Source organism: Salvelinus namaycush, chromosome 20 (assembly GCF_016432855.1).
Source record: "Salvelinus namaycush isolate Seneca chromosome 20, SaNama_1.0, whole genome shotgun sequence".
Classification (NCBI taxonomy): Eukaryota; Metazoa; Chordata; class Actinopteri; order Salmoniformes; family Salmonidae; genus Salvelinus; species Salvelinus namaycush.
In genome coordinates this window covers 45666055-45786946 of record NC_052326.1, presented here as the reverse complement: position 1 = coordinate 45786946, position 120892 = coordinate 45666055, and the positions used below count along the sequence as shown (strand labels likewise).

Below are 120892 nucleotides of genomic sequence, written 5' to 3'. Positions count from 1 at the left end.
TGTACTGTTAGTCCTTCAATTTCCTTTGTTAATATGGACTCTTTTGATCGAAATTGCTTTTGTTTTATAGATGAGTACTGAATTGCATGGCCTCTAAAGGCACACTTAAAAGTGTCCCATACAATATGGGGATCTGCTGTACCTATGTTATGTCTAAAAAAGTCAGTTATAAATTCTTCTGTCCTAGTTCTAAACAATTTATCATCTAGTAGGCTTTGATTAAATTTCCAATATCCTCGCCCACGTGGAAATTCTGTAAGAGTAATATATATGCCAATTATGTGATGGTCCGACCGCATTCTGTCCCCTATCAAACACTTTTTAACTTTTGGTGCCAGAGAGAATGATATAAGAAAGTAGTCAAGGCGACTAGCTTGATTAAGCCTCCGCCATGTATATCTCACTAGGTCAGGGTATTTAAGTCTCCATATATCCACTAATTCCAATATATCCATGACATTCCTGATTTCCTTAAGTGCCTGAGGGTGATAGTTTGTAGTGTGATTTCCTTTCCGGTCCATAGAGGTATTTAAGACAGTATTAAAATCTCCCACTATAATAATAGAGTCTAGTGTTGCTTGTAGAGTTGATACATTCTTATATATATTGTCAAAGAAGCTTGGATCATCATTATTCGGACCGTATAGGTTAATAAGCCATATATGTTTATTGTCCAATAACATATTTAAAATAATCCATCTACCTTGAGGATCTGTTTGGACAAGTTGCACATTTGGATCAAAGTTATTATTAATTAAAACCATCACCCCTTTTGAATTTCTTTGCCCATGGGAGAAATATATTTCGCCCCCCCAGTTCTTTTTCCACAAAACTTCATCTAAAACTGTCGAATGGGTTTCCTGTAAACAGTAGATATTATAATCCTTCTCTTTTAGCCAGGTAAATACTGATCGTCTTTTCTTATTATCTGCTAAGCCATTACAATTGTAACTGGCTATACTTATTTCACCACTTACCATAATGAGACACACCTTTCAATTATTTTTATCAAAATATATGTTTGTAAACGTCCTATTAAAAAGTAACATAATGATTGAGTTTCTATATAGTTGTACCATGACATTTGCATCTCCACTAAGCAAACCTCCAATTGGTCCCCACTATTCCACCCGCCAAAAGCCCCCATCTCGAGTTGGGTTGTCATCCCAATGCCCGGCAGACCACCCCCGACCCCCCGCATCGCACAGCCCCGGACCGACTGGGATCCATCCTTCGAAAAGTGCACACAGCGCCATCCACCGAACCGAAGCAGATCCATTGCCAAATGCATTTCCATCGCCCTCACCTCGATTTTTATTACATATTGCTGTGAATCATCCTCTATAGTCCCTAACATCTTTTACTTCTTCCTTCGCAACAGTTGTGGGATACACACATACACCCACACACATTCAGCCCTTACCCCCACACAACCATAAGCTCACCCTCTCAACAATTGCACCATCCCAGAGCCCAACTCAAGATGGGTCATGATTTACAAATGTACTTGCAGTTGCAGCTGCATGAGAAGGCCTGCAAGACCGCGCAAAAAATGAGCATAAATGTAGAGATTTATTTACCATTGTCACATCCTAGATGATGGAGGTCAAATGTACACCTTCTTCCTGAAACACCCACAATACGGTCATCCATTTTGACCATGTTCCCAAGCATCTCCATGCAGTCCGATTGGTTTCGTGCCACCAGGGCCACAATAATATACCCCCTCTCTGAATGTCCGAGTGTGACCCCCTCCCCATGGGTTACTGCAGCTAGTGTTGCCAGCACTGCCACTGCCTGGGTGGGGGCACCCCACCGGAATCCCCACCGGCTAGGTACAAGGTCGTCAAGGTTCTCATTAGCAGCTTTGAGAATTTCCTTGTTTATTATGCTCTCCCTTTAGGGGGCTTTGGCTTTGCAGGACCAACCCTGCCAAGCAGGCTCAGAATCTTGAGGGGGCAGTGCTGCTCTTGGTCCCTGACCTCATTTTGGCTGCATACAGACCGCTTACAGCATGCACATAAAACAGTTAGGGACTTCTCCTTAGTATCTGGGCCATTCATGTGGGTGTCTAGGGTATAGGGCCATGGACCGTACCATTAAAATAGGATAATAAATAATTAGATATAATTTATTTTAAAAATGTAGTTCCCCATGATAGGACAATAAATAAATAAGACGTATAATTCATTATAAAAGTATATCCATCATCTGAACAACATTGAAAGCCCTCTCATACCCGGCCCACAGCAATACACTGGCTCTGGGATATGCAACTATTTCATTACTCACTCACTCAACTTTCCAAACATAACAAATAAAAATAAACACACACCACACCATCCACACATACTGTGCCTTCTGTTTACTTAGTTTTTATCTTCACTATGTAGAAATAGTGCTTGTGTTCAATTAGTTATATGTGAAGATTTATAGAAAAGCTATATTTTGTATTGTATTGTTACAATCAGTAACCGGGCTTGAATTGTGTTTATTTTCCTCATCTATGAGAACTTTGTAATTTTTAAAATAACCATGGAGTAATCTTTGTGTCTCTGAACAACTGGTTATCAATATATAGTTTATCAACGACGAGAGCTACTCGTTTCGCTTTTAATCTATTTTCTTTGAAAATTGGATACAGAACTTTGCGCCGTTCTGCAATTTCTTTCGGAAACTGATCATTCATGCCAATTTTGGTCCCAGCAAGTCTTTTACCCAGGCTTTTAACCATTATTTTATCTTTAAATGAAGCAAATTTGGCAACGATTGGGCGTTCGTACCTCTGCCCTCTCTGTCCGAGGCGGTGTACACGTTCAAGTTGGATCTTATCATAACTTCGCGTGGAATCTGAAGCGCTGCAAAAAGGAACTCTCTAACTACAGATTCAGGAACCTCTCCTTCTTTCTCTTGGATACCTGTAAGTACCAAATTCTCTCTCATGGATCTAGTTTGTATGTCCAGTAAGCATTCCTTCAGAACGTTGTTCTTTTTAAATTCATTCATTTCGGTTTCAATCTTATTGACTGTCCCTTTTAGCGCGTGTGTTTCCTTCTCCAAAGCCGCAGCTTTTTCATCACTCATCTCTAGGCTTGCCTTCAACTCTTTTATATCTTTACTAACTAATTCAAGTATACCCAGTTTGTCATTTATTGATTTTAACAGATCGGTTTCGACCTTTACCATTGCCGGTGGTGAGAATATTAGATCATCAGTGTCGGTTGAGGAGTCACGTTTTCGTTTTTGAATCGGTTCCCCTGTCTTACTCTCCGTCATGTTTGGGTGTTGCTTGTTTTCGTAATATTTGTCGATAAATGTCTCTAGTCTTAGGATTTGTTTTGTGTTATTATCCAGATTGAAGGTTATCACCCACCAGATTATTTAGTGCTAATATTTTAGTCTAATTTAGCAGATATTTCGAATATTATGTTTTATCTTGAGGTGCTCTACATAACTTCGTTCAGTCCGCCATTACCTTTACGTTACCTTTACGTCCGCCGTCTACGTCCTCTGTCGTTGTTGCTTCTTTTGCTTTCGGTCTTTTTTTTTATTTTTTATTTTTTATTTTTTGCAGGCAGAGGGAATTTTATTTATGGTACAAACAAGGCAGCTCTTCTGAAAATGGAGATTAAATGTACATGATAATAATGAAGACAAATTACATATGACAAAAAAGGCATTCAAGAAATACTTTAGGTCAAACTTCATGCCAAAAGCTTCTTTATCAATAAAAATGTGTGGATTATTCATCAGCCCCTTGTTTTCACAGTGGTTTGATTACCTGACATTACATTCCCATAAACAGACTGAAGACGATGCAAAGACTGATAATGAACAATTCAAGGCAATGTTAGAAAGAAAATCTGATAATAAAAAGTATTCATAATAGAAAAATCTAACTGCATGAGCATGTTGGAAAGCCACAAATTCTTATTTCAATGGAAAATGCAAAGAAACATGGAATGTCATGTTAGAGGAAAACTATGGGAAGATCTCCCTTTAAAAAACATTTTTTACAATGATGCTACATTTTACTTAACTTTGGAAGGTACCATTGTTTACTGACATCCATCAGAGATTTTAATCATACAATTGGAGAAACAATTTTGGTTACTGTGGGTACCAAGGGAGAGATATACCTTTAAGTATTCAATCATAATGTAAGAAATCAGACTATTACAAAAGTGAAACGTCTCCAGAAGGAATGACAGAAATAGGTTTTTTTTCTTTATTGATGTGCAAAAAAAAATGGGTAACTCATTAACTGTAATGACAGAACCATGAACATATAATCCTTTAGGCTATGCTGGGCAGAGAGAGTATACCAATTCCCTCTCAAACAGCTATGTATTTTCTATTAGGTTATCATATATACTTTACACGTAGACACAGTCTTCTATGGATGAAGATCATTAGAGAGAGAGATTGTGATTTGTGGATTAAATCATTCAAGAAAATAATTTATTGAGGGAGGGACAAAGACAAGTGAAACAAATGTCGCTGGGAGGTTGGGCAGATTATGAGGCATAGCTGGAATTGATATATAGAGGTGGACTCAACTACAGTGCCAAATGCAATGTTTTTTTAGGGGGAAAATTCAGTCAGATACAGATAAAAAAAAAAAAAATCTAATTTCTGTTTATATGTAAATCTGCAACAATGTACTAACTTCCCTGTAACACACCCCATTTAGTGCGCTTGGCTACACACACATTATAGGGCTGCGGAGGGCCGTGAACCGGTGTTGCTGGGGTATCTAGAAGAATATACATGTATATACAGTACAAGGCATTAGAGAGACAGAGGCAGCTGTCAGAGGTGGTTGCGGCTGCGATGGGGATAGGGCTCTGTATGCTTTATCGGGACGAGGTGATAAATCAGACGGGTTCTGGCCGGTGCTATGCACATCTCGCCTCTGGATCACTGGATCTGGATCCCAAACAATTGTGCCACATATGATCAGATATCGTCTTTCCATTAGTGAAAGAGATGTTCCACACATTGTGTAAAGTCAGGTCAGATTTAAAAATAAACTAATTAGGCAGCACAGATATAATAGCTGTGTGAACTGTCACTAACATCACAAGATTGTGGCCATGCTATCATCTGACTTCCAAAAGATTTTAGTGTTTAAAATGTAAATAAACAGTCAAACTTACTTCATACCTTTCCGGGAATGTAGTTACGGTCAAGGCTCTCGTCCTGCAAAAACATGTGAAGACAGCGCTCGTCCTCACTAGGTTTCTTCCTAGGTTCCTGCCTTTCTAGGGAGTTTTTCCAAGCCATCGTGCTTCTACATCTGCATTGCTTGCTGTTTGGGGTTTTAGGCTGGGTTTATGTATAGCACTTTGTGACATCGGCTGATGTAAAAAGGGCTTTATAAATACATTTGATTGATTGATTGATTGATTGATTGGTAGCAACAAAACATGACAACAACATGGTAGCAACACAACATGGTAGCAGCACAAAACATGGTACAAACATTATTGGGCACAGACAACAGCACAAAGGGAAAGAAGCTAGAGACAACAATACATCACGCAAAGCAGCCACAACTGTCAGTAAGAGTGTCCATGATTGAGTCTTTGAATGAAGAGATTGAGATAAAACTGTTTAGTTTGAGTGTTTGTTGCAGCTTGTTCCAGTTGCTAGCTAAAGCGAACTGAAAAGACGACCGACCCAGGGATGTGTGTGCTTTGGGGGCCTTTAACAGAATGTGACTGGCAGAACGGGTGTTGTATGTGGAAGATGAGGGCTGCAGTAGATATCTCAGATAGGGGGGAGTGAGGCCTAAGAGAGTTTTATAAATAAGCATCAACCAGGGGGTCTTGTGATGTCTATACAGAGATGACCAGTTTACAGAGGAGTATAGAGTGCAGTGATGTGTCCTATATGGAACATTGGTGGCAAATCTGATGTCCGAATGGTAAAGAACATCTAGCCGCTCGAGAGCACCCTTACCTGCCGATCTATAAATTACGTCTCCGTAATCTAGCATGGGTAGGATGGTCATCTGAATCAGGGTTAGTTTGGCAGCTGGGGTGAAAGAGGAGCGATTACGATAGAGAAAACCAAGTCTAGATTTAAGTTTAGCCTGAAGCTTTGATATGTGCTGAGAGAAGGACAGTGTACTGTCTAGCCATACTCCCAAGTAATTGTATGAGGTGACTACCTCAAGCTCTAAACCCTCAGAAGTAGTAATCATACCTGTGGGGAGAGGGGCATTCTTCTTACAAACCACATGACCTTTGTTTTGGAGGTGTTTAGAACAAGGTTAAGGGCAGAGAAAGCTTGTTGTACACGAAGAAAGCTTTGTTGTAGAGCGTTTAACACAAAATCCGGGGAGGGGCCAGCTGAGTATAAGACTGTATTATGTGCAAATAAATAGATGAGAGAGCTTCCTACTGCCTGAGCTATGTTGTTGAAGTAAATTGAAGAGAAGAGAGTGGGGCTTGGGATCGAGCCTTGGGGCAGATGTTCTGACTTTATACACTGCACTCTGGGGCGGCAGGTAGCCTAGTGGTTAGAGCGTTGGACTAGTAACCGAAACGTTACAAGATCGAATCCCCGACCTGACAAGGTCAAAATCTGTCGTTCTGCCCCTGAACAAGGCAGTTAACTTCTTATGGCTGGGGGCAGTTGAGTAGCTTGGATGAATAAGGTGCCCACTACCTGCTACTCAGGCCCAGTTGCAAATATATGCATATTATTAGTAGATTTGGATAGAAAACACTCTGAAGTTTCTAAAATTGTTTGAATGATGTCTGTGATTATAACAGAACTCATATGGCAGGCAAAAACCTGAGAAAAAATCCAACCAGGAAGTGGGAAATCTGAGGTTTGTAGTTTTTCAACTCATAGCCGATCGAATATACAGTGGGATATTGGTCATATTGCACTTCCTAAGGCTTCCACTAGATGTCAACAGTCTTTAGAACCTTGTTTGAGGGGGGAGGCAACCCTGTTCCTGGAGTGACGCAGGTACTACAGGATTTTCTTCCAACCAGGCACCACGCCTGACCAACTGCGCTAATTGATCAGTTCAGTGATTGTCTAAATTCAACACACCTGGTCTTCCAGGTGGGTTAAGTCAAAAACATGAAGTGCCTGTGGCACTCCAAGACCAGGGTTGCCTACCCCTGCCATAGACTTTGTAGGTCCGTACATACATCTATAAACAAATACAGCCCCATCACCTGACGTATGGTATGCAAAAGCAGATCAACATTCAACACTCAGGCTGTACATTATTGTCTAGCCTATCAAACATTTTCGTGCAAAATATCTTGAGAAATCTGTAAGCAAAATGTTGATGAAAACATTTGTAATGCTAAATGAAAGTCTCATATTCAATGCCTGCCCTTCTTGGACCGATGGCCTCTCTTCTTGGTAGAGACATGCGAGGTCATCTGTACATCATTCAGCAAACTAATACAGCCCATCACCTGATGTATTGTATGCAAAATCAGAGGAAAGCAGCCTCCATGACCGTTGTCATTAGTCCATTAGGAGCTTTTTAAGTTCTGTACACTAAAAAAAAAGGGTTCCAAAAGGGTTCTTTGGCTGTCCCATAGGAGAACCTGTTCCAGGTAGAACCCTCTGTGAAAAGAGTGTGTAATGGTAATGTACATGAAGATGTCTTAGTCTCTAGACTCAAACAAAAGTAAACAAACTTCAATTAAACTTGCCTCCATCTTGATCTATGCAATAATCCCCTCACTTACAGGTATCTAAATAGGAGATTTACTTTTACTGCAGAATGTTAACAAGAAAACACGTTGGGAACTGTTGTATTTTTCTTCTCCCCCAAACATCTCCAGGCAAGTCATGTCAGGATCTGTGAATACCTAGACAGTGACTTCAGCTAACAGAACAGATGTTGAAACTTGGTGTCACACGCTTGCATGTTGTTCTTTTAATAGCCCCTAATCCTGTGGTTTCCTGTGTGTTTGTGTGTGTGTGTATGTGTGTGTGTGTGTGTGTGTGTGTGTGTGTGTGTGTGTGTGTGTGTGTGTGTGTGTGTGTCTGTGTGTGTCTGTGTGTGTCTGTGTGTGTGTGTGTGTGTGTGTGTGTGTGGGGGCAAGTGGGTGGGGGGGCATGCCATCTTTCACTACTCACAAGGCAAGAGACAGCCATGTGTCTGTGTCATGCCTCCTATCACTTTGTTCTGATAAAACACAGACATGAGCCTGTCATGCTGGTGTGAGTATAACGGGGGATGCAGGAGAGCACGGATTAAGACATAACAAAGTTGGGTCATACAGCCATTTGACTGCTCAAATATCTATTTTTATTGCTGACAATGTAGACAACTTTTCAAATCCTTCTATTTGTGTGTAATCTCTGTAACAATGATTTATAAGGCATGTACTGCAGAGGAAACAAGGGGATGGTCCGAGGTGGTGTGTGTGTTAGCACTTTTGACTGTAAAAACAGGAACCAATAATATCCTCTAGGTATTTTGAGGTTCACAAAACTAGCCAGAGTAAAATAAGATCCCATATACTTAATAGGTTACATTACAAAATAATAAGTAATTGCAGTGAAAGCTCAGTTTAGATTGAATCACTGTAACCTGGGCCTATAAGTCAAAAACTGAAAATATAATGTATACCAATACAAAATTAGGCTAGCCTTTTTTTCTCCATTTTTGATAGGCCTAAATCTCAGTAGCACACACACACACACACACACACATACACTAAATCTGGTTTGGAGTGCGCCCACCTCCCCAGTTTTTTATATCCAAGCTCCACCCCAAAATAAGTTTGCCATGAACTCCCTCTATTAGTCTTACACTGCTAGTATGAGAGGGAGATGCAGAGTGAAACGGGATCCTATTCCATTCACAATTAATTCATTTATATGTTGGAATATGCATTACCAAAATATCAGGCAGGCGTTTCACACCTCATAGCAGGTTAATTATTGTCTTGCGATTCGACGCACAAAAGAGATGGGCACTGGACGGCGACTTTCAGCAATTTCAGTCAACTCAATCCTGCGTAATCCAGTTTATTGCGCCCGGTTCGTTGTAATTGCAGTTGTTTTTATCCAGCTGTGCGCAACGTTTAATTTAGAAACAGAAAACCGGATCGTCTACTCTGGACCTAAGGGATCTTTTTTCGGTTATTCCGTGGATTTTTTCTACAATAATGCATCTAGGTGAGTGCAAATTAATCTTACCACTCAGTAGTGTTTTAGGAAAATGTCACCACAATATACACTATTCCTTTCACTTCAAAAGTGATTTAAATGATTCCGTACTTTTTGATATTCTTGTCATTCAATATAGTCTAATTTCACCCATGGTCTACACGGCATTGTATCATGTTATTGGCCTATATGCTACCACTGCAGCCTAGCCTACTAATTCGATTTGAATAACGGTTAATAGGGAACCCGCAATGGACAAGCGCATGTTGATGCTTATTGTCATGAATCTTGCCCTGGTGCAGAACTGAGCGATTCATGCTAGATAGGCCAGCTGCAAAGTAGAAATGTTCTATGTCGTAAAAATGTATGAAAGCAAAAATTAGATTTTTGGTCTTAATTTAAGGTTAGGCATCAGGGTTAGCAGTGTGGTTAAGTTTACGGTTAAGGTTAGGTTTAAAATCAGATTTTATGACTTTGTGGCTGTGTCAGCTAGTGACTACTCTGCAGAGCTTCCTCCAGAGCAAGATTCATGACAATAAATGCCAACCGCTTACTCTCATGGGGTGATATCTTCTTCAATGGAAGCTCCACTCGAAAAAAGGCTCGTTTTTATTAGTCCACTCCAAAATGTTTTGCATGTCAGCAGTCAAGTTTTCAGGATATCGGACTTTCAAGAAGCAAATTGTCATCGACCACATCATCATGCTAAGTGGGCTATTTTCCATTTGATTATTTTGTGGTATATTCCAGACAGACATATTCAGCATTTTTGCAGATTTGGATCAAATAAAGTGAAAATGTAAATCATTGGATGAATAGGGATTCCATGGACTTTGAATAGCCCCCCGCCCCTTTCTAGAATTGTATTATATACAAAAATAGAAATGCAACAATTTCAAAGCTTTTACTGAGTTACAGTTCATATAGGAAATCAGTCAATTGAAATAAATAAATTAGGCCCTAATCTATGGATTTCACATGACTGGGAATACAGATATGCACCTGTTTGTCACAGATACCTTAAAAAAAGGTAGGGGCGTGGATCAGAAAACCAGTCAATATCTGGTGTGACCAGTATTTGCCTCATGCACCACAACACATCTCCTTGGCATAGAGTTGATCAGGCTGTTGATTGTGACATGTGGAATGTTGTCCCACTCCTCTTCAATGGCTGTGTGAAGTTGCTGGATATGGGCGGGAACTGGAACACGCTGTTGTTCACATTGATCCAGAGCATTCCAAACATGCTCAATGGGTGACATGTCTGGTGAGTATACAGGCCATGGAAAGAACTGGGCCATTTTCAGTTTCGAGGAATTGTGTACAGATCCTTGCGACATGGAGCCGTGCGTTATCACGCTGAAATATGAGTTGATGGCAGCGGATGTATGGCAAGACAATGGGCCTCAGGATCCCGTCACAGTATCTCTATGCATTCAAATTGCCCTAGATAAAATGCAATTGTGTTCGTTGTCCGTAGCTTATGCCTGCCCATACCATAACCCCACCGCCACCATGGGGCACTCTGTTTACAACCTTGACAACAGCAAACCACTCGCCATACACGTGGTCTGCGGTTGTGAGGATGGTTGGATGTACTGCCAAATTCTCTAAAATGACATTATGGTAGAGAAATGAACATTCAATTCTCTGGCAACAGCTCAGGTGGACATTCCTGCAGTCAGCATGCCAATTGAACGATCCTTCAAAAATCTGTGGCATTGTGGTGTATGACAAAACTGCACATTTTAGAGTGGCCTTTTCTTGACCCCAGCACAAGGTGCACCTGTGTAATGATCATGCTGTTGAATCAGCTTCTTGATATGCCACACCTGTTGCCCAAATTTTGAGAGAAATAACCTTTTTGTGCGTATGGAAAATGTTTGGGATCCTTTTCTGAGCTCATGGCATATGGGACCAACACTTTACACTATTAACTTTTATCAAATGTACAGATTCATGGGTGCTATTAGCCTACAGTAGAAGGGCAATTCTCATGCAGGCCTAGTTTACAATGGGATAATTCTAGAGATGTAACTTTGACATAATCGTTAGGCCTATAATGTCAGGGGTTAGGTCACAATGCTCATTTGGCTAATTAATAGATAATAAGGATGACCCATTTACTCAAATCTGAGGGTCACCATTGACATCGGGGCTGAGCTGATCGATGTTTAAACACATTTTTAGAGGCTAGGCCTATATCAACTCCCGTCACAGCTTCCCTTCTACTGTCCTCAGAGGCAGAGTCGGTTTGATGCCATTGACTTAATAAATGTCCCCGTTTTCTGACACCAGCAGCGAGGAAATTGTTTTGTCTTACTCCGTTGGGGGGAGGGACAGATGTGTGTTGTGGAGTCATTACCAAGATGTTGATTTAGTCCAATTGTATGAGTCAGCTCTTTTTCCCTTGTGCTTTATTTATCTTGTCAGGACAGGACAACGGTAGCCTTTGTGCTGAAATAAACTAAATCATTGAATAGCTATCTATTTTTATTGTTTTGATTTCACTAACTTGATCATATGACTGTTGATTGCTCCTGCCTTGTTCTGGGTCATATTAGTCAAGTTGGAGTAGCTGGAAAACAGTTGATGTCACAGGGAGACAAATGAAGTGACATGCCTTTTTTTCTCACTTGCCTGAAAAGGCTCTCCTCAATTTCATGCATGCCGCAAGTTAGATTGTGTTGTCCCATACAGGCGGTTGCCAGAGTTTGCTGTTTTTCAGCATGCCAAAGTTGTTTATGTGTCTCAGCGACATCCACAGTGTGAGTCAATGACCCTAGTTAACACAGAACCCCAGTGTTTTGGTAGAGGGTGTCTGGCAATAATATGTGATCAGCAGCAGCTTTAGAATGGTTCTGTTGAATTAGCTGCGACGTTAATGCAGTGTTTCCCCTATGTTAAAGTGTGGTGTTCGTTCTCGTCATTTATTCCATTTCCACAGATTGTTGCCATTTGACCCTTAAATAGCCCAATACTCCACTGAAATGTGTTCCGTGTTTAGCCTCCTTGGTGGAATAATATCGGATTCATTAAATGTAGGACATGTATCCTGCACTGCGTCTTTTGGATTGGGGAGAGATGTTTGAGCCCACTGGAGGTAGACCAGACCAGAATGTACCATTATATATATATATATCTCCCCTACCCATAAACCCCTTCCACCCTCTCCAGTAGAGCTGATGAAGCTAAGAACTAGCCTTAGCTATGATCTGTTTACTGAGACAGGACAGAGCTATTGGGGAACGTTATGTCAGACTGGTGATGATGATGAGGATGATAAGGTACCTGTAAAATGAAGGATCCTGAAGATCCTTTCAGGGCCTGTATTCATAAAGCATCTCATAGTAAGTGTACTGATCTAGGATCAGTTTAGCCTTAAATCATAGATAGATCATAGTTAATGAAGTAATTCCATACATCAGCCGATGTCACAAAGTGCTGTACAGAAACCTAGCCTAAAACCTCGAACAGCAAGCAATGCAGATGTAGAAGCACAGTGGCTAGGGAAAACTCCCTAGAAAGGCCAGAACGTAGGAAGAAACATAGAGAGGGAACCAGGCTCTGAGGGGTGGCCAGTCCTCTTCTGGGTGTGCCGGGTGGAGATTATAACAGTACATGGCCAAGATGTTCAACCGTTCATAGATGACCAGCAGGGTCAGATAATAATAATCACAGTGGTTGTAGAGCAGCACCTCAGGAGTAAATGTCAGTTGCCTTTTCATAGCCGATCCCTCAGAGTTAGAGACTGGAGGTGCGGTAGAGAGAGAGTCCAAAACACCAGGTCCGGGACAAGGTAGCACATCCGGTGAACAGGTCAGGGTTCCATTGCCGCAGGCAGAACAGTTGAAACTGGGGACAGCAAGGAATCATCAGGCCAGGTAGTCCTGGGGCATGGTCCTAGGGCTTAGGTCCTCTGAGAGAAAGAGAGAGAGAGAAGGAGAAAGAGAAAGACAGAAAAAGAGAGAGAGAATTGGAGGGAGCATACTTAAATTCACGCAGGAAACCGGATAAGACTGACTCTAGCCCCCGACACAGACTATTGCAGCATAAATACTCGAGGTTGAGACAGGAGGGGTCGGAGACACTGTGGCCCCGTCCGACGATACCCCCGGACAGGGCCAAACAGGCAGGATATAACCCCACCCACTTTGCCAAAGCACAGCTCCCACACCACTAGAGGGATATCTTCAACCACCAACTTACTCCCGTGAGACAAGGCCGAGTATAGCCCACGAAGATCTCCCCCACGGCACGAACCCGAGGGGGGCGCCAACCCAGACAGGAAGATCACGTCAGTGAGTCAACCCACTCAAGTGACTCACCCCTCCTAGGGATGGCACGGAAGAGCACCAATAAGCCAGTGACTCAGCCCCCGTGATAGGGTTAGAGGCAGAGAATCCCAGTGGAGAGAGGGGAACCGGTCAGGCAGAGACAGCAAGGGCGGTTCGTCATTCCAGTGCCTTTCCATTCACCTTCACACCCCTGGGCCAGACTACACTCAATCATAGGACCTACTGAAGAGATGAGTCTTCAATAAAGACTTAAAGGTTGAGACCGAGTCTGCATCTCTCACACGGATAGGCAGACCATTCCAAGCCTGCGTCTTGTGACCGTAGCGTACGTGTAGGTATGTACGGCAGGACCAAATCGGAAAGATAGGTAGGAGCAAGTCCATGTAATGCTTTGTGGGTTAGCAGTAAAACCTTGAAATCAGCCCTAGCCTTAACAGGAAGCCAGTGTAGAGAGGCTAGCACTGGAGAAATATGATCACATGTTTTGGTTCTAGTCAAGATTCTAGCAGCCGTGTTTAGCACTAACTGAAGTTTATTTAGTGCTTTATCCGGGTAGCTGGAAAGTAGAGCATTGCAGTAGTCTAATCTAGAAGTGACAAAAGCATGGATTAACTTTTCTGCATCATTTTTGGACAGAAAGTGTCAGATTTTTGCAATGTTACGAAAATTGAAAAAAGCTGTCCTTGAAGTATTCTTGATATGTTCGTCAAAAGAGAGATCAGGGTCCAGAGTAACGCTGAGATCCTTCACAGTTTTATTTAAGATGACTGTACAACCAACAGAAGATCTCTTTGTTTCTTGGGGCCTAGAACTAGCATCCCTGTTTTGTCCGTGTTTAAAATATAAAAAATTGACGCGATCCACTTCCTTATGTCTGAAACACAGGCTTCCAGGGAGGGCTATTTTGGGGCTTCACCATGTTTCATCGAAATGTACAGCTGTGTATTGCCCACATAGCAGTGAAAGTTAACATTATGTTTCCGAATGACATCACCAAGAGGTAAAATATATAGTGAAAACAATAGTGGTCCTAAAATGGAACCTTGAGGAACACCGAAATTTACAGTTGATTTGTCAGAGGACAAACCATCCACAGAAACAAACTGATATATTTTAGACAGATAAGATCTAAACCAGGCCAGATCTTGTCCGTGTAGACCAATTTGGGTTTCAAATCTCTCCAAAAGAATGTGGTGATCGATGGTATCAAAAGCAGCACTAAGGTCTAGGAGCACGAGGACAGATGCAGAGCCTTGGTCTGACGCCATTAAAAGGTCATTTACCACTTTCACGAGTGCAGTCTCAATGCTATGATGTGGTCTAAAACCAGACTGAAGCGTTTCGTATACATTGTTTGTCTTCAGGAAGGCAGTGAGTTGCTGCGCAACAGCTTTTTCAAAATGTTTTGAGAGGAATGGGAGATTCGATATAGGCCGATTCGTTTTTTATATTTTTTTATCGGGGACATGATCCTAGATTAGCTGTCCTAAAAATAAATACTTTGTGAATGCAGCCCTGAACTGCCTTTTGAGTTAGACAAGATCACTGACCTATATGGTAAAGGATCCATGAAGGGAGTATATGTGTGGAACGCCCTGACCGTAGAGAGCTTTTCATGTCTCTATTTTGGTTTGGTCAGGGTGTGATTTGGGTGGGCATTCTATGTTCATTTTCTATGTTTTGTATTTCTTTGTGTTTGGCCGGGTGTGGTTCTCAATCAGAGGTAGGAATCCAGGGATATGGAGAATAAGAAGTCCTATACGCTCTGGGTTGAATCGCGTTGTGTAGACTGGCAGGAGTTGTCTGGGCTGAAGGTTAGCTGTCTATGTTTGCCTGTCTATCGTTGTCTCTGATTGAGAATCATACTTAGGCAGCTTTTTCCCACCTGTGTTTTGTGGGTAGTTGTTTTCTGTTTTGTGTCTGCACCAGACAGAACTGTTTCGTGTTGTTCCATTTTGTTATTTTGTCTCAGTGTTCAGTTTAAATAAATAATCATGAACACTAACCACGCTGCGCTTTGGTCCGATCCTTCTCATTCCGACGACGAACGTTACAATGTGGCCAAATCATTGCTCAAATCAGTTAAAAACAACCGAAGATGAATTGATCAAAAGTACTCATTGCTTCGTGTACTCCCACTATTTTTTGCTGACCGTGTACTAATACTGTGTTTTGTCTTCTGTTTTTATTCTACAGTTTCAGTATTCTGATTGGTGCTCCCAAAGCTAACACCAGCCAAACGAACATCATCGAAGGTGGATCTGTGTACTTGTGTCCTTGGAGCCAGGACCAATCGGATTGCAGTGTTGTCATTTTTGACAATGAAGGTAAGGTACCTGGCTGAATAACCTGGTGGAATGAATTGGTGTGAATGTATGGAAAAGCAGATCATCAATGTTTCTTCCTGTTGTAAAGTATGATGAGTTTCCCCATTCCCCTTTTTGAAATCCAAGATGGCGTAGCAGTCAGGCGTCTTTTGTCTTCGTCTTGTCGTGTCCCGTGTATCTATCTTTTAAAATATTTTTCTTCGCATATATTACATTTTATTTAAAACCTTTTTTTTTTCTTAACCCCAACTTCAACATACTCTCCTGCAACCCAACTCACCCAATGTAGTATGGTTCTGCTATTTTCTTTACTTCAGAACAGGAACCCCCAACAGAAAGCTAGCCAGCTAACTAGCTACTTTCTAGTTGTCAGCTAGCCACTGCTAGCGGTCATCAGCTAACCTTCAGCCCAGACAACTCCTGCCAGTCTACACAACGCGATTCAACCCAGAACGTATAGGACTTCTTATTCTCCATATCCCTGGATTCCTACCGCAAGCTCTGAACCTCTTCACCTGGATCATCGCAGCTAGCTAGCTGCTATCCGATTGGCTTCTGCTGGCTAACGTCTCTGTCCCGAAGCAAGCACCAATTAGGCTGGAGCTAGCCTATGCTAGGCCCATCTCCTGGCTAGCTGAAGAGGTCCATCAGCCACTCCTTGGGCTACTATACCTATTTTGCCAATTGGCCTGGACCCTTTTACTACACGGAGCCCTGCTGATCCATCACGACTGATCTGCCGACGTAACCGCACGAAGGGGCTACAACTGACTTCTTCCACCGCGACGTCCCTCTAAAGCCCTCCTGCTAGCTTGCTAGCCCCGGCCTGCTTGCTGTCTGAATCGCCGTGTCTCCAGCTCACCCAGCTACTCACTGGACCCAATGATCACTCGGCTACGCATGCCTCTCCCTAATGTCAATATGCCTTGTCCATTTCTGTTTTGGTTAGTAATTATTGCCTTATTTCACTGTAGAGCCTCTAACCCTGCTCAATACGCCTTAGCTAACCCTTTAGTTCCACCTCCCACACATGCGGTGACCTCATCTGGTTTAAATTATGTTTCTAGAGGCAATATCTCTTTTATCGTCACTCAATGCATAGGTTTACCTCCACAGTATTCACATCCTACCATATCTTTGTCTGTACATTATACTTGAATCTATTATACCGTGCCCAGAAACCTGTTCCTTTTACTCGCTGTTCTGAACGTACTAGACGACCAGTTTTTATAGCCTTTAGCCGTACCCTTATCCTCCTCTTGTCCTCTGGTGATGTAGAGGTTAATCCAGGCCCTGCAGTGCCTAGCTCCACTCCCATTCCCCAGGCGCTCTCATTTGTTGACTTCTGTAACCGTAAAGCCTTGGTTTCATGCATGTTAACATAAGAAGCCTCCTCCCTAAGTTTGTTTTATTCACTGCTTTAGCACACCCTGCCAACCCGGATGTCCTAGCCTTGTCTGAATCCTGGCTTAGGAAGACCACCAAAAACCCTGAAATTTCCATCCCTAACTATAACACTTTCCGACAAGATAGAACTGCCAAAGGGGGCGGAGTTAGCCTGCAGAGTTCTGTCTTACTATCCAGGTCTGTGCCCAAACAATTTGAGCTTCTACTTTTAAAAATCTACCTTTCCAGAAACAAGTCTCTCACCGTTGCCGCTTGCTATAGACCACCTTCTGCCCCCAGCTGTGCCCTGGACACCATATGTGAATTGATTGCCCCCCATCTATCTTCAGAGCTCGTGCTGTTAGGTGACCTAAACTGGGACATGCTTAACACCCCGGCCAACCTACAATCTAAGCTTGATGCCCTCAATCTCACACAAATTATCAATGACCCTACCAGGTACAACCCCAAATCTGTAAACACTGGCACCCTCATAGATATCATTCTAACCAACCTGCCCTCCAAATACACCTCTGCTGTCTTCAACCTGCCTCATTGCCTGCGTCCGTAATGGGTCTGTGGTCAAACAACCACCCCTCATCACTGTCAAACGCTCCCTAAAACACTTCAGTGAGCATGCCTTTCTAATGCACCTGGTCCGGGTATCCTGGAAGGATATTGACCTCATTCCGACAGTAGAGGATGCCTGGTTATTCTTTAAAAGTGCTTTCCTCACCATCTTAAATAAGCATGCCCCATTCAAAAAATGTAGAACCAGGAACAGATATAGCCCTTGGTTCACTCCAGACCTGACTGCTCTTGACCAGCACAAAAACATCCTGTGGCATACTTCATTAGCATCGAATAGCCCCCGTGATTTGCAACTTTTCAGGGAAGTTAGGAACCAATATACACAGGCAGTTAGGAAAGCAAAGGCTAGCTTTTTCAAACAGAAATTTGCATCCTGTAGCACAAACCCCAAAAGGTTCTGGGACACTATAAAGTCCATGGAGAATAAGAGCACCTCCTCCCAGCTGCCCACTGCACTGAGGCTAGGAAACACTGTCACCACCGATAAATCCATGATAATCGAGAATTTCAATAAGCATTTTTCTACAGCTGGCCATGCTTTCCACCTGGCTACCCCTACCCCGATGAACAGCCCTGCACCCCCCACAGCAACTTGCCCAAGCCTCCCCCATTTCTCTTTCACCCAAATCCAGATAGCTGATGTTCTGAAAGAGCTGCAAAATCTGGATCCCTATAAATCAGCCGGGCTAGACAATCTGGACCCTCTCTTTCTAAAATTATCCGCCGAAATTGTTGCAACCCCTATTACTAGCCTGTTCAAACTCTCTTTTGTATCGTCTGAGATCCCCAAAGATTGGAAAGCTGCTGTGGTCATCCCCCACTTCAAAGGGGGAAGCATTCTAGACCCAAACTGCTACATACATATATCTATCCTACCCTGTCTTTCTAAGGTCTTCGAAAGCCAAGTTAACAAACAGATCAAATCCCACCGTACCTTCTCCGCTATGCAATCTGGTTTCCGAGCTGGTCATGGGTGCACCTCAGCCACGCTCAAGGTCCTAAATGATATCATCACCGCCATCGATAAGAGACAATACTGTGCAGCTGTATTCCTCGACCTGGCCAAGGCTATTAACTCTGTCAATCACCACATTATTATCGGCAGACTCAACACCCTAGGTTTCTCAAATGACTGCCTCGCCTGGTTCACCAACTACTTCTCAGACAGAGTTCAGTGTGTCAAATCGGAGGGCCTGTTGTCCGGACCTCTGGCAGTCTCTATGGGGGTGCCACAGGGTTCAATTCTCAATTCTGTATACATCAATGATGTCGCTCTTGCTGCTGGTGATTCTCTGATCCACCTCTACACAGATGACACCATTTTGTATACTTCTGGCCCTTCTTTGGACACTGTGTTAACTAACCTCCAGACGAGCTTCAATGCCATACAACTCTCCTTCCGTGGCCAATGCTCTTCAACCGATCACTGCCCACACCTGCCCGCCTGTCCAGCATCACTACTCTGGACGGTTCTGACTTAGAATATGTGGACAACTACAAATACCTAGGTGTCTAAGCTAGACCTTCCAGACTCACATTAAGCATCTCCAATCCAAAATTAAATCTAGAATCGGCTTCATCACCACTCGACCTGTATGCTCTTGTTGGCTGGCCCTCGCTTCATATTCGTCGCCAAACCCACTGGCTCCAGGTCATAAATAAGTATTTGCTAGGTAAAGCCCCGCCTTATATCAGCTCACTGGTCACCATAGCAGCACCCACCCGTAGCACGCGCTCCAGCAGGTATATCTCACTGGTCATCCCCAAAGCCAATTCTTCATTTGGCTGCCTTTCCTTCCAGTTCTCTGCTGCCAATGACTGGAACGAACTGCAAAAATCACTGAAGCTGGAGACTCATATCTCCCTCACTAACTTTAAGCACCAGCTGTCAGAGCAGCTCACAGATCACTGCACCTGTACATAGCCCATCTGTAAATAGCCCATCAAACTACCTCATCCCCCATACTGTTATTGATTTTGCTCCGTTGCACCCCAATATCTCTACTATCTCTATCTCCACTCATCTTCTGCACATCTACCACTCCAGTGTTTAATTGCTATAATGTAATTATTTAGCCACTATGGCCTATTTATTGCCTTACCTCCCTTATCCTACCTGCTTTGCACACACTGTATATAGACTTTTTCTATTGTATTATTGACTGCATGTTTAATTATTCCATGTGTAACTCTGTGTTGTTGTTTGTGTCACACTGCTTTGCTTTATCTTGGCCAGGTCGCAGTTGTAAATGAGAACTTGTTCTCAACTAGCCTACCTGGTTAAACAAAGGTGAAATAAAATTAAAATAAAAACAAAAAATAGCTATGTTAACATCATGTTTCATACGTAGATTTTACAAAGACAGTGTATAGCGTATTTCAAAGTATACCCCCCAGTTAAAGTTGTATTGTTTAACTATAAAAATGCCTCTTCAGCCATAAAACTATAAGGCTTCTATTAGCGAGCTCACTGACTAGGATGACTTTAAAGTTATGGGGATAAACCTCTCTGTCAAGGCTTAGGGATTCTTCACCAACAGTGCTCCATTTTTATTTAAACCATTCTTTGAAGTTTGCACTGTGTTTTGTAGTGGCCAAGTCCTCTCTCGTATTCCCCCTTTCTAAAGCCTATAGCCTTGGTTGATTTCCTGGCTGGCTGGCTTGAAGCCCAGTGTTGTAACTGTAATTAGGCCAAAGTCATTATGTGGACAAGGACCCCTGAGAACCCCTGGCTCTGCCTGCCAGTGAAGCGGTCACAAACTCCATCAGATAAAGCAGGAAGTGGCCCACCGTTTGAGGATCAGAGGGTGTGTGTTATCACATAGGTCACAAACATATTGTACGTTACATAGACACATACTGTGACGGCCCTGAATTAGTCCGAACCGTCTGCGCTCATCCTTCCAACACAGCGCTTCCCGTTTAATTCCCAACTAAATAGCCAGCATCAGCTGCACAAAAGGGGGTTGTGATGGTGGTGCCAATGAGGATGTGTTCAACCCTCAGTTCCGAAGCTTCTTTACTCCGTTTGTTTTGTTGTATTTAAAAGTGTGCTTTGTAGCCTTGTCTCAAGTTTAACCAGGATCAGATTTACTCATTTCATCCTTTGGACTACACATCTGTTGGTCTGTTTCTTCATGGCCTTTCTCAGATTGGATTGTCTGACTGACCGACTAACTACAACTTTTTTGCTTAAGTATTTCCTTTGTTTGAGTGTGATTTATACCGTGTTGATTTGTGGTCAGTTGTAGTTGAAGACTACTGAGATTTGATACTCTTTATGGTTGTGTTGTAAAAGAGTTAGATATTTTGATTGTATGATTGAGACTGGGTTTATGCTACACTTTTATGAACGGACAAACATTGTGTGACTAAGGTCACTGGAGTTCACTGAACTCCTTTACTGGGCTGGACTCTTTTAGGCCCAAGGTACGGGACCTTTCTCGAGGAACCAGAGCTCATTATTTGTTATATTATTATGTGTGTGATAATTTATGTTGGTAATACAACCCACGCAAAAGAACAGTTTTGAAATGATTTCCAATGTTTTAAGGGTTAATGAAAAGTGTATGTCCATCCTGACTTTTACTTGAGTCCTTTGTATTGGTGTAGACTTGACAGACCAGACAGGACTCATTCCCTCACAAACAAAAAGGAGAAATCAATATTTTCTTTGGTAGGCACGACCTACCTGGCACCCCTACAAACAATAACCCCAAGTCAAAACCGTTACAATACACATACTCAGATACACACACACACGCTCACATACATACTGTACACCTGTGGAAGCTGGTGGGAGGAGCTATAGGAGGACGGGCTCATTGTAATGTCTGGAATGGAATTAACGGAACAGTGTCAAACATATAGAAAATAGATGTTTGACTCCGTTCCATACTGTACTCAGGTACAGACACAAATGCACATAAACAGGATATACACACATACAATGCTTTCAGAAAGTATTCACACCCCTTGACTTTTTCCACATTCCACAGCCTGAATAAAATTGATTAAATTTAGATTTTTATTGTCACTGGCCTACACACAATACCCCATAATGTCAAAGTGGAATTATGTTTTTTGAAATTGTTACAAATTAGTAAAAACTGAAAGCTGAAATGTCTTGAGTCAATAAGTATTCAACCCCTTTGTTATGACAAGCCTAAATAAGCTCATGAGTAAACATTTGCTTAACAAGTCACATAATAAGTTGCATGGACTCAGCCTGTGTGTAATAATGGTGTTTATCATTATTTATGAATGACTACCTCATCTCTGTACCCCACACATACAATTATCTGTAAGGTCCCTCAGTCGAGCAGTGAATTTCAAACACAGATTGAACCACATAGACCAGAGAGGTTTTCCAATGCCTCACAAAGAAGAGCGTCTATTGGTAGATGGGTAAAAATACAAAAAGCTGACATTGAATATCCCTTTGAGCATGATGAAGTTATTCATTATACTTTGGATGGTGTATCAATACACCCTGTCACTACAAAGAAACTGGTGTCCTTCCTAACTCAGTTGCCTGAGAGGAAGGAAACCACTGAGGGATTTAACCATGAGGCCAATGGTGACTTTAAAACTGTTACAGAGTTTAATGGCTGTGATAGGAAAAACTGAGGATGAATCAACAACATTGTAGTTACTCCACAATACTAACCTAATTGACAGAGTGAAAAGAAGGAAGCCTGTACAGAATAAAATATATTCCAAAACATGCATTCTGTTTGCAACAAGGCACAAAAGTAATACTGCAAAAAAATTGGAAAATAAATAAACATTTTGTCCTGAATACAAAGTGTTATGTTTGGGGCAAATCCAATACAACACATTACTGAGTATCACTCTCCATATTTTCTAGCGTATTGGTGGCTGCATCATGTTATGGGTATGCTTGTAATCATTAAGGACTAGATAAAAACATTTACGGAATGGATCTAAGCAAAGGCAAAATCCTAGAGGAAAACCTGGTTCAGTTTGCTTTCCACCAGACAGAGGGAGATGAATTCACATTTCTACAGGACAAAAACTGAAAGCACATGGCCAAATCTACACTCACTGGAGTTGCTTACCAAGAAGACAGTGAATGTTCCTGAGTGGCCGAGTTACAGTTTTGAAACCGGCTTGAAAATCTATGGCAAGAGCTGAAAACAGTCATCTAGCAATGATCAAGAACTAATTTGACAGAGCTTGAAGAATTTTGAAAAGAGTAATGGGCAAATGTTGCACAATCCAGGTGTGTAAAGCTCTTAGAGACTTACCCAGAAAGACTCACAGCTGTAATCACTGCCGAAGGTGATTCTAACATGTATTGACTCAGGGGGTTGAATACTTCTCTAATCAACAAATTAGTGTTTTATTGTTCATGATTTCTCTTACAAATGTTAGACATTTTCTTCCACTTTGACATAACAGGGTAGATCGTTGACAAAAAAATTGCAATTCTATCCATTTTAATTCCATTTTGTAACACAACAAAATGTGTAAAAAGTCCAGGCGTGTGAATACTTTCTGAAGTTAATGTATGCTGTACTCAGACATGAATGCACATAAACTGGATACACACCTACTCTTGCACGTAAACTGTTTATACATACACATGTACTGCTTACAAACCTATCTGTGATCGCAAACACATACTGTAAACAAAAATGTGTGCTGTATACATCCACCGGCTTATATGCACACAAATATACACCCTTATAAGTACATTCTCGAAATTGAAGGAACAGCTGATGTGATAAATTAATTCAGGAATTAAGATGATAGCCGTTTTACACAGACATGCAGGAAGACACACACACACACACATACACTGCCCTGGGCCCTTCTTTTCACGTGCTTGTGCATCGCAACGTTTCCCATGCAGGTCTCTGGGTTCAAAGAGTATAGTGCGTACTACAGACACAGTCCAGACCCCAGCAGCCAGACAGACACAGTCCAGACCCCAGCAGCCAGACAGACACAGTCCAGACCCCAGCAGCCAGACAGACCGACAGACAGACAGAGACCGACAGTGCAGTGGTACGGGAAGGTTAATGTCACCACTCAAGTCTATGCGTCAGACAAATGCATCAAACCCATACTGCCAAGTCTACTGCGTCAAATATTTTAACTTATTAATCTTAAACTTTTTCTTACCTGGGAAGTAGTCTATTGGCCAGGAGTGACTGTCAGAAATCAAATTGTATTTTTCACATGCGCCGAATACAACACCTTACAGTGAAATGTTTACTTACCAGCCCTTAACCAACAATGCAATTTGAAGAAAAATACCAAGAAAATTAGTAAAAGTAACAAGTAATTAAAGAGCAGCAGTAAAATAACAATAGCGAGGCTATACAAGGAGTACCGGTACAGAGTCAATGTGCAGTGGCACCAGTTAGTCGAGGTAATTGAGGTAATATGTACATGTAGGTAGAGTTATTAAAGTGACTATGCATAGATAATAACAGAGAGTATCAGCAGCGTAAAAGAGGGGGGGGGACAATGCAAATAGTCTGGGTAGCCATTTGATGTTCAGGAGTCTTATGGCTTGGGGGTAAAAGCTATTTAGAAGCCTCTTGGACCTAGACTTGGTGCTCCGATACCGCTTGCCGTGCAGTAGCAGAGAGAACAGTCTATGACTAGGGTGGCTGGAGTCTCTGACAATTTTAATGGACTTGCTCTGACACCGCCTGGTATAGAGGTCCTGGATGGCAGGAAGCTTGGCCCCAGTGATGTACTGGGCCATACACACTACCCTCTGTAGTGCTGTGTGGTCGGAAGCCGAGCAGTTGCCATACCAGAGCATCCTGACGGGTTGCATCACTGCCTATCTCTCAACATGACTAAAGTTTGACCTAATCTCATAGCCTAGAACAAAGTCTCTCATGTGCTCTCCTAGCCAGCTGCTGGATGTTTTGCCTGTCACAAGAAACTGTTTTACCAGAGCCCCGCCACCCCCTTCATAAAATAGGAATCAGACTATGAAGGACAAATGTTTCTACAGTAACAATGCATTCCAAGTCCAGCGGAATGGTTTGATGCTTGCCAATAGCAAGGTGGATGGATTAAGAGATGAGACTTAGACAGAGTTATAAAAACATGTGGAACCGTGTGACATCAAACAGGGATGACATGAGGGATCATGTTGAGACAAAGTTAACTTACAATAGAAATCACCGTTTCTTCTCTTGAGTACCACCAGCCATTCCTTTTTTTTGCAGTAGTGCCCCTTTTGTATTTGTTGTGTTTATTGGACAGGATAGAGAGAAACAAGTATAGAAGGAGACAGAGTGCTAGAGCGCAGTGGGATGGATTGGAGCTCATGCTGGCAGCGGTAATACACAGTACATGTCACCAACAGGCAGCGGCTGGAATCGATGGGCCACCCCAGCCATTGCATTTATTTGATGTATTTCAGTGCAAGGACACCTGATTCAAATTATCAACTAAATGTCATTTGTCACATGCTTAGTAAACAATAACAGTGAAATGCTTACTTACGGTTCCTTTTCCAACAATGCAGAGTTAAAAATTTAACATAAATAAAAATAACATGGCTATATACAGGAAGTAGAAAATAACATGGCTATATACAGGGAGTAGAAAATAACATGGCTATATACAGGAAGTAGAAAATAACGTAGCTATATACAGGGAGTACCAGCGCCAAGTCGATGTGCAGGGATACGATATTATAACATAGCTATATACAGGGAGTACCAGTAACAAGTTGATCACGCCCCTCATTTGTCGAATCAGGTGTGATAGTCCTGAAATACAGTAAGTGGAACAGTAGGGTTACTTGAGGAAACACTGGTGCAAGCTTCAGGCGAGCTATTACAGTGTCATACAAGTACTGCATTACGAATGTAAAGGTGCGTTTCTTTGGCATCTTCCAGGGGATCGCAGTTTCCACGTCAACGACGTCGACGTCCAGGTCGAGTTCAAGTCCCATCAGTGGTTTGGGGCTACGGTGCGTTCCCATGGCAACACTGTCCTGGTAAGAGGCTACTACATTCTGTGGGATAGAAGGGAATAGGTCATCATATATCTGTCCTGTTAGAATTGCTCACAGAAATATATTTCGATTTGATATCGTTCACAAATTCTACACACAAGTTCTACCACAGGAGGTTGGTGGCAACTTAATTGGGGAGGACTGACTCGTGGTAATGGCTGGAGCGGAATGGTATCAAATACAGCAAACACATGGTTCCATTCCTTTTGCTCCGTTCCAGCCATTATTATGAGCCGTCCTCCCCTCAGCAGCCTCCAATGAAGTCGACCATAGCCCCAGTCATAAAAAGCTTTTCACGATGTGTCAGTGATGTGTATCAACATCTGACAGTTGACAGTTGTGAAGTTTGTGTGTTGTTTTGAACTCCTTTCTTGAATGTCTCCAAGGCTTGTGCCCCAAGGTATTACTGGAGAACGGAACACGATGCCCCCTTCTCGGATGCCACAGGAACCTGCTACCTCTCCGTCGACAGCCTCAAGACATTTGTGGAGTACGCCCCCTGTCGCACAGGTACAGTACTGCAACAACATCCTTATCCAAAATACTGTACCTGAAGTCAATTGAATGAAGTAGTGACGAAACATGCAGCCACAGGTTTGTCTTGTGAGGATGATGGCCAAATCCTCATTTTAGATCCAACATTCTTGTAAATTGACCACTGATGTCAATGGGAGATTTGTGTGCTCACAATGTTATGATTGTTACACGGACAAGGTGAACCCAAGAGCAGACTCAGACAAGGAGACTGGGATAAGGTAACCAAGGTATTTATTGAACTACAGGGGAAGATGGAGTGCAGGCCAGGAAAAGCTTGGGCGGGTTACAGGGAGCCAGGTGCTGAGGCTGAGGCTGGAGCGAGGGGAGTTGGGGCTGGGTAAGAAGGTCCGGAGGAATCTAAGGAAACAGTAGAGTGCTCAAAACACCATGCAGAGAGAACGTTCGATAAGGCCGTCATTGGAGCATGTGACGATACTGATAAGATCGAAATAAAGGGAGCGTTGCTCTCGGATCAGCTTCCTCCAATCAAATCTTACCTAAACATTATAATTATTTAACAATACTGACGACGGATCAGCTCCTAGAGAGATATTACCACCTACGGCTGCAAATATATTCTAATGCTTACCCAATAGAAATGCACTGAATCACAGAATTGGCACATCATTGCGCACATGTTGGGCTACACATCATGAAATATATTAAGACAAATTACAGACCGTAGCAAAATAGAATTCAATTGATTGAAAATTAAATGTATTTCGATATGATTGAAATAGGCCTTTAGCATACTGTTTATATTTGTAACGGTGTTCCTCCTCCTCTTCTTACGAAGAGGAGGAGTAGTGATTCGACCAAGGCGCAGCGTTGTGATATGACATGATATTTATTTAAACAAGACGAAAACAAACTATACTTGACTAACTAACAAAACAATAAACGATGTAGACTGACCTGAACCTAAGAACTTACATGTAACACGAAGAACGCACAAACCGGGAAAACAGATTACACAAAAACCGAACGAACAAACATACCGAAAACAGTCCCGTGTGGCGCAACATACACAGACACGGAAGACAATCACCCACAAACTAACAGTGTAAAACAGCCTACCTATATATGATTCTCAGAGGAAATGAATAACACCTGTCCCTGATTGAGAACCATATAAGGCTAATTAACCAACACACTCCCACATAGAACAAACACAGACTGCCCATACCAACTCACGCCCTGACCAACTAAACACATACAAAACAAGAGAAAACAGGTCAGGAACGTGACATAACCCCCCCCTTAAGGTGCGAACTCCGGGCGCACCAGCACAAAGTCTAGGGGAGGGTCTGGGTGGGCATCTGACCACGGTGGTGGCTCAGGCTCTGGGCGAGGTCCCCACCCCACCATAGTCAATCCCAGCTTCCGTATTCCCCTCTGAATGACCACCCTCCTATTCCACCCACTTAATTTAAAGGGTACCGTTGAGATAAGGGGCAGCACCGGGATAAGGTAGCTCAGGACAGAGAGATAGGTCAGGATAGAGAGATAGCTCAGGATAGAGGGGCAACTCCGGACTGAAGGGCAGCTCCGGACAGAGAGACAGCTCTGGACTGAGGGGCAGTTCAGGATTAATGGCAGCTCTGGGCTGAGGGTTAGCTCATGGCTGGCTGACGGCTCTGGACGCTCATGGCTGGCTGACGGCTCTGGACGCTCATGGCTGGCTGACGGCTCTGGCAGATCCTGGCTGGCTGACGGCTCTGGCAGATCCTGTCTGGTTGGCGGCTCTGGCAGATCCTGTCTGGTTGGCGGCTCTGGCAGATCCTGTCTGGTTGGCGGCTCTGGCAGATCCTGTCTGGTTGGCGGCTCTGGCAGATCCTGTCTGGTTGGCGGCTCTGGCAGATCCTGTCTGGTTGGCGGCTCTGGCAGATCCTGACTGACGAATGGCTCTAGCGGCTCCTGACTGACTAACGGCTCTGACGGCTCGGGACAGACGGGCGGCTCAGACGGCGCTGGGGAGACGGATGGCTCAGACGGCGCTGGGGAGACGGATGGCTCAGACGGCGCTGGGGAGACGGATGGCTCAGACGGCGCTGGGGAGACGGATGGCTCAGACGGCGCTGGGGAGACGGATGGCTCAGACGGCGCTGGGGAGACGGATGGCTCAGATGGCGCTGCGGAGACGGATGGCTCTGGCTGATCCTGTCTGGCGGAAGGCTTTGGCTGCTCCTGTCTGGCGGAAGGCTCTAGCGGCTCCTGTCTGGCGGAAGGCTCTGTAGGCTCATGGCAGACGGGCGGCTTTGCAGGCTCATGGCAGACGGGCGGCTTTGAAGGCTCAATACAGACGGGCAGTTCATGCGGCGCTTGGCAGACGGACAGTTCATGCGGCGCTTGGGCAGACGGACAGTTCATGCGGCGCTTGGGCAGACGGACAGTTCATGCGGCGCTTGGGCAGACGGCAGACTCTGGCCGGCTGAGACGCACTGTAGGCCTGGTACGTGGTGCCGGAACTGGAGGCACCGGACTAAGGACACGCACCTTCAGGCTAGTGCGGGGAGCAGGGACAGGGCACACTGGATTCTCAAAACGCACTATGGACATGGTGCGTGGTACCGGCACTGGTGGTACCGGGCTAAGGGCACGCACCTCAGGGCGAGTGCGGGGAGAAGGAACAGTGCGTACAGGGCTCTGGAGACGCACAGGTGGCTTAGTGCGTGGTGCCGGAACTGGAGGCACTGGGCTGGAGACACGCACCATAGGGAGAGTGCGTGGAGTAGGCACTGGTGGTACTGGGCTGGGGCGGGGAGGTGGCGCCGGAAATACCGGACCGTGCAGGGTACTGGCTCCCTTGAGCATTGAGCCTGCCCAACCTTACCTGGTTGAATGCTCCCCGTTGCCCGACCAGTGCGGGGAGGTGGAATAACCCGCACCGGGCTATGTAGGCGAACCGGGGACACCATGCGTAAGGCTGGTGCCATGTAAGCCGGCCCGAGGAGACGTACTGGTGGCCAGATATGTAGGGCCGGCTTCATGACATCCGGCTCAATACTCACTCTAGCCCTACCAGTGCGGGGAGGTGGAATAACCCGCACCGGGCTATGAACCCGTACAGGAGACACCGTGCGCTCTACTGCGTAACACGGTGTCTGCCCGTACTCCCGCTCTCCACGGTTAGCCTGGGAAGTGGGCGCAGGTCTCCTACCTGCCCTCGGCCCACTACCTCTTAGCCCCCCCCCCCCCCAAGAAATTTTTGGGTAGTACTCACGGGCTTTTCGGGCTTCCGTGCTAGACGCGTCCCCTCATAACGCCGGTTCCTCTCTCCGGTTTCCTCCGCTCTCCGACTCTCCGAGCTGCCTCCAGCTGTTCCCATGGGAGGCGATCCTTACCAGCCAGAATATCCTCCCATGTCCATTCCTCCTTCTTGCGCTGTCCCTTACTCCCGTTACACCGCTGCTTGATCTTTTGTTGGTGGGTGATTCTGTAACGGTGTTCCTCCTCCTCTAGGAGTAGTGATTCGACCAAGGCGCAGCGTTGTGATATGACATGATATTTATTTAAACAAGACGAAAACAAACTATACTTGACTAACTAACAAAACAATAAACGATGTAGACTGACCTGAACGTAAGAACTTACATGTAACACGAAGAACGCACGAACCGGGAAAACAGACTACACAAAAACCGAACGAACAAACATACCGAAAACAGTCCCGTGTGGCGCAACATACACAGACACGGAAGACAATCACCCACAAACTAACAGTGTAAAACAGCCTACCTATATATGATTCTCAATCAGAGGAAATGAATAACACCTGTCCCTGATTGAGAACCATATAAGGCTAATTAACCAACACACTCCCACATAGAACAAACAACACAGACTGCCCATCCCAACTCACGCCCTGACCAACTAAACACATACAAAACAAGAGAAAACAGGTCAGGAACGTGACAATATTTGAATGCAGTCATCTCAGTTTTCATTTGTTTGTGTCAATGCAAAGACATTGGCAACTTTGTATTTGTAGTCAACTTCTTGTGAAGTTATCGGTGGTCACAGAGAGACGGATAAATCATGTGATTCTATGTTTAGCGGAGATCTTCTGTGAGTAAAATGACTTGGGAGGGTCAAAAAAGCATCTAACGGCGCACTTAGCTGTTCTACTAGTGGTCTGAGGCAGGCGTTAGATTACGGGTTTTTTCAAGTGCAACGTAAATAATAATGGGAAACAGCTCAGAGATTTAATGATTCTCCTACGAAAGGTTCTAACGATGAACTTAATCTTAAAATGCTTTTGGGAAACTAGGCCCTGGATGGGCCATTTTGGTGGTGGCCTTATCAATGTTTTCTCTTCCTTTTACCTTAGAGAGACATGGTCCTGCAGGACAGGGCTACTGTCAGGGTGGGTTCAGTGCTGACTTCACCAAGGTACGTTGTACAGGACAAGGAACAATTCCTTAACAAACAATTCAAAAGAGATTCTCTTTTAGTTTTTAATGGGGCAAACTCCTTATGTTCTGGGGGGCTGTTCCAGAAAGCAGGATCAGTAAGTTAGAGATGTTTATATGGGGCGGCAGGTAGCCCCTCTGCACCTCTCTAAAAACCTGTGTGTGTACTGTGTGTCTTTTGGAGTGGTTGGGTTAAAAGTGGAAGTACAATTTTGGTTGGCCTTGTCTGCAATTGACCAATAATGTGATTTTCATCTTAGCCAGGTAACTGTCCCAGACATTCTGAATTAACTTCCAATTAACTTTCCAGAAATATAGACGTGAAATTGGCATTATATAATTCACTCAACAACAAACAACCTATATACTTGCAAGTTTTGCTTGCTGAATGATTCAGGAAATCAAGACATATTTGACTGCTTATCAAAGTAAGCTGGCTAACTGAATGATCCTGCTTTCTGGAACAGCCCACTGAATGAATACTGTATGTTTAGTCACATAACATAAGACTTACAATGGAGTTTGAAAACTTGCTTGATACCTAAGGTTCTCATCAGAGTGGTGGTTTTCTGCGTGTTTCAGGATGGGAAGGTTGTTCTCGGAGGACCAGGAAGCTTTTACTGGCAAGGTGAGTGCATTATTAGATTTATGATAAGATCCTATTGGGACCATATGTGGATTACTATGAATTGGCTCAAGTACAGGATGCAGAGATAGCATACAGTACAGCTTAGAAAACTATACTGGGAATTCCCACTCTCACATTTTTATTAGACAGGTACAGTGGAAAGAGACAGGAGAGAGAGCTTTGTATGTGTCAGTATAGGGAAAGGGCAGGTTTGGAACCTGCGCAGACAATGGCCTATTTTTCCCCAAGCGGTGAAGTTATCCCCCACACCATCCACAGGGCCAAACCTCAACAATCATTTTAGTGCAGCTAAAAAAACATAGTTCAAAAGTCTTAACCTCTAACCTCTGACTCTTTTCCCCATCCGTTCCGGCCTACAGGTCAACTAGTCTCAGCCACCACAGAGGAAATCGTCAAGGCCTACTTCCCATCCTACTTCCTGCTCTCTGTTACTGGGCAGATCCAGACTCGGCAGGTGCAGGGGAGCTATGACGACAGCTACCTCGGTTAGTATGGTCCACTTCTTCATAGGAGCTACAGTAGCTAGAGGCTGCATCTGACACCCTATTCCCCTCACAGTGCACTGCTTTTGACCAGAGCACTAAGTGGTGGCCTTTCTTGATTTCTCATTGCTCTCTCTCTCTCTCTCTCTCTCTCACTCTTCTCTCCCTCTCTCTTTCTCTCTCTCTCTCTCTCTCTTTCTCTCTCTCTTTTCTCTCTCTCTCTTTCTTTCTTTCTCTCGTTCTCTCTCCACCTTTCTTTCTCTCTCATTATTTTTCTTTCTATCTTTCTTTCTCTCTCTCCCCCTATCTCTCTCTTTCTCACTCTTGCTTGCTCTCCCTCTCGCTCTCTCGTTCTCTCACTCTCTTTCCAGGTTACTCTGTTGCTGTCGGGGAGTTCAGTGGAGATGATATTGAAGGTGAGGGTCATATTTACAGTGCCAACTTACTTGCTCGAGCATGATTGGGCTTTGGGTTTGCTTACCCCATAGCCCTGTCTAATAGTTAACCATCTAAAGACCTCCTGTGCTCTAATATACTAATGTGCTCTATTCATTAGAGCGCTAGTCATTAGAGCGCTAGTCATTAGAGCGCTAGTCATTAGAGCGCTAGTCATTAGGGCGCTAGTCATTAGAGCGTTTGTCATTAGAGCGCTAGTCATTAGAGAGCTAGTCATTAGAGAGCTAGTCATTAGAGCGCTAGTCATTAGAGCGCTAGTCATTAGAGCGCTAGTCATTAGAGCGCTAGTCATTAGAGCGCTAGTCATTAGAGCGCTAGTCATTAGAGAGCTAGTCATTAGAGCGCTAGTCATTAGAGCGCTAGTCATTAGAGCGCTAGTCATTAGAGCATGTGAATGTATCAGAGCATAAGATAATAATGTACTTATCACATGTCTTTATAGTCTATTGCAGTAAGTACTTGACAGATAGTATTCTTGAACAGAAGACACGTTTTAAAGGAAGCGACTTGACTCTCACTAATATATTTCCCTGAAGCTTGTCCAGTTCAGTAACTCACTCAAAGCCACAACATGAATATTTCCAACACTGACTTATTTTAAAAGAAAAGAAAAACTTACGGGCTGGGCTTGCCTGTATCACTTAAGTTATTAAGCTTTTACAGTATCGTAGAATTCTTATGCACCTGCAACAAACAAGCCCCAGCTTTTCCTATTTTAAACACTGGGTTATTACCAGCAAAGTTTTGACCCTTGTGTATTTGGAAGTGCTTGGACTCAACTGCTCTCTCCAATCTCTGAAACTTATTTTCTTTAATTCTCATTTTCTGTCTTTGCAGACTTCATCACCGGAGTCCCCAAAGGACTCATGCTGCATGGTTTAGTAAGGAGTCCTCACATATTTATACATATTTCATCATTCATTCTTGATGAAAGTTAACGAGGGTTAACATAATAAGGACATAGAACAGGAGCCGGCAATAGGCGGCTCACGGACCAAAACCGGCCTGCGAGTGATTTATTTTGGGCCGCCCAAAGATTGCATCCAAATATATTTTTATTTTTGGTCAAATAAGACTATCAAATCACCAGGAATTCAGCTAAAAAATGTAATTCAGGAAATCTGTTCCCAAGTATTCCTACAAATAAAAAGAGAGACACGCAGTATGTGATCATGTCTCAATGGTAATTTCAAGGTATGAAATGATTGTATTTGAAAATAACAATCTCATTTTGAGTTTACTTGTGGTCAATGTGCAGTGTACAAATTATTATGATTATGTTCCTGCCCCCCAACCATCTGCTCGGACAAAAATCGTCCCGTGGCTGAATCTAGTTGCCTACCCCTGACATAGATGTAAGGTATGTTACTGTAAAGAGAAAAAAGGCAGTGAGAGGATGCCAAAATATAAACAGGGGGGATATCCATAGAAAGATACAGTAAAACCTTTTAATTTGGTTACATTCACATCCACTGCAGGAAGTTAATTAATAAGGAGATTTAAAGAGAAACATATATTGAATGTAGATAAACAAGCATGAAATGCATACATAGTCATAAACGGACAGTCATTTTGTTGATGGTTCTATTACAATCATGGTTGATAACTGAAGGTCTTTTACTAACTCTCTCAATGCAGGTGTCATTACTCAATGGGACAGACCTGAAATCCATGCTGAACCTAACTGGAGAACAGGTTGGTGCACATCTGCTTAACAGCAAGGGGGCTAGACTATACTGTACTTTTGGCACCTCTGTTTTGATATGTGGGTATATATAGGGGGGCTGAAGGAATTTGCCCCCAGGAGCTGGAGCCTGATCCCTGGGTTAGAGGTGAGCCCACGTACACCTATGTGTTCCATATGTTCTGATTGAATCAGAAACAGAGGCAGAAACAGCAGAAACTCACAATCACGCGTGCACACACACACACACATACACACACTTGTTTCAGTGTCAAGTAAATTGGTAGCCTGGTCAAATGCATTTTCCGAGTAGCTTCCACAACACTGGCGGACCCGCAGACACACACACACACACACACACACACACACACACACACACACACACACACACACACACACACACACACACACACACACACACACACACACACACACACACACACACACACACACACACACACACACACACACACACACACACACAAAGTATAACGGCTACATACTGACTCAGGATTTTGTGTTGCTAACTGAGGGGGTGGGGAGCTTGTTTATACCAACACGCCATTGTGCCAAAGGGTCTGGATTCCTCATTCGCTAAGTTGGTTTTTGGATTAAGTGACATGGTTGTTATTATACTCTCGTAGTCTTCTAAATTCTCCATGGTTGATAAACGAGACCCCTACTACTGTACACCTGTATGTGTGCTTAGTGTTTGTGTGTGTGTTTTTGTTGTTCTTGATTGTGTGTGTGTGTGTGTGTGTGTGTGTGTGTGTGTGTGTGTGTGTGTGTGTGTCTGTGGGTCCGCCAGTGTTGTGGAAGCTACTCGGAAAATGCATTTGACCAGGCTACCAATTTACTTGACACTGAAACAAGTTTAAGCTACACTAAAGCTACCCTTAAGAAAAATATAATTTACTTACTTATAAAGTTCATTTGAAAAAGTAGTTCACTACATCCAAACTACTTGGTGAAGAATTATCATATCTACAATTGATGTCATAGACTACAAATTACAAGAACAGATCTGGAGTCAGATGTTAACAGAATGTGTAATTTAGCCTATTAAACACAAAAACTAAGTTTCAAGTGAGAATTAGGCAGGCCTGATGCTGAAACAGAAAGGAAATTACTACATGTAGTTCACTGCTCCCCAACACTGGGGTCTGCACGTGCGCATGTTGGCGCATAGGCTGTTACTTTCAATGGAAAGCTTTGGGTTGAGGGTTCTGGGCATAAGAAACACCACATGCTGTGTAAACTGCTAACTGACTGCTAACTGCTTATTGCAAAGGGAGAATGATCTGAAAACTCCTGGCTGGATTTGACTTGACGGTCTCTTTAGGTTGACTGCTCTCAACATGAGTGCTTGGACTGCACCGTCAGACTCAGCTGCGGAAACAAAGAAATAAAAATAAACAGTTGTATCTGCTTACCTAAGAGCCCCAGGACATTTGAGTCTGTAGTTCAATGTCTTGACGGTTGTGTTAGATTTGGGTCTGAAGCTCAATGTCTTGACGGTTGTGTTAGATTTGAGTCTGAAGCTCAATGTCTTGACGGTTGTGTTAGATTTGAGTCTGAAGCTCAATGTCTTGACGGTTGTGTTAGATTTGGGTCTCAAGCTCAATGTCTTGACGGTTGTGTTAGATTTGAGTCTGAAGCTCAATGTCTTGACGGTTGTGTTAGATTTGGGTCTGAAGCTCAATGTCTTGACGGTTGTGTTAGATTTGGGTCTGAAGCTCAATGTCTTGACGGTTGTGTTAGATTTGAGTCTGAAGCTCAATGTCTTGACGGTTGTGTTAGATTTGGGTCTCAAGCTCAATGTCTTGACGGTTGTGTTAGATTTGGGTCTGAAGCTCAATGTCTTGACGGTTGTGTTAGATTTTGATGAGGTTTAGTGTTTTAGTTTGCGGACCCACTCCAAACAAAAGAAAAGACTGCCTGTATGGGCACTAGACTGTTTTCTGCATTACATCGTTTCCCAGCCAAGCCAATGACACGTAGGCTAGAGTGGAAACAAGAAAACAGCAATTAGCTGTTTAAAGAATGGCGGTATCCAAGAGTCAAGACACATACTTCAGTGCTTTTGGCTGTTCGGTATATTATGGCGCCTCAATCACTTTGTTATTGAGATGTACAGTATACAGTATGTCTCCATACCATACATTTACATGACTCCATACAAGTAGCCATATCATTAACGTAATCTTGCTGCCTCATGTTGGTTAGAGTATACTGCAGGGATGTTGGTTAGAGTATACTGCAGGGATGTTGGTTAGAGTATACTGTCTCGTGTTGGTTAGAGTATACTGCAGGGATGTTGGTTAGAGTATACTGCAGGGATGTTGGTTAGAGTATACTGCAGGGATGTTGGTTAGAGTATACTGCAGGGATGTTGGTTAGAGTATACTGTCTCGTGTTGGTTAGAGTATACTGCAGGGATGTTGGTTAGAGTATACTGCAGGGATGTTGGTTAGAGTATACTGCAGGGATGTTGGTTAGAGTATACTGCAGGGATGTTGGTTAGAGTATACTGCAGGGTTGTTGGTTAGAGTATACTGCAGGGATGTTGGTTAGAGTATACTGTCTCGTGTTGGTTAGAGTATACTGCAGGCATGTTGGTTAGAGTATACTGCAGGGATGTTGGTTAGAGTATACTGCAGGGATGTTGGTTAGAGTGTACTGCAGGGTTGTTGGTTAGAGTATACTGCAGGGATGTTGGTTAGAGTATACTGTCTCGTGTTGGTTAGAGTGTACTGCAGGGATGTTGGTTAGAGTATACTGCAGGGATGTTGGTTAGAGTATACTGTCTCGTGTTGGTTAGAGTATACTGCAGGCATGTTGGTTAGAGTATACTGCAGGGATGTTGGTTAGAGTATACTGTCTCGTGTTGGTTAGAGTATACTGCAGGCATGTTGGTTAGAGTATACTGCAGGGATGTTGGTTAGAGTATACTGCAGGGATGTTGGTTAGAGTGTACTGCAGGGTTGTTGGTTAGAGTATACTGCAGGGATGTTGGTTAGAGTATACTGTCTCGTGTTGGTTAGAGTGTACTGCAGGGATGTTGGTTAGAGTATACTGTCTCGTGTTGGTTAGAGTGTACTGCAGGGATGTTGGTTAGAGTATACTGCAGCGATGTTGGTTAGAGTATACTGCAGGGATGTTGGTTAGAGTATACTGTCTCGTGTTGGTTAGAGTGTACTGCAGGGATGTTGGTTAGAGTATACTGTCTCGTGTTGGTTAGAGTGTACTGCAGGGATGTTGGTTAGAGTATACTGCAGGGATGTTGGTTAGAGTATACTGCAGGGATGTTGGTTAGAGTATACTGCAGGGATGTTGGTTAGAGTATACTGCAGGGATGTTGGTTAGAGTGTACTGCAGGGTTGTTGGTTAGAGTATACTGCAGGGATGTTGGTTAGAGTATACTGTCTCGTGTTGGTTAGAGTATACTGCAGGCATGTTGGTTAGAGTATACTGCAGGGATGTTGGTTAGAGTGTACTGCAGGGATGTTGGTTAGAGTATACTGCAGCAATGTTGGTTAGAGTATACTGCAGCGATGTTGGTTAGAGTATACTGCAGCGATGTTGGTTAGAGTATACTGCAGGGTTGTTGGTTAGAGTATACTGCAGGGATGTTGGTTAGAGTATACTGTCTCGTGTTGGTTAGAGTATACTGCAGGGATGTTGGTTAGAGTATACTGTCTCGTGTTGGTTAGAGTATACTGCAGGGATGTTGGTTAGAGTATACTGCAGGGATGTTGGTTAGAGTATACTGCAGCGATGTTGGTTAGAGTATACTGCAGGGATGTTGGTTAGAGTATACTGCAGGGATGTTGGTTAGAGTATACTGCAGGGATGTTGGTTAGAGTATACTGTCTCGTGTTGGTTAGAGCAGTGGTGGGCCGTCAGGGCCTGCAAGGCCTTCTCTGCTGGCCTAAACATCATCAGAATATATATTTTTTTTAAATATATTTTCCCACAAATATGTATTAAATTATTCCCCAGAGTAAGAGTTATACTCTTCATTTCATAGCTTTCCTCTTGGTTGCACTGCTTCCAGCCCCAGGTTGAGATTTTGAGGGCTGGTCTTTATGTTAGATCTTTTATCCAATCATATTCAGCCATCATGTGTTGCCAGGGGTCTAAAATCTGCCCTCAGGCCTTCAGAATCAACAGTGCGGGCGCTTGTAGCTTATAGTGAATGGAAATGAAAATTTAGTGTCAACCAATCAGCTTTAGAGTTGGCTATTGTACGCCTTCTGGCTGGCTCCAGTGTTACACAGGAGCCAGCTAGCAGGCGTAGTGCGTGCACGTCTTTTGATTGGATTACCAATATTGAGAGGCAGGTCCTATGGAGATCTAGGAAACTGAATTTGATAAACGAATTAATTTGCGTACTACTAAGCTGTTTTTTCAACCCACAATGGCGGAAGGAGGAGAAGATATCGATTTGGTCGAGGATATAATTATAACGCCATTCTCAAGACGAACTTTTCAAGAAAAGTTAGACATTGTAAGGAGAGGTCGCCCGACGCCACAAAGCCTGTCACAGGCGGGAAAGTGCTTCGTTCGCTCGCCACTTTCAAAGTTTCAACTACGAGCGCTGTCAATGGCTCACAGGCTCCTTGGCTCCGAGAAGCACTGCAAACTGTACTGCTGGGAATGCCTATTATTTGCAAGTGATCGATTTGGTGTTTGGAGCCACACTGGCTTTGCAAACTTGAGTTGTCTAACCAAGGCAGCAACAAGACACCAAAGTACGGCTGGGCACTAACAAGCAATGGTGCTTTTGAAAACTTTTGGGGACACCGGAGTGGATCTACAGCTCAAAGAACAAACGCGCAGGGCAACGCAGCTGCACAATGAAAAGGTGAAGGGAAATATTGAAAAGACTCATTGATTGTGTCATGTTTTTGGGTAAACACTGTTTACCCAAAAATGTCAATTTGTCAATTTCAAGGTGACGCAACGCCTGGTTATACTGCGTTTCTGTCTAAATGTATAGTTTCTAGAGCCATGGCATCATAATGAGGTGGATTAATTCGGGTGGGACTGTGTAGTACCTCACTGAAGGCCCAGGCCCCAGGCCCACGGCACGCCACTGGGTTAGAGTATACTGCAGGGATGTTGGTTAGAGTATACTGCAGCGATGTTGGTTAGAGTATACTGCAGGGATGTTGGTTAGAGTATACTGCAGGCATGTTGGTTAGAGTATACTGCAGCGATGTTGGTTAGAGTATACTGCAGGGATGTTGGTTAGAGTATACTGCAGGGATGTTGGTTAGAGTGTACTGCAGCGATGTTGGTTAGAGTATACTGCAGCGATGTTGGTTAGAGTATACTGTCTCGTGTTGGTTAGAGTATACTGCAGGGATGTTGGTTAGAGTGTACTGCAGCGATGTTGGTTAGAGTATACTGCAGGGATGTTGGTTAGAGTGTACTGCAGCGATGTTGGTTAGAGTGTACTGCAGGGATGTTGGTTAGAGTATACTGCCTCATGTTGGTTAGAGTATACTGCAGGGATGTTGGTTAGAGTATACTGCAGGGATGTTGGTTAGAGTATACTGCAGGGATGTTGGTTAGAGTATACTGCAGGGATGTTGGTTAGAGTATACTGCAGGGAATTCTCGGGGTAGCTGCACTACTGTAGTTCTAACATCACTAACTCTGAAGGACATAGAAGAACCCCATCCTGCACGTTGTCTATCAGTGTGGTGAAGTCATTCACCAGAGGAAAATAGCTGTAATATTAAACTCTTGACAATAGTCCGTCATTTACGGCATAATATAAAATCGTCAAGGATAACAACGCTGAGTGACCCATCCTCTCTTTCTCTCTCTCTCTCTCTCGCTCGCTGAGATACCTATAGCAGCTTGAGTTCCCCACCTCCTCCAAAATCTTAGCTATCCTCTTCTACCTCTCATGTAGCTTACAGAAGCTCTGGTACTGAGCTTAGAGAAAACAGAGAGGAGAGAGGAAGGCTTCTGGGGCGAGGGGATATGAGAGAGGGGGGAGGGAGAGAGAGACAAATCAAAATAGAGACGAATAGAGAGAGGAAAGCTTCTTGGTAGAGGGGATATTTGAGAGAAAATGATCAAAAGAGAGAATGAAGGAGAAAGAAAGAGATACTATGCCCCACGGTGTGATGACAGGCTAACTCTGTCTGCTCTAATGTCTTCCAGATGGGTTCCTATTTCGGCTACGCAGTGGCAGCCACCGACATCAACAACGATGGGTAAGTGAGTTAGCGGATGGAGAGAAGGAGAGAAAGATGAAGAGAAGGAAGGAAAGAGAGAGCTGAAGAGAGAGAGAGATGCAGAGAGAAAGAGAGACTAAGTGAGCATAGAGAAGGCAGGTATGACAAGACTTGGACAGACAGACAGACTTGGACAGGCAGCTTATGCTAGCAAGTGAGAAAGGCGAGAGAGAGAGAGAGCGATGCAGGGTTGGAAAGAGAGGTGAAATACAGTATTTCAGAAGTTCTCATGGTCATGCATTTCCTCAATCTCTCATGAGTCATAAAAATTCCCTGTAATACAGTAGCTACTCCTACACTTCAGGTTCTCCATTGGCCACTCTCACATCCACTCTCCAATTAGAATGATAGTCAGGAGACTCAGGACGACTCACCAGAGAGAGATAGGACACTATCCTATTAGAATGATAGTCAGGAGACTCAGGAAGACTCACCAGAGAGGGATAGGACACTCTCCTATTAGAATGATAGTCAGGAGACTCAGGAAGACTCTCCAGAGAGGGATAGGACACTCTCCTATTAGAATGATAGTCAGGAGACTCAGGACGACTCTCCAGAGAGGGATAGGACACTCTCCTATTAGAATGATAGTCAGGAGACTCAGGAAGACTCACCAGAGAGGGATAGGACACTCTCCTATTAGAATGATAGTCAGGAGACTCAGGAAGACTCACCATAGAGGGATAGGATGCTCTCCTATTAGAATGATAGTCAGGAGACTCAGGAAGACTCACCATAGAGGGATACAATGTAAATCTCCAACATCATCCTTCACACCTACTACACTAATAAACATCAACTTAAGAGGCCTTGGATTGGACCTAAAGTAATCTTATCCCCCGCCCCCCTCTCCCCGGCCTTAGTCTGGATGACTTGGTGGTGGGCGCTCCCATGTTCATGAGGAGGGGGTCTGACGGACTGCGTTGGGAGGAGGTGGGCCGTGTCTATGTGTACCTACAGCGGCGTCCCTTGTTGTTTGAGCCCAGCCTGCCCCCCTTGGGGGGTAGCCAGGCCTTCGGGAGGTTCGGCAGCTCCCTGGCCCCGCTGGGAGACCTCAACCAGGACGGCTTCAACGGTGAGCACTCTGGAAAAGCTTGGGTCATATTCGTTAAGGAACACTGTAGCAAAACGTTTTGCAAAGGAAAACAAAAAGTATAATTTGTTATTAGACAAGTTAAGGTAGTCCCTCCCTTTTTTTTGGTCAGTTTTTCCCCCGTTTGGTGCCTACGGGGTTATTATCTTTCATGCAAGGACATACCTAAACTCAGGCCAGAGGGAGTGGGGATTAGCCATTATGAGGTGGCATAACTTTGTTGATTATCTGTTGATTATCTTAGATATTGCAATTGGCTGTCCCTTTGGAGGAGACGACCAACAAGGATTGGTCCTCATCTTTAACGGGCATGCCAGTGGGCTGAAGGACACGCCCACTCAGGCTCTAGCTGGCCAATGGGCCACTGGCACCTTTCCTGCCAGTTTTGGCTATGCCCTCCGAGGAGAGAAAGATCTGGACCAGAATGGGTACCCAGGTAAAAAAAATTGTCCAATTGTTCAGTTTAAAAAAAAAAGTTTTTCCTTTTACAATGTCTTATTAGTGTTTAATATTGGTGTCATCTTTGTACAGATCTCATCGTAGGTGCTTTTGGGGCTGACAAGGCTGTTCTGTACAGGTATGTGCTCTCACCAGAACTTGATTGGCTCACTGTGCTTGCAAATAAGTTGGCTGACCAATTACAGCCCTTTATTTGTATTTTATTTGTTCAATTAAATATGTACCTCAATCTGAAAAGATTGTTTTATATGTGACCTTTATGTAATTTGAATTATAATTTTGTATTGGAATCAAGGCTTTTAATCGAGGTAATCACGTCTTCCAATTGGTTGGTATTTTTCTATCAGGGCTCGGCCTATTGTCAACGCCAGTGCTTCTCTTACTGTGCAACCTACCATGATCAACTCAGAGGAGAAGAGTTGTATGGTGTCCAATGGGAACGAGACTATCTCTGTGTCTTGGTACGTTGATACATATTTTTTCCTTTTCAAAAGAATCTGATTGGTTGAAACACTGCTGATATTCCATCAGTTAACTGAGGCAGCTAGATCTTTGTGATGTATTAGAAAGGTAGACAGACAGACATCAGCAGAGAGACTGTATAGATTGTGGCAGACAGACAGACAGACAGACAGACAGACAGACAGACAGACAGACAGACAGACAGACAGACAGACAGACAGACAGACAGACAGACAGACAGACAGACAGACAGACAGACATCAACAGGGAGAGTGTATTTGTAGTTATTATGGATCCCCATTAGTTCCTGCCAAGGCAGCAGCTACTCTTCCTGGGATCCAGCAAAATTAAGGCAGTTATACAATTTTTAAAACATTACAATACATTCACAGATTTCATAACACACATGTCAAATGTACTGTAGTCTCAAGCTGTCATGTTTCTGGCCACCAGGTTTATTGAGTAGGAGGTCTTTATAGCCTCATTTAGACCAACCTTGCTAAGAGGCATACTGTCTTCAGCAACAATATCAATTCAAATAGATGTGAATGTGTTCGAGCATTGACCCAACACTGAGTGCAAGACATATTATATAGTACATTTTCCACTCTTAAACCATGTCAATGGACAAAATGTCTGGCATTCACCACTTGAGAATGTCAAATGACACCATGTTTGACAAGCTTGTCCAGTCTCCGGTCCAGTATGAGTGTTTGAGGACTATATTCTGAGCCCAAGCAAAGGGAACACTTCACCACTTTTAGTCTCACTGAAATTCCAGCCTAATGGCTGTTAGTACAGCACACGTTGCTTGTTGTTTGTGTCTTCTTGATTACCGCTTAGGTTGCTGGGAGCCTTGGGAAGGCTGAGGGAGAAGTAGAGGTGGGGTGCGGTAGACAGTGGAAAGGGTGGAGCGGGTTGCCATTCACTTTGAATGACATGTTATTTGGAACATCAGCCTAGGACACAGCATGCATGAGATGACACACCCACACACACATGCACATTTACCATTGCGCATGCAGATGACCATTGACCACACACATACACACACGTGCACACACATACACACACATACACACACATACACACACGTGCACAGATTTTAGCACATGGATTCTGTGTATGCATACACTCACTCTAAAATAATCAAACGCACACACATTTTTTTACCTCCCCTTGTAAAGTTTGAGCAATTTGTTTTAAAGGGGGATAGGTTGAATTGGGCTTCAGTTCTGTGCAAAGACTGAATGCATTTACATTCAGTGGGTTAGCATGTAGCCTGTTCCCAGATCTGTTTGTGCTCTTCCCCACTCCATTGTCATTGTCATGCCAAACATGATCATTCCACAAGGATTTGGCAAGAGACACAGAAACAGACTGGCTATTTAGCACGAGACTTCTTACATAACACATTTTTGTGACCAAATGTTTGTTTATTTATTTAATTTTTTCGTTGGCAGAGGTAGGGCTATTATATACTGTTATATACCACCGAATGTTTTAGAGCTCTACATGGATCTACTTAATACATGTAAATACTGTCTCTCTGTCTTCACTCTCTCCAGTGTCAACCTCAGTTTCTGCCTCTCGGCCAATGGGAAGCACCTCCCTGCTGATCTAGGTGAGCCCAGTGTTTTCCGTTTTCTCCACAAGGGATACAGCTTTTGTCAAAATTGACTTTTTGTAGCAGGTTTGGGGGAACTTACAGAGCAGGTTAGGATAATTAGCTTAGCAGGTTAGGAGAATTAGGTTAAGGTTAGGAAAAGGGTTAGGGTTAGCTAAAATGTAAAAAAATGAACTTTTGACGTCAATTTGACAAAAGCTGTATCCCATCTAGACATGACTAGTGTTTTCTTTTGTAAGGACTCCACACAGCTGTTCCCTATTAACTTCCTTGGTGTGGCCGCAAATATGCCTTAACTCACTGTGGTCAATTTAGCAGTTAAGATTAAGATGAAAGGACAATCGAGTAAGTACAGGGGAAACATTGCGAGGTTTGTGTGAATGTGCGTGTGTTTATGTGTGTGGGTGTGTGATTGTGTTTGTGTCTGCACTTAGGAATGGGTATTTTCAATTGTGTGTGTGTGTGTGTGTATTGTGTTAGTGTATGCACAGTAACAGTGTATGTAATTGCTTTAGTTAGCCAGCAGGATACCACCCTGCATCCCACTGCTGGCTTGGCTCTGATGCTAAGCAAGGTTGGTCCTGGTCAGTCCCTGGATGGGAAACCAGACGCTGCTGGAAGTGGTGTTGGAGGTCCAGTAGGAGGCACTCTTTTCTTAGTATATCCCAGAGCATTGCCCTGTGTAGGGTGAAGTCTTTCAGGTGGGATGTTAAATGGGTGTCCTGACTCTCTGTGGTCACTAAAGATCCTATGGCACTTATTGTAAGAGTAGGGGTGCTAACCCTGGTGTCCTGGCTAAATTCCCAATCTGTCCTTCATACCATTATGATCACCTAATCATCCCCAGCTTCCAATTAGCTCAGTCATCCCCCCTCCTCTTCCCTGCAACTATTCCCGAGGTTGTTGCTGTAAATGAGAATGTGTTCTCACTCAACTTACCTGGTTAAATAAACAGTCTGTTTTAAGGTGTTTGTTTTTGTGACATGTTCTATTGTGTGTGTATGTGTTGTGCAGTTTTTATGGTGGAGGTGCAGTTGGACCATCTGGAGCAGAAACAGAGAGAGTCATCAGTGAGGAGAACTCTGTTCCTAGATAGCCAACAGCCCAGCCTGCTGGAGACCATCACCATGGCCAACGGAGGACCAACGTGTCACGACACCCGCATCTACCTGCGTGTTAGTCACTTCAAACTTCAAACACTCAGAGAGATGTTGCTGTTAAACTGCATGAGCTTATAATGCATGCTTGTCATGAGCATGTTTGACCCCTTTTTATAATGTCTAATAATCATCTCATAATGATAGACTAAATAGCAATCATTTGAAATGCTGATTGATACATAAAGAGACTTATAAGCCTTGTTATAATTTTAAAGGCTCAGACATGCTTATAACAAGTTATAAAGCATTATACCTGCAGGCTTTAAGTAAAGTGTTACCGAGTTATTCAAAGACATGTTGAGAAAATCACCGATTATTTAAACAACAGTGATCCAATGAACTGTGGGTCTTCCCGACCAATCTCTCTGGACCTAAAGTTTGCACAAAAATGTTGGCTAGTTTCTTCGAATCCAGCCTTCAAAACACCAGTAACTTGAAACAAGCTGAAACATTTAATGCTACATTTTACAGTTAATCTGTTTTTGATTATAGTTTCAATAGGACTGAAAGTGAAAATGTTCCCTTCCGCTGTACATTTAGACAGATCTATAACATTATATTTACTACAATGTACATTTAGACAGATCTATAACATATTTACTACAATGTGCATTTAGAAGATCTATAACATTAGATTTAAATGTACATTGTAGTAAATATAGAGGTCCACAGAGTCTCAACCCGTTGACAATAAGTAAAGGAAAATTCAAGTTCAACACACCATGAAGAAAGGTCAGTGTAACATCGATTCACTTCCTCTTGAGTGTGTCGGTGATGCCTTTGACCTTCTTTCCTCATGTGTGTTGTAGAGTGAAGGGGAGTTTCGGGATAAACTGTCCCCCATTTACATCACCCTCAACTTTAGCCTGGATCCTCTCGCTCCACTGGACCTCCACGGCCTAAGACCCATTCTAAACTACCAGACAACACATAGTATAAAGCAGAAGGTATGTACTAACTACGTTATTCAATTAGGAACATTTGGAATTTCAGTTGTTATCCAGAATTGACTGAATCGAACTGGACTTGACCCCAACCATGCCAGACATCACACCTTGTAGAGCAGAGTACAATATCTGGTCACATTGACCAGACCACATAACTAAGTTTAGAGCAGATGCACTACGTATATCCATACTGAAACTCTAGAACACACAACCTACAGGGCTCGTGGTCTATTTGCAATGTACAAATCATTATCATTATTTTCCGGCATTCGCTCCGACAAAAATCAGCACGAGGCTGAATCTAGTTGCCTAACCCCGCTATAGAGGGTAGCCTATGAACATAGTGCATACACAATTTAGTTATTCTACCAGACTTCATGACTTCATGACCACAAACACACAATGTGCACCTTATCTACTTCCCCCGGTATTTACATTTTGTACCAGGAAGTTGAAAGGGATAAGGTCAGAAGTGTCCATTTTGAAATAGATTTCATATGGAGGACCCCTCAGTAGTGCTGGTCTCCATATGGCTAAAGGTTGGGGGTTAGTCCTTATATACTAGGCACTGAATTACAATATGTTATAGCCATAGAGTTAGATAGATGGTGCACTTGCTACAAAGCCTTTTTATTCTACTTTAGAATAGATGAAAGCCTTCAATGGCACTGCCCATGCTGTCACATAAGCGATAATGACAAATAACGGGGGGTAGCTTTTCCGAATTGAGAGTAGAATCCTCAGGGGTGTGAGGGTGGGGAGTCACGGCTATGCGAAAAAAACAGAGGGAGAACTGACGGCTCTTTCTGGGTGGGGCGCTGAGGCTAGCCATCTGGTTGTGGTTTGTTTATGTATGTTGCCAGTGGTCTCTGCCATGTCGAGAGCCCGGCAAGGCAGACTTGGAGCACGTGTGTGTATTTATATGTGTGTGTGTTTTTATATGTGTGTGTTTTTATATATATATGTGTGTGTGTGTTTATATGTGTGTGTTTTTATATATATATGTGTGTGTGTGTTTATATGTGTGTGTTTTTATATATATGTGTGTGTGTGTTTATATGTGTGTGTTTTTATATATATGTGTGTGTGTGTGTTTATATGTGTGTGTTTTTATATATATATGTGTGTGCTCCACGCCTCTCACTATTGGCAGAGAAACCAATACAACCTAGAGTAGATAGAACAGCTTTTGGGAACAACTTGAACTTTCCATGCTCATGTTGTTACACTGAAACATTTAGCAATCTCTCTCTCTCTCTTCCTCTTCCACTTCTCAACTTGTCAAAACATGAATAAAGTTTCTTCCTCTTCTTAACGCCCTTTTTGTCCCATGGAGAGTGGGTGATGGGAAGATGGAGGATGAAAGGGGGAGGAGAGCCCTTGGTGATTGTGTGACCATTACCAGACCCGTGCTCTCCTCTGTCTTGTGATGTTGTGTTGACTGACCGATTACCACATGGACTTGCGTGAACGATAACATTGGAGGCTTTAAATTAGTAATCTCCATGGAGATGGAGTGAGTGATCGCCATGCCGACCCCACACTGTCGTAGCATTCTTTTGGGATTCTAATGTTTGCCACATGTTGCTGCTGGGATGGATGGGCTGGTAGAGTAACAATGGGTTCACAGTACACAGTTGCAATGTTGTAGGAGACTGAGAAAAAGAGGACTAGGAGAGAGAGAGAGACAGAGTGCTTAGGAGTCCAATTCCTCTCCTCTCTAAGCCGTGCAAGTCTTTCCTTTTTCCTGCTATTCCTTCCTTTCTTCATGTTGGAGTATGTCTACCTTTCTTGAACATCATTGCTCTCCTCATCCCCACGAAAACAAAACACTCCTTCCGTTCATTCTCACCTTCTCCCCTTCTCTCATTTGCTTTCCCTTTTTCCATCCTTGACTTATTCCCTCACTTCTCCCCTTCATTCCCTCATTTAGGGGGTTATTCATATATCTTCATTGCCGTGGTAAATGTACCAGCAGTTGTTCAAAACAAATGGAAATGTACCAGCAGTTGTTCAAAACAAATGGAAATGTACCAGCAGTTGTTCAAAACAAATGGAAATGTACCAGCAGTTGTTCAAAACAAATGGAAATGTACCAGCAGTTGTTCAAAACAAATGGAAATGTACCAGCAGTTGTTCAAAACAAATGGAAATGTACCAGCAGTTGTTCAAAACAAATGGAAATGTACCAGCAGTTGTTCAAAACAAATGGAAATGTACCAACAGTACCAGCAGTCCTGGAGTACTGGAAACTGGAAACTGGAAAGTACTGGAAACAATAGAACACTATGAAATATCGGGGACACCAGGTCTGGTTTTCATAGCTGATTTTGAAAAGGCTTTTGATAAAGTACGACTGGAGTTTATATATAAATGCCTAGAGTATTTCAATTTTGGGGAATCTCTTATAAAATGGGTTAAAATTATGTATAGTAACCCTAGGTGTAAAATAGTAAATAATGGCTACATCTCAGAAAGTTTTAAACTATCTAGAGGAGTAAAACAAGGTTGTCCACTATCGGCATATCTATTTATTATTGCCATCGAAATGTTAGCTGTTAAAATTAGATCAAACATTAATATTAATGGATTAGAAATCCGTGGCTTAAAAACTAAGGTGTCATTGTACGCTGATGATTCATGTTTTCTTTTAAAACCACAACTAGAGTCTCTCCACGGCCTCATAGAGGATCTAGATACCTTTGCTATCCTCTCTGGATTAAAACCAAATTATGATAAATGTACCATATTACGTATTGGATCACTAAAAAATACACATTTTATATTGCCATGTAGTTTACCAATTAAATGGTCTGACGGAGATGTGGATATACTCGGTATAAAAATCCCAAAAGAAAGAAATGATCTCACTCCAATAAATTTTTATAGAAAGTTAGCAAAAATAGATAAGATCTTGCTACCATGGAAAGGAAAATACTTGTCTATTTGTGGAAAAATCACCCTGATTAACTCTTTAGTCATATCACAGTTTACCTATTTGCTTATGGTTTTGCCTACACCTAGTGACCTGCTTTTTAAATTATATGAACAAAAAATATTCCATTTTATTTGGAACGGCAAGCCAGATAAAATTAAAAGGGCCTATTTATATAACGAATATGAATTCGGAGGGCAGAAATTATTAAATATTAAAGCATTAGACCTCTCACTAAAGGCATCAGTCATACAAAAGTTATACTTAAATCCAAACTGGTTCTCTAGTAAATTGGTACGAATGTCTCATCCTATGTTCAAGAAGGGCCTTTTTCCCTTTATTCAGATTACACCTGCTCACTTTCGGTTGTTTGAAAAGGAAATAATCTCCAAAATATCCTTATTTTTTAAACAAGCCTTAGAAAGTTGGTTGCAATTTCAGTTTAATCCACCTGAAAGGACGGAACAAATAGTACAACAAATATTGTGGTTAAATTCAAATATAGTAATTGATAAAAAAACTGTATTTATCGAAGAAATGTTTAAAAAAGGTATAATTTTTGTGAATGATATCATAAATAGGACTGGTGGAGTTATGTCACACATGCAGCTCACACAGACATATGGAAATGTCTGCTCTACCCAAAATTACAACCAATTAATTGCAGCATTACCACAAAAATGGAAGAGGCAAGTAGAAGGGGAAAAAAGTAAGGAACTTGTATGTCGGCCCTGTATTAAAGAACATAAATGGTTAAAGAAAAGTGTGATAAATAAAAACATATACCAATTTCATTTAAGGACCAAAAAACTGACAGCTGTGCCATATAAATTGCAAAATAGTTGGGAAGAGATGTTCGATGTACCCATTCCATGGCACATGGTTTATGAATTGATACGCAAAACAACGCCGGATTCAAAACTTCGAATTTTTCAATTTAAATTATTGTACAAAATTCTTGCAACTAATAGAATGTTATATATATGGGGTATACAATCTTCCCAGCTCTGTAGATTCTGCTGTGAGGAGGCAGAGTCATTAGACCATTTATTTTGGTATTGTCCATATGTAGCTCGTTTTTGGTCACAGGTCCAGGAATGGCTGAAGAATTGCAACATTTGCCTAGAACTAACGCTACAGATAGCAATACTGGGGGATTTGAAAAGCCATAGTCAATCAATCAATAATATAATAATTATTTTAGCAAAAATGTTTATTTTTAATTTACAATCTGTAGAAGCTATGAGAATAGGAAGGTTCAAATCTTTTGTGAAGCATCACAGCACAGTTGAAAAATATATGGCAAATAAAAATCCGAAATGGATGATGTTGGAAGATAGATGGGAAGGGTTGAGTAGAACTGAAGGGTGGGACTAATAACAAGATAAACAATGTAGGGCATACGGGATCTGTGAAATGTGTATAGGTGCGGAGCTTTTGTGAAATAGCACAGTTACAAGTGGAAATAAAATTGGATGGACAACAGAAATAGAGGAAGGACTAAGAACAAACAAGAGAGAACTATTATAAAGTAGTCTGTGTCTGTAAAATAGGTATAAGATGTATAAATTGAAGGTAAAAGCAGAAGTGTTTACTCCAATTGGGGGAGCGGTGGTAGGGTTGCGGGGAATAATAATAAAGGTATATTCTTTAAAAAAGTATGTATGTCTATATAGGTATGTGTATGTATATATGTATATATGTATGCATGCGTGTATGGATATATATATTTACCCAAAAAAATATGGGGGATTGGAAATGATGCAGACAATTACATTGGAAGCAACATTCTTTCCGCAATATTAAGCTGATCCACCCCAAGAAAAAAAAAAAAAAAAAAAAAAAAAAAAACAGTACCAGCAGTCAAAACAAATGCATAAATTGGTCATCAAATTAGATCTGATCTTCATCTAAGTCACAACAATAGACAAACACAGTCTGCTTAAACAAATTATTGTATTTTTCTTGTCTATATTGAATACATAATTTAAACATTCACAGTGTATGTTGGAAAAAGTATGTGAACCCCTAGGCTAATGACTTTTCCAAAAGCTAATTGGAGTCAGGAGTCAGCTAACCTGGAGTACAATCATTGAGACGAGATTGGATATGTTGGTTAGAGCTGCCCTGTCCTATTAAAAATACTCACAAAATTTGAGTTTGCTATTCACAAGAAGCATTGCCTGATGTGAACCATGCCTCAAACAAAAGAGATCTCAGAAGACCCAAGATTAAGAAGTGTTGACTTGCATAAAGCTGGAAAGGGTTACAAAAGTATCTCTAAAAGCCTTGATGTTCATCAGTCCACGGTAAGACACATTTTCTGTAAATTGAGAAAGTTTAGCACTGTTGCTACTCTCCCTAGGAGTGGCCGTCCTGCAAAGATGACTGCAAGAGCACAGCGCAGAATGCTCAATGAGGTTAAGAAGAATCCTAGAGTGCCAGCTAAAGACTTACAGAAATCTCTGGAACATGCTAACATCTCTGTTGACGAGTCTACGATACGTAAAACACTAAACAAGAATGGTGTTCATGGGAGGACACTACAGAAGAAGCCACTGCTGTCCAAAAAAAACATTGCTGCACATCTGAACTTCGCAAAAGAGCATCCGGATCTCCCACAGCGCTACTGGCAAAATATTCTGTGGACAAATGATACTAAAGTTCAGTTGTTTGGAAGGAAGGAACATACAACACTGTGTGAAGAAAAAAAGGCTCAGCACACCAACATCAAAACCTCATCCCAACTGTAAAGTCTGGTGTAGGGAGCATCACGGTTTGGAGCTGCTTTGCTGCCTTAGGGCCTGGACAGCTTGCTATCATCAACGGAAAAATGAATTCCCCAGTTTATCAAGACATTTTGCAGGAGAATGTCAGGCTATCTGTCCGCCAATTTAAGCTCAACAGAAGTTGGGTGATGCAACAGGACAATGACCCAAAACACAGAAGTAAATCAACAACAGAATGGCTTCAACTGAAGAAAATACGCCTTCTGGAGTGGCCCAGTCAGAGTCCTGACCTCAACCCGATTGAGATGCTGTGGCTAGACCTCAAGAGAGCGGTTCACAGACATCCCAAGAATATTGCTGAACTGAAACAGTTTTGTAAAGAGGAATGGTCCAAAATTCCTCCTGACCGTTGTGCAAGTCTGATCCGCAACTACAGAAAAAGTTTGGATGAGGTTATTGCTGCCAGAGGGTCAACCAGTTATTAAATCCAAGGGTTCACATACCTTTCCCACCCTGCACTGTGAATGCTTATACGGTGTGTTCAATAAAGACATTAAAACGTATAATTGTTTGTGTGTTATTAGTTTAAGCAGACTGTGTTTGTCTATTGATCTGACGATCAGATCAAATTTTATGACCAATTTATTCAGAAGTCCAAGTAATTCCAAAGGGTTCACATACTTTTTCCTTGCCACTGTACATTAGCCGAATTGCGCCAATAATTTTCTGAGAAAAATCTAAATCTCTCTCCATCCCTCTGTTCTGCAGGCCCAAATTCAGCTGGACTGTGGGGAGGACAACATCTGTGTTCCTGACCTCAAACTGGCCGTTTATGGGTGAGCTGAAGTCCCCTCTCTGTTACCTGAGACCAGGGCATTACACCGGAATGGCCTTCTTTGCTATTCTCCCTTCTCCCTCGTGACCCATCGATAAGAGAAAGGACTCAGCAGGTCTCCAGCACATTGCTTTCACCTGTCACATCCTTTCAGATCTGGAAAGAAGAGGAGGAAAATAAACAATTGCATACAGACTAGTGAGAGGTCTATAATAGTGGGTCTTTTGTGATAAAAGGTCAACTCCAGTGCAGAAAGTATTTTTTTCATGCCACATAAATGACTAGCATATTACATGGTCAAATGATACACAGTAGTACCCTATGATATACTGTACTTGTTTGTTTATCTGGAATTAATTTAAAGTAGCACCACTGGGCACCATGTGGTACCAGGTTGTCCTAATTTTTTTTGTATTCTTCTAAAGCAAGTATCATATGAGTTTGTAACTTTGAACACATAGCCACAGGAACATATACAAAAGTATGTGGATACCTTTCAAATTAGTGGATTTGGCTATTTCAGACACACCTGTTGCTGACAGGTGTATAAAACAGAGCACACAGCCATGCAATCTCCATAGACCAACACTGGCAGTAGAATGGCCTTACTGAAGAGATCAGTGGCTTTCAACGTGGCACCGTCATAGGATGCCACCTTTCCAACAAGTCAGTTGGTCAAATTTCTGCCCTGATAGAGCTGCCCCGGTCAACTGTAAGGGTTGTTATTGTGAAGTGGAAACATCTAGGAGCAACAGCGGCTCAGCCGCGAAGTGGTAGGCCACACAAGCTCACAGAATGAGACTGCAGAGTGCTGAAGCACGTTGAGCGTTCCACACTGCCTCTGGAAGCAACGTCATCACAGTAACTGTTTGTTGGGAGCTTCATGAAATGGGTTTCTATAGCTGAGCAGCCACACACAAGCCTAAGGTCCCCAATGTGCAATGCCAAGCGTCGTCTGGAGTGGGGTAAAGCTTGCCTCTATTGGATTCTGGAGCAGTGGAAACGAATTCTCTGGAGAGATGAATCTCGCTTCACCATCTGGGAAGTCCGACAGATGAATCTGGGTTTGGCGAATGCCAGGAGAACACTACCTGCTCGAATGCATAGTGCCAACTTTAATGTTTGGTGGAGGAGGATTAATGGTCTGGGGCTGTTTTTCATGGTTCGGGCTACGCCCCTTAGTTCCAATAAAGAGAAATCTTAGCACTATAGCATACAATGACATTCCAGACGATTCTGTGCTTCCAACTTTGTGGTAACAGTTTGGGAAAGGCCCTTTCCTGTTTCAGCATGACAATGCCACCATGCACAAAGTGAGGTCCATGCAGAAATGGTTTGTTGAGATAGGTGTGGAAGAACTTGACTGGCCTGCACAGAGCCCTGACCTCAACACCATCGAACACCTTTGGGATGAATTGTAACGCCGACTGCGACCCAGGTCTAATCATCGAACATCAATGCCCAACCTCACTAATGCTCTTGAGGCTGAATGGAAGCATGTCACCGCAGCAATGTTCCAACATCTAGTAGATTGCCTTCCCAGAAGAGTGGAGGCTATAGCAGCAAATGGGGGACCAACTCCATATTAATGCCCATGATTTTGGAATGAGATGTTTGACGAGCAGGTGTCCACATACTTTTGGTCATGTAGTGTAGTTATTCACATGAAATAAATTGAGGTCCAAAGATGAAAATATGATCATAAACCAGGAGTATATTGATGCATCTAGATTCTTAGAATATCCCCATGCTCTAGTCAGACACCATAATCCTATCCAAAAGTCAGTCTAAGATCCCTGATACATGTACTGTAAAAACAATAATCATTCAACTATTAACATAGATAATATCATTTTTTGAAGGGACTTCCATAACATATACTTTTGGTCATGTAGCATATGTGTTTACACACCTTGATTGCAGAAACGCTTTTCTATTCCCAGGAGAGTAACAAAATGGTTTGTGTCCTCTTGGTCATGGTTATTAATGGTTGATCATTGTTGTTTGAATGTTGGACAACAGCAGAATATGTTGCATTTTAGGCTGATTGGAACAACTGGGACCATTCACAAAACAAGTTCAAGCTTTTTCTTTGCTCTTTCTTGTAGTAGTTTGTTTCACGACTTCGTCATGTGATTTTTATTACTGGCACAATTCAATCATGTTAAGAGTTTCCCATGAAAAACTGGAATGTTTGTTTTCAGTTTCCACAAGACCAAATCACTCAGTCACTCAGAAAATAATCTATGATTCAGCACTTTCACTCTGCAGCTTCGAAGACCTCGTTGAAATGTAATACACAGCTTGTTTTTTAGACCTTAAATTGTTTACTTCCTGAGAATTCCCATGCGGAAGGATGTTTTGTGTTCACAAACTTGAGGCCCGTCACGGAGATAAAAGTACCAATTAAACATTGAACTATTTGATTGTACACATGATTATATTTCATGTACATGTTTTCCTATATAACATCTTAAAATCTTTGAATCAAATCAAATGCAACTTACAACCCCATCTCTCCCCAGCACCTCAAAGCTCCCTTCCGCTCTCGGAGTCGGCACTACAGTGTTTGTGATAGACTATCGATGATGTCGCTTCCTCTGCGCTTCGTTAAACTGGCCTGGCCATAATTGGAATCATCTGTGTGGTCCTGGTGCAGAGCATGGTGTCATTGTGTCTGGACCTCGAGTGGACAGAGGGTGGGGGATGAGAGGAAGGGTCAAGCCAAGGGACCGACCCTCAACATCTGTACTTGGCTCTCGCTCTCTCTGCTCAATAGACAGCATGAATGTATTACTACATTTGGAAGTATGAGGGGGGGGGGGGGGGGGAGTGGTGTGGAGTGGATTTATCACTACACAGGAAGTGCTTTACACAGGGGTGTCAGTGTGAGGTCATATGGTGTTGGTGGGGGCTGGTTTTTATTTAACCTTTTTTTAACTAGGCAAGTCAGTTAAGAACAAGTTCTTATTTATAGTGATGGCCTACATTTTTATTTAACTTTTTTATTTCACCTTTTATTTAACCTGGTAGGCCAGTTGAGAACAAGTTCTCATTTATAGCTGCGACCTGACCAATATAAAGCAAAGCAGTGCGACAAAAACAACACAGAGTTACACATGGGATTAACAAACGTACAGTCAATAACAAAATAGAAAAATCTGTATACAGTGTGTGCAAATGAAGGAGGTAAGGAAATAAATATGCCAATAGTGGCGAAGTAATTACAATTTAGCAATTTACTCTCGAGTGATATATGTGCAGATGAGGATGTGCAAGTAGAAATACTGGTGTGCAAAACAAAAACAAATATGGGGATGAGGTAGGTAGTTGGTTGGATGGGCTATTTACAGATGGGCTGTGTACAGCTGCAGCGATCGGTAAGCTGCCCTGACAGCTGATGCTTAAAGTTAGTGAGCGAGATATAAGTCTCCAACTTCAGTGATTTTTGCAGTTCGTTCCAGTCATTGGCAGCAGAGAACAGGAAGGAAAGGCGGCCAAACGAGGTGTTGGCTTTGGGGATGACCAGTGAAATATACCTGCTGGAGCGCGTACTACGGGTGGGTGTTGCTATGGTGACCAGTGAGCTGAGATATGGCGGGGCTTTACCTAGCAAAGACTTATAGATGACCTGGAGCCAGTGGGTTTGGCGACGACAATGTAGTGAGGACCAGCCAACGACATTATACACGGGGCAGTGGTGGGTAGTATATGGGGCTTTGGTGACAAAACGGATGGCACTGTGATAGACTGCATCCAATTTGCTGAGTAGAGTGTTGGAGGCTATTTTGTAAATGACTTCGCCAAAGTCAAGGATCGGTAGGATAGTCAGTTTTCCGAGGGAATGTTTGGCAACATGAGTGAATGAGGCTTTGATTCGATATAGGAAGCCGGTTCTAGATTTAACTTTGGATTGGAGATGCTTAATGTGAGTCTGGAAGGAGAGTTTACAGTCTAACCAGACACCTAGGTATTTATAGTGGTCCACATATTCTAAGTCAGAACCGTCCAGAGTAGTGATGCTAGTCGGGCGGGCAGGTGCAGGCAGCGATCGGTTGAAGAGCATGCATTTCGTTTTACTAGCATTTAAGAGCAGTTGGAGGCCACGGAAGGAGTGTTGTATGGCATTGAAGCTCGTTTGGAGGTTTGTTAACACAGTGTCCAAAGAAGGGACAGATGTATACAGAATGGTGTCGTCTGCGTAGAGGTGGATCAAAGAATCACCAGCAGCAAGAGCAACATCATTGATGTATACAGAGAAAAGAGTCGGCCTGAGAATTGAACCCTGTGGCACCCCCATAGAGACTGCCAGAGGTCCGGACAACAGGCCCTCCAACTTAACACACTGAACTCTATCTGAGAAGTAGTTAGTGAACCAGGCGAGGCAGTCATTAGAGAAACCAAGGCTGTTTAGTCTGCCGTTAAGAATACGGTGATTGACAGAGTCGAAAGCCTTGGCCAGGTCGATGAAGACGGAAGTACTGTCTTTTGTTTCAATTCAACCCAGGGTTCAACTAAAAATAAACAATACATATAGGCCAGGGGTTTCAAGCTCTGGTTGTTTTGAAATGTAATCTTCAAGTTAATCATTAAAATGTTGGATTCATGTCTCCATCTCAACCAAAAATCTAAGTTATTAAAGAATAGGACTAAATCAAATCAAACTTTAAATGCACTTTAAATATTGTTTGATTTGATTTAATCCTATTGTTGGACTTTGATTATTGGTTGAGATGGAGACGTGAATTCAATATACCAATTATTAATTTGTAGACAAAATGGAATTAAAGCCAGACTAAGTCAGTGGCACAAAATATGTTGATATTTAGTTGTGTTGACAACCAAACATAATTTAATATAACTTCTGCAACACAGTAAATAGCCTATTAACTTGTAGACAAGTTAACAAATTATATGTTGGATTCACGTCTCCAACTAAAGTTAAAATAAAAGTTAAAGAATAGGATTAAGTCAGTTGCTCAGATGAAACTATCAAAGCATTAGATATTTGGTTGCGTTGTCAACCAAACACAATTCAATATTACTTTTGTAATACAGTAAATAGCCTAAATTTATCTTACGAACTAATGTAACAGTATTTATTCAACCTTAAAATGAGTAACACACCCATGGCCACATTTTGAAGATAGGCTACTGTAACTATACATGTCTTCTTATGTAATCATAGAATGCATGCATGTTAAAGATGGCATAGAAAGGTCGCAGGTCTGTGGAGATCTTCACAATTGCTATAATAATCTGTGCTGAATCTCTAACAGCATTGATCATTTGCACTATGTACGTTTAATGTAATCTCAACAGCAATCCAGGTCCTTTGGTTCTGTTATTAGATGAAGAACAGTGATAACACATTAAGTTGTTGTATAAATACAAAATATCTGATATTGTACTCCTATTTTAACTTTTCTATGCTTTTAAATGGTTGAAAGCGCAGTGACAACACATTGGGAATTCAACAAACGTCTGGCTGTCTTTTTGAGTGGGTGAATAAAGGTTGAAATCTCATTGATTAACATCTCAACCAAATATTACCCACATTTCCACATTGAAATGACCTAGTGTGCCCAGTGGGAACACACTTATGAAGATAATGACCATTGACTGTAGGATACACGTATGGTTACCACCACCATTTGGAAAACGTAGGATGCTTGGAGTCAAGTTTGAGACAACGTTGTGTGTGTGTTTGCGGGTTAATGCTTTCCCCCCCACTGATATTGTGACAGACAATGTCCAGCAGCTCCCTGGCAAACCTTTAATTGCTCTTCAAAGATGAAAGGAGATTATTTACTAATGTATGTTCATCATATGTAAACAATGCAACAAAAAAAACAATGCAGATTTTTCTATTGTGTTATTGACTGTACGTTTGTTTATGTGTAACTCTGTGTTGTTTGATTTTGTCGCACTGCTTTGCTTTATCTTGGCCAGGTCGCAGTTGTAAATGAGAACTTGTTCTCAACTGGCCTACCTGGTTAAATAAAGGTGAAATAGAAAAAATAAAATGTAAATTCCATGAGAGACAAAACATCTGCAACAGGTCTCGTCATGTTTGCGGAAATGTCTGGGAAAAAAAGAACTTGTTTTACGTTGTTGTTGTATTTTCTTGTGGTTTCCTTAGCGATAGGACAGAGGTGTATCTTGGCGACGAGAACTCCCTGACCCTGACCTTCAATGCCAGGAACGAGGGAGAGGGCGGGGCCTACGAGGCAGAGCTTTACGTGGTGCTGCCCGCGGAGGCTGACTACAGTGGTATAGCCCGCAACAACGCGGTGAGGGAGCAACCATCTGTCCTGTCCCTCTTATGTTACGGCTAAAGTTCATAATATGTCTCTAATGGAAACGACAGTGCTAAAATAACAGGGCTGAAATAATAAAGATACATATGCTAATCCACATAACAATAATTTAACTAATACCAATATAGTGTTGATACTAATGATAGCCTGATGACTAAAACAATGGTTATGATATAAATGTTTTGAGAAAACGTGGAAATGCTGTGAAGTAAATCGCCGTCTTTGTCTCTCTTGCCATAATTCTGCTCGTACTGTATCTCATAAGCAGAGTCTGACTCAGCTGACCTGTAGCTACGAGGCAGAGAATCAGACCCGCTATCTGGTCTGTGACCTGGGCAACCCTATGAAGTCTGGAACAAGTGTAAGTGGATCTTCATGGACTAACTGTTTCTTAAATTCAAATTGAGCTTTATTGTCACAAAAGGAACAATCCAATGTTGCCACAGCAGTATGGTACTTCTGTCCCTCTGATTGTGAGTTTCTGTATGTCTTTGCAATTCTGTGTCTTTACGACTGATACTGCGTGGTCCAGATTGATCCAGGGTCTGTTAATGACTGTTTGTGTGTTTGACGGACTGCCTTGCTGACAGATCTGAGGTAGCTTTATCTCTAGTGTCTGATCGCCTGTCTTTTCTATGGATCTTCACAGTTGTGGGCAGGCCTCCGCTTCACTGTGCCTCGACTGAAGGACACTCACAATACAGTGCAGTTTGAGCTCCAGATACGCAGGTAAGTCACAGTTGCAGCTTCAGCACAGAAAGTGTATAAATGACTTTGTATTTATTGAATGTATTCATATTTAGTTGAATGTGAGTGATTTAAATGTTTTTTTCCCCTTTTAAATGTGTTTCGTTAAAAAAGTACCTAAATTCTTCTAAATACTTCCATACTTATTACCTTGTCCTGACTGAGCTAAGGTTAGGGTTAGTGGATAGTTAGTTCAAGTGTTGTCGACAGTTAGGCGAACGTCTAAAAAACCATCTACAGTATTTGGCACAATCCAAATGAAGTGTTGCACTTGTCTGTTCTTTCTCCGCTCAGTAAAAATGAGAATAAATCCCAGAGTGATGATGAGCTCTTTCATCTGGAAGTGGCTGTGGTTGCTGATGTTATCCTACAGGGGTGAGTCATCATGGCTGGATGGACGAACGAACAAACAAACTAGTTACTGAACGCTCTCCATCACCATCACTAATAAACATACTCCCTGTTTAGCTACACTCAAATTGACTGGGTACCAATATATTGCAACTCAACAGCCCCAGCGACATTGTAAAATATCTTTCTTTATAAACTGGGCGGTTCGAGCCCTAAGTGCTGATTGGCTGACAGGCGTGGTATATCAGACTGTATACCACGGCTATGACAAAACATTTATTTCTACTGCTCAAATTTCGTTGGTAACCAGTTTATAATAGCAATAAGGTACCTCGGGGGTTTGTGGTATATGGCCAACATACAACGGCTAAGGGCTGTATCCAGGCACTCCGGGTTGCGTCATGCTTATATAACCGTGGTATATTGGCCATATACCACACTCCCTCGGGCCTTATTGCTGGAGTACCACATTCTGTTGGGTATGTCTACTGCATCCACTCCTACTCGTTTATCCTCTTTTCCAACGTGTATCTTTCTCCTATTCTCAATTTAAGCGTTTCTCGTCCGGACAAGCTCCTCTTCCCTCCTCCGAACTGGAGGATGAGCCACAGCCTACAAGAGGAGCAGGATGTTGGGCCTGAGATCCAGCATGTGTATGAGGTACTCAGCGTGTGCCACGAGTTACTCAGTGTGTGCCACGAGAGTTGATTTTGTGTTGTGTTTATTTTTATTAAGTGGAGTCAAATAGGGTTGGGTTGTTGAACAAATGCTTATCTTCTTAGCTTCCTGGTACAGTATGCTGACTTGGGTTCTCTCTCGCTCTCTCTTCCTCACTCTCTCCTCCTCTGTCTCTTCCTCTTTCTCTCTGTCTCTCTCTCTTTCAGTTGGTGAACAACGGGCCCAGTATGATCAGTCAGTCAGTGCTGGAGCTGCGCTGCCCTCTGAAATCTCAGGGTCACGACCTTTTGTACCCTCTGGAGGTCATCACTCAGGGACCACTCGACTGCAGCTCCAACCACACACTCAATGCACTGAAGCTCAAGGTGAGGGACAGACTTACACACATACATACAAAAGGACCTGCTGATATTATACTTCCACAGGCACTCATCCCAGATACTGTATACATTCACGCCCACCCCTGATACCTTGTCGTTTACTTTGTGTAGTGTCATATCATTCACACTCATTATGCCAAGGATATGCAGTGGTCCAGTGGTACCCAAATAACTATTCTGTGTGTGTTGCCAGCTCCAGCCTCCTACAACAGAGCAGCCACCCTCACCACTGACAGCCAGCCCTGAACACCACATCCAGAGGAGAGAGGTCTACAGGGATACTCTGGATGAACAAGGCAACCTGGTGAGATAACCTGGTGTGTGTCTGTGTTTTGGGGAAGAGGGTTGGTGGGGTTCTACAGTCACCTCTGGTACGTGCAGTTAGTGTGATGTTGTTGGCATGTACGGTGAGAACAATTATTGCTGAAAGAAAACCCCCAGACCGATAAAAAAAACAGAACTCATTGTAGCTACATATTCTTCAAATGGAAACATGACTATGCACGCACGCACGCACACACACAGCCATCCACTGACAGGACTAACCCCACTCTCAGTCCCTACAGTGTTATAAAGCCAGCCAGTAGTGCCTCCCGAGAGCTGTTCATCTGATCCCCCATATGAAGACCGGGAGATGTTTTCTCTTATTGTTTCCTCTCTTTTTCTCTCACGTTCCACCCCCCCACCCCACCACAGACTCGTCTTGTTTAGGGGTTCGACATGCCTAACCCATGTGGAGTCAACACTGACACACGGCCGCCGAGGTCTATTGACTCTGAAAACAGTAAAACAACAGATAGCTGCTGTTAAATGAAGTCAGTTGGCACTTGGTCCGGGAGCAGAGAAGCTAGAGAGTATAGTGGTGATAATGAGGTGTCTTATGGGAGTTTATTGGCCTGCCTAACCTCTTCTCTTCCTGAAGTCATTGTCTATTATTCTTTTGTATTTATGTTCGTAGTTTTTCATCGTAAATGAAGTCTCCCTCTTTGGGTCAAGGCTTTCGTTTCATGTCCTAACGGTAACCTCATGAGCTGAATTACAACAGAAAGAAAACATGAAAAGCCATCCATGGTTTCCCCTAATACCGCAAAACACAAACTGAAGGGAAATTATTTTATTGTGAAAGGAGATGAGGATATCTATCATAATAAGCTCTGATCATAATTATACGTCGTAGAGAATTCATTTCATGTGAAATAAATGTCTCCCGCTCTTTGTTTTTGTCCTCTTACATTCTCCACCACAGAACAATTAACCATGGCTCCTCATTTTACACCAAGGACACAAAACTACAAACTAGTGTCATTCCCTTTCATTAAAAGCAATGGGAATCTCTCTCTACCAAAACCTAAAAGTAAACTATCCAGTGTTTCCAGATTTCTATGAAACATTACCTATAATTAATTACAATTATGAGTTATATACTTTTACTTCATATTTTTTATATTTTAGGTATGTTAAAAAGCAGCTTTTCTGTGTTGTAATGGTGTGGGAGTACCCCAACAACAGAATGGTGCGGGCGTATAACGGTTATTAAAAATATTCAGGACACTGATTGACCAGCTCAGCCAATGAGGCAGAATGACATCATTCTCTATGAGGAAATAGCAAGCATTTTTTAAATGGTCTGTTTGCAAAACAGGTTTAAAACTTCTTATGGCTGGGGGCAGTATTGAGTAGCTTGGATGAATAAGCTGCCCAGAGTAAACTGCCTGCTACTCAGTCCCAGAAGCTAAGATATGCATATTATTAGTAGAGTTGGATAAAAAACACTCTGAAGTTTCTAAAACTGTTTGAATGATGTCTGTGAGTATAACAGAACTCATATGGCAGACAAAAACCTGAGAGAGAATCCAACCAGGAAGTGGGAAATCTGAGGTTTGTAGGTTTGCCTATCCAATATACAGTGTCTTTGGGGTCATATTGCACTTCCTACGGCTTTCACTAGATGTCAACAGTCTTTAGAACCTTGTTTGATGCTTCTACTGTGAAGAATGAGGGAAGGAGAGCTCTTTGAGTCAGGTGTCTGGCATGAGTTGACCACGTGAGAGCGACCTGCGTGAGAGCGACCTGCGTTCCATCGCATTTCTGAAGGCAAAGAAATTCTCAGGTTGAAACATTATTGAAGATTTATGTTAAAAACATCCTAAAGATTGATTTTATACATCGTTTGACATGTTTCTACGAACTGTAATGGAATTTTTTGACTTTGTCTAGACCTAGTGCCTGCGCATTTGGATTACTGTACTAAACGCGCAAACAAAAAGGAGGTATTTGGACATAAATTATGGACGTTATCGAACAAAACAAACATTTATTGTGGTACTGGGATTCCTGGGAGTGCATTCTGATGAAGATCATCAAAGGTAAGTGAATATTTATAATACTATTTCTGGCTTCTGTTGACTCCACAACATGGCGGATATCTGTATGGCTTGTTTGGGCTCTGAGCGCTGTACTCAGATTATAGCATGGTGTGCTTTTTCCGTAAAGTTTTTTTGAAATCTGACACAGCGGTTGCATTAAGGAGAAGTTTATCTAAAGTTCCATGTTTAATACTTGTATCTTTTATCAATGTTTATTATGAGTATTTCTGTAAATTCATGTGGCTGTCTGCAAAATCACCGGATGTTTTGGAGGCAAAACATTACTGAACATAACGCGCCAATGTAAACTAAGATTTTTGGATATAAATTTGAACTTTATCGAACAAAACATACATGTATTGTGTAACATGAAGTCCTATGAGTGTCATCTGATGAAGATCATCAAAGGTTAGTGATTCATTTTATCTCTATTTCTGCTTTTTGTGACTCCTCTCTTTGGCTGGAAAAATGGCTGTGTTTTTCTGTGACTAGGTACTGACCCAACATAATCGTTTGGTGTGCTTTCGTCGTAAAGCCTTTTTGAAATCAGACACTGTGGCTGGATTTACAACAAGTTTATCTTTAAAATGGTGTAAAATACTTGTATGTTTGAGACATTTTAATTATGAGATTTCTGTTGTTTGTATTTGGCGCCCTGCACTTTCACTGGCTGTTGTCAAGTCGATCCCGTTAACGGGATAAGAAGTTTAAGGTGGGTTTTTTAAAGTGTTTTTTTTTCTCCAATTTATACTTTGGCCACATATACGAGTATTAGACGAGTCAACATTATTTGGGTATGGGTTAACAGAATATTAACTTTTAAAAGTACAATTTTCCCTGGACAGTTACTTTAAAGATACATTATCAGGGGCAAAAATCTGATATCAACTTTGGAAGGGACAAGTACATGGAATTTTCTCAAGAGCAATTCTTGAGGGGGACACAAAGTAGTGCTGTAACATATAGCCTACATTGTAATATGTTAAATGTATATTGAGGAACCATAATTACTACTACTGGATAATTGATAGGTAGTTAACTAAAGGGTTGTCCCAACTTGTTCAAATGTTTACATCGTTATAATACTACTAATAATAATAGTTATAGCAGTGTTCCTTATCATTCCAGTATGTATTTGCAACCAGCAATACCAAGAAAGGCCAGTAGGTGGCAATGGTACTGTACACTGTGTATGGGTCCAGTTTTCGTAAATACAATGAACTTGGTGCGATCTCATCTAAAATAATCTCCATTGAGAACCCTCACAAAGTTGGTCTCAGTATTGAATTGACCTTTTAAATAGACTTTTTCTGATACATTTATATAGTCATTAAATATGTGCCACTGGCCTGAGTCTTCTACAATATCTTTACAAGAACAAAAAGCTCAAAATAAGTACAGTTCTAAAAGCGAAATAACTACTTCAATGAATAACTCAAATAAATCATCCAAAATGTCCTTCTAAAATACATATTTATTGTTCAGTCAGTGTCTCACCTCTTCAAACAGCACCTATAGACAAGTATGTCACACAAAGTACGCAATTTTAAATAAAATAACATAAAATAAATCATTAGTAGGTGTACTGTCATGTACTAAAAACTGAAAACTACTAAACAAAAGAACAAATATCATACTATACACCAGGGGTTCTCAAACAGGGTTCCGTGGAGCCCCAGGGGTCCCTGGTGTAATTGCAAGATGTCTGTGAAATAAAAAAGTGTAATGAACGTATTCAGCACAAGGATTCCAGTAACTTTACATATAATATAGAGGGGTGGAGGTCCCTGAGGACCACTCAAAACCTTGCCCGCTTTGCTCAAAATATGCAGGGGTTCCAATACCCAAAAAGGGTTGAGAACCACTGCTATACACACTACTGAACAAAAGAACCGAACATATGTTTGCTGGTTTCAATGGATCTAACAAATTGATGGCAGATATTATCCTTCTTGAGACTGTCTAGCCTGTCTTTATGTACTTTACAGACAACTACGCCGTTCAGTCTCTCTTGGCCCATGCTGGTCCGTAACCAAGTCTTCAACCTGCGGAGTGCACTGAAACTCCTCTCAGCCTCACATGAAGACACTGGCACCACAAACAAAATTCTGATCAGCACCTCAACTTGGTCAACCCCCGCACCTCCACTGGAAGCCTCCTGAGGACCTCTGCTGCCTCTCCACTGCCCGTACCGGGTTATTTGTTGCGAAAGAGAGGCAACTACACTGAAAGATAATCTATGTTCAGCTCAGGGTACTGATCCAGAGACTCATCCAACTCCCCTGTGAGAAGCTCTCTTTCCAACGTTTGCAGGATGTTTAGACTGTCCTGGTCCAAACGGTCGCCAAACTGAACCTCCACACCATCCAACACTTAAAAAAATTCTGCCCTATAGTGATCCACTGCTTTGCCAGCAAATCGTCTTGAGTGTGACTTAATGGATTCAATGGAGTCAATCAATGTTGTTGCTTTCTCATACAGTGCAAGGTAGCTTTTGTCATTTCTCTTGCCCCTAAGAGAAGACCACACATAGTCGACTGCAGCCTGCATACAAGAGACAGTCTGAGTTTTCTTCTGCAGGGAAATGTTTAGACATTGAAGCTCTCCAAGAACAGCAGAGGCAAGTGTGAGGCCCAACACAGTCTTGCCTTTCCTGAAGTGCTCGTATAAGCCACTGGCAGTTGAAGCTGTCTTGGATGCAGATTTTGCCATCTCCTCTAGGCTGCTTAGTACCCGCTCATACTGCCCTAGCACAGCTCTAATAGCAGTATTCCGCACAGTCCACCTTGTTGGACATAGGGGTTTCAGGGTGGTCAGATTTGTATCTTTGGAAAATGGGATCATCCTCTTCTGCCCTAAGTTTCAAAAGCTGGTATAAATGTCCACTGTCATCTGTGTGGCCTCTAAAGGCTTGTCCCTGTCTTACTACATGCTGCACTGAACTAACCATTTTCATCAAGCAATGCCTTACGTCCTCCTGCTCTTTACCCCATGCGCTGGATAACTGGACACTGATTGGATTTAGTTGGTGAGCTGTTACAGTTACAAAGTGGTGGTGGGTTTGGCAGTTTTGATGTGCTGTGAATTTTTCAATGGCTTTTCTCCAGTTCCTAAATCCTGCACTAATGAAGGCAGCATCCGCTCTTTGGCCAAAAGATGGCTGGCTTGAAAACCTGTCACAACTTCCCCCGAAGTCGGTCCCTCTCCTTGTTCGGGAGATGTTCGGCGGTCGGCGTCGCCGGTCTTCTAGCCATCGCCGATCCACCTTTCATTTTCCATTTGTTTTGTCTTGTCTTCCCACACACCTGGTTCCAATTCCATAATTACATGTTGTGTATTTAACCCTCTGTTTCCCCCATGTCCTTGTCCGGAATTGTTGATTGCAAGTTTGTGCACGTTGTGTCTGGCGTGCAAAGTTTTTTCCCCCATTGTATATATTTATTGTTTTTGTTCACGTGATTTTTATTATTAAACTGCGCCGTTGTAACACAGTCTTTGCTCTCCTGCGCCTGACTTCTCTGCCGCCAGTACGCACTCATTACAAAACCCTTGGCTACAGTGAAAACACAACACTCCTTTTATTGATGGATTATAATGTAGCCAGGAGAAATCGCGAAACCATTTCTCTTGAAATGTCAACACTCTGTTGGCAAGAGTTTGCGGTTCTATAAATTCTAGGTGTGGCTGATATGGTTTTGTGCCATCACTGAGGTAACTGGACAATGCTGTGCCACTGTCCCCTATACTGGTGCTGCTGGCAACAAGGTTGACACCTGGTCCTGCTGTGGCTGTGACACTGTCCTCTGAAGTCTCTCTCCCTGGCGCTTTCCCTTTCACCACCCTCACTGACTCACAGTCTGTTTCCTAGAAAATAAATAAGGTGTTTGCCATACTCCTAACTACCGGTACCCAAAACTACACAATTAATCACAACATCAATACCATTGCCTTAAAAAATCTTAGTTCAGTCACCAGTTTAAGTTGAGAGTGGGGGTATTCATGGCGTTGTCCAATTATGTCCCTATTTTACAAGTCCAAAAAAGAGAGAACCTTTCATTATGTTGCCAAACAGACTCAACAAACTTACCTGAGACTCCCTGTCTCTGCCAGTCTGTCCCTGCATATCTGTCCCCAGCTCTGCTGTCTGTGTGCCATCTGATGCCAGCTCTGCTGTCTGTGTGCCATCTGATGCCAGCTCTGCTGTTTGTGTGCCATCTGATGCCTGCTCTGCCTAATGACACATTTGAAACATTTCCATTAGTATTTCACTTCTTTCTTATGAATATTTTATCAACTAGTATATGAGATATTAGGCTACTAGGGTTCTTACTTAGTGTTTTGGTGTACTGAAAAATGTTCTGATGTCCATCTTTTTTTATTTTTTCTGCCATTTTTCTATCTGGCTGGCTGGCTACACACACACAGTGTGCAAGTTATTTACAGTAGGATATGTCTATCATCTATTATCATTCTATAATGGGCTTCGATCTAAAGGTAGCTAGCGAGTCAGCTAGCAAATGTGAAACGGATTGCAGTGACAAGGGTTGACAGCTGTATGCGTTCACCATTTACACAACGTATGCTGCAACCTTTTGTAATTTTAATATAGTTTATGCTTTCATTTTATATTGGCTGGCTTTCCACAATAGCTGAATTTGTTGAGCTAGCAAGCACCAATTCCGTTTCTGTGGTGTTTGCTATAATCTTTGCTATCGTCAGTTTACTCCAAGATCGGCACACAGGTGCTTCAAAGTCCCGTAGCGACAATTTAGCTTTTGCAACGAGACCATTAAATATATTTAAGACAATGGTAGAAGAGTGTAGTTCTGTTCAGTTTGGAGTTCAGTTTATCGCTAACCTTATCACAGGGACTTTGAAGCACTACAGCTGCATGCTGATCTTGGAATAAACTGATGATAGCAAAGGGGGGGGGGGGCAGTGGATCAAACCATTGTGAGGCAAAGGGCGGGAGGTCGCAATCTTTTGAAACTTAAAAACGCGCTATAAAGTGTCTATAATCAGCACAAGTGCTTTCATTGCGTATTATTAATATTATTGAAATTACATAGTTATGTTTACAGTGATATATTGGGAGGGACAAATCATATTTTTTCCCAGGATGGGGGGGTCGCGTCCCCCCTGGGATTTTCGCCTATGTACATTATGGAAGTTGAGTTACTAATTGTTTACCTCCAATTTGGTCTTGAATGATACCCCAGAATCAAAAGTTCTGTATAGCCTCTTGTACTGCTCACAATCACCGGCTGTTAGCTGTAACTGTTTGTGAGACTGATTAAATGTAATGCACTGGTGGTCTGTATTGATGACTGTGTTCCTTCCTCCATAGTCGTGTTCTACCGCTGAGTGCTGGAGGCTGCGCTGTCATGTGGGGTTACTGGAGAGAGGAAGCAGTGTCATTCTGACCGTCCGCTCACGCATCTGGCCTGAGACCTTCCTTGAGGTGAGAGAGCGTGACTCTGTAGTTTGTACTGCTATCATGTCCTGTATTCTCCTTCTCCTCATATTAAATGGTCATTTGAATAGCACATGTACTGTATATTCTGTTTTGTAGATCAAATGTGATTGAATTTGGTATTAAACCTTATGATGATGTAGTATTAGTACTATAATACTACTGCTATTATTAGTAGTACAAAAAAAAGATGAAAGAGATACAGATAAATGTAGGTCGCAAGTCTGTGGTACAATGCCGCCCTCTCCTGGTAGTGAACTTTCACAGCGAAAGGTATTTGGTATTTGGTACACACTTTGGCAATATTTTTAAAATTATTTATTAAACTCATCCTTTCTTTGGACAAATGCTGCAGAGGGCATACAATCAGTATGTGCTGGAGTGTTCTGTGGAGTACGGAGTCGAGAAGATGCCCTATTCCATCGCTCCCAAACTCAAACCCAGTGGATCCAAGAAGGCAAGCACTGTTTTATTTTCCCCTTTATTTAATCATCTGTTCATTTACCTTTATGGTATGGATGCTTTAGGCCTGTCCTGTCTGTGTGATTTGGGATATTGTTTGAAAATGTGCACACAAAAACTAAAAAAACCTTTATGAGTAATGTCACGTTTAGATTTTAAATCAACTATTTTTTTCAAGTGACTTCTCATTTCCCCATGGTAACAACATGTTTTTGTGTTGCAGGTCCTGACTCCAGTGATGTGGAACAAGCCAGACAGCCAGTACATGGTACCACTGTGGATCATCATTCTGGCCATACTGGCTGGATTGCTGCTGCTAGCTCTGGTCATATATGTACTCTACAAGGTAAAGGTGGCCACGTAAAGGACAAACTTAGCATACTAAATTACAAGCATGTAATGTCATAATGCTTGTTAACTGTTTATGATTGAGAATCTGTCATATAACCAGATGATGTCTTGGGATATCACATTTTGGTTGTTATATGGTCAGGCAACCACATTACAATCTATCTTTTTTTACTTCCTTTTACAACCAGTATACGACCTGACCATGATACCACCAGTTGTTTTCAGCCAGGAAGTAGCATGAAATGGTATCTAAAAACTATTAGATAAGATCAAGTGTTTCAAATTTGACAGTCTTGAAAGTGGATGTTGGTAGCAAATAACGATGAACTGCAAACTAACTAAACTGTCTGGTGCTATGAGGACTATTCATGTAAATATTACCTTTGAAATTGTTCTAAGTCTCCTTTCTCTTTCAATCTTTCCAGTTGGGCTTCTTCAAACGATCCAATCCTTATGGTACAGCCATGGAGAAAGCTCAACTCAAACCACAGGCTTCTTCTGAGGCCTAAACGATGGACCATCCCAGACTTCGTTTGGAAAACTGGAAAGGCATTGCGTTGGACTTAACTTATGGACTAAACAAACCACAGAATACTCATGTATGAAAGGAAGTCCATCCATAGGATGAGTACCACTGGGACCTCACTGGCATTCAGCCTTCTACTGCACTGAAATGCTGAAGCAGGCAAACCCACAATGAGATGTCTGGCCTGCATTATAATAGAGCTATCCTGAAAACGGGCATATTTTGCATACGGTTGCATAGACAATAATGTCTTTAAAATCCAGCTTTTTGCTTTGATGTGGGGAAATATCCATCAAAGTAGCAGCCCTGGCTGAGGCAATGGAGCATTTATTCAAGTGTTTGAGTCACCAAGTATGTCACCAAGTATGTCAAGGTGAGAATGTTGGGGAAGGTGTGCTATTGAACGATAACAGCCAAAGTCATCCGAATGCTAGGAGCAGAAATAGACTCAAAGTGTATCAGTCAATTTAAAATTTGTTTTCTCAATGTCACAAAAACACATTGATGGAGTTTGCTACTCCAAATTGCCTTACTTTGTCCCGAAATAGACCATCCCTGACCCTGATGGCAAGTTAACATTGCCCACCATCTGCAAACAGGTGTTACTACTACTAATAGGTGCTTGTCGATCATCAGTTAGTCAGGGTCATTGCGCTGTTGGACAGCTGGCAGTATATCACCATATCTGCCAATACGAGTGCGATTTCAGATTTTCTACAGTGTAGTGCTGCCTCATAGCCACCAGTTTTACGATAAGAGCTTGCTAGCTGGAGAGAGGTCAGAGATTCTTTTAGAGGAAACGCACCTGGCCTTTTTGCTTAAACATATTATCTGTCATGTTCTTTCTGATGCATTTTGTTACTATGCAACTTGACCACATTTGTAAATACAGTGCTAGAAGTTTTTAGATAATTGTTACAGTTGAAGGATAACCTCACATCCCCTAATCACTATTTATAACACGTTTTTGTGCATTCAACAAAATGAATTTGATCATACTTAAGGATATTTTTTCTTTGTTTGAGCAGATGTATATTTCAAAGTAGTACATTTATAATTTTGTGAAGAGTATATCAAACTGCATTGGAAATATGTTTTTCTGTGAAATAATTCCCTCCCATGTTGGGAGCTGCCATGGCTTTTTCATGTTGTTTTGCTGTTGACGACTAAAATTAAATTACTATTTTATATTACCCTATCCAAATACAGATGCCATATTTAATTTGTTGCAGTAATTTTCATGCACAGCAGGAAATGCAAAAGGCTTCTAAAGTTTGTAATTTCCACTTTTAAAAACGTAATTTGCCCTAACTGAAAATGTATCAACCCCTACTAAAAAAATGCCATTAATTATAATCCACATAATTATAATTGATTTCCTGTTGCTGGAATTGGAATAGTTGTTGATGACTTTGCAAATTCTATATAGGCCTAAATAGCATCATTGATAATATATGAGTGACAACATATAGTCACATTTAATTTGCTCCATTAAACCTAACCTTTGGAATGACTTTGCTAGCAACAGTGAATCTATTTAGCTTTAAAGTGGAGAACTTTCAACAATCATTCTCACGGTAATGTCATGGCTGCTCCCGCTCTTCCCCCGGAGGGCGCCAGGCTGCCCTGCATTACTCACTCCTGCCACCATCATTACACACACCTGCCTTCCCTCTGCACACTCATCAAAAGAAAATTGGACTCACCTGGACTCAATCACCTGTTTATTACCTCCCCTATATTGGTCAGTCCCCAGCTCTGTTCCCCGCTGCTGCATTGATTGTCTTACGTCTGTGTTTTACACGATTCTGTTCCTGTTTTCATGTGTGTTCCGATTAAATGTTGACTCCTCGTACCTGCTTCTCTTCTCCAGCGTCATTCCTAACAGGTAGCATATTGGTAATAGTCAGTGAGAAATATCTTAGCTAAACAGTGCTGGGCTTGGTTAAAACCCTGGATGGGAGACCAAAGGGTAGCTGTAGATGATCAATTCTCAAGTAGGAAGTAATGCCCATGTAAGGGAGTGCGTAACTGGCGGCAGGGAAGTCAGGCGCAGTAGAGCAAAACTGGGTAATCAACGGAGCAGTTTTATTCATAAAACCACCGGAAACCAGAACAACAAACAAATGGGTACAAAGCCCGTCGCGCACCAGAGAAAACGTGCACATGCACTTACAATAAACAATTCCGCACAGACATGGGGGGAACAGAGGGTTAAATACACAACATGTAATGAGGGAAATGAGACCAGGTGTGTGGGAAGACAAGACAAAACAAAAGGAAAATGAAAAGTGGATCGATGATGGCTAGAAGACCAGCGACGCCGATCGCCGCCCGAACAAGGAGAGGAACCGACTTCGGCGGAAGTCGTGACAGCCCAGGCTATTGTTTTTTTTATGATAATGAATATAACATTGAAGATCTGATGTTTTAAAGGTAAAAATTAATAATATTTTTGTGTGTTGAAATTAGTTATTTCATATGAATTCTGCTCCAGCTGTGTTGTGGCATGAGGTGGTTCTTTAGTACACGCATGTTGTGTGAAAAGGGGTGGATACTTATGAATTTCATTTTGGTGATTAGAAGGGATAACAATGAAGCTAAGTAATAACTGTGATTGAGTGTAGATGATATGGATTATATATCATTATGTTGTCTGTTGAAATTTGGTTACCATGGTGACATAATCCCGTGGTTGAAATTTCATCCTAAAAACAAAGTTGATAACTTTTTTCAAATCCAATGTATTTTCCACGTATATGCCGCGTCACAATACGTTGACAAATGATTGTGAAACAGAGTTGATTCAACCTGTTTGTGCCCAATGGGTAGGCAGCAAGGCTGATGTAGGCTACTGTGATCTACACCTCTTCCGTTTTACTTCCGTATCATCCTCCAGGAAGACTAGCTGCTGCTATCGCAACAGCTAATGGGGATCCTAATAAAATACCAAATATCAAAAACCTTTTGAATGGGCTTGACGATTATATCATGAAATTTGTGAAAACACCGTAATGTCATATACACAATGAGTGTACAAAACATTAAGAACACCTTACTAATATTGTGTTTTTTGCCCTCAGGAACAGCCTCAATTCATCGGTGCGTGGACTCTACAATGTGTCGAAAGCGTTCTACAGGGATGTCGGGCCATGTTGATTCCAATGCTTCCCGCAGTTGTGTCAAGTTGGCTGGATGTCCTTTGGGTGGTGGACTATTCTTGATACACACGGGAAACTGCTGAGCATGAAAAACCCAGCAGCGTTGCAGTTCTTGACACAACTGGTGTGCCTAGCACCAACTAACATACCCTGTTCAAAGGCACTTAAATCTTGTCCATTCACCCTCAGAATGGCACACATATACAATGCATGTCTTAATTGTCTGAAGGCTTAAAAATCCTTCTTTAATCCTTCCTCCCTTCATCTACATTGTTTGAAGTGGATTTAACAAGTGACATCAATAAGGGATCATAGCATCCTCCTGGTCAGTCTGCCATCATGGAAAGAGCAGGTGTTCTTAATGTTTTGTACACTCGGTGTATATACAATTATATGTGTTTTTGGATGAATTTACTTCTGCCAGATGACTTTTATGAAGTTGTTGTGCTGAATATCCATTGCTCAATTTTTTTTAGGGCATATTAAATACCAGCCATGGTTCTCTTCTCAAAAGGGTTTATGAGATTGATGCCCAGGACAGACCATGTCTGTCTAACTTCCATAGGATGCATCACAGGGGATGTTCATTGTTAAATCTAACTGAACTGTTAACAGGCATTACCCATGGAATATGGGGATTGTGGTGCTGTAACTCCCTGCTATCAACCAATCAGCATCCAGGATCCAAACAACCTGTTCATAACTGTGCATATTGCTGTTATTATCAAATCAAATCAAATGTATTTATATAGCCCTTCGTACATCAGCTGATCTCAAAGTGCTCTAGCCATGGTTTTAAACGTTTTGAAATCTCACAGCAGTGGAAATTTTTCTTGGTGGGGCAAACAAAAGCAAAAATTGGGAGTGCATGCCAGCAAAGTCACTGCACAACACTAAACTTTACATTAATTGCACTATAACGTGACAAACGGTGCCCACAAACTGTTAGGGCCTACATAAAGCTGTCCCAACAGCAATCCCAATCCCTTACCATTGCTACACCTGGCTATCAGCGGAGCCTTGTCTGGCAGCGAAACAGTTCATTCAGTGTTCTCCCTGTACACCAAGTCAGAACCGTAGGATAAATAAAGGGGGCATATAAGCAGACCATAAAAGCTCTTACAATATTTGATGAATACATTTCTCAAAAACAGGTCATATGCTAAATGTGCACCACCAAGTCAGAATAGTAGGCGAAATTAAGAGGGGAAACTAGACCAAATGATTAGGGTTAGGCACATGGGCTACTAACAGCTTACTATACAACATACGCTTAGTATTACTTTCTAGTTGCAGTATACACCCGCCAACCGCCACCGACACAGCCCGCTACCAAAACCTGCGGGCTCTCCTTCACTGCAGCCAACGTGAGTAAACCATTTAAATATGTTAACCCTCGCAAGGCTGCAGGCCCAGACGGCATCCCTATCCGCGTCCTCAGAGCATGCGCAGACCAGCTGGCTGGTGTGTTTACGGACATATTCAATCAATCCTTATCCCAGTCTGCTGTTCCCACATGCTTCAAGAGGGCCAACATTGTTCCTGTTCCCAAGAAAGCTAAGGTAACTGAGCTAAATGACTATCGCCCCGTAGCACTCACTTCCGTCATCATGAAGTGCTTTGAGAGACTAGTCAAGGATCATATCACCTCCACCCTACCTGACACCCTAGACCCACTCCAATTTGCTTACCGCCCCAATAGGTCCACAGATGACGCAATCACACTGCACACTGCCCTAACCCATCTGGACAAGAGCAATACCTATGTAAGAATGCTGTTCATCGACTACAGCTCAGCATTTAACACCATAGTACCCTCCAAACTCGTCATTAAGCTTGAGACCCTGGGTCTCGACCCCGCCCTGTGCAACTGTGTCCTGGACTTCCTGACGGGCCGCCCCCAGCTGGTGAGGGTAGGAAACAACATCTCCACCCCGCTGATCCTCAACACTGGGGCCCCACAAGGGTGCGTTCTCAGCCCTCTCCTGTACTCCCTGTTCACCCATGACTGCGTTGCCATGCATGCTTCCAACTCAATCATCAAGTATGCAGACGACACTAAAGTGGTAGGCTTGATTACCAACAACGACGAGACGGCATACAGGGAGGAGGTGAGGGCCCTCGAAGTGTGGTGTCAGGAAAATAACCTCACACTCAATGTCAACAAAACAAAGGAGATGATCGTGGACTTCAGGAAACTGCAGAGGGAGCAGCCCCCTTGTGTGTATAAGGTAGTTGTTGTGAAATTGTTAGATTACTTGTTAGATATTGTCATGACGTTGGCCTGGGGGTAGGTTTATGACCCCCCCCCATAAATACCTTTCTCCCTTCCCTCTCTGTCTTGACTCTACAGAAGGACTCTTGAAGAACCTTTGTTAAACATATAGAGTCTGGGAACATCAAAAGGTGGGGGGGAAAGGAACCATATTTCGGTAATCCAACCAGTTGAAAATATGCGTTGGTACTTAATGAATATGATGTCAGTTCGGTTGTCATCTGAGACATTCTTATTAATGATAGGATGACATAAACTGTATCTTGGAAAATCTACACATTATAGTTATCAGATTCACATGGAATTGTTGTGCAATTTAAATGTTTAAATATGAAACTATTTGTGAAAAGATGAAATGTAATCTTAGCTTCCAAATGAGAGAATTGGGTTTTCATAAGGTTAAATCTCTGCTCAATCAGTGGCCCGCCCCTGTGAAGAGACATTGGTTATAAACTATGAAACACACCCTTCTCTCCCTACACTATATAAGCCCTTTACGAAAATATAACTTTCTGTTCCGATGACATTAGGGCGACAGTCCTTTGTTGAAAGTGTTCAGATAATAAGCTGTTCCGATGACATTAGGGCGACAGTCCTATGTTGAAAGTGTTCAGATAATAAGCTGTTCCGGGTACATTACGGCGAGAGCCCTATGTTAGAAGGACAAAGACCACCTACAGAACTAAGCCAACCTCAGCAAGAACCTAACGAAATTAGCATCAAATTTCAATGTGAAGGTGACGACCTCCATGCCGAAAGGATGAATTTCGACTATACCAGCCAGAATATAGGATGAGCTAAAAGTATGGCAACTTGGTATGAACTTTGAACTTTTATTCACTCGAGAAGTGATACCTCCTAGTCGTTGAGTTGTCAGCGGCCGCTGTAAACGTGGGCTAGGAAAGGACGGACAAAGGATCTGTCCTAACAAACAACACGATACTACTAAATATCCAGTTTACCACCAGAGACACTCTTCAAAGGACAAGGAAAATCTCTGTTGGGCAACACGGCCAACATCTACGGCCAGCAACCTACCGAAGCGCAGCTCAGAGTAAATATTTATTGCATTCTCCTTTTTCAAATGGGCGGTAATTTAGAATGCATAAGATACTGTATTTATGATAGCATAGCTTCTCCCTTTGTTCTTCAGTCTTCCCGCTCTTTCTCACTCAAACCCAACCCCCTTTCCTTTGTGTAACCAGCCGTCATGTCGGCTCCGTCCACCAGGGACGTTTTCCTTTATGACATAATATCCATTCTGTGTTTATGTAATTCTGTGTGATTATTTAGGTATTTAGTAAATAAATAATTAAACCAAAGTTTGTATTGCTGATTCAACTTGTTAGCCAGGGTTCGTGAAGATAACCAAGAATTCTACGATGTTCAGATGAGCCTGAAATAAGGTGACGATTAATATTGACTGCAATTGATGTAAAAGATTACTAGGTCTTTAAGAGTTTATTCGGAAGATAACAGCTCTATAAACATTATTTTGTGGTGCCCCGACTTTCTAGTTAATTATCTACCTGATTAGCTTAATGATTAGCTTAATCAGGTAATATTAATTACAGAGAAATTATTTTATAGAATAGCATATCATATCACTTAATCCGGCATAGCCAAAGACACGACAATATTACTGCATGGTCGGAACTAGAAGCACAAGCATTTTGCTACACTCACCAATGCTTACCATGTGTCTGTGACAAATACAATTAATTTGATTTGATGTACATATCTCCCTGGCATATTACATAATTTATGCAGCAGCATACAAGACATTTTTGTATGTGCTCACCTGAACAGGAAGATGGCGCGGCAGTCCTTCGTGGGCAAATTTTGTCATCAAACTTTGTCATCAAAGTCTGGCATTCTCTGGAACTTGGAAAAACTACCTGGGAACTTAGACAAAACAAGGTGGAATCATGTTGACATCAGTGATCTTCGGGTCATAGCTCTAGAAAGAGGCCCGAGTTCCCGATTTACAATTCCGAGTTGTTCAAAACTTGTTTTCCCAGTCGGAGATCGTTTTTTCCTGAGTTCCCAATTGTCTTGAACTCACTGAAGTCAGATTTCCCCGATTGACAGCATAGCCAATGTTGAATGTTTATAATTTTAAGCTTGGAAAAGAGACCCTTAAACCCAGACTTGGGACCACACAACCACTCCACTGAATAGCAGGCTAGTGATTGCTTTGCAGTGCTTGTAGTTAGCCACTGATTCCTTCCAAACCACTCATTGTTGAATTTGAGATTTCCAAATTGTTGTGTAATGTTTATGTCCAATGGCTGATGAGCACCGATATGGGTTACAGCACCCAAGGGGCTTGAATTTTTGAGTTGTACCCTTAGATTTGGGGGGGACGTAGTGTCCCCATGAGTGACAGAACACTGAGCCAATCACGGCGCAACTAGAGAACATTACCAAACCCTAAGCTCTGTATTTTCTGCTGGCTGCCCCACCACCACAGAAAGCGCTGAGCTAGGCTGAAACACCTGCATTTTGTAGCTGCCTTACTCGTATGCAGCTTAATTAACGCAATGCTTTTTTTTCTCTTTTTTTTTTTTTTTACATTGTTTGCAAACTGATACGTGACATGTATTAATGCCAAAATAACATGCAAAACAGGCAACCCACCCGCCAACATTTTTTGTTTTATTTAATTTAATTTAGCTAAAAATGTGGGTCTCAAAACCCCACCTGCCCTGAATGATGGGTCGCCACTGTCTCACATTTTATTTATTTATTTTATTTTATTTATTTATTTATTTAACCTTTATTTAACCAGGTAGGCAAATTGAGAACACGTTCTCATTTACAATTGCGACCTGGCCAAGATAAAGCAAAGCAGTTCGACACATACAACAACACATAGTTACACATGGAGTAAAAACAAACATATAGTCAATAATACAGTGAAAAAAAAAAAAATAAAAAATAAAAATAAGTCTATATACAATGTGAGCAAGTGAGGTGAGATAAGGGAGGTGAAGGCAAACAGATATATGTATAAATAAATAAAAATATAAAAAGGCCATGGAGGCGAAGTGAGTACAACACAGCAAGTAAAATAAAAACTAAAAAAAAACACTGGAATGGTTGGTTTGCATTGGAAGAAAGTGCAAAGTAGAGACAGAAATAATGGGGTGCAAAGGAGCAAAATAAATTAATAAATAAATACAGTAGGTAAAGAGGTAGTTGTTTGGGCTAAATTGTAGATGGGTTATGTACAGGTGCAGTAATCTATGAGCTGCTCTGACAGCTGGTGCTTAAAGCTAGTGAGGGAGATAGGTGTTTCCAGTTTCAGAGATTTTTGTAGTTCGTTCCAGTCATTGGCAGCAGAGAACTGGAAGGAGAGCCGTCCAAAGGAAGAATTGGTTTTGGGGGTGACTAGAGAGATATACCTGCTGGAGCGCGTGCTACGGGTAGGTGCTGCTATGGTGACCAGCGAGCTGAGATAAGGGGGGACTTTACCTAGCAGGGTCTTGTAGATGACCTGGAACCAATGGGTTTGGCGACGAGTATGAAGCGAGGGCCAGCCAACGAGAGTGTACAGGTCGCAGTGGTGGGTAGTATATGGGGCTTTGGTGACAAAACGGATGGCACTGTGATAGACTGCATCCAATTTATTGAGTAGGGTTTTGGAGGCTATTTTGTAAATGACATCACCGAAGTCGAGGATTGGTAGGATGGTCAGTTTTACAAGGGTATGTTTGGCAGCATGAGTAAAGGATGCTTTGTTGCGGAATAGGAAGCCAATTCTAGATTTGACTTTGGATTGGAGATGTTTGATGTGGGTCTGGAAGGAGAGTTTACAGTCTAACCAGACACCTAGGTATTTGTAGTTGTCCACATATTCTAAGTCAGAGCCGTCCAAAGTAGTGATGTTGGACAGGCGGGCAGGAGCAGGCAGCGATCGGTTGAAGAGCATGCATTTGGTTTTACTTGTATTTAAGAGCAGTTGGAGGCCACGGAAGGAGAGTTGTATGGCATTGAAGCTCGCCTGGAGGGTTGTTAACACAGTGTCAAAAGAAGGGCCAGAAGTATACAGAATAGTGTCGTCTGCGTAGAGGTGGATCAGAGAATCACCAGCAGCAAGAGCGACATCATTGATGTAAACAGAGAAGAGAGTCGGTCCAAGAATTGAACCCTGTGGCACCCCCATAGAGACTGCCAGAGGCCCGGACAACAGACCCTCCGATTTGACACACTGAACTCTATCAGAGAAGTAGTTGGTGAACCAGGCGAGGCAATCATTAGAGAAACCAAGGCTGTCGAGTCTGCCAATGAGGATGTGGTGATTGACAGAGTCAAAAGCCTTGGCCAGGTCAATGAATACGGCTGCACAGTATTGTTTCCTATCGATGGCGGTTACGATATCGTTTATGACCTTGAGCGTGGCTGAGGTGCACCCATGACCAGCTCTGAAACCAGATTGCATAGCGGAGAAGGTGTGGTGTGATTCGAAATGGTCAGTAATCTGTTTGTTGACTTGGCTTTCGAAGACCTTAGAAAGGCAGGGTAGGATAGATATAGGTCTGTAGCAGTTAGGGTCAAGGGTGTCCCCCCCTTTGAAGAGGGGGATAACCGCAGCTGCTTTCCAATCTTTGGGGATCTCAGACGACACGAAAGAGAGGTTGAAGAGGCTAGTAATAGGGGTGGCAACAATTTCAGCAGATAGTTTTAGAAAGAAAGGGTCCAGATTATCTAGCCCGGCTGATTTGTAAGGGTCCAGATTTTGCAGCTCATTAAGAACATCAGCTGACTGTATTTGGGAGAAAGAGAAATGGGGAAGGCTTGGGCGAGTAGCAGAGGGGAGGGCAGTGCTGTTGTCCCGGGTAGGGGTAGCCAGGTGGAAAGCATGGCCAGCCGTAGAAAAATGCTTATTGAAATTCTCAATTATAGTGGATTTGTCGGTGGTGACAGTGTTTCCTATCTTCAGGGCGGTTGGAAGCTGGGAGGAGGTGTTCTTATTCTCCATGGACTTTACGGTGTCCCAGAACTTTTTTGAATTTGTGTTGCAGGAAGCAAATTTCTGCTTGAAAAAGCTAGCCTTGGCTGTTCTAACTGCCTGTGTATATTGGTTTCTGGCTTCCCTGAAAAGTTGCATATCACGGGGGCTGTTCGATGCTAATGCAGAACGCCATAGGATGTTTTTCTGTTGGTTAAGGGCAGTCAGGTCAGGAGAGAACCAAGGGCTATATCTGTTCCTGGTTCTAAATTTCTTGAATGGGGCATGCTTATTCAGGATGGTGAGGAAGGCATTTTAAAAAAATGACCAGGCATCCTCTACTGACGGGATGAGATCAATATCCTTCCAGGATACCCCGGCCAGGTCAATTAGGAAGGCCTGCTCGCTGAAGTGTTTCAGGGAGCGTTTGACAGTGATGAGTGGAGGTCGTTTGACCGATTGTAATTGGTGAAGCGGGTTGCAGGAAAGCTTTTGCAGGAAAGCTTTTGTAGTTGAGTTCTTGGATAATAAAATAAATAAAAGATATGTGAAGAAAAGGTGTAAATATATATATATACAGGACACGACACGACAACACGGAAAAATACGTCTGAACTGCTAAGCCACCTTGGACTGTCTCACATTATCAACCTTACTGTTCGTTTGAGGTTTCTTTTTACAGTCTATGGCTCGAGGAAACTTTGCAGGCACAGTGATCTGAGCAATTTTTTTTTACTTTGGGAAAGGGTAAAGTCTGCAAAACTTAGTCCACTCTGTTCGTAACAGATTGTAGTTTTGGGAACAGCAAACTGTACTGAGATCAAATGTTTCATCGATGAGAAAATTTGCACAATGTCGGCCAAAATCCATCTCGTTCCATCTTCTCCTACTGCCGGCCACTGGTCTTCCTCTCCCTGCCATATGTGGTAGTGAATTATATATCCGGTGAAACATCTATCTGTGGCGTTATCGTTGTTGTTTTTTACAGAAATGTTTGGGGATTGGCTAGGGGTGTGTCTGAAATTCAATCTAGAGTGCCAGAGTGAATTTATGAACGCACCCTAGGACTGCCTTGGAGATCGAGATCGCCCGGTTTGTGACAACTGCCCTAAGCTAACAGACTGCATTAGAGCCACTGTTCTAGGTTTCGACTAGATGGGATACAGCTTTTGTCAGATTTCACTTTTCTTAGCATGTTAGGAGAAATTGCACAGCAAGTTAGGAGAAATAACGTAGGCGTTTAGGATAATTAGATTATAATTCAACTTGATGTTAATTTGACAAAAGCTGTATCCCTTCTAGCCATGACCCCTGTTCCACTCTGAGCAGTGGTCCTCAGTTGCTCCTTATCCCTGGGGGAGGATGGGGGGAAGGAGAGTTTGTTGCCATGCAACAGGGGAAGGATGGACCTTGATGGAGGGAGGGGACCTCTTTGGTTTACAGGTCCCTCTGGGAGGAAAGGGGGTCAGAGACAGCCAGGGGTAGGATGTTTGGAGTAGTTGGGTTGACATCAGGAGTGGTGGCCAGAGAGCTAGAATGTCAGAGGACGTCCAGAAGCTGTGAGTTTGACCTCTGGCTTTCTACAAGACTCAAGGGGTCTGCCTAGGGATTTGTCAAGGGTTTTCAGGCTATATCTCGGCAAGGACTCACACTGGCCTTGGCTAAAACAAAACAATCTAGCTAATTACAAACACAGGAAATGGCTGGAACTTTCTGACTTTCACTTTCTCTAGCTTCTTCTTCTCAGAGCTGGAGATCGCTTAGCATGTTTTGCTCCACATCACCCGTGGGCGGAGAAACAGTTTTATTGTGATTAACTAATATTTTTTATTTATTCTGCTATATCTCCATAGCCTTTTGTACAATATTGTTCTCCATTTTTATTTCTTTATTTTTTATTTAACCTTTATTTAACTACAGTATAGTATTCAGTAGCACATGATAAGTAATGAAAGGTATGATGTAACACAGGATGAACTGATCTTATTCAGCTAGTTTAGGCCTATATAGCCAGCTTATACAAGCTATTGTATATTAGCTTACACAATTTATAGATGTCAATAGAGGGCTGTACGGTCAAGCTCCCGAGAACTAAGGTAAGGAAGTGGCAAGAGTCGTTGGAGGTGTAAGAATAACTGGGAGTACAAAACTAGGGTATTTGGTGCTGAGGGATGTTATACATTTTTTGCCTGCTGGTGTGCAAGAATACCACAGAACGACTGAGCAATCTCTATCAAGTCTTCCAATACCACAGTGGGCGGTGGTTTCTCATAATTCCGCAGTCGCTCGAGCCTGACACCTCTCTCTGGTGTGATGCCGCATTCACAACATCTTGTAGATTTCTTAAATACAAGCATGCGACTGGGAAAAATCCCCTTGAATGCCCCTCCAGCTGGTAATTACTTTGGGAAACTCGTCTATCATCCCTGTGCGCTGAGTTTCCCACTTGCACCTCTCTGACGTAATTTGTCAACAAAAAAGACAGCAAGCATGGAGGCATCTTCATCAGTATTTGTTTATGGTAAGAACAAAATACAAATTGTTCATACAAAATGTATTCTGTTCATCTTCCATTTATTATTGTAGAAAGTGAAAGCAGCTCTGGATATAATTTTTATGGGCAAAAAATTTGCTAAACAATCACAAGCCTTCTAATCATCTCCATGGGCCTCCATGGTATTTCCCACTTCAAAATGTGAATGTATCCAACTCATATTTAAGACTTCACAACTGGTAATTACCACCTTCCCAACTGGTTATGAATGCAGCATAAGGATTTAATTGATGCCTTATCGTTGGCTGTGACTATTAGATAACAGCATTGTCAAGCAAATCTGTGGAAGGTCAGTAGGTATCTGGGGAGTGAAGGGGGGGGATGGGGTTCCGTTGACAAGGCTGAGGTGGGGTCATTTTGGATTGGGAAGTTGGTTAGTGTTAGTGGGGAAACACCCAGATGGGAGGTGTGAGGAATGTGGGGTTAGCTACCTGCAGATTCATGCAGGGTAGTAACGTTATGAGTTGTGATTATGGTTAAATATTTAGCTAGCTAAATAGACTCCTCTATGCAAGTAACCCTGTCAATAGAATGTTCATGATGTCACTGCAACAACTGTCAATAGATGTAGCTGGTAAATTTGCTCTGGCTATCTACTCCGATTTCAGAGCACTCGTCTGAGTGTGCCAGAGTGTAGAATAACTGCCAAATTTATGAATGCTCAACACCTGTTGAATATGGCCGGTATCAGTAAACGTTGGCAAAAAAGCTTAATTAAATTGTTGCCAGGAGCACAGTTGCAGTCACCAGCGCTCTGAATAACGTAAAACAGCCTAACCAGCTCTGCTAGGTCGAGTAAACTGGTTGCCTCATTTGTGTCTGGAAGTAGCTAGAAAGCTAGCCAATGTTAGCCAGTTAGGTTAGGTGCTTGACTGCTATTGTTAGGTCAGAACGCTCGGATCCGAGAGCAAAACGCTCTGAATTTACGAACGGACAATCTGACAACGCTCTGAGTTTACAAATGCCCAAAGCACACTCTGGTACTACAGATTGAATTTACGAACACATCCGTAGTATAAACCAGCCTTTAGTCTTGAAATCTTTGGTTGTTTACTATATGACCTCACATGTAAATCCCTAAAGAGCTGGGTGGGGCTAAAGCTTAAGAGGGTGTGAACGATGCTGAATGGGTGTAGACAAAGAAGAGCTATCCAGTTGGTGTACCAAAATATTCAAGGGACATTTTCTCAAAAGTGAGGTTACAAAGTTGATCAACTTTCAAAGCATAATTACTTTTCCATTGTTCCTCTATTGTAGTGTATGATATACAATTTTCTAGCTCCGAGGCTTTACTTTTATCCAATGTAAAAAACACAATTTCAAATTTTGCTACGTAAGACCGAATCGAGCTAGTCGGTCACAAATGTGTAATTCGCACTCCGACCTGAGAAAGGCAGCGTCTATTCTGTCGGAACGCAGAAGAAGAATAACAACAACCATTTCTAGCTTACAAATAGGGCACATCGTTCGTGTTGTGTTATTGTGTAGACTTTTATATGAGCTATGTCGATTTAGCTCACATTTGCAGCAACGTAACGTATTAGCTACTATTGTCGTTCGGACGTATTTATCCCAGTACACTACCATGCAGCTGTTAAACTAGCTTGAGTCGTGGAGTACAGAAACGAGTTTCTCAAAACAAAGCACTTGTTTTTAAACGTTGACGGTATTGTTATTTAAGTATTCTTGTCGTCTGTCATCCGTCCCCAATGGGGTTCAATAAGACGTACATCAGTATCGGGTATGCCGCTTTTGGCATGCTTATAGGATTCTCTGCGTTTATCGTGTGGAACATCGCGTACAAACAATCATGGACAGCTGCAATGGGAGGATTATCAGGTAAAGTATTAGCCAGAATGTAAACAATTATTTATTTTGTGAATGAGGCTGCAGACATGATGTAACATTATAGCTTTTGCAATATTTTCAGGGTGCAACTGTCCATCTGACTCACATGAACTGGATATTGCCACAGTGTCGGTACCCATCTCATGTTACAAGTGTTACAGTCCTCGGGTTTGGAGTGCCACATGTTTAGAAGCCCACACTTTAATGTATTTTTCCAAAAGAAAATGGAACGTTAGCTACAGAATGTTCAGCGACAGACAGACACCGATATGATTATGTGAAGATGTTGTATAATCTGTCGGTCGGCAACATTCTATAGTTTTAAGCGTTGCAACACGATCCTCACTGAACAACATGCCCCAGGTCAAGGTATTATAACTCGCAAAGTTGAATCGGTAAACTTGACTTCAGAAGAGAATAGCTAAATCTCTACACACCAGGTTATAAACTACTACATCTCTGTACATTGCATTACATATAAAAGTAAATAGGCCTATGTCTACTTTCGAGTTTCCAAAACAGTTTTTTACACATCAGCGTTTTAGCAGGAGCTATTACAGGGGTTTCGCTCAGCCCCCCGTCTTTTTCTATGGGCACAAGCTCTGTTCATGACACAATCTGTTCACACCCTCTTGTTGGCGGAGACAACATTTTGCAGGTTTAAAACTTATTTCCTGCAATTTTACACATTTTGTCATAGGGTGCAGATATCATTTAGCAGTTTTAAAGCACATTTTCTTGCAATTCTAAACGTTTTGCCATGTATAATGTGTATTCATGTGATATTTGAGTGACTCACACATTACTACAAAACCAATGGGCAAATAAAATACCTAGTTAAAAACGTTAGTGTAACAGTATAGCTTCAGGCCCCCTCCTCGCACCAGGGACTTTCTGCACACATCAAGAACTGCCTGCCATGAAGCATCGTTACCCATCGCGCCACAATAGCGTTGAACATTTCAGAGCAAGGGGAACAATTACTTCAAGGTCTCAGAGCAAGTGACGTCACCGATTGAAACGCTATTAGCGCGCACCCCGCTAACTAGCTAGCCATTTCACATCAGTTACATTAGCTGCCATGGGCTTGTTGATCTGGACATTTCTGACAAGTTATAAATAGCTCTCTAAGGTCAGCAATGACTGACATGACAAGAGGAAAACTGATGATGCACTACCCAATTTCGAAATTTCACCTTGAGCATTTTACTATTACAACTTTCAAGAGTAAGTTGAAAGCCTTCCTGGTTAACCTGGAATGTTGGATATTCCTGATGCTAAAACAACACTGGTCAAAAACCTGTCAGGTGTCAACTCAGACTGTACTGTATTTCTGCTTACACAGCCTTTTTAAACAGTCTCCTCAGATGAACTTGGCACACAAGTCCTGCTACTCATCCCATTGGAAGTTATCTCCACATCACCATTCCAATTTTCTGACTTGATAAGAGTGGAAGCCTGCACCTACCATAAAGCAGTTCAACTTTCAAGTATTGAACATTGGCTACACTGCAGTCGGAGGAACATTAAGGCCTAGTTACCAACCGTGCATAGTTATTGTACAATAAATTATGTGCTATATTGCCTAGTGTTTTTATTTTATAATGTGGTGTAAAACACAGGTATTGACTGTGTAACACTAAGAGCACCCCTTTTGTCAGTTATGTAATGACCTAGTTAATTAGTGGTGCATTTGTGGCTGTGAACTTTGCGCTCTCGTTAGTTCATCCTCTCAGGTCAGCAAGTTGATATCTGTGTGACTTTTCTCTCTTCTCATTGTTGTAAACTCATACTTCTTCAAACAGAATAGTAGCTGCAGATGCCTATTTAGTGATGCATTTAGTAAGGTATTGTATTGTAGTGACCCGCACAGACAGCTGTGTGTTACGTGTTAGGCTATTAGTTGGTTGTGTTGTACTTACCAGTACCCAGTATTCGCGGGGTCCAACATGCCAATCAACCTGCTATCTGCCAATCACGGGAATGCCTGGAATGTTCTGATGCCGGGCATCCTGGTGGTTGGCGGAGTGGCGTGGAGGGGGGTTGGGCAGGGGGATGGAGCATTGCAAGTTAAGACCAGGTTTAGCCATTGTTCTCTCTCTTACGTCTGGTCTTCACAAGAGAAGATCACGGTTGGTTTGTGGGGTATCTTTCATTTATTTGCCGTGGGCTACGGCCAAACAGTAGCCTGTGTGAAGTTGGGTTAATAAACCGTAAATTCGTAAACTGAATCCTCAGTCTGGACAATTGTTCCTTTATGATCTAGTCCGGTCATTACAGTATGTATATTTCACATACAGTGTACATCTTGCTGTTGTTAAATTCATGATTTCAATCTAACATGAAGTCAAATGACTTTTTATAAAGTGCTCTGTCACTAATGTTCCAAAGGCCAAATCCACTTTTTTTTCTAGTGGGGTCATGATAGCAGCATGTGGTGCCTGTGCCAATAGAGAAACAATCAATAAAGGTTGTTTTTAAAATATTTTTTTTTGGTGTGTGCTTGGTCATATGATTGTAAACCATGAGATGAGATGGGGAAATTAGTGGGGTCAGCATGGCAGATTGACACAGCAGAATAAGACAAGCCTTCTTGGTATCAGAGCATGAAGTCTGATACCAACAGGCTCAGAGACAGTTTCTATCTACAAGCCATCAGACTGCTGAACTCTTGAACTGGACAGACCAGCTGCACTCCTTAGCACACACGCACACACTCACACAGATATAGACTCTTTCACACATACTTATACATTCATGCTACACACACAACTGCTGCTATCAGACTCTTATTGCCACCCCCCGCTATTCTCCAAAACATGTGTAAATATTGGACAATAAATGGTGCCTTCCTGTATTATACTTATGCTAAAAATTGTATTCTATTCTACTGAGGCATTGTTCTATTCTTATATTTTATTTCTTATTGTTGTTTATTTGTTGAAGGGAACCTGCAAGTAAGCATTTCATTGGACGGTGTATACCATGTGTATACCATACATACGACTAATAAAACTTAAAGCTCCATCTAACAATTGAACTTAGTAGCTTTGCTGTATCCCAATTCTCTACACTTTCCCCAAAAAACTCCCCATCATTGATTTAAAAGCTTTGGATTGTTGTAAGCATTGGTAGGAGGGAGTTTCTACCATTTGTTAAGTCCACGACAGGAAGTGTGCAAGTGCACACTTCAGGAAAAGGTGGAGAATCAAGACTCAGCCCTAATCACTATCTGACCATGCTTGAAAGGAAGCCAGTATGTTACTTTCAAACCTCAAACACTGTTAAAACTGTTTAACCCCCAACCCTGAAGAAAGAACATAAAGTTTATGTAGGCTACTTGCTCATTAGTTCTGGGCCTGTATTCAAAACATGTGTCAGTGGGTTATGATCCAGGATCTGGTCCTCCCTGTCTATATACACTTATTTTTACTAGAGCTGGGATTTGCCAGGGACCTCACAATACGATATTATCATGAGGTGTATCATTAGGGTGTGTTCGTAAATTCACTCTGGAGTGCCAGAGTGCGCTTTGGGCATTCGTAATTTCAGAGTGTTTATTTGTGGCTGGGTCTGTTTCTCTAACTTGTTTTGTACAATTGCATTTTGTACTGGAGTGAACAAAACTTTTGTTTGGCCGAGGAGTAGGGTTGAGCCGAGCGTTCTGACCTCAGCTTGACTGCCGTTGAAACTGGCTTGCTAGCTACTTTCAGACACAAATGAGTGAACCTCACTCTGACCATTTTACTCGCCCTAGCGTAGCTGGTTAGGCTGTTTTTATGTTATCTAGAGCGCTGGTGACGAACTGTGCTGCTGGCAACAATTTAATAACGCTTTTTTCCTGACGTTTACTGAAACCGGTCATATTCAATGGGTGTTGCACGTTCGTAAATTCAGCAGTTATTCTGCGCTCTGGGACAACCAGACCAGAGTGCTCTGAAATCGGAGTAGATATCCAGAGTGTATTTACGAATGCCCCCTTAGATGCAGATTCTATATGTATTGTGATTTTCACAATTCTATATGTATTGTGATTTGATACTGTGGTTTTATTGCGATTTGATGTTCCAAACATATTGCTCACGATATGTCTGCTGCAGAGGGACAAGAGAGAGCCATGAGAAAACAAGTTTTGATTGGTCATGGAAATAAAAGTGCTGAACACTTTTTTGCTCCCTATTTAAAAAGAAGATGGAGAACAAACTATGAAGGAGAAATACTGGCGTTTTGCTACAGGTACAGCCAACTAGCTCAAATAATATTGCAATATTGTCGATACGATATATATCGTCTAAAATAATATCCCAATATGTAACTGTATTACTATTATTTACACTTATTCATTATGATCTAAAAGGCAAGACTGTTTCTATAGGCCTGTCAACAGCACTCCTACGTTGAGACTCGTTGTGAACATGGCCCTTAACATTGCCACTTTGTCCTACCTAGCATGCCCAACGAGTAAGGACGGTTCAAATATTGTGTAAGAAATGGTGAAAGTGGATTCACGAAGGACACTGCTATACGTTGTCAAATGGACTTGTTGTTATGAAGCTGACACCGTAAAAGAGGAACAAGGAGTGAGTGACAACAGTTTGAATTGAGACACAAATGACACAGCAAAACGTTATGTGCTGTGTCAGAATATGTTCACCCCTAACACATCTCCACACAATAACATAGAGTAGCCTAACCTCAATGGCCATGTACTCTTATCTCCACCAGCACAGCTAGAAGAGTACCGGCCACCCCTCTGAGCCTGGTTCCTCTCTAGGTTTCTTCCTAGGTTCCTGCCTTTCTAGGAAGTTTATCCCTAGCCATCGTGCCTCTACATCTTCATTGCTTGCTCTTTGGGGTTTTAGGCTCGGTTTCTGCATAAGCACTTTGTGACATCTGCTGATGTAAAAAGGGCTTTATAAATCCATTTGATTCATTGAATGCAGTTCAAGATTTTATAACAAAGAGGAAATCTTCATCCTCCAATTCTTACAATTAAATACTTAAAGTTACTTAGTGCTTGTCTCATCATGTCGTCAGGAATTTGACTCAAAGTGTAAGGATTTTGAACAACCTGTGTTTCTGTGTCTCTTCCCCCTCAGGTGTTCTGGCTTTCTGGGCCCTCATCACCCACATCATGTACTTGCAGGACTACTGGCGCACCTGGCTGAAGGGCCTCAAGTTCTTCCTCTTCATGGGTGTCTTCTTCGCCCTTCTGGCAGTGGTGGCCTTCATCACCTTCCTCTCCCTCGCCATCACCAACAAAGAGTGTGAGTCTCACACACACACTCCATTCACTCTCTTATTCCTTCACTCCTTCTTTGATCCTAATTTGCTTCTCATCTGCCCTTCACTTGCTCTACTGTTCATTCTCTAACCACTGTTTTTCATATAAGGCTGAAATCATCTGTGTAAACTGCTGACCTAGACACTTGCGTATAATCCGAGCACAAACAAATATGCACAAATAAGCTAGCGAACGTCCTTGGCTGCAATGATAGCCAGTTAGCTAGATAGCTAGCTAGGCAATGTTAGCCAACATAAGACTGTAAAGTTAGCTAACGTTAGATGGGTAACGTTAGCTTGCTTATCCAAAGTCTAGCAGTTAGCCTCTGTAGCTAGATAACACCAGTCAGCTGAAAGCTATCCAGCTAACGTAAACTCACTCACTTTTGTACATCGCCTTGGTCCGTACAATTGACCTTATATTTGCGCCCCAAAAACGTAATACTTCCAGATCAACTGTAATATCAATACCAGTGTAAAGCACAATTTCTCCCCTTTCCAACAAAATTAATGACGAGACCTTCATGATGCCCATCTCTGCATAATTCAACAAGGCAATGAGCTCCGTCGGGTCTTTTTAAAAATGGCGGGTGGGGAACGAAGGCTACGAAGTGATCTTGAAAAGGGGGAAATATGTCGGGTGAAGAAAACAGGGTTTTTTCACCCTATTTGTCCAACTAATCAACTTTAAAATGTAAATAAAACGTAAAGAGTTTATGTAATGTCTCATCACATACCTGTTTGAAGGTTTGTGTCGAATTTAAAGAGGGGTTTAGTGCTGCTCTAACGTTAGCCTCACAAGTGAACTGCAGCTGTTCCGGGTTTTGAGTGTCATGATGGCTCGCATAAAAAAATGCAATTGGCACCCTAGTCATGAAATATATTATTTTAATATTAGCAATAATTATATTAATTTAGACAAAAATCATGAGGTTTTCTTACAAGTGTATATGGTTAAGCATGATTTTACTCTGCGAGAGAAGGGCTACCCCTGGTGGAAAGAGGCTGTACGTCACAAAATGAGTTGCAAATGAGCGCTGTACGTTACGTAGTGACAAGTCACGATGTAACGTACAGTGTCAGAGGGGTCAGTTTTTTTCATCTTTTCTCCAATACTGTTAGTCCATTACCATGTCAATCAACGCTGAATCGAAACGTAGTTCACACCCCGGATTTTGATGCCAACTACAGTCCCATTCGTTTTCATTGCAGCCTCGTTTGAATGTTGCGGTTACAGTAAGACTGTTGCAATCAATTGAACTTTTCACCTTCTGAAAACTACAGACAATTACTTTTGTTTATCCATGGTAAATTCGACACATTCTACAAACAGTTCAAAATTGATTTGAGTTATTAGAAGGCAACATCCAGCAGACCAGGGTTTAAACCAGCAACCCTTGCATTTATGCAAGCATACCACCTGTGCCGTTAAGGCCCAGACCTTTTTGTGGAGGCTGATTTGAAGGGTAAAATAGCACTGCCGATGACTGACTTTTGATTGTGAAAAAAAAGTCTGGCTTTTTTTGGAAATGTTGTATAATGCTCCTTTAACAGAAAGTCACTTTCCGGTGTAAAAAACAATGTTTTAAGTGACAAGAAGGCATTGGTCTGAAGCCAAAAATAAAGGAAATTCACATGAGCACCACAATGCCTACTCCACCCATGCTCTACTAAGGTTTCCAGCACACAGCTTTGACCTACAACAGTAGATATGTTGGTCTATTGTACTTCAAACAATGTGAATGCAGGTTGCTAAGGATTCAAACCTTCTTAAACAGCCTAATTCATACTCTTCAGTGGAGTAATGGACTTTACTGTGTTCTGCTATTAAATAATGTGTATATACGCTACTGTTCAAAAGTTTGGGGTCACTTAGAAATGTCCTTGTTTTTGAAAGAAAATCGCATTTTTGGTCCATTAAAATAATTTCAAATTGATCAGAAATACAGTGTAGACATTGTTAATGTTGTAAATGACTATTGTAGCTGGAAATGGCAGATTTTTATTTATGGAATATCTACATAGGCGTACAGAGGCCCATTATCAGCAACCATCACTCCTGTGTTCCAATGGCACGTTGTGTTAGCTAATCCAAGTTTATCATTTTAAAAGGCCAGCATCCCGGAGTCGCCTCTTCACTGTTGACGTTGAGACTGGTGTTTTGCGGGTACTATTTAATGAAGCTGCTAGTTGAGGACTTGTGAGGCGTCTGTTTCTCAAACTAGACACTCTAATGTACTTGTCCTCTTGCTCAGTTGTGCACCGGGGCCTCCCTCCCACTCCTCTTTCTATTCTGGTTAGAGCCAGTTTGCGCTGTTCTGTGAAGGGAGTAGTACACAGCGTTGTACGAGATCTTCAGTTTCTTGGCAATTTTTCGCATGGAATAGCCTTTATTTCTCAGAACAAGAATAGACTGACGAGTTTCAGAAGAAAGGTCTTTGTTTCTGGCCATTTTGAGCCTGTAATCGAACCCACAAATGCTGATGCTCCAGATACTCAACTAGTCTAAAGTTTTATTGCTTCCTTATTCAGGACAACAATTTTCAGCTGTGCGAACATAATTGCAAAATGGTTTTCTAATGATCATTTAGCCCTTTAAAATTATAAACTTGGATTAGCTAACACAACGTGCCATTGGAACACAGGGGTGATGGTTGCTGATAATGGGCCTCTGTACGCCTATGTAGATATTCCATAAAAAAATCAGCCGTTTCCAGCTATGATAGTCATTTACAACATTAACAATGTCTATATATGTCTATCTGTATTTCTGATAAATGTTATGTTATTTTAATGGACAAAGAATTTGCTTTCTTTCAAAACAAGGACATTTCAAAGTGACCCCAAACTTTTGAACGGTAGTGTGTGTGTGTGTATATATATCTCTCATTAGGCTGTAAGTATTTTTAGATATAGGCCTTTTGTAAATGTGTATTATTATTATTATTATTATAGCATCACCATCTTTATTGCAACATGAAATACAAATGCACACAACTTTAAGCTACATATTCATTTTCACATAGGTAATGAGCTGCCCATTGATCCGCACAGCAATTGATAAAACAGGACCATGTTTGCAAGTGTTTCTGAGCTTCTGTGTACATTACACAGGTGAGCTAACTGTTACAGGAATCAGGAATGCAGACAGTAGACTTCTATAAGAGTGACTGTATCCAACACGCTGTAACCTGTTGTTATGTTGGGTGCCTACTGACCCCCCAAAAAATTACAATTCTCAATGTCATATATTGCTAAAATAAAGGTTTAAGGAAATACAGGCAGGCACCACATTACTACAAGACAAAACAGATCGCTCAATCAAGTGTGATGGTCTTGTAAGTATAAAAGAAAAGCTTGCTTTCATATAATTTTAAAATGCTTGAACTGGTACTGGAATGGGATGTGTGAAGAATCAGTCATTAGTATTTAGTATTTAGTCATTAGTATTGCATATTTCAGCTCTTAGGGCACTTGCACGTGATTAAATCTATTTCCACACAAAATGACACACATAACATATAAGTTCATGGTGTTATTATTCATGGTGTTATTCTATGTGAAATCCATTGCCTTTGTGTATGTTATAAGCCTGAAGCTGTGGTCAGTTTTTCTACAGGAACATTCATTGAAAAGTACCTGAGTGAATGAAATGTGTAACAGTGTGCCAATCAGGTCTTTTGCACTGAGTCCGCAAGACTAATATCTGTCGTGTCTCTGTCATTTTCAGCACTGACTGACCCGAGGAGCCTGTTCCTGTCGGGCGTGTGGAGTTTAATGACCCTGAAGTGGTCCATCCTGCTCGCCCTCTACTCACACCGCTACCGCAAAGAGTTTGCTGACATCAGCATCCTCAGTGACTTTTGATAAGGGCCATTGAACCCCTCTATAGTGAGGGAATGAGTACCATGATCTCCACCTATGCCCGCGCCTCCTCGTTTAGGTTACCCGCTCTTTTCCTATGTCTGTGAAATCAAATCAACGTTAATTTGTCACGTGCACAGGATACAACCGGTGTAAACAGTACAGTGAAATGCTTACCTGCAAGCTCTTCCTTAACAATGTAGTATTCAATATCAAAGGGAAAGAAATAGAAAATCCACAATAGAATCTTAAAAAGCTCACAGAAACAGGGAATGCTCAGCGCCTGCTAGCCAGTCTATCCACAAGTTCATCCCTATTTTATACTGTTTATGGATTTTTACTGTCTTCCTATACATATGTGACACTCTTTTCTGTGTTCCTGTCGTATGTCCTCTGAAGTTGTTTTAGTCATATGCCAATATCTCTCTTTTTATGAGATTAGGGGTTCTTATTTGATGAATTTGTATCTAATCCTTGATGATCATGTACACCTGTGCTTATATACCTAGGATGTTTTTTACTATATCTTTATATATATATATATATGGTACAGAATTGATTTCCATTCTCTTGCCACAAGGGGGCGTCACTCCATCAAATGCGTTGGCTGTTGGGAAATGTTTTTGTTTTTAGATGTAAGCCTATCTCAGATTTCATCTCAGTGTAGTATAACTGTACTCTACCTGCACAAATCATAGATCATCAATTCTAGACAACAATAGGACACATCACAGGCATGTTTGGGAAATCCAAGTGCTCGGATTTTAATATGACTGTTCTGTGTTATCCGTTTTTGCACTTTGTGCTTGGGTTCACAAAAACTTACTGTCACCTGTAGTCAGTATATGTGACGAAGCCACTACATTTAGTTTGTTGGGTCTCAACACTATTTGGAAACACTTTACTTAATGCGGACAGGTATAATGCATTTTTTATGTAAGACTTATCATAAGACTTGTTTGACCGGGGGGGTCCCCCCCCCCCCCCCCCCCCCTTATAAAGTCTTATAGCATTATACCTGCCAGTGTTAGCCACTTTCACAGCATCCCACCACCACTGACTGTATAAAATGACTATATGAAGAAAGATTGTACTACCATCCCATAATGTAAGAACAACTGCTTTTACAACAGTTGCAAATTAATTTCAAATGTCTCTTTTTAGTACTCGTTGTATTTGAATGGAGATATTTCGTAGCATTTTTATTATTTCCATGATGGGAAGTTGTCAACAAAGTGAACGAAGACCAAACCAATGATGTCCCAAGTGTGAGAAGGACCATTGGAGCTTAATAATATGAGCCTTTGACCAATTTTATTCCGGTAAACGCTTTGGCTCCCAACACGAGGACCCGAGTCTGAAAAGGTACTCTACTCCCTATATAGTGCACTACAGACGCACCAAGGACTAATTACGTGAATGCTTCAGTAATCATAAACATTTGTTTGTTGCTTCTCAGATCCAAAATATTGGTGATCATCATACTGCTGCCTGTGGAGATTAATGTGATCCTGTTCTTCCTTTTTCCTTTTTAAAAGTCTGTTGTTTCTATGTGAACTACCACATCTAGCATATTGTAATAATGAAACATGAAATGATGTATATCCACTTGCGTGTGTGTAGGAATGTATGTCTGTTGTACAGGTATGTATGTGAGAGCCATATTAATAAAATATAATTGTAGGACAGCCGTTTTTATTGTGTTGGTAGTACATCTCGTACAAAGTCCTACATAACAGTTAGAACCTTGTGTTGTACCTCAAATCAAATGTTATTGGTCACGTACACATGGTTAGCAGATGTTAATGCGAGTGTAGCGAAATGCGAAATAGGTCCCGTGTGGCTCAGTTGGTAGAGCATGGCGCTTGCAACGCCAGGGTTGTGGGTTCGATTCCCACGGGGGGCCAGTACAAAAAAGTATGAATGTATGTACTTGTAAGTCGCTCTGGATAAGAGCGTCTGCTAAATGACTTAAATGTAAAATGTAAATGTAATGCTTGTGCTTCTAGTTCCGACCATGCAGTAATATCTAACAAGTAATCTAACAATTTCACAATTACTACCTAATACACACAAGTCTAAAGGAACAACTTCAGTTGTACAATGTGAGTGTGTACAAGGCATAGAGCGAAGTGTCTATAGACTTTGATTTTACAAAGATGTGCTCCGTTCTTTTGAATTAGCTTTACTAGCAGATAGAAAGCACCCTCATCTTAGTGGTGTACTTTGAAGGAAAAGCTTAGCTTAACTACATTGTGGAAGTGGTTGCACTGTTGCTGTGGGGTACCCCGGGAAGGGGTTTAATTGATGGAGAAAAAGTAGAACTGGCCTCTAGCGTCTTATGTTTGGAAACAACATAAATCATATGCATCACAGGACTTGTCATGACATAACAGCCTTATTATAAGACATTATGAAGGCACATACATGGTTATATACAAGTTATAATGCATTATACCTGCAGGCTGTTACCCAGTGCTAAAGTAATTGTAAAGTGTTACCCAGATTTGTGTCTGTTAAACTGATAGAGGGAAAGTGGTTCATTTGAGTGATTATGCCACCTACAAAATCCAAATTTAACACTTGTGTGTATTTGTGGGGTGGAGTTGTAGTATAGTTTCCACGATGGGGTTTCTCAGAAGGATTCTAGGAGGGGACGAGGGTTAGAGTGTCTGGGGAGCCCAGTGTCTTTTTTGAGGGAGTGAAACATTGTCATTTTTATTTAGCTTAGGCCAGCCGGGTCAGACCCCGGCGTTAGACTGGGATTTACACTGAGGTAGAGCCAGACATTTCCCCTCTCACCCAGCCCACATTATAAAAGAAAACACTCCATAGCACTACAGGCAACAGTAAACGCTCGGGCAATAACCTGCGCTTTGAAGTTTGGCAATTATTCAATCCGTCCACATTTGTATTTTGCTCCTTCAAAGGGGAGGTGGGGGGGATGCAAGGACTTTTGGTATATGGCTCGGTTTAGGCATCTGTATGATAAAAGAGACTTTGAAGTTTATATGAAAAATACGTAAAATTACATGTCTATGTAGATGTTGGTTACCTTGGTATAGTACTTTTTCTGGTGAGGTGATTGATGCAACAGATGCAAATGTTGGCAGATTGCCTACTTCTATTTGAATACAGATTTTTTATATATCAAAATAGAAAAGCATATAGAGTGAAGGTAGCACAGAGATCTACCAATGATTTAATCATTAAGTATCTTCAACTAGGATCCTTTATAAGATACCATCATTATGTTTCGCTGCCCTCATCTATATCTTTATTGCATCACATTGGTTTGTTGGCAACCCCTCCCAGTCATTTTGTATCAAGTTAATTGCAATGTTGTGGTTAAGTAGCCATACAAACAAAATAATATGGTATCTCGCTTATTATAACGTTTTACATTAAGACATTAAAAAACAAGTCTCGTTACTTTCCAGTGAACAAGCTTTAGGATTTTGACCAAAATAGTTTATACTGTAGGCTGTAAAATGTGTGTGTTTTTGTGTGGTATGTAAAAAGGGGAGGGGTTACATCTTGTTATGGGACTCCTTTCCAGCGAAATCAAGGAAGGAAGTCATCTAGCACTTAACTGGTAGAGATCATGAAACAGAAAAGAGGAGAGTAAACTTGAAAAATACAGAAATATTTCTAACTTCCCTTTGACAAAAATAAGAACAAAGGTAAAAGTGAAACCTTACGTGTCATGTCACACTACACATCTTAATCAAATTAATTCAAATAATGTTTAATAATTTGATATTTGATCATCATGTATCTGATGTATTGGAATAATTTTGTCAGACATACTTCAAACTTATTGGTAAATAAGTACAGCAATTGCACCTGAAATGTTGATGAGCCGCAGATGACGACATATGCATAAAATGAAGTGATTAACTCTTCACTATGATACAGTGCAGATGGGACAGTAACAGTAGCCTTAACCTGTTCACCTTTTTCTTGTACTTAAAACTTCATAATGTGGTAACATCATGTAGGGGTAGTCTAGAATGTATATGGCCATGTTAACATGATACCATAGGTATTGCCTTCTTTATAAGGTGAACACATTTATACATTTATTTGTATAACCGTCTAAATATGAACAAGACTCTATATTGGTTGTGTGTTTTGGAAGTAAGTCTACATCTGTGTGACAGGAAAATTAATTGTGAGGAAAAAATATGCTATTAGGAAAGACCCATTCAGCCTCAAAGATACTTTGGTTTTATGAGTATTTATTTTAAAAAATGAAGTAAAGAGGGGAAAAAAACGTGAATGAAAAGCAAACATCTTGAATTAGTATAGAACCAGATGGCTGCTTTGACGTTAAAAAGGCGTTTTGGCATTTTGGAGAAGGTAGTTTTGAAATGATTCGCGAGGAACTTCCGCAAAATGCAGTACAAAGCACACAGATATTTAAGCAATATCCATAGCAATTATCTGTTTTATTTACAAACAGAAACTTGTCTCTGGACTTTCGCTTATTTGACCCTTTCTCTTTCGTCTTCTTCTTTCTCTCTTTCACTGGTGTACCTCTCTCTCTCTCTCTCTCTCACTTTCTTTACAGGTAACATCAGGTGATTAAGCCCTTCAGTTGGCTGCAGTGCAGTAAGATGTCCGACCTTCAGGTTCAATCAATGTTTGCCTCTCTAACTCTTTTGTTTACTGTGTTAGTCTGCCTGTGGACCACAGAACCTCACATCTGAAATATTTTATGAGACACATATTTGACGTTTTATAATACAATATGCCATGGCAGCAGCATTTTTTTTGTGGCTTCACAGGAGAACCAGTATCAGAACAGGGGATAAAAAATATATAACTTAGCCGAACATAACTTTGGTAAGGTCATCTAATCTAATGGAATAATAGGGGGATTGATTCGACTTGAAAGTATTATGCTTTGTAGCTAGCTACAGAGTTATGTTGATATTTCTAATACAATCCCACTGGCCACAGACATCAGTTCAGTCTAGTTTTGATTTACATTTGGTTGAATTGTTAACTGACGTGAATTTAATGTGAAATAAATAAAAAATGTCATCATGACATTGGACTTGGGTTAAAAGTTGGGTGAAAAAAAGAAATTCCCTGACGTTGATGACATTTTGCAAATCCAATCAGTTTTCCTTATTGATTCAACGTCATCACATTGCTTTGTTGTTGAAATGATGTGGAAACAAGTTTTTTGCCCAGTGGGATGGTTCTGTTCTGTGACCAGTGGTACAGAGGGCCTGGTCAGGGACATCTTTTATTTTACTAGGCAAGTCAGTTAAGAACAAATTCTTATTTACAATGACAGCCTACCCCAGCCAAACTCTAACCCAGACAATGCTGGGCCAATTGTGCACCACCCAATCACAGCCAGTTGTGATACAGCCTGGAATCAAACCAGGGTCTGTAGGGACAGCTCTAGTGCTGAAATACAGTGCCTTAGACCGCTGCGCCACTTCTGGGTTCACTCTGATTGGTTTGGAAGAGTTGGAAGTCATAGTTGCATCCAGATTGAATGCCCAGCTCATGTTAATGTCTACCTCCAGTTGATCCATGTGTGATCCACCCACTCAATGCAACAGGGCATCTACTGACACGCCTACTCCTTGAGGGGTAGTAATAGATCACTGTCATGTCTGTGACCTAAGGTTACCTCAGTTGGATGCACCATCTATTGGAAGGGCCCAGCATTGGTTTTGGCACACCGTTGAGGTAGAAACCTGCACAAACTTTGATCTAAATCTACATGTTCTACGTATCAATACCAATGGCCAATGTTAGCTGGCTAAATGTGCTGTATGTCAAGTAATGATAGGACTTCTGGTGTGGATAAGTCTCTCCACGCGTGTTCGGTCTACGCTCATTTCCTGACAGGTGTGAGGGTAGAGGACTTTCCCTACATAGTTCTGCTTGGCTGTGAGCTGGAGTTAGCCATGCTAGCCTAGTGTGCCCTATATAGTTCTTCTTGGCTGTGAACTCCACTGGTACTGTTTGTAATGTGCCATGGATGGACCCTGGGACTTAAACACTGTAATCAGAGCCAGCGCAGGATATTGGCCAAATTGCACATGAAAGCAGGGACATTTGAGGGAAGCTTGAGCACTAAATATTATGATAAATTATAGCCTAATATAGAGAGTTAAGTCTCAGGCAAACTGAAATAACACAGATTAGCATGCAATGGAGGAGAAAAAATGCTTTTAAAGCAGGATTGTTTTTTTTATTTGTCTCAACAGAAAAATACCTTCAGGGGTTTCTTTCTTTAGTGCTGCTTTGCTCTGCCCACACACACAAACACGGCACAGAGACAATCTCTGTTTGTGTGTGTGTTTCGAAGGACCAGATTTGCCATAAGAATACATTCATTTAATTTCATCAGCCATCAAAAAGAAAAGGGGAGAAAAAATGGAAATGTTACATCTTTAATGTATACACACAAACAGATTGAGGTGACTTGCTGGCAGTTTAAGTGAATGGAAGTGGCCCCAGACCTGCCCTCTCTCCCAGCTTCAAACCCCTCAACCCCTCATTACTACCCATACTCTATATCTATATACATCACCCTTCCCCCTCGGTCCTGCACCTCCGTCCTTCACCCCCATGCACCCTCACCCTCCACCCCCGCTAGGTTGATACCCCACAGGAAGTCCTGCTCTACGGGGGGAAATGGGTCCCAGATGTCTGCATGTGTCCCACTGGGCTCCAGAGGAGGGATGGAGGAGCAGCGGTAGGGGGAGGGGTGCTGGGCAATGCACTCTTTCCAAGACAGAGGCTTGTGGTAGATAGACGCTTGTGCCTTACTATCCACAGATCTAAGATCAGATTACCCCACAGCCAAATCCTGACCATATCCATAAGGAGGGGGAAATATCTGACCCTGGGCTAGTGGTTAGGTGATTATTCTACTAACTCCAAGACAGTGTGATGAGGAGGAGCCATCTGTTAAGGTGAGAAGTTTGGTGAACAGTGTATTCTAGGACTCATTTTCAACAGGAACCACGTTACTCAATGCTTACTTATAATGGAAGGTCCTTGTACCGTTGATCAGTTGTTTTTACTCAAGACTTTCTTAGAACTTGGCAGGAAGGCAGTAACCAAATTCAAGTATTATGGATTTCAGAAATATAATTTTTTTCTTTGCTTAAGAACTTTAAAAGTCCCTCCTCTTTCAACATACACTTTCCCCAGTACAGTATTTCAATACTACGGATCAGTTCGGACTATAACATATGGGCAAAACCTAAAGTACAGATTACGATGGCCTATACTCCTCTTTGATATCAAAGCCATTTCTATACACGTCCTCTTGATATCGTGCTGTCTGTTTGCAGCCACAGGAGGGGTTAATTATTAACCCCCAAAAATAAAAGTCAATAGAAAAAAAGGGTCCGGAGTGTTTAGTGAAACATTATGTCAAGACTCTGACAAGGAAATGAAATGTGCAACATCAATCAGCCTATGAGGAGGGAGATGAAACAACCCTCCCCACTCCTGCATCTGGTTCTGTTTGGACTTTCTTTTTCTCTTCCTCTCCTTCCTTTCTTTCTTTTTTCTCTCTTTTTGCCTTTCTTTTCCATTTCTTTATTCATCTCCCATTCTCTCTCCCTCTCTCAATATTTTTCCCTCTGTTCTGTGCGAGGGGTGCACGTTCCATGCTGTTCCTGTTAGCCTGTCGTTCGCTCATTCTTTCCATGATGGTGGCATGGAGGCATGCTCTGCTAAGGTAAGCAGCCCCAAGGTTAGCCCCGGACGGCCCAGCGCACAACAATGGGCTTCCTGTCCTTCTTTGCAACCCCACCCGGAGGTTGGAGACAATTTATTTATAATTCCAGTTAATCTGGGAGTTGACTTGGGAATTTCGGTTGAAATTAAAGGGAATTTTGTTTAAATAAGGCCTGTTATAATTCCAATGTGTTGTCCACTTGGCAACACTTTATTTAAAGTCTGCTTGCATACAGCGTTATAACGCATGATAGACATGCATGAGACCTTATAAAGTCTTATAATAAAGCTTATAATATGCTATCACTCTACATATCAACATTTCAACGGACTCAAATTGTTTGGTGTTTAGTCGGGATCAATATGAGATGATTCTAAGTCATTATAAGGGGGCTATGCATGCTTATTCCTGCATGTTAAGTCTAACCTCCACTTCAATATCTCAGTAACTGGAATATATTTTTTGAGTTGATTGATTGCAGTTGAGTGTAGTTGATCCCAGCTCTCTTGTATATGGCTATATAAAATTCATAAAGTTCACCAAAAAAAGCCCCTCTAAAATTCTCCACTCACCTCCCTCAAATGCAGAGGCAATCACACTTTGTGTCCTGTGATAAAACCATCAACACTAATATAAAGTCTGTCATAACATAACATGACAATTCATATACATTACTTGACGTAACTATTCATGTCTACTGATAAATGTGTAGTTTTCGAGGCATCATGTTTGATTACATTTCAGGAGATTGTCTAGAGATATTGGTTAGGAGTTGTATTGCGTTTGTGTGTGTGCGTGTGTGTATGTGTGTTTCTCTTGTGGTGTGTCCCTGCAGGCCCAGATGTGTGTTCCCCTGGGTTCCTGGTGTGGAGAGAGAACATGTGTCTACTCCACCAGAGGGCATGGATGGTATAATTAGCAGCCCTCTCACCTTAGTGAGCTGGGGTCACAAGCTCACAGGGTTAGGGGTTATTTAGGGTCCTCAATGGGCCGTCGCCATGGCTACATGTCTCACATATAGAGATTGCAGTGGATAATGCATAGAAATGGAATTGCTTAAATAAGGACATTCATTCTAGTTGTTCTATTTCTATGGGAAACCTGATTTGAAAAGTTATTCAAAAAATTCTTCATATGACATACTGTATGTTGAAAATACTATTTTCATTTACTAGGTTTTGTGACATTTTTCTATTTTTGTACTGAACAAAAGGCATATTCACAGTGGCAGTATTGTTTTAAGGTTTAAAGGAATAATCCCATTTCTATTTGGGTAATATTAAACAGAAATGTGACATCACAATGTTTATTGTTTAAAGTGAAAATCTGTCTAATGTTAATCCACATGTTTTTTGCCCAGACTGGCTTGGAGGATTGACCCTTGGCGTCAGGGATGTGTCTTTATAGTGTCATGTGATAGATATTAAGGATGCCACATAAATATTAGAGAGGTCACTTCTGACACAGTGAACTCACACTTGCTCTTTCTAATTTGAGAAATAATAAAAAATGTATTTTATAAGAAAAAGGAGTAGTCCTTGAGATATCATGCATAAAAGGTTTTCACTGTAAACTTTTAGATATTACATCTACTTAATCTTGAACATACGAAGCACCTTAATTCAGTACTAATCCCCTCAATCAACGATCCCCTCAATGTTTTAATATCTTAGAAGTCAAAGTGCACAACAAACCTATGAGCCTCGAAGCATGTAATGAATTAATGAGAAGAGAGACAGACAGACAGACAAGCGGGTACGGGAGAATGACAGGAGTGCTCTGGCAGGAGAAATCTGGAACCTATAAAGACGCAGACAACTTCTGCAGCTTTTAGCAAGGCCTCTCGCAATTGGCTGAGAAGGCCACTTACCCCTTTCCCAGCCACCCACCAACCTCGAGCTCACTTCCTGCTTCCAAACCACACCCTAAGAAGCCGGTTCTGACCAATCGCAGCTGCCTGCAGGCCCCTCGTTTTCGCGGGGCGAGTATAAAAGCATGGGAGGTAGCACGGCGAAGTAGATGGTTTGTTGTTGTTCTACACACGGGTTGAGGAGATGGGAAACTGGAGGTGAGGAATTCACCACTGAGGCACAGGAAAGAGACAAAGCTTTCTGACTGACTGGGAGTAAAGCCAAAGCCTATGGATCTTCAACAGTTTGCAGTTTAGAAGCGTGAAGCGTATCACTCATCGTCCTTCACTGGAGGAAGAAGACGAAACTTCTAACCCTGTGTGTCTCTACCAGAACTTCCCACACGGCTGTCTGAAGAAGAGAAATAGAGGGAAAGAGAGAGAGGAACGAAGAGCAAAACCCAGCTTGGAAAGGGAAGAAGGACGGTGTCCTGAGAGGGAGGTGGCTATGCGCGAGGAGGTTTCCTGCGCCAACTCCCCTGAAGGGGGGCTGGGGGCCAGCGAGGAGGAGCTGGAGAGGGGCTCCAAGAAGAGTGGGCCAACGGGGGGGCGAAAACGGGTGCCATACCCCAAGAAGGACAGTTTGGGTCGGGCTGAGGAGAGGGCCGTGGTCAGCGGGAGCCCCAACTGCCTGGTTCCGTCGGGGCCAAAGCGGCAGAAGAAGCAACAGAGCTCCCCCACGTCGGTGGTGTGCGTGGCCCCATCCGTGCTGAGCTCCAGCGGCCTCGGCTTGGGCCCGGGCAGCGAGCCCTTCGAGGACCTGCACACGCAGCGAGTAATCGCCAACGTTCGCGAGCGCCAGCGCACGCAGTCGCTGAACGACGCCTTCGCCTCGCTGCGTAAGATCATCCCCACTCTGCCGTCCGACAAACTTAGCAAGATCCAGATCCTGAAACTGGCGTCACGCTACATCGACTTCCTGTACCAGGTGCTGCAGAGTGATGAGATGGACGCCAAGCTGGCTAGCTGCAACTACCTAGCCCACGAACGCCTCAGCTACGCCTTTTCCGTCTGGAGGATGGAGGGTGCCTGGGCAATGTCTGCCAGCCACTAGTGTCCCCTCTCCATCCTGCTCTGCCCGTCCTGCTCTGTCTTACCCATACTTTCTCTGCCCCTTCCTTCTTGTACTGCCTAACCCCACCATCCCTGGCCTCCCCTAACCCACTATCTCTGTACACCCTAACCCCACCATCCCTGGCCTCCCTTAACCCACTATCTCTGTACACCCTAACCCCACCATCCCTGGCCTCCCCTAACCCACTATCTCTGTACCCCCTAACCCCACCATCCATGTCCTCCCCTAACCCACTATCTCTGTACCCTGTAACCCCACCATCCCTGGCCTCCCCTTACCCACTATCACTGTACCCCCTAACCCTACCATCCCTGGCCACCCCTAACCCACTATCTCTGTACCCCCTAACCCCACCATCCCTGTCCTCCCCTAACCCACTATCACTGTACCCCCTAACCCTACCTTCCCTGGCCTCCCCTAACCCACTATCTCTGTACCCCCTAACCCCACCATCCCTGTCCTCCCCTAACCCACTATCTCTGTACCCTGTAACCTCACCATCCACGGCCTCCCTTAAGCCACTATCTCTGGCCCTCCTTTAAGCCAAAACACAGTGTCACTGTTTCCTCCTAACCCACGACCTCCCTTTCTTCATTATTCTCTATTCTCTACTGTTCTTCAAACTGTTCTTTGCTTACCCTCCCATCTCATTCCCCTAATCGTCCACTGCCCCATCACTCACCTTACCCACTGCTCCATCACTCACCTTACCCACTGCTCCATCACTCACTTTACCCACTGCTCCATCACTCACCTTACCCACTTCCCCATCACTCACCTTACCCACTGCCCCATCACTCACCTTACCCACTGCCCCATCACTCACCTTACCCACTGCTCCTTCACTCACTTTACCCACTGCTCCATCACTCACCTTACCCACTGCCCCATCACTCACCTTACCCACTGCCCCATCACTCACCTTACCCACTGCCCTATCACTCACCTTACCCACTGCCCCATCACTCAACTTAACCACTGCCCCATCACTCCCACTGTACCCGTTCACCCTTCGACCTTTGCCCCCCCAACCCCCCTTTCCACCTCAAATGCCCCTGTATGCCGCCTAACAATTTAGCCCCAACTCCACAACTCTACGGTACACCCATGCAGGTATGTTTAAAAACACACACACACACACACACACACACACACATATGGCCAAACAGCCAGGGCCTCTGTGCTTTCCCAAAAGCATCTTAAGATGATGATCTTTAAAACCTTTACAGGAGCATGGTTGAATATGCTAGCTGTTTCCCAAAACAATCGTTGCTAACGTTGTGCTTGAACACACTCGTAACTTAGCTCCATCGTTAAGGCGAAACCAGGCCCAGGCTAGCAACGCTAGTGACAAGGAAGTTGAAAGTATGGGGCGTCTTACTAAATATGTCATACTGATATACTGATATACTTGTATTATGGGAATGTTATCCAGAGCTTATTGGTATTATGGAAACACCATGTACTGCAAATATTTTTATTTTTACTTTGTTGTTTCAATTGGTTGACCATGTAGTAATGCTTTACTTTTAAGTATTTATTTTATGAACGTGCGTGACAACAATGATGAGAACATGTGTTATAATTCACAGGTTAGAAAAGTGGAACCATCTGACATATCTGTGCATCAAACTAATGTAAATATGCATTTTCTAATTTAACTGATCAAAGTGACCCTTTAGGTTGATTGATGGGAGAACAAGCTAACCTGATTAAACCCAAACAAATGAGAATTTCCGACTCCGGAATGTTTAGAAAAGGGAGTTATTCTTGCTGTTCACCTTCTCTGTAAAATTCAGATATGATTTGCATCTTCCTTTAAGGAAATCTGTTTTTATTTGTTGAAGTGGGAAAGAGTACGAGGTAGTGCAGGCTGTCTTTATTTCAATATGTCAAAATGCATTATGCTATTAATAAATAGGAAAAGCCTATTCCCAATGGATCAGTAGGTAAACGTATTTGATAAATATCTGACTGTCACATGTCCACTGCCCATGTGCATGAGTGCATGTGCATCTCTGTATGTTTGTAACTATTGATTAACTATTTAAACAAAATATATTTTTCTGTAACATAATTAAAAGTAATAATATAGTTAAAACAGAATGATAAATTAGGAAATTGTAGTATTGTATAAAGCCTAAATTACAAATAAAACATCTAGTAATGCGGAATCATAATTACAATATTCAATTTGATTTCATTTTTTAGTTCAAACATATGGAGTGCAGTTTGACAATTTTGACAACAAACACTTTAATAGACTATTTTCATTTACATCAAATTAGTATAAAGATCCTGTCCTTTCATCAGAAGATGTATTATCAATCAAATTTCCTAACATAAAAAATTATGATCCAGTTACACTAATGTCGTATTTCATGAAAATATCATTTTAATGAAACGTACTGTAATATGTAGCGATCTAGTATAATCCTAAATCATTTGACAGTTTTAGGCAGAAATATTTAGCTATCTGTCGTGATGCACTGTGTAGATAAGAAAATAGAATGACTGACAATAGTTTGGAGTTCTACATATTATTTAAACCCAACCAGCCATAACCAATACCAGCAGCCCACTACCCGAAAATTGTCAAATTATTGTTATAGTGACAATATAACCGTTTAATTGTGGACTAATAATGTATTTAAAAAATGTTTTTAATGTTTGTAATATCATATTATATTTTCTAAAACGTTTTTAAGTACATCAATGAGCGATTCAATTTTTGCATGTAGTTTTACCATTGACTCTCTCTTAATAACAAACCTTTTATCCAGATCGTTATCTAACATACCTCAGGTAGACTAGACCAGAAACAGTTATGTTTTATTTCTCTAGTGTTATCAGATACCGGGGTCCTGCACAGTTATATCAGGTACATCAGGTTAAATCAGGTTATATCACTTATATCAGGTATATCAGGTACATCAGGTTATATCAGGTTAAATCAGGTTAAATCAGGTTAAATCAGGTATATAAGGTATATCAGGTATATCAGGTATATCAGGTTATATCAGGTATATCAGGTATATCAGGTTAAATCAGGTATATCAGGTACATCAGGTTATATCAGGTATATCAGGTTATGTCAGGTATATCAGGTTATATCAGGTTAAATCAGGTATATCAGGTACATCAGGTTATATCAGGTATATCAGGTATATCGGGTACATCAGGCTATATCAGGTATATCAGGTATATCAGGTATATCAGTTATATCAGGTATATCAGGTACATCAGGTTATATCAGGTATATCAGGTTATATCAGGTATATCAGGTCATATCAGGTATATCAGGTATATCAGGTTATATCAGGTATATCAGGTATATCAGGTATATCGGGTATATCAGGTACATCAGGTTATATCAGGTATATCAGGTTATATCAGGTATATCAGGTATATCAGGTTATATCAGGTATATCAGGTTATATCAGGTACATCAGGTTATATCAGGTATATCAGGTTATATCAGGTATATCAGGTTATATCAGGTATATCAGGTATATCAGGTATATCAGGTACATCAGGTTATATCAGGTATATCAATTCATATCAGGTATATCAGGTATATCAGGTTATATCAGGTATATCAGGTTATATCAGGTATATCAGGTATATCAGGTACATCAGGTTATATCAGGTATATCAGGTATATCAGGTTATATCAGGTATATCAGGTTATATCAGGTATATCAGGTATATCAGGTACATCAGGTTATATCAGGTATATCAGGTTATATCAGGTATATCAGGTATATCAGGCGAAAAAAGAGAGGGATAGAGAAAAAGCAGCCCTGCCTCCCTCCCTGCCTCACTCACTCCCTCTCCTCTCCCCTGCAGCCTTGCCCTTTCTCCTCAGGATCTTGTATCCAGTGTCATCTAATCAGGGCCTGCCGAGGCCCAGACAAGCAGGAACCTTTTGATTGGAAACAGTTGTGAGGCATTAGGAAGGTGTGTGTGCCAGGGGAGAGTTTGATGGTGCGTGTGTGTGAGTGAGCCGTTGTATATGTGTGTGTGCTTGTTTATGTGGAGTTCTTATGCGTTCGTATCACTGTGTGTAGCCTATGCACTGGCATGTGTATACTTGTGTGTGTGTGTGTGTGTGTGTGTGTGTGTGTGTGTGTGTGTGTGTGTGTGTGCGTGCGTGCGTGCGTGCGTGCGTGCGTGCGTGCGTGCGTGCGTGCGTGCGTGCGTGCGTGCGTGCGTGCGTGCGTGCGTGCGTGAGTGTGTGTGTGTGTGTACATCCATGTGTGTGTGTGTGTGTGTGTGTATGCCATTTCTAGCTTTTGTTATCTGCCTTTCCTCTCAGTCTCTTGAAAAAAAACAAGTAAACTTGGCGGAATTAGCGGCCACTCTTCTGAATGCAGATAAGAACCTGGAAGATAAGCTTTTATTGAAAGATAAAAGATGAGTGTGAGCTAACTGAAAAGCCCATCAAAGAGAACCAGGAAGACAGGATTCAAAGGGAGAGGTAGGAAAGAACGAGGAGCCAAAGAAAGGACGATGAGGTGCAGGGAGCAGAGGCTATCCGTCATAATGAGGTATTCCTAATGTTTTGAACAATCACACAAACTCACACATTTTCAGTAGAAATACTAACAAAGTTATACAAACATAACATAAAAAATTCAAATAAAATGTGTACACACATGTACAAATGCCCATACATAAAACACACTAAAAGACAATCACACACACTCACACACAAATGTTGAGTAGAACACACACACGTGCACCCACACACGTAAACACACTAGTAGTGCTGTCTCCTGGTATTCCCTTTACATTACTATAACATCCTCAGCAGCATCAAAAGCCAGACTTTGAAGGTTCCACCACTGTGGTTGGAAACCCAAACTCTATATGTGGATGCGTCTATCCTTGAAGAGAAGCATAGTCATTACATCCTGTTCTGCTTCCTAACGTTATCCACTGTACTGTTCTGCTTCCTAACGGTATCCACTGAACTGTTCGGCTTCCTAACGGTATCCACTGAACTGTTCGGCTTCCTAACGTTATCCACTGAACTGTTCTGCTTCCTAACGTTATCCACTGAACTGTTCTGCTTCCTAACGTTATCCACTGAACTGTCCTGCTTCCTAACGTTATCCACTGAACTGTTCTGCTTCCTAACGTTATCCACTGAACTGTTCGGCTTCCTAACGTTATCCACTGTACTGTTCTGCTTCCTGACGTTATCCACTGAACTGTTCTGCTTCCTAACGTTATCCACTGTACTGTTCTGCTTCCTAACGTTATCCACTGAACTGTTCTGCTTCCTAACGTTATCCACTGAACTGTTCTGCTTCCTAACGTTATCCACTGAACTGTTCTGCTTCCTAACGTTATCCACTGAACTGTTCGGCTTCCTAACGTTATCCACTGTACTGTTCTGCTTCCTGACGTTATCCACTGAACTGTTCTGCTTCCTAACGTTATCCACTGTACTGTTCTGCTTCCTAACGTTATCCACTGAACTGTTCTGCTTCCTAACGTTATCCACTGAACTGTTCGGCTTCCTAACGTTATCCACTGAACTGTTCTGCTTCCTAACGTTATCCACTGTACTGTTCTGCTTCCTAACGTTATCCACTGAACTGTTCTGCTTCCTAACGTTATCCACTGTACTGTTCTGCTTCCTAACGTTATCCACTGTACTGTTCTGCTTCCTAACGTTATCCACTGAACTGTTCTGCTTCCTAACGTTATCCACTGTACTGTTCTGCTTCCTAACGTTATCCACTGAACTGTTCTGCTTCCTAACGTTATCCACTGAACTGTTCTGCTTCCTAACGTTATCCACTGAACTGTTCTGCTTCCTAACGTTATCCACTGTACTGTTCTGCTTCCTAACGTTATCCACTGTACTGTTCTGCTTCCTAACGTTATCCACTGAACTGTTCTGCTTCCTAACGTTATCCACTGAACTGTTCTGCTTCCTAACGTTATCCACTGAACTGTTCTGCTTCCTAACGTTATCCACTGTACTGTTCTGCTTCCTAACGTTATCCACTGAACTGTTCTGCTTCCTAACGTTATCCACTGTACTGTTCTGCTTCCTAACGTTATCCACTGAACTGTTCTGCTTCCTAACGTTATCCACTGAACTGTTCTGCTTCCTAACGTTATCCACTGAACTGTTCTGCTTCCTAACGTTATCCACTGAACTGTTCTGCTTCCTAACGTTATCCACTGTACTGTTCTGCTTCCTAACGTTATCCACTGTACTGTTCTGCTTCCTGACGTTATCCACTGAACTGTTCTGCTTCCTAACGTTATCCACTGAACTGTTCTGCTTCCTAACGTTATCCACTGAACTGTCCTGCTTCCTAACGTTATCCACTGAACTGTTCTGCTTCCTAACGTTATCCACTGAACTGTTCTGCTTCCTAACGTTATCCACTGTACTGTTCTGCTTCCTAACGTTATCCACTGAACTGTCCTGCTTCCTAACGTTATCCACTGAACTGTTCTGCTTCCTAACGTTATCCACTGTACTGTTCTGCTTCCTAACGTTATCCACTGTACTGTTCTGCTTCCTAACGTTATCCACTGAACTGTTCTGCTTCCTAACGTTATCCACTGAACTGTCCTGCTTCCTAACGTTATCCACTGAACTGTTCTGCTTCCTAACGTTATCCACTGTACTGTTCTGCTTCCTAACGTTATCCACTGAACTGTTCTGCTTCCTAACGTTATCCACTGTACTGTTCTGCTTCCTAACGTTATCCACTGAACTGTTCTGCTTCCTAACGTTATCCACTGAACTGTTCTGCTTCCTAACGTTATCCACTGAACTGTTCTGCTTCCTAACGTTATCCACTGAACTGTTCTGCTTCCTAACGTTATCCACTGAACTGTTCTGCTTCCTAACGTTATCCACTGAACTGTTCTGCTTCCTAACGTTATCCACTGAACTGTTCTGCTTCCTAACGTTATCCACTGAACTGTTCTGCTTCCTAACGTTATCCACTGTACTGTTCTGCTTCCTAACGTTATCCACTGAACTGTTCTGCTTCCTAACGTTATCCACTGAACTGTCCTGCTTCCTAACGTTATCCACTGAACTGTTCTGCTTCCTAACGTTATCCACTGAACTGTTCTGCTTCCTAACGTTATCCACTGTACTGTTCTGCTTCCTAACGTTATCCACTGAACTGTTCTGCTTCCTAACGTTATCCACTGAACTGTTCTGCTTCCTAACGTTATCCACTGAACTGTTCTGCTTCCTAACGTTATCCACTGAACTGTTCTGCTTCCTAACGTTATCCACTGAACTGTTCTGCTTCCTAACGTTATCCACTGAACTGTTCTGCTTCCTAACGTTATCCACTGAACTGTTCTGCTTCCTAACGTTATCCACTGAACTGTTCTGCTTCCTAACGTTATTCACTGAACTGTTCTGCTTCCTAACGTTATCCACTGAACTGTTCTGCTTCCTAACGTTATCCACTGTACTGTTCTGCTTCCTAACATTATCCACTGAACTGTTCTGCTTCCTAACGTTATCCACTGAACTGTTCTGCTTCCTAACGTTATCCACTGTACTGTTCTGCTTCCTAACGTTATCCACTGAACTGTTCTGCTTCCTAACGTTATCCACTGAACTGTTCTGCTTCCTAACGTTATCCACTGTACTGTTCTGCTTCCTAACGTTATCCACTGAACTGTTCTGCTTCCTAACGTTATCCACTGAACTGTTCTGCTTCCTAACGTTATCCACTGAACTGTTCTGCTTCCTAACGTTATCCACTGAACTGTCCTGCTTCCTAACGTTATCCACTGTACTGTTCTGCTTCCTAACGTTATCCACTGAACTGTTCTGCTTCCTAACGTTATCCACTGAAATGTTCTGCTTCCTAACGTTATCCACTGAACTGTTCTGCTTCCTAACGTTATCCACTGTACTGTTCTGCTTCCTAACGTTATCCACTGAAATGTGGAAACTGAAATTCCTTCCTACAGTAAATGAAACGTGCATGTGTTTATGAACTTTTTTCATATGTGTAACGAGTGTTTGGATAAAGTGTGTGTTTATATGAGGGGTTCATATTGGGTGCATTTGTGTGGCTGTTTTATACGGATGTGTGTGTTGTTGGTTGCATTTGTGTGTGTAGCATGTGTGTGTGTTTTTAAGTGGATGTGTGTATTACTGGATGTGTGTATATGTGTGTGTAAATGCAGATGTGCGTGTTGCTGGGTTCATGTGTGTGTGTGATTTAGAATACGCTGCTGTGTTTAACCTGGCAACAACAAGTGGCGCTCAACTCTGCTTATTCTTCAATTAAAGGGCTGTCACTGTTCTTTCCCCTGCCGGAACCTCTGGCTCTGCATGTGTTTGTGGATTGCAGTTGCAGTTACTTTGCACTGATCTAGGACCAGCTGTTATGGATCCTCTGTGGCACATCTGGCTTTTAAGAGCTTCAGAGCCTTGCAAACAGGCCGATGGTTCCAAGAGTTGTGGACTTCTGCTACTCATCTTTAGTTCTAGGGTTTGAACATTGAGCTGATGCTAGAGCAGGTGCTGGATGGATGGATGGATGTGCTGCATGGGCTGGGCTGTTCCAACAGCTGTAGTGTGGATGTAGTGCACGTAATGCATCACAGAGTTCTATACTTTGGGTTTGACACGTAGTGCATCACAGAGTTCTGGGTTTGACAAGTAGTGCATCACAGAGTTCTGGGTTTGACAAGTAGTGCATCACAGAGTTCTGGGTTTGACACGTAGTGCATCACAGAGTTCTGGGTTTGACATGTAGTGCATCACAGAGTTCTATACTATGGGTTTGACAAGTAGTGCATCACAGAGTTCTGGGTTTGACATGTAGTGCATCACAGAGTTCTATACTATGGGTTTGACAAGTAGTGCATCACAGAGTTCTGGGTTTGACAAGTAGTGCATCACAGAGTTCTGGGTTTGACACGTAGTGCATCACAGAGTTCTGGGTTTGACAAGTAGTGCATCACAGAGTTATGGGTTTGACACGTAGTGCATCACAGAGTTATGGGTTTGACACGTAGTGCATCACAGAGTTCTGGGTTTGACACGTAGTGCATCACAGAGTTATGGGTTTGACACGTAGTGCATCACAGAGTTATGGGTTTGACACGTAGTGCATCACAGAGTTCTGGGTTTGACAAGTAGTGCATCACAGAGTTTTGGGTTTGACACGTAGTGCATCACAGAGTTCTGGGTTTGACACGTAATGCATCACAGAGTTCTGGGTTTGACACGTAGTGCATCACAGAGTTCTGGGTTTGACACGTAGTGCATCACAGAGTTCTGGGTTTGACACGTAGTGCATCACAGAGTTCTGGGTTTGACACGTAGTGCATCACAGAGTTCTGGGTTTGACACGTAGTGCATCACAGAGTTATGGGTTTGACACGTAGTGCATCACAGAGTTCTGGGTTTGACAAGTAGTGCATCACAGAGTTTTGGGTTTGACACGTAGTGCATCACAGAGTTCTGGGTTTGACACGTAATGCATCACAGAGTTCTGGGTTTGACACGTAGTGCATCACAGAGTTCTGGGTTTGACACGTAGTGCATCACAGAGTTCTGGGTTTGACACGTAGTGCATCACAGAGTTCTGGGTTTGACACGTAGTGCATCACAGAGTTCTGGGTTTGACACGTAGTGCATCACAGAGTTATGGGTTTGACACGTAGTGCATCACAGAGTTCTGGGTTTGACAAGTAGTGCATCACAGAGTTTTGGGTTTGACACGTAGTGCATCACAGAGTTCTGGGTTTGACACGTAATGCATCACAGAGTTCTGGGTTTGACACGTAGTGCATCACAGAGTTCTGGGTTTGACACGTAGTGCATCACAGAGTTCTGGGTTTGACACGTAGTGCATCACAGAGTTCTGGGTTTGACACGTAGTGCATCACAGAGTTCTGGGTTTGACACGTCATGCAAGAGCAGAGCACTGACCAACATGGGAGTGTGTAGAAACGATATAGTCCATATAAAGATGTTGGTCTAATGCAAACGAGAGGTATGACATTGCTCTTTATTTTTTATTTGTTATTTTATTTAACCTTTATTTAACTAGGCAAGGTAAGAATAAATTGTTATTTTCAATCACGGCTTTTCATCCATTATCGTGATCAATTCAGTGTTCCAGTTCAAGTCAGACAATAAGAAAAGAAGACTACGTAAAAGATCTATACTGAACAAATATATAAATACAACATGCAGTGATTTTACTGAGTTACAGTTCATATCAAGAAATCAAATCAATTTAAATAAATTCATTAGGCCCTAATCTTGGGATTTCACAGGGGCGCAGCCACTGGGTCGCCAGACCCAGCCAATCAGAATGAGTTTTACCCCACAATAGGGCTTTATTACAGACAGAAATACTCCTCAGTTTCATCAGCTGTCCGCATGGCTTGTCTCAGACGATCCCGTAGGTGAAGAAGCCGGATATGGAGGTCCTGGGCTGACATGGTTGGACGTACTGCCAAATTCTCTAAAACAAAATTAGACAATGGTAGAGAAATTAACATTAAATTCTCCCCCAACAGCTCTGGTGGACATTCCTACAGTCAGCATGCCAATTGCACATTCCCTCAAAACTTGTGGCATTGTGTTGTGTGACAAAACTGCACATGTTAGAGTGGCCTTTTATTGCCCGCAGCCCAAGGTGCACCTGTGTAATGATCATGCTGTTTAATCAGCTTCTTGATGTGCCACACCTGTCAGGTGGATGGATTATCTTGGCAAAGGAGAAATGCTCACTAACAGGGATATAAACTAATTTGTACACAAAATTTGAGACAAATAAGCTTTTTTGTGCGTATGGAACATTTCTGGGATCTTTTATTTCAGATGATGAAACATGGGACCAACACTTTACATGTTGCGTTTATATTTATCTATGTGTTAAAGGGATAGTTCAGAGAAGTTACATATTTAGAGAGGAAACACATAAGTATGTAATATCGCTGAACTATCCCTAACATGAGTAGGCTTCTGTCTCAGAAACCTTACAGATGAGGTCAATGAAGACTAAAATGCTCCTATCCGTGTGTGTGTGTGTGTGTGTGTGTGTGTGTGTGTGTGTGTGTGTGTGTGTGTGTGTGTGTGTGTGTGTGTGTGTGTGTGTGTGTGTGTGTGTGTGTGTGTGTGTGTGTGTGTGTGTGTGTGTGTGTGTGTGTGTGCGTGCGTTTGCGTGTGTGCGTTTGCGTGTGTGTACCTAGTACTGCATCAGTTGCTTCTTTGTAAATCAACCGCACTTACATTTTCATTTTGCTAGAGACAGAGAGAGCGAGAGAGACAAACAAATGCCAAGGAGGCTCTGCCCAAATCCAGTCAGTAGGAGGGGATCTACTTTACTTTAGTCCAAAGTGACGCTAAGATCACAACTTGTTATTCGCTGCTGTAGCATACCCCCGTTTGGTACACGAGAAAGCAAGAAATTCCTGGCAATTTGTGTATTATGGTGTAGTCACAGGACACCCACAACACACATGCTAACTGGATAGCTTTCTCTCTCTTGCTCTCTTTCTCTCTCTCTCTCTCTTCTCTTTCTCAGCGTGGAAAGCTGCACTGTAATTACAGACAATTGAGAAAGCTCCAGATGAAATATTTGCTTGTTAAACAAGAGAAAGAGCAGAAGTTAAGCACTGTGGGCTTTGTTCTACACTGTGTGAGAGGAATTAGCTTTGTTTCCTGGTTTATGTGTTTGTTTGGGAAAACGACTTGCACACACTACACATTAGCGACTTCTATATATATTATTTTCCTATATTGACAAAAATATGCACATCAATGTCCGTCTCTTCAATGAACAAACTAAAACATTGTTACTTGCATCAGGTCACTGTTTCTTTTTATTTCTCCTTTTAGGACAGACACCTAACGAATGGACTCCTCTTTACATCTAAAAAGGTCTGTCGTGTCCCCCCTCCCCGGCATACCCCATCTCTCCTTCTTCGGAAGCCCTGGCCCACAGACATGGGCATTGGAGCGAACCCATGCATTGGTTTAAGGACAGATATCCAGTCGACTCTCCTTTTGCAGCCTGACAGACAGACAGTATTATAATGCAGCCTGACAGACAGACCGTTTTATAATGCTCTATTGCAGTATGTGACTGTCACTGAGGCATGACGAAGATCCGCAATTTATACGCCACTTCAAAGACTCCACAGAGGAAAATTCTTTGACAACTGAGATGACTTACGATCATGATAATTACAATAATGGCCATAATAATGATGCCAAAGGGATGGATAGCTGGTGGTCCCAGCCCAATGAATGTTTACAGCAAAGATGCTAATAAGCTAATAATTGTAGGCTCTTCCACCTCCATCTGATGGGTAGGAAAAGTCACAGAAGCCTGCCATGTTTCCAACAGTTGTATAAATGTGTCTGCTTGATTTGTCTGTTGCCTGTGTTCATGTATTTCTCTGTTTGCATACTGTCCTTTCATAGCGAGTGGACTTAGCATGTGCACATGCTAATTGCTTATTCATAAAGGTTACATTTTACATTACAATGACTTTATATCAGAGTAAGTAATAAGCGATAATCTATGCTGGCTCCCTACAACACATGAGTACAGTAGTACACACAGTTTTGTAGCATGCACAGACTATGGTTAGATTAGACATAGTGGACAGATTCCACTAAACCTAAGGTCTGTGATAGATTAAGTATGAAAACTTAATTTGCAAAACAACTAGGTGATAATACAGTAGGATCAGAGTAACATATTACATATTCTTTGGACACTCTTAAAGTAAAGATACAATTATGAGTGACATTGTACATTGTTGTATATACAAGTAACATTGTACTTATAGTTTTAAGTAACATTGTACTTATAGTTTTAAGTAACAGTGTAGTACTTTTAAATGTAAGATAAAAATATCGTTTGAATATTGTAAGTTTAGTAATTCATTGGAATTTCTCTTTAAGATACTTTTAAGGAAATACTGCAATATACTATTAGTAATTTGAGAGTGTAATGAAAATTGTAAACTGTACTTTTTTACAATGTGATAAATTCTGATTTGGTTGCTACTGGGTAATGGTAGGTAGTGGGAATATCTGATATACTGTCTCCAGATAATGTAGTTGGTCAATATGTTTTATCCTCATGCTCAGCTGTAGTTCTCTTTGCAGATTGTTTGTGACCAGCTTTTCATTACATGAGCTTCTGTGGATAATAATAAAAACAGTTTTGATAAAATACCACTGAAAGTCTGATCAAGACAATTTTCAAAGACACTTTCCATCTTTCTGTCTCGAAGCAACTCTTCTAACACTATGCACACAATGACAGAGAGTACATTATGTATAACAGAGTACATTGGAAGACAAGACAATGTCTTTTAAGTTATATATAACAAATAAGTGAACTGCAATACCTTTTGTATCAATGCAAGGCAGGAACCAAGATTTGTGTCAAACTGTGTTACATTACCAAGTCCTGCGTTTTTACATTCCCAGAATAGCTGAGTGCTTGGTGTAAGGGCAACATTAAATACAATTAATGGACAATATTTAAAGGGATACAAAATATATAAACTTCAGGAAAAAATGTATGTTGAGAAAACTTAATTTCCCTTTTATTGAGGAAAACAGTTAAAAAAGAAGAAAAAACTAAAATGCCAAGTTCTCACTGTACATTTACATGTACAAATAAAAAAACAGTAGAGACAAAGTGAGAAAAGGTTTGTCACTATATTTCAAGGCACATAGGAGGATATCTGTATTTTGGTCTCAGTAGATATCTACAGGTAACTATCTATTCTACAACAGTGCAATAATCATATTAAGACAATTAAAGGGCTTGTCGACTCTCAACAAAATGTATTTACATATACAGAACATAAATGTTCTCAAAAGTACTTAATTAAAGCAGAAATAAACCTAAACCAGAATAAAATATAACACAGAACCCTTCTGAAAGAAAATTAATAATACATGGTGGCCATTTTGTTCCACATAATCATAGTCAAATTTCATTACCAATAATCACCTTTTCACCATGTCAATGTCAAATACAATACACCTCTTACAGGGTCTTGTCATGTAAAGTATTGGTTCTATAATGCATATTATAAAGCCCCAAAAAGTACTGGAACAATACAACATTATAGTACAAATTAATCTGTGGCACTGTCAGATATATATATATTTTTTAACACGATACATAAGCAAGGCACTGCAATAACATTAAATGGGTAACAAATAAATCATTATTTAATGGAAAGTGCTAACAAGAAATGTAAGCAGTTTTTTAATCCATCTTTTTTGATATTAATAACAAAAACCTCTGTTTAAATACAAATACAATCAGGAATTCACAAAAGTCTTTGAAGTTATGTTCAGAGGCCATACCACTTTACGAATGGGATGCTGTTCACAGAAGGCTTTTAACTTTGTCTTCTCTCGACCTGTGTTCAATTGTTCTACATACTATAGTCAGCTAGCTTAACAAGCTGACTCCAACAACTAAGTGCTAACTTCAAATGTTATATGCTAACTGCAGTATGGTCCAGGAACAAAAATACCTGACTTTTTTTGTAAATTGAGTGGTAGACAATCTGATGTGAACAAATCCTAATTCACTTGTCTTTCATAGTAAAAAACTAAGCATAAAAAAATCCAGCCTATCAAATACAACAGGCATGTCAATAAATCCACATGTTAAAAAATTGGTCTTTGTGAAATCACAACAGAACAACAATTTAAAGAAAAAAGGCATTGTCAGAGTGGAATAGACACGTAAAAAATTGGTTATTTTACTAAAACACAATCCCAACATTTAAGACATTGTAAGTGCATTTGTGTTTTGTTTGAGTCCCGTGAAGTCAACAGACAGCTTTTAAGTGCCAGTCATAGTTTAAGACTATGAAGTCAGTTCAACTGTTTTATTAATCTGCCTTGAACCCAGCACCATTAGTTGTATTTTACCTTCATTACGTTGAAATACCCTGCTGACAACATGTAAATGCAGTGATTTACAAACACATGCATAAACACTTTGTGTGTGGCTGAGCGTAGAGTAGGACCGTATGGCGGTGTGTGTGTCCTTATCTGAAACACCTTTGGAACGTTTAATCTGACTCCTCTCTCACTAACAAGTAGTTTCTTGAATTGTCTCAGTGAGTCATAGGATTCATTTCCTAAGAAATGTTATCATTAGAATGACAAAGAACGAGGATGCCATCAACTTGAGATATAAATAATAATTTTTTGGGGCTTCATCTTTTCCTTAAGTGCTGTCTGAGAGGGAGTCTTACACCCCACTTTTGCATTGGAAGAAAAACAACTAGAAAATCTCTGAATCATAGGGTTCTAGGCCTTCTCTATTTGCTACTGAAAAAACATGACTATTATGTATTGACATTTGATATACAATACGCAATAAATCAAACTTACAATATTTAAATCAGCTTAAAAACAAGAGTATGATAATTTACATGTTTTATTGTCAATCCCAGAAGAGCTTCAACATGGTCCATTCTGTCATTCTCTCTTTGGTTTACATTACAAAAAACAAAGTGCAAAAAAGTCTGAACTAAATTCCCAGTCTTCTTTCTTTTTCTTAATTTTGTTGGCGTCACATAAATTCAAATGACATTATCAATAAGTAAGTCAGTAAGTGTCCCCCGGTGAGGGTGCGATGTCTGTTCTCCTTCATAGTAACTTCTGTGGGGACGTGGGACTACTTCCTACTTCTCTGTGTGATTCGGTTCTGTTGGCCTGGCGATGTGCCGCGGTAACCTGTGACCGATGGCTAAAAAAGTATCTCACTTCCCCAGAGAGACTCTGCTTACAGCCAGTCATGTAGCTGGTCTTTGTCAAGTCACTTCATGCTACAAGTCAAGTCTTAACCCCTCCCCCCCGGTGGTGGTTATAACGGTATATCTTTCACCCCTCCAGTTTATGCTCAGGTCTGCTACTCCTCTCCTTCTGTGTCCTCGCGGTTCACAATGTTACACACGAGGGAGGCATGCAGAGGCATGTCATGAAGACAGTGTTCATTCTCCTCTCTCTTGGTCCTCCTGTACCCTGTTAATGGGATGTGTTATCAGTGTGCGGTTGAGTTGCGGTCGAGGC

The 120892-nt window shown here is 41.9% G+C and overlaps 4 protein-coding genes across 4 annotated transcripts; 3 read left to right on the top strand and 1 right to left on the bottom strand.

The window, feature by feature from the left end:
* Positions 1-8820: 8820 nt before the first annotated feature.
* LOC120065410 (integrin alpha-5-like) lies at positions 8821-71997 on the top strand. The gene is made up of 30 exons (XM_039016400.1): positions 8821-9168; positions 15654-15784; positions 25657-25757; positions 26162-26285; positions 30643-30704; positions 31307-31352; positions 31733-31858; positions 32227-32271; positions 33149-33192; positions 33950-34006; positions 40176-40228; positions 41113-41324; positions 41587-41778; positions 41874-41919; positions 42149-42262; positions 43832-43887; positions 44905-45065; positions 45860-45997; positions 52430-52497; positions 58639-58789; positions 59085-59177; positions 59466-59545; positions 59858-59938; positions 60469-60574; positions 60799-60957; positions 61166-61276; positions 68686-68799; positions 69167-69268; positions 69497-69619; positions 70050-71997. Exons 1-30 carry the CDS (start codon positions 8960-8962, stop codon positions 70131-70133), a joined length of 3189 nt encoding a protein of 1062 aa, XP_038872328.1. The 5' UTR covers positions 8821-8959; the 3' UTR covers positions 70134-71997.
* A 12806-nt stretch (positions 71998-84803) lies between these two features.
* On the top strand, positions 84804-95780 carry LOC120065409 (heme transporter hrg1-A-like). Its single transcript, XM_039016399.1, has 3 exons — positions 84804-84933; positions 90042-90209; positions 93956-95780. The coding sequence occupies exons 1-3, from the start codon at positions 84804-84806 to the stop codon at positions 94090-94092; spliced, it is 435 nt and encodes a 144-aa protein (XP_038872327.1). The 3' UTR covers positions 94093-95780.
* An 8389-nt stretch (positions 95781-104169) lies between these two features.
* LOC120064685 (twist-related protein 2-like) lies at positions 104170-104775 on the top strand. Its single transcript, XM_039015305.1, has one exon. The coding sequence runs from the start codon at positions 104170-104172 to the stop codon at positions 104773-104775; it is 606 nt and encodes a 201-aa protein (XP_038871233.1).
* Positions 104776-109705: 4930 nt separating this feature from the next.
* On the bottom strand, positions 109706-112786 carry LOC120064843 (myb-like protein P). Its single transcript, XM_039015437.1, has one exon. The coding sequence runs from the start codon at positions 112784-112786 to the stop codon at positions 109706-109708; it is 3081 nt and encodes a 1026-aa protein (XP_038871365.1).
* Positions 112787-120892: the final 8106 nt, after the last annotated feature.

Excerpts from the sequence above, each read along its gene's own strand:
- LOC120065409 (XM_039016399.1), top strand. The coding sequence starts at position 84,804 with ATGGGGTTCAATAAGACGTACATCAGTATCGGGTATGCCGCTTTTGGC. Across the intron at positions 84,934-90,041 it reads TGCAATGGGAGGATTATCAG|GTGTTCTGGCTTTCTGGGCC; the intron begins GTAAAGTATTAG and ends CTTCCCCCTCAG. Across the intron at positions 90,210-93,955 it reads CGCCATCACCAACAAAGAGT|CACTGACTGACCCGAGGAGC; the intron begins GTGAGTCTCACA and ends TGTCATTTTCAG.
- LOC120065410 (XM_039016400.1), top strand. The coding sequence starts at position 8,960 with ATGGGCACTGGACGGCGACTTTCAGCAATTTCAGTCAACTCAATCCTG. Across the intron at positions 26,286-30,642 it reads GTACGCCCCCTGTCGCACAG|AGAGACATGGTCCTGCAGGA; the intron begins GTACAGTACTGC and ends CTTTTACCTTAG. Across the intron at positions 31,859-32,226 it reads CTATGACGACAGCTACCTCG|GTTACTCTGTTGCTGTCGGG; the intron begins GTTAGTATGGTC and ends CTCTCTTTCCAG.
- LOC120064685 (XM_039015305.1), top strand. The coding sequence starts at position 104,170 with ATGCGCGAGGAGGTTTCCTGCGCCAACTCCCCTGAAGGGGGGCTGGGG.
- LOC120064843 (XM_039015437.1), bottom strand. The coding sequence starts at position 112,786 with ATGCACGTTTCATTTACTGTAGGAAGGAATTTCAGTTTCCACATTTCA.